At 45.4% G+C, this 141,944-nt stretch overlaps 5 protein-coding genes across 8 annotated transcripts; 2 read left to right on the forward strand and 3 right to left on the reverse strand.

Moving 5' to 3' along the window:
* Nucleotides 1-10,472: 10,472 nt before the first annotated feature.
* On the reverse strand, nt 10,473-23,280 carry TDRD5 (tudor domain containing 5). Of its 2 annotated transcripts, XM_088170329.1 has the most exons (10): nt 23,258-23,280; nt 22,603-22,841; nt 21,169-21,678; nt 20,242-20,372; nt 18,044-18,249; nt 17,196-17,402; nt 16,123-16,189; nt 14,972-15,172; nt 13,959-14,118; nt 10,473-10,932 (listed from the first exon to the last, which is right to left on the reverse strand). In XM_088170329.1, the coding sequence occupies exons 1-9, from the start codon at nt 23,263-23,265 to the stop codon at nt 13,963-13,965; spliced, it is 1,725 nt and encodes a 574-aa protein (XP_088026455.1). In that variant the 5' UTR covers nt 23,266-23,280; the 3' UTR covers nt 10,473-10,932; nt 13,959-13,962. The 2 variants fall into 2 exon arrangements, with proteins under 2 accessions (XP_088026455.1, XP_014730326.2); XM_014874840.2 differs by lacking the exon at nt 23,258-23,280 and having other exon boundaries at nt 10,475-10,932; nt 22,603-23,000.
* A 2,574-nt stretch (nt 23,281-25,854) lies between these two features.
* On the forward strand, nt 25,855-31,593 carry NPHS2 (NPHS2 stomatin family member, podocin). Its single transcript, XM_014874725.2, has 8 exons — nt 25,855-26,131; nt 27,735-27,838; nt 28,695-28,767; nt 29,069-29,151; nt 29,419-29,622; nt 29,969-30,024; nt 30,851-30,929; nt 31,315-31,593. The coding sequence occupies exons 1-8, from the start codon at nt 25,855-25,857 to the stop codon at nt 31,591-31,593; spliced, it is 1,155 nt and encodes a 384-aa protein (XP_014730211.1).
* Nucleotides 31,594-48,187: 16,594 nt separating this feature from the next.
* Nucleotides 48,188-73,712, reverse strand: SOAT1 (sterol O-acyltransferase 1). Of its 2 annotated transcripts, none has more exons than XM_014874789.2 (16): nt 73,612-73,712; nt 71,018-71,147; nt 63,604-63,662; nt 59,665-59,813; nt 59,511-59,570; nt 59,086-59,193; nt 57,132-57,414; nt 55,989-56,067; nt 55,286-55,367; nt 54,616-54,661; nt 53,426-53,555; nt 52,923-53,020; nt 52,342-52,440; nt 51,713-51,848; nt 50,805-50,950; nt 48,188-50,071 (listed from the first exon to the last, which is right to left on the reverse strand). In XM_014874789.2, the coding sequence occupies exons 2-16, from the start codon at nt 71,139-71,141 to the stop codon at nt 50,015-50,017; spliced, it is 1,656 nt and encodes a 551-aa protein (XP_014730275.1). In that variant the 5' UTR covers nt 71,142-71,147; nt 73,612-73,712; the 3' UTR covers nt 48,188-50,014. The 2 variants fall into 2 exon arrangements, with proteins under 2 accessions (XP_014730275.1, XP_088026456.1); XM_088170330.1 differs by lacking the exon at nt 73,612-73,712 and adding an exon at nt 72,915-72,997.
* Nucleotides 73,713-89,401: 15,689 nt separating this feature from the next.
* On the forward strand, nt 89,402-134,289 carry ABL2 (ABL proto-oncogene 2, non-receptor tyrosine kinase). 2 transcript variants are annotated; one of them, XM_014874745.2, is made up of 11 exons: nt 89,402-89,579; nt 118,765-118,935; nt 119,660-119,955; nt 120,531-120,803; nt 121,526-121,610; nt 123,219-123,396; nt 123,971-124,155; nt 124,439-124,591; nt 125,823-125,912; nt 127,097-127,270; nt 127,824-134,289. In XM_014874745.2, exons 1-11 carry the CDS (start codon nt 89,402-89,404, stop codon nt 129,521-129,523), a joined length of 3,483 nt encoding a protein of 1,160 aa, XP_014730231.1. In that variant the 3' UTR covers nt 129,524-134,289. The 2 variants fall into 2 exon arrangements, with proteins under 2 accessions (XP_014730231.1, XP_088026457.1); XM_088170331.1 differs by lacking the exon at nt 89,402-89,579 and adding an exon at nt 109,266-109,391.
* Nucleotides 134,290-134,417: 128 nt separating this feature from the next.
* TOR3A (torsin family 3 member A) lies at nt 134,418-141,532 on the reverse strand. Its single transcript, XM_014874664.2, has 6 exons — nt 141,106-141,532; nt 140,624-140,737; nt 139,734-139,999; nt 139,023-139,189; nt 136,943-137,067; nt 134,418-136,513 (listed from the first exon to the last, which is right to left on the reverse strand). Exons 1-6 carry the CDS (start codon nt 141,419-141,421, stop codon nt 136,263-136,265), a joined length of 1,239 nt encoding a protein of 412 aa, XP_014730150.2. The 5' UTR covers nt 141,422-141,532; the 3' UTR covers nt 134,418-136,262.
* Between the last annotated feature and the right edge of the window lie 412 nt (nt 141,533-141,944).

Genomic DNA, 141,944 nt, shown 5'->3' on the forward strand with positions numbered 1-141,944 from the left:
ATCCAGAGGCTCTGGCTTGATCCATTCACCATGTCCCAGCTACTCACACCCCTCCACCTCTGCAAACAGCCAGGAGAAAAAACATCACACACCACTGCCACGGGGATGAGCCAGGCCCAGGGGTGGGGATGCCAAGCCTGTCCACCATTTTTCAGACAGAACGACATCCCCTCTCCACAACTCTCTGTAAAACATGTCTCTCTGAGCAGACACTGGCTCCCCAGTGTGAGGCCAGAGCTACTGCTGGCTTTCCTGCAAGCTCAGCCCATTGCTGTGTGCCCCAAGCCCATGCTAGCACTGGGAAGCATAAAGGGTATTGTCCCCAGTAAGAGTTTCCAGCTGCTAGGAGGCTTTGAAGCTCCAAAGCAAGAGTTTAAACTGGAGAAGGTACAGTTTGCAGTTGGCATCGCCTTTGGAAGCAGAGAGCTGCTCACTGCTGTGAGCTATGATAAAGATAATTGAATCTCATGCCTTGCACCACAAGCTGACCGCTGCGAGTGTGAGGATTACCGTGCCAGGAGAACATATGTTTGCCTGTTTCTCTCTGATTTTGGTCTCAACAGGGTACAAAAGCCATGGCAAGGCAGTGCAGCTTGGTGGGATCAATGCAGAACCTCTGCTACAGCGAGGCAGTCAAACTCTCCCGTGCTTCAGTTTCTAAGGACAAGACACCACTGATACTTTTCCTCCCTGCAGAGCAAGCTATAAAGCTGGGCAGAAAACACCACTCACCTTCTCCTCTGTCACCTTGCCGTCCGTCAGGGCATTCCGTTGGCCATGGATTGCTCTCCCTGTTCTTCCAGTGCAGCCCTTGCAGCTGCTCGCTGCCGGTGCCAGGAGCCCGACCCACTGATTTCTCCCCAGGATCCAGCGGCAGAGCTGAGCCAGGAGGAAATCAGCGCTCGTTTGGATGCAAATGGCTCTGCGCCTTTAGCAAAAGGGCAGGATGAATTATGAAATGCAAAGGCGAGATAAGTGGATCCTGCCACAGCACTTACCCTCGGTGCTGCAGGATCCAAGCACCTGCCGGCTGTGGGATGAAGGGTTGCTGTGGGATGAAGGGCTGCGTGGCACACACGAACACCTGCACTCAGCCCGGCCAGGGACAGCCTCCCTATTCCCCTGCTGATTGGGGAATCCACATCATCCACTCCAGCACATCAGAGGGCTGGAAAATACAGAGGAGCACCGGGCGAGGAAAGCGAGCACGCCGAGTATTTCTGCACATTTTCCTATTAGCTGGGCTTCAGAGCTGCTGGAGGGATGAGAATTAGAGACATCCAGGCGAGCACAGAGGAGGAGGAGCAGGCCAGGAAAAGTGACAAAGTAATTTCCTGGGCTGCTCTGGGCAGGATGCGAGGAGGTGATGACAGCCCAGGATGCAGGGAGAGCCACTTCTCCCCTCGGCAAGCACTGCCAGGGCTATGGGAGGCATTATTACATCTAATTCAGGAACTGAGATTTCACTGTTTCTATGGATGGACATGGAAAACAATTGTTTTGGGATTAAGGAGTCACTTGGCTTACACAGAGCTGAGATTGCCCAGATCCAGATGATGTTCCTCCATCACCCCTGTGGCTCGGGCCCAAAGCAGGCGGGTGCTGCAGGAGATCACAACAAAGCGAATGTGAAACAGCATCGCTCCAGCGAGCAGGTTATCAGCTCGCCTGATTCCAATGCTGGTCTCATTTTTTTTTCCCCTCAAGCTGTCTTTCCTTTTGTTGTTTCATTATTTTTTAAAGCAATGCATGGGTGACCAAACAGAACAGAGAAGGTGGGATTCCCACTTTGTGGTGGCCGGGAAACAGGAGCGCCAGATGCTCTGCAATGGGGAAGAAAATTAAAGCCGAAGTTCTGGTTTTCAGTTGATGTGGTTTTAAATAAAACACAGCGTTTGGGAGGCTCAGCTGGCGTGTTCAGAGTGTTTGAGGTTAGCACTACTGGCAAATCAAGCAGCAGTTTGATACAAAATACTTGTCAAGTTCATATTTCAGTTTGTTTTGGGGCAAGAGCAACACAAAGCAGCTACAAAACATCCGGCTTTGTTGGCATCTTGGGATCAGCTGCTGCCAGGGCACCACAAACAGCTCAGCATGCCCAGGCCTCAGTACACAGGTACCCTGGCAATAGAGGGATCATGAGCCTGCCAGACTCTCACCCTCTGCAACTCTCAGATGCTGCAGTACCGACACCTACAATTGACTTTAAAGCTTGCAAGTGTCGCAGCTAATCCCATATCAGCATGGGAAGTTCTTGTGGGTTTTATTAAATTCCACCTTTCCCGTGCTGGAAAGGATTTCACTGACTAGTTTTTAAAAAATCCCATAAAATACTTTTGGATCATTCTGGGTTTTTCTCTTTTGTAAAAACATCTAAGCCCCCAGACTTTCCACAATGATACTTCACAACCTTATTAATGAGGATGAACATTGGTAAATAGCACAATGAACATAAGGTCAATAACTCAGTGAGTCCTTAGGTTAGGTGCTTCTTCCACAATATCTGCACATGCAAACCCTAGGAGATGCCCAGGTGTGTGCCAGAGCCCCAGCCCTGCCACAGAGCCCTGCTCCTGGGTGTCCTTGCCTTGGTACACCTCACCCCCTGCACTCCAGCACATCAATCATTTCCTTCCTGTTCAGGCCAGAATTTCCACCAGCCCAAAACGCTGATGCTGGAGGATGCTCAGGAGCTGAACCCGCAGCTGCTGGCAGGAGAATTTATTTTGTTCTATGCTAGATCTTGCTTTTATTTTCATTTTAGCAGAGGCCACGGCTGCTGTATCAATCAGAAAAAGCCTGACAGTGCCAAATTTTGTCCTCACCTGCAAATAGCCTGCTCCTCACAGGTTTCAAGCTCTCTAGTTACCTTGTGCACTCAACATCAGGGCTTCCGGGCTGAAAATGGGGAATTAACACATGGAAAGCTCCTTGGGAGTCAGACAGAGCGTGTTTCTGTGTCTCTGGTTGGGGAGTGAGGGTATCGTGCCGAGACACTGTAACCTATGCATACACTGGACCTTCATTCTTCTCATCCTCATCCAGGTGCATATGGCCACAGCCTCCCAAGCCTGTCTGCACCCTGGAGAGAGCTCAGGCGAGCTAATGCACAGCTTCCCCTTGCACAGCACATTTCCCATGCCAGATGTGCATTCATTAGTCATTATGCACCTCAGTGGGTTCGCTTTTGCCTGCACAAACACTGAAAAATGAGCCCAGCCACACAAGGAATGTTCAGCAGGAGCTGCCCAGCAGCCCTGACATCTCCATTATCTTAGGGATGTGCCCATCCTGCAATCCTGGGATCACACATATCCAGGCACTGTGTCACAGGAAGGTCTCTGTGCAGCTGCACCCCCCCCCGCCCCACCAAATCTGTGTTTAGGGGACTGTTTAGGGGGAGAGATGTGCTGTGGCACCTGCGCACCCACTGAATGGGGCAGATGGTTGTTTTCCCCCAGGAGCATCACTAGAGCTATCTAGGAACTGCAGCCGGGTGTCGAGGACCAGGGCTGTCCACACTGCACAGGGACACACAGGGCTGCCCATCCGTGTGCTGGAGGAGAGACAGAATGAACCTTGGCTAATATCATTAGCTAAGAGTTATGCTTTCTCCTTCCCAAAGATAAATATCATTAAAGCTCAGGCTTGAGTATTTCACATCCAGAGCTGCAATGATATTCCCCCGGGGTAGGGGTTTACAGCTTTGGGCTGTCATTAGGCAGCAGGGTAGTATTAACCCCTCACACTCCCAGAGCATCAGCAAGATGGAGGAGGAGCAAGAGCTGCTTCCCTCCTTCAGCTGGCTCAGTCTCCCCATCCCAGGGCATGGGAAGAAGCTCAAAAGTCCAGGAGGATCAAGGGACAGGATTTAAAGTTATGGAATGCAAATCTGGGTAGCCCATGGGGTATTTTACCGTGTGCTTCTAGACCTTGACAGGAGCGAAGGATGCACTTTACTTCACCTTGAGATAGTTCAGATGTGGGGAAAATATCCCATGTTACATTTTGGACTGTTCAGTCTAAAACTGGGATGTTTGCCCTGAACTGAGTTAACACATCCTTCCAGGTTCATCCTCCCCAGGAGACACAGAGTGAGCCACACAAAAGGAACAGGCTCCCTTGCATGGCGTCTGGGCAAGTTTGGGATAAAAAAGCGGGAAGGGACAGCATCACCAGCTGTATCGATTGGCACAGCTATGAGAAGGTTGGTGCCCATGGAAAACTTGGATAAATTTAAAAACCTGTTGATTTTCACCCTCCTTGCCCAGCACATGTGAGGAGGCAGGGTTTTCCCCAGCCAACACAGGGATCCCATGGGGAAAGTGCTGACGCCCTTTCCTTCACTAGTGGATACAGCTCTGGCATGAGACAGCTTTCCTTTTGCCCACCCACAAACATGAAGCCTAAATATTTGATGGATCTGAGCTGCTTTTCCTGGCTCCAGGAAGGAAATGAGCACCTTGTGAGCAACTCCCCAGCGAGGAGATTTTACCCTGCTCCAGTGCTCCCCTGGTTAGGGGAGATGGGCTGCAAGGGGGGTGATGCTGGTTGGCTCTCATGAGAGCCAGGGATTTCCTTGGTGCATCGATTGCCGAGGGATCTCTGTGCCTGCCCAGCCACAGCCCTGCTTGTCTTGGCAGAGGCCCATCGATCACCGTGGGCACAGCCACAGCACTGGGTTGGTAGGGAAAACATGCCCAGCGGGATTTGTGGTTCACATGGCACCAAGCAGGGCCAGCAGCAGGCACAGGGAAAAGCCCATCCCAGCCTCAGAGGGGGAGTTTGCGTGATGCCTAGCGGAGTAGGAAGGACAGTCAGAGCAGAAGATTAACTCCTTGCAGCCAAGCATGACCTTACCACACACACACCAACCACCTCTCCAGGCTCAGGGTAACACAAGGTCCGTGATTTGGTTGGAGCATCCTCCCAGGGATCACCCACGGGCTATCCACGTGACAGGGCAGCACGGGGCAAACCCACAGGGAAGAAGTTCAGGCTCATATACAGGCAAGCTTCAGGAGCCGTCAGTGAGGAGCAAGGGGTGCAGTGGTGCTACCCCAACCCAAATCAGAGCCCCTAAGTCTCAGCACAGGGCAGGGCTAAGACCTCTACTGGAATGTTTTCTCCCCTCTTTCATTAGGGAGCAGAGCCCTCTCCAACCTTCCTAGGTGGACAGGAGCCTTTCAAAGTCACACTCTGGCCATAATCATGACAGCAGTGCCTGCCCAAACCCTGACACTGGCTGCTCCTGGCCATGGGCAGACAAGCCTTGCTCTACTCTCCTTCAGCATAGATGAGAGGGAAGATCAGGAAAGATTGAGACATTACTCCAGTGACCACCCAGACAGCTCCCAGGAGCCTGTGGGACTCTGGCTCTCTGGATTCCCACCTTCCCTGCCCTTCCTCATGTTCTTGTCATATGTCAGCTCCTTTCCAGGTAACTGCAAGCACATGGGCAGACAGAGCTTCAAAACTGCTGTGAACAAGCCCAGGAGAGCAATGATGAGCCAGGCTGGTCCTAGGGCAGCCCCCCTACAGCATAAGGACCTGGAAATCCAGGGAGCTACTCATAGGGCATCGGTGGCCAGGACAGGGATGAGCGACAGCACCTTCCCCTCGCAGTGCCTAGCGGTGCAGCCCAAATTGTGAGGCTGGGGTGGACGCTCAGCCGCAGTTTCTGGCCCATTAGCTTCCCTTCTCGCAGCCCCCTGTTCCGGCTGCGCTAGCTCCCGCTGAGGAGCCGCATGCGGCAGCAGGGGAGGGATGCCCGGCTCCGCACGCAGCCCGGCCACGGCCACACGTGTGCGGCGGCAGCGGGGGGAGGTCGGCCCCGGGTCACCCAAATGCAGCTGGAGCAGCGCGTGGGCTGAGGCTGCAGCGCCGAGAGCTTTCCCAGCACCTTCAGTGCCTGGGCAGTGACTCTCACCGCCATCCCAGCTCCCCTCCATCCCGCTCCCAAAGTGGCCAGGCCACCAAAAGGAGCTGATCTCACACTACCCCTATGTCTCCCTCTGCCTGAAAGTGCTGGGGAGAGCAGTGGGGGCAGCCACGGCCCGAAAGCATCCCTGCCTCCCCGGCCCCTGCTCGCTCCAGCGTAGCCCAGACTTGTCCTCATTTCAGGCTGGGCAAACGGCGGCCCGGCCCCAGAGGTGGTGAGATGATGCCAAACCTCTTAATGGAGCTTGACAGCAGTGGGATTAAAAGCACAAGTAAGATTGCAACCCCTCCGCAATCAGCTTCTGCCCTGGAAGAGCTGAATCAGAAAAGAAACCTCCTGGCAGCAGGGATGAGGAGCCCGCTCACGCAGGGTGAGGGCAGCAGGGGCCAGGGGGAGCCTCGTCCATCCCAAACCCTCTTCACTTGCCCTGCCAACTCATTGTCAGTAGGAAGGAGCCAATCTTCCCCTCCTGCAGCAGCACCAGGAAAGGGTTTCACCCTCAGCAGTCTCAATTCCAACTGGTCCTAAACTTTGGATGCAGAACAGCTCACGCCAACTGCCCCCCTTCTTCTTGCTGCCTATGAGGTCAAAGAATTCCACAGCATCCACAAGGAGCTCCCTCCTTTCTCCCTCTCCTTTGAATGCTGTGCTTGGAGTGGTGCCACTGCCACTGGAAATGACACCTGAGCAGCTAGGTCCAAGATGGAGAGAAGATGGGAGAACTCACCTGGATGCAAGGGATGCTTAGGAGGACACCCACAGCCCCGTTTCTGTGGGACAGGTGCACACAGATCCTTGCAGCCAGCACCAAGCCCCAGAGCACAGCCCTAGTTCAGCCAAAAGGCAGCACTGTCCCATTTCCCACCGGAGGGATGCTCCAGCAGAATTGCTGCCCCACGTTTCCTTCACATTCCTTCTTGCCAGCAGGAATACCTTGGCATTTCCCCTGAAGCCACCCAAACGGGGCTCTGCAGGGATGCAGTGGTGGCCAGCCTGCACGAGCCATCCCAGGGATGTCCTCCAAAAGGCCAGCAAGGCACAAACAGTGTCCCCATCTCTGCTCATCCCAAACCCAGCAGCCAGAGGCTGCTCTCGTGCCTGGCAGTCATTTTCTCCCAGCAAAATGCAAGGCAAACCCAGGTCTTTTTACTGCAAGAAAAAGGGAGCCACTCCAGGGACCAGTGGGAAGAACTGATGGGTCTTGGCACAGCACTCAGGCTGAAAAGCTCCAGCTTCCGACCTTATTTTGCAGTGACCTGTACCAAGATTTGGCTTTTCCCTTTTTCTTGCCAAATGGAAAGAAAAAAAAGCTTTCCAGGTTAGAGGAAAGAAAAGCATTTACTTATGGGTCAAGTGAAACAATCTGATGCAGGGTTGATTGCACTTTTATCCTCCCCAAACAAGGAAAATATTCAATTTCCATCTCAAAAAAAACCCCGTCTAAAAATACAAATACAAATGTTTTTAGGGTCAGAAGCACTCAATTTTGGTTTTCAAGCCCAAATGATTTTCTTAACTGAACCCCACGTTGCAAAGCACGGCTTGACTCAAAAGTGCAGAGGGGCGGGGAAGGATGGGCTGAGTCATCGATCTGGAAAATATCACTCTTGCTGAGTTGGCACAGCCACAGCGACCACCACAGGGCCAGCCCAGGACCACCCGTGTCCCCGGCGTGCAGCCTGGGAACCCCGAGCTCCGCTCCTGTCTGGCCGCAGTGCCGGCAGGGAGGCAGGGAGGGAGGTGTTTGGCCGCCTCTGCAGCACTTTGCTCACCCAAAGTGAGCTGTCACTTCCCATCCTCCTTGCCAGCCAAACCCTTCCTGACATCCCGTTTAAAACTCAAAGTACCCAATTACCGCCGCAGCCAGGAGAAACTCTTCCATAAACACACCCCCCAAAACAGAATCCTTGCCCGGAGCACTGCTCCTCACCCTTCCAGTCTCACCCACATGCCAGGAGTAGCCGGGTCGTTCTTGAGGTGGTCCAGGTGTGGCTCTGCTCTCAGGTGCATGGCCCCAGCCACAGGGACACCACGTTTCCTGCAGCTGCTTCCCACCAGCCCAGCAGGGGAAGAGCCACCTGCCCCAGCTCCATGCACCTGCCAGGGCTGACCCCAAACCCCTCCCGTCCCCAAGTCCATTAGCAAATCCCTGGAGCACACACCTTGCTGGTGTTTTGCTTAACCCTGGCTTTTAGGAAGAGCTGCAGAGCTACGTTGCTTTTCAATTTTTAATTTCCTCTAAACATTTTGGTCCTCTCCCCAGGGACTCCAAGTCAATCACCTCTGCTGGCAGCACAGTTGCCCCACAGCTGAGGGAAAGGGGGAAGCCGGGGGCAAAGGAGGGGAAAGCAGCTCCCCCCCAAGCTCCTTTGGAGGAGCAGGACCCCTTTACATGCACGCCCTGGGATGAGGGTCATCCACACCAGGCTCCCCAGTGCCCCATGGAGATGCTCCACAAGGAGCAGGAGGGGGCATGACTCCAGATCCCTCCAGGAGGGACATGACACCTGCAGGGACAGGGTTGGCGCAGAGCAGAGTGCCCTCCTCCTTCCATCAGACACCTCTGTGGGTCTGGGTTCCCCCAAAATTGACAAGAAGGTTTATTCCAGTGCCTGGCACAGCCACCTCTCCTTCCCCACCACCTGGCACTGGCCCAAGAGCAAGGACACGAATAAAGCATCACTTCCCAGTCCCTAAGGCATCTTTCTGTTTTTTCCACTGCCTTAGGCAGCAAATGTAAAAACAAGCACCTGCTGGGCATGAGGAATGTGAGCTGAACTGCTCTGGGAAGGGAGATGCCATCACAGAGCTGGGAAGAGCAGCTCAGATCACCCTGGAGCAGGGGAACAGCTCCAGATGGGTTTTCTCAGGCGCTGGGGGGGGGGGGGGGGGGGGCAGGCTCAGGGTTAAGGTTCTGTTCTTCACCTCTTATCTTGATTGAAAGTGGAAAACTAACCAAGCACTTGCAGACAACATGTGAATGGCAAAACCTCAAAGAAAAAAGAAATCCTGATCAGTTCAGCATGAGGAAAGGTACATGGAATAGCAGCAAGGCCCCGGAGCCCACCTTCAACACGTACCCAGGGTGCAGAAAGAGTGATGTGCCCAGAATATGCTCCCTCCATACCCAAACTGGCAGGTTTGGGAGTTCCCAAATCACGGGGATACTGTTTAGCACTTGCTGGATCCCGCCCACAAATTTGCTGCTACCTTTCTACACACATGTAACTCCCAGTATCTACACAGCACCTTCCAGACCCCATCGCATCTCTTTGGGGACCCATTCCCAAAGCTCCCAGTTACATGCCCAGGCAGCCTGGGGGCCTGCTGCACCCTAGGCAGGGAGCAGGACAGAGGCAGCTCCTGCTGGGCACGGGGAGCTGCGCTCTGAGCAGGATGTTCTTCAGCTCCTCACCTCCCTCGCCCTCCCAAGCCCCCAGCCAAGAGGAGGCTGAGGCTGCAGAGAGCTGAGCACTGGCCTCGGCTGCCACCTAGCAGTGACCCAGCAGCAGCAGGGACACTCCGGCAACTCTTCCAAGTTCAGGCGCCTGCCGCAGCCCAGGGAACAGTAAAAGAGGATCTGGGCATCTTCTCAGGACACCAAAGGTGGGGTTCACCTCCCTGAAACCAAAAGGGGGTTCTGCAGCGAAGGGTGAGCTCTGAGCAAGATCAATTTCATTACAATGATGGGGGACAAAAATGTGCAGTGAGTGCCCCAACCCAAACATGGAATCAGAGAAGTCAGGAAACCTCTGAACCTCCTCACAGGGTTGGACAGCCCCCACTCCTTAGCATTCTCCTTCATTAGCTTTCCCAGCAGCTGCTTTCTAACCAGCTACAGATTTTTGCTTTTTAGCTGTTTCACATCCCAAATCACCTTTAAATGCTGAAATTAAAAAAAAAAAAAAGTGAAAGAATAGTACAATGGTTTGTTTGGGTTGGAAGAGAGCTTTAAAGATTAACTAGTCCAGTCCACAAACGTCTTATGCTGGACTTTTACCCATTCCAGTATTACAGCTTTTCTTGGTGGTTTGCAGAGGAAGATACCTCTGGCATGGTTGCATGTGGGCAAAGAATGGCCCTTGAAGCCCCTGAAGATGTGAGGAACGCTCCAGGTACCACAAAAGCAGCTGGATGCCAGCATTCCTAACCAGGGAACTTCTGTTTTCACAGCTTTTCTCTGCCTTAACACCCATTAGGATCATTTGCCATGGGCAAGGAGCTACACAAACACGGTCAAGCTTCAGGCTCTCTCTCACTGGATTCCTCATAGTTTTTATTCCATATCTTTAAGATGAGATTCCCGACAGTTTATACACATGACAGTCAACAAATCACAGCATCATCTTCTTGGGAAGGAGGTTTCTTCAGTCCTCCTCACAGCAAGGAGTGTGTAGAGCAGCCACTGTGTTAAAAACCAAAACCGCATCCCCACAAAGTCAAAACAGCTCATGCACTGAAAGGAGGGAGGGATGGGCAGCCAATTTCTCTCTCCTAAACTTAAGGGATACATAAGACAATGTGACACTTGGATATTCTCCTAAACCATTATATTAAAGAGCAGTAACTCAGTACACCACCGGTACAACAAAACCAAACAATTTTCCTGAAAGTAAAACTAACATTTATCACACATGCTGGGCACACCTGAGAGGTCACACTCCAGATTTTTTCAAGGGATTAAACATTTCTGAACAAAAAAAAACAAAAACAAAACGACAGCATGGTCATACAGAGAGCCTGTGCTGCTCCAGACAGCCTTCCTTAGCAGCAGCTCCAGCTTCTCCACTCTTTCACACCTTCCTTCTCAGGCTGGGCAGCCACTGGAAGTAGGCATGGGAAGTGGCCAATCACGCAGCTGCCAACACTACAGAGAGCAGGGCAGGAGGGACACACAGGTCCTGAGGTGGCCCTTGGCCACAGAGCCCAGAGCACCACAGAGGCCCACCGTGAGATTCCCAGGAACGTCTTCGTCTTCATGTTTTCTTCATCTGCATAAAGAGGAACACAGAAAAGAAAGATCAAATCTAGATCAGACAAATCCAAGAGCTCCAGTTTTGACTGAAATCCCTTTTGCCTGGACCTCACCAGGTCATGGAAAGAAGACTTGCTACTGCACACCTATTTGATGAGACTGACATGGTATAATGCAAGGACCTCTCTCCTCCTCTGTTCCACCTCCACTTCCCCAGAGGTGGGAAATCAGATGTGAATTCAGTAGTTTTTGTCTAGGGAACTCTAGAGAGAAAGTTCCAAGGCATAAACAGGCACTGCCTCTGGCAAGTCACTAAATCCACCTTGTAAATCGAGCAACTCTTGTATGGATATTGTAAATTCTTCCATCATTTGGAGGATGGAAAACAAACACCCACACAGGGAACTCACAGGCTTTACAAAATGCTTTAGTTCCTTACGGCTGAGAGACTGGGAGACTCAGTATGAAATGAACACTGGAGTGGAGAAACATACTTCTGCACACAAACAGTAGAAAGTCTAGAAAAGAGAACAAAACCCAACACTGAGAGAACTAACCCTCAATTCATTTGTTCCCATTAAACAATTAGAAATCCATTTTGCTGCACAACGGTCAACCCGATACACTGCATCCAGCTATTTATTATTGTGGCATCTCCAGCCCACAGAAACACCAACATTTCCATCTGTTCCAGCAGCGCCAGCCTTAGGACACCCAAGAGTGGCTGCAAAACTCACAGCACAGTATCAGACTTTCTGTCAGTCAATTTTGACTGATGAATCTGTTCATACTGTCAAGAAGGCACAGCATGAATGGTGCTGCCATGAATCCAACAGTGGAATATACAGCTTCAAGTTGGACCCTGCTGGAAAAACTTTATCTGATCTGGGTCATCTTGCCTCATTTCCGCTGGTTGCCTGGAGTAAAAAAGAGGAGGTGTAAAGGTCTTCTACGGACTTGACTAAGACAGCAGGCATTGAGGACTCTCCAAGAGAATGAGGTGTCTGCAAATGTATGTAAAAAAATCAAGAGGGTGCAGTTAGTGCACACTCAGCTCATTAGCTGCCTTGATCTTAATTATCTCTCAAAATTTACAAAGAAGTGGGAGGTCAGCAAACAGATAATTAAAAAGCCAGGACAACAACACTCCACAACAATAATCCCCCAGTTCCCTTGGCCAAAGGGCAGCTTTTCCTCCACAGCAAGCTGGAAAGAGCCATGGATTATTACAAGACACAATACACCCTCTCTTAGCAAAGAATGAACAGCTGTCTCATCTCTGAGCAGCCCCACGCAGAACCAGTGATGGCAATGACAGAGGGAGTTTCTGCAAGGAGGCAGAAGCTGAGTCAGAGGAAGCCTCTCTGCATTTTTGCTTAACAACTCAAATTAAATCTACATTTCAGGGATGTTCACTCATGTCTCAGACACAGACGAAAGCTGATGTTTGTATTTTTTAACTCTGTGTGGAGGAGAAAACTAGTGAAATGACAGACAAGCAGCAATTCAACCACAGCTGCTCAAAAACTGGGTACCTGCTCTCCAGGCTGCTTCTGTTGTCAGGGCACAAGGGGACTGTGAGGCACTTCTGCAGCAGCAAGGATGGCTGGGCAGCAGGAATCCAGTGCTGACAAGATGCCAAGACAGGCATCACTAGAGCCCAATTAGCCAACTACTCTGCTGGATACCAGCAGCCCACTGAAAACCTCTGCTTAATATGCAGGAGTGTTAGGACAAGGTTATAAGATGATTTTTTTCTCTTCTTGCCACCCACACCATTCTTACTGATGGACAGGATGCATTCACATTCCTCTAGTCTTCAAATCACCGCCTATGTCTGACATTTACAAATCTTGCTTTAGTCAGCTAGGTAAAGAACTCTCCAGATTACTGCATTTGAAACACGAACTCAGATTGGCGGTCTTCCCCACACTACCTACTTCCAAATACATACAATAGGATGATGGTTTGTGTTTTTCAGTTCATTTGATAAATTGACAGGGCAAGAACACTAATATCCAAGACACAGTTCACACAGTTTCTCTAGCACAGAAACCTAAGTTGGCTAGAAAAAAAGCTAGAGAAAATGACTACTTTACAAGTTACTAGCATTACACTTGCTTTTACTCTTCTTTCAGAGCAGTGTCAGAAGCAGCTCCAGAGCAGGCCCACTGCTGGACACTTCAACACCTGACATTGGCCTGAAAGGTGTTTTGGTCCCTGTAGGAAAATGTCTCATGAAAATAGTACAACTTGAGTAACACAGAAAAAGGGAGAGAATCACCTGTACACAAGTGCTCCAGGTGTTTCTAATGGTATTACCCTAGACTGCACTCAAGACCTGGGGTTTACTCCCTGCATAACCTCTCTATTCAGCAGTTAATCAAACTGTTAAACAGCCAAGGGCATCTCTTTGAACATGCTCTGAAACCCAAGGTGTAAAGCATACACATGTGCTTCATATTCACCCTTCGAGTTATCTTTTTAACAAACCTGTAGTTGTAGAGACCCTCATCCCCAGCAACAACCAGGACTGCAAATCACTTCCTTTCAGGTCAGTTTAGGATGACCAAGACCCTTTACTGCAAATATTCACCACTACCACTTGTGGTCTTTTCCTGCATTTACAGACTACTACCCTGAATTATTAAACATCCTTTGCCAAACCCCAGAGATGTAAGAGGAAAACACACTTCCTTGGCTCCCATGGGCACAAAACCATGGCAATGCCAAGTCAAACTGATCACAAGAATCTGGCACTGCTCTGAGCTCTGAGAGTCCACTCTCAAACTGAAAAATTATGGTGCACATATGGGACGTCAGAGCACACAGACTCCCTGAGGTCTGCAAAGGGATCAGAGGACAGGCAGCTAGAAAGGTATTTATGGTCCACATAAATAATAGTTTTCATATTATGTTTCTTCTTGCTTTTTATAAAAGCAGAAAACCAACTCCACAGAAAAACTCCACGGGACTAAAACAAGACATATCTGCTGAGGCCTGGAGTTGATTTTATGGCATGACAGTTGTGCCAGTTCTCACCTGGTCACAGCTCAGCCCCATCCAGCTTCAAGGTTGCTGTTTCACTGTCTTCATCTTGAGATTCCTGCTGCAAGCAAAGGTCTGGCTCCACTACTCTAGGATTCCCCTGCTTTCCACTGGGCTGAACATACAAGGCTGAAGGATTCAGTTTCTCAAATTCCTAGAGCAAATAAAAACCATGCCAGAACAGTAAAAAAACTCTTTGTTGTAACAACCACAAAGAATAAAAAGGATTCAGAAAATCTCTAACAGGTCAGCAAATGGATGAAGGTGCACAACACCCAAGAGTTAGCTCCAAATTCTTGCACAAAAGGCCTTATTAAGAAAATCAACTCCTCTTTTGCCAGCAGCAAAATTTCTCAGCAATGCCCCTGTTCCCCAAAATTGGGCCTACACATGCAAAAATACCATCACAGGATCCAATCCTGCCAGAACATGCATTCTGCATCTGCTGAATAAAACAGGCACTCCAGGCTGTAAAACTCAGCTTTCTGCTGAAATACAGAATTGTGGCAGTACCTTTTCATGGGTTTGCATAATCCACACAGTTCTTACTGGAACTGAGCAGAGACATGTAAACAATGCCACAGGTAAGCCTAAAGCACAAATGATCTGGCTTACAACTGGTGTGACAATAGGCAATTACTATGGTTATGCCATCCAGCACTGTACATTTCACTGGCAAACTATGGCAGTTTGTAAACCATTTGACATGTATACATATCAACTTTTAATTCATTTCTAGAAAACGGGCTGAAAACAGCAGTTTGTTCTACTAAACAGAACATCTCTGTTGTACCATCAGATTCCACCTTAACCAAAAAGCAAGCTCTCCACATAAGAGTTAGACACTATGAGATGCAGTCACAAAATGGTAAGTTACAGGAAAGCAGGGAATACCAATTTTTGCACTTCACAAAACCACTTGCTTCAAGGTAAGAATCCTCCCATTACAGGCACCCAAACAGGGATCCTTCCCCTTCTCTTTCAGCAGCACTAGCCTCTCTCCTGACCTGAGAAGGGACGTTCTCTCCACAGACATCAGCATATCCCATATCCCTCAAGACAGAGTGGAAGTAGACATCCTCCTTGGAGGATGTGTCACACAGGAAGAGGTACAGAACGCCATCCACGTATTCATCCACAATGCCCACAAGTTCCTTGAAGCGACAGAGATGCTTGAACAGGAGAATTGCTGCACTGGACCACGTACCCTGAAGAGGAAACAATGTAAGTTGCCATAAACAGACCAATATCCACCACCTGAGACTTTTCCTTGTGGTGGGCACTTGTCAAGAGCTAACTGAGCTAGGCCAGGCTAGTGACAAAAACAGGAAAGTCAGGCAGACAAGCTTCCCAGCTTGAAACTAAACCAAACTACCCCAAAGCCTGCAATTCTCATTACACTGGGAATGCCCTAAGTACCTGCTTCCAAACATAGTTCCATGGCATTCACCAGTGATTTTATCCCAATTGCCTAAAATACAGTTGTTTGTTGGGTTTTCTTTTTGAATTCCTGGAATCACAAGACTTTACAAACATTAAAAGTATCAAAAGTCATTAAGATGCTGCTAAAGCCTCACCACAAGGAAAACTGTGATTAACCCTCAAAATACAGGGTAAATAACTTTTTAAAAGCAACATCTTTAAAAATACACAGGCAACAACTCTGCTCACATGCTTTCCTTCAGAGATTGTACTTCTCAGGCTTCTCGACCAAGAGGTTTCCCATCACAGAGAAACTTTCTTATGACCTCTATAACTCTGGCTGTGCTAACTTCATCAAACCAACTCACTTAAAGCTCTGTTACAGAATAAATTTTTAAAACAGGGAGCTTGAGCTACCAAGGCTTCAGAAGGACGTTGGGGAACCATTGGCAGGGAGAGGAACAACTTTGCTGTGTTGCTTAACAGTAGCCATCTGTTTCTGCAAGAATATAAGCAATAATGCTCTGATGACAAGGAATGCAGTGAAAGGGTGGTTGCTTGCAGAGCAGATACTCACCCAGCACACTCTGCTGAACATAACAGAACTAATTCTGCTGTAAATATCAACAGGACCCGACTTCATCCAAATGTCTGCCCTTGGCAGGACAAAAAGACAACCTCTATTTGATAACTCCTCTACGTATGTCAATAAACAAAACTGCAAGTGGACACGTACCTCCACAGGTTTTACCCATGCCAAGGAACATGGGATGGCCTGAGCAGGGAGCTTCAAGTAGTGCCACCTAAAATATAAAGCAAAAGCATTACAGCAAAAACAGGGATAAATCAGCAGAAGAGCAGAACTTCCTCCTCTTTAGGTTTTACTACCAGTTAAGGAATGCAGAAGCATACATTGGATTGTTCACTCATGACTAAAACCCAACAGCAGCTTAAGAAAACACTCCATATCCAGAGAATAGGCACAGCAAAAACAGCAATAACAACTGGTCCCTTATGCATTCCCTGGCCCATCAAAATCCCTTGTGGTGACAAAGTTACAGACATAGAACCATGACTTTTGAACCAAAGAATGCCGACAGCCAGGCGCAAGGAGAGGCAAGCAAGAGGGAAGACACAAATATGGAAAATATGCTGAACTGCAGAGAAAAAGTACCTCTGACATTGCAAAGAAGTGCCACTTGGGGGATGTGCCTTCAGGAGAATGTGTATATCCATTCATGCAACCCAGGAAAGAGCATTAGGGAGCTTTCCCCAAGGTGACAGACAGGCTGAAGAGTGAAGGCAGACACAGGAAAGGATTTAGCAGTGTACCCCAAGGGCCACTGCTGGGTCCACTATTGCTCAATGTCTTCATGATCAGCCTGGGTTTTGGTGGAGAGTCTACCCTCAGTCTGCTGATGACACAAAACTGGCAGGAGTGGCTGATGCCCTAGAGGGTCAGGTTGCTATCCAGATAGATCTTGACAGGATAGAGAAATGGGCAGACAGGAGCCTCACAAAGTTCAAAGTCCTGCACTTGGGGAAGAACACCACCATGCATCAGCACAGTGTGGACCAGCTGGAAAGTATCATTTTTACCAGGAGAGTGACCAAGTACTGGAATGGGCTGCCCAGAAAGGTCCTGGAATCTTCATTCTTGGAAACATTTAAAAACCATTTCAGCATGGTCCTAGGCAGCCTGCTCTAGACAGCCCCACTTCAGCAGGGAACTTGGACAGGATGACCTCCAGAAGCCTAATCCAACCTCAGCTGTTCTGTGATTCTGCCACTCATGTGGAATTCACTTACTTGAGGAATCTCAGCCAAGACTTCTGGACAATTTGGAGGTGTCCATAGTCTGCATAGAACACCTCTACCTCCTGGTCATTGATGACACGGTGGATGATCACACGGTACCACCACTTGCAGACCATGACACAGCAGAGCTGCCCGGGCCGCACTGCAGACTCAGGCATGATGTATTTATCAGAAGCAACTTTATGTGAGTAAACGTGTCTGTAAAAGATCACAGTGAGAAACCAGGCTTAGGAGGATGCAGGAGATGAACAAGGAGAAATATACAGGGCATCAAAAGAATCCTGACTTTTCAAAGTTCCTATGACATGAATTTGCAGGAGTTGTTTTAATAGACCCATGGTATCTCTGTTCTGCCACACTTAAAACTGAAATGGGAATCAAATGGCAACCCCAAACTTTTAACATTGGAACGATACTCTTGGTGTCCAACAAAAAGTTAATTAATGGGGATTAATCAGAGGCTAAACACAGTTATCCTAATCATTACTTTTTTACCATTACCTTGACATATCAGCATTTCTGAAGTAAAAGCTTTAACTGAGCACATTAGCAACAGCTGCACAGACAAGACAAAGGAACCCTTCAAACTCCTTTTCATAACCCTTCCAGGCTTACAAAGTTCAGAACTGCTAGGACATAGACAAACCACAGGAACTGCTGGTGACCACACTTATTGCTTGTTAGTTAAAAGGAATAGATAAGCATTTTGAGTAGTGTTTCAGGACAACACCAGCATCTCTGTACCAAGTAACAAAGCCAGCAGTGCCCATCGCCAAGAGCTGGTGATCACCAGTTCCCTCAGCACAAACACCCACTGCAGTGTCACAGCATGCTCCCACCTCATCTCAAACATCAGATCCTGCAGTTTATAGGATGCTTCTGTGCTGCAGATGTGGATGTAGAACTGGCTAGGAGAGACAACGAATTCCACAATGACTCCCACCAAGCACCTTCTCTTCAGAGGTGGCAAACTGCAAAGGCTTCTGTCCTGAACAGCATCTGGAGGGATTTCTGCACTCGGTGGAAACTGCTCAGAACCTTGATGCTACAAGGGGATAAGTGGGAGGTGGCACTCAGATGTCTCATCATGCACTGAACACACATAATTGGCTTTCCATTAATTTAAAAAATAGTTCTGCTTTCCTGGGGATTTGTGAATTACTGAATATCAGAGAATCCCAACAAATTGCATAAACTTGGATGAAAACTTTCCCTGTGATAGAAACAATCATTTTCACACTCCCTTTCTTTCTTCCCTCCAGTGTTAAGAGGGGTGCAACAAAAATACCTTGCTCATATTCCTGCAAGGAATAAAGGAGAGGAATTCAAGTTAGGTCACATATTTAGGCACAAATAGTGAATGCCAAAAAAGCAAAACAAAATCAAACCCCAAACCCAACCCACTCCTTTGCTAGATTTTACTGAAAAGATATTATTTCTATGTTCCATGACCATGAAAAAGTACACGATTGAACCAGTAAAACTATCTGAAAATTATTCTGAAGTGACAAAAGACACGAATGCATCCCACTTTCACACTAGAGATACTTCCCAAAGACAAAACCAGGCAAAATTTACAAATTCTGTTCTTTTCTCACTTTAGACAAATTTGTACAATCGAGTTATTCGCACAGCTTTCAATTTCTCATTATTCTAACTGCTGAAAACATTATTTCATTTGAAGTAGTATGGACGGGAGCCTTAATCAGACATCAGCTACTCTGACTGCCTCAAGAGCTTTCTTACGTGCCAGCAGACGGCACTTCTCCAATGATTAGAAGTCAAAAATACTTCAATTTTTCTCATTGTGAACACAGTACAGATTATCACTGCACTGTACATCAGGCAATTCATATTCCAGCACACTCCCTGTTGCTTGTATCTAAGTTCTACTGCAAACAATGGGGTTTTGCAATAGTGGCTCTCTTAATCACTTTGTAAAGGTGCAGATCATAGAATCACAGAATATTCTGAGTTAGAAGACACCCACAAGGATCATCAAAGTCCAGCTCCTAGACCTGCAAAGGACCACCCCAAGAATCCCACCATGTGCCTGAGAGCGTTGCCCAAGTGTTTCTTGAATTCTGGCAGGCATGGTGCTGTGACTGCTTTCCTGGTCTCTCCTCTTGCAGACTGAGTAAAGCCTAATGCCCTTCAATTTTTTGGAGCTAGAAATTTTGACTAAAACATTTAAAACATTAAAACAGTGAGTTAACATTTTTGAGTCTAAGAGCAACTGAGGGAATTCTGGCTTGAGCTGCAGTATCACCCCTAAAAACTCCTTACAGTTTCACAAATTTCCTCTGTGTAGTCTCTGTGAATGTGAAAAACTCCCTGCCTCTAAGCTCCAATTTTACAGCTAGGTATAGCCACACGACAAGCTTGGCAGAGGAAATACCTCTAAGCAGGAGGATTTTCCTGAGAAACAGAAGGCCTAAAGATGCTCAAAAGAAAAAACTAAAGGAGGGACAAACATTCTGCCAAAAAGATTTGGCAGTTCAGAGCCTCTGTACTGCTACTCTCCACCCCTTTTTAAAAACACACTGTTAAAAAAAACAAAATAATGGTAATTTCCTACCAAATAGCAGACCTGAGATTGCAGGAAACAAGGTCACTAAGGAACATTCCTCAGCTCTGTCAAACTGGTTGACACTGAAGCCCTGTCAAACAGCAGCAGGGAAATTTCACACAACTCACCTCACAACCAAGTTATTCAAGTCCAGTTACAAGTAACTATACCAAAAGGTATCACCAGTCTTGTAAGCAAGCAAGACAACTCGCTTAACTGGCCTTGGATGATCTGATAGACCTCAAGACAAGGAGACCAGAAAAAAAGTGACTCTGGATGCCACATAAAGCTATCACCAGGTCACTATGAGTCTGGTCGTCTCCAGAGACATCTAAAACAGGTACAAAAAATGTTTGGAAGCAGCGGTGCCTCAACAATGCAAACTCAACAGAAACAAAGATAGTAAAAAGAGTATCACCCCTTGAAATCGACATGAAAAATATACAGATCATTTGTCCAGCCACTTACTTGTTTGAGGTGATCACCCAAATCTACTGCTTGTGTTTGCACTGGCTCTGAATCCACCAGAAGTGCTGCCTGGTGGAAGCTCTCTGTCTCAGGGATGGGTCCCAGAGGAGGCATCTCAGCTGCAGATGCAGCTGCAAAGACAATAATTTGGCTGTTATTCTTCATTCGACTGACACAGTGTTGCATATTAAACAAAAAGGGAAAACATTAAAAAATGGAAGTCTGAAAACACTGGTGTTGTTTTCCTCAGTACTTGTAGCATTAACAGCCACCACATTCATGAGGATGCAGTGTGTCAGTAAGCTAAAACAAAACAAGAATCACTTGCTTTTGTAAGCAAGCTAAGGGTTAAAATCTATTGCTAGAATAATGTTAAAATAAACTTTCCCTTGAAAAGCTGTGAATTTGGCTAGAACTGTATGAGATTATTCACCCTCTCCCATAGGTTTTATGGGAATGATGAAGGCATCTGCAGTCCTGTCTCTTCTGTGGAACCTGTAGCCATGTCTTTCAGGTCAGTGTAAAACCTTCCGTCTCAAAAAGTGTATGACAAAAGCTTTACCAGCCTGCAGAGCAGACATTCAGAAGATCCTTCTAGTTTTTTCACCTGTTCCCTGGAATAACTAGAAATTCCAGTCCTACACACACATTCAGCAAGTCCATACTCAGAATGGGCTAATCCTCTCTCACCTCACACCACAAAACAGTGGCAACGTCCTGAAAACCTTCCCCTTAAATTCTCTGCTACCAAGACAACTGCCTTGTGACAGCTGCTTCTGCAGCACTCAACAGCCCTCCTGTGCTAAACCCCAGGGGAATCAGGACTTCTACAGCAACTGGAAATGCAGCAACGGACACTTGAAAGGCAGTTGCTTGGCTACAGAGCTTGTATGAGCTACACCCGCTTCATTAAACACATCATCTCACCTCGAGGCATCTCTTCTTCCTGAGCCTCACCTCGAGGCATCTCTTCCCCCTCAGCCTCACTTTGCGACACCTCTTCCTCCTCAGCCTCACCTTGAGGCTCCTCTTCCTGTTCTATCTGGCTTGCCATGTACTTCCTCAGCACCACCAAGGAACCAGCCTTTGTCTGCTCAATGACGATGGAATCAGACATGCTCCTGAGGACTTCAAACATGGACAAAAATCCGTACTGCCTGTACTGGAACGCCCGGCCAAAGTGTCTGAGGAAGGCCTTGTCCAAGTCCATGAGCAGAAGCGGTGAGGAGCTCAGCAGGTCCTGCAGCTCAGCCTTCACTGCTGCTGGCAGGACGGGAGTCCTGGCACTCAGAGTTTGGAAACTCTGCGGATTCTTAGAATTCTTAGTGGGAAAAGTAGCATTTGCCTTCATAGCAGTTTTCTTTGATGCCTTACGTGTCTTTACTTTCTGGTTGGCAACCAGCTTGGCAATCCCTTTGGTGGAGTCATCTGCAATGGCTGCAACAGAAAGAAATAAACAGACAACCAGTACAATGAACCATTAAAAGCTCTACACTGGCAAAGCTCCTCTTCATTCCTTTCTTTCCTCTTCTCCACACCTTTTCCAGAAGCAGTTGTCTCCTTCCTAAAACGATCACACTAAACCATGGCTGAGTTCCAGCAACCCTGCCCTTTGCAAACTGGAATGAATTATTTTTAAAAGCCAGCTACCAGTTTTCACCCTCATCCCTAGAAATTCAGACCAGGCAGGAAGGCAGGTCAAATTCTTGAATGCAGGATCACAAACAAAAACCAAGCTGCTGACAGTTTTGCTGGGCAAACAGAACCACAGTGAACTCTCACTACAGAGCACACCCTGCCCAGGAAAGGTCTCCCTGGAGAAAAGCCCAGGTCTTTTCTAAGCTTCTAAACAATTTTTTCTTGTACTACTGTAGCACTCAAAAATCCCCCAACCATTTCACGCTTCCCAATCAACTATTTGCAATTGCCACTTGTCACAACTCTTCCCCAAAGAAAAAGTTTCTTTGATAGAGGCTAAGCTTCCTACGGAGTCAGGTACAGAAACCTTCATACCTTCTCTCAAGAGAGTTTTTGGCTCCTGCTGTAGTCTGCATTTACAGGAAAAGTTACACTCACCAGTTCTAGTGTACCCATAAGGAAATGTCAGTTTCTAAAGCAAGTGCAGAGTGAAAAAGTGTACAAAAATAACTAGAAACATGGGTGACTTTTTCAGGAGGGAAGAGCACAAAAGTGTTAAGAGGCAGATCAAAATACAAGAAGAAATATCAAAGACAATAACCAGAGTCATATGAGAAACAGATTAACAGATGTGTGACAAACAGTTCTGCACATCTGAACATTGCTTCACTCCAGCATGAGGTTCCAAGCAACTCCTCCACCCCTGTGGAAACAAAACCTCACCTTTGAGGATTAAAGTGCCACTCTTAGAAGAACAGATTCGGACAACTTCAGGCATTTGTGTCACCAGCTCCAAGGTGGACTGGAAGCCCAGGTCGTGCAGAGGGAGAGGTTTGCAGACCATGGCCATGTACTGCTCCTCCAGCTGCTCTGGCGTCAGGCCTGCTTTGGCAGCTATCAGCATGGCCCTCACCTCCTTCTTGAGCACCTCCATAAGCGGCGCCTGCTTCGACGCCTCTGTACTAAAGGAGAACACAAGCAAGCAGGTGACAACTTGTAGCACAGCTGCTCGTAATTCCATGGAATTTTAACCTTTTTTCCCACTTAGCAGCTGAAAGCTGGTAGGGGGAGTGGGAAACAGGTTCACCAACAACAACTGTATTCACTTGCCAGCACCCCATAGGTTCAGTACACCCTTAAACCTCTGCCAGTCCAGACACCCTGCGCGTCCATACTGCTGCCCAAGGACACCCCACCCACCGCCGGGGTCAGCGCTCCTCGCAGAAACTCCCGTGACCCCCAAGGCGGGGGTTCGCCCCTCAGCCTCACAGGGTCTCTGCCCCCTACACACACACACACACACACACACACACACACACACACACACTCCTGCTCCCCTCAGCCCCATGCCGGGACCCCCCCCCATTCCCACACGCACAGCGCCATGGCTCCGGCCTCCCCGCGCGCCTGCGCGGCCCCTTTCCCGCCTTTCCGGGGCGCGAGGGCGGGTCCCCCCATCCCCCCGCCCTCCCGAGCCGCCATTGCTGCGCCGCTGAGGGGGAGAGGTCACCACCGCCCTCAGCGCCGAGGCGGGGTGGTCTTTCCGCTCCCTCGGGGCTGGGGACGGCCGGCAGGGAGAAGCTGCCTCTGCCCTCTTAAAAAAAACCCAAAAACTATTGGAGAAGATCTCTGAGATGATCGAGTCCAACGCATAACCAAGCGCCGTGGTGTCAGCCAGACCAGAGCACCGAGTGCTATGTCCAGTCTTTCCTTAAACGCCTTCAGGGATGATGATGTCCCCATCTCCCAGGGCAGGTTGTTCCAGTGTCTAACCGCTCCTTACCGTGAAGAAATTTCTCCTTGGTCCAACTCAAACCTCTTCCGGTGCAGCTGGATACTGTGTCCCCTTGTCCTATCTCCCGTTGTCTGGGTGACAAGCTTGACTCCCACCTGGCTACCACTTCCCGTGGATGTGGTTGCAGAGAGTGATAAGGTCTCCCCTGAGCCTCCTTTTCTCCAGACTGAGCTCCCCACAGCTCCCTCAGCTGCTCCTCATCAGACTTGTGCTCCAGACCCTTCCCCACCTCCATTGCCCTTCTCTGGGCTTCCTCCAGAATCTCCATGTTATAAAGAGTTTATAAAGTGTTATAAAGAGGAGCCTTGTATTGTAATAAGCCTTTATAATTTTTTTGTTCCATCTAAGTGGAAAATCCACAGTGGAAACACAAAAAGTACATTAGGAAAGAGCCACACACAGAACAAGACCACTTCCTTCAATGTAACAATAATACTAGATGTAGATATTAAGAGAAACCTTGTATTTTTGTCAGTCCCATTTGAGAGGAAAATCCACAGAGAAGACATTGACTTTCTTGAGGTCACAGAGTGTAGTTAAAGAGGGGTGCAATGGCTGTTTCCTAAGGGCTCACAGATATCTGATCAACCGCACAGCTGATTTCCACACAGGAATAGTTTTCAGACTAAAACAGGAGCTGAACCTGTGAATTTTCGGACATCCATCAGCACATGCTCTCAAAAAATCTCCTCGTTTCAAAAGTTAGCAATCAAACACATCTCCTAGGCATGGTGGAGTCAGGACCCACTGGTTGAATAAAACATCAGACAAAAACAGTATGTTGCAGGTTTGGAGATGTTAAACATGCCAGGGTGCTTTTGACAAGACACCAACTGGAATCCAAAACCAGACCTGAGCTGCCTTTTGCTGTTGCTGCTTAAAACACCACCTTTTCAGCAGCTGTGGGCCATCTCTGCCAGTCTCATGTTGGCCAAGTGATAAACACCAAATGGAAAAGGTTTCTGGAGCACTTCCAAAAAACATACACTGTACGAATTTATTAATTTCACCCCATTTACACCCAAATTTTCTCTGCCTTTAGCCCTTTCCATCTATCACTTCCCCAGTGACCTGCTGACATAGCACCAGCACAGTAGAGAAGGCAGGCAGCTGGTGCTCCTGCCCTCCCTGCCTGCAATATCCTGACTCCAGGTGGAGCACAAGTCTCCAATAAAATAGGAATCTGTGAAAAAACAAAATCAGCATCTCCCCAGCTGTCTTCCCAGCTCCCTCCAGCCACTCCTCCACACCAGGGACTGGAATCCCTGAGTTCAGCCCTGCCCTACTTTATGTGCCAGGCGTGTCTTTCTGTAGTGTAATTTCTAGCCAGGTGCTGATTTCTTTAATACAGTTAGTGACTTTAAAAGTGTTTCTTTCACAGGTTTCTGCAGATGTCAACACAGGCTGAGCATTATGAAAAGAGAAAGCTCCTATGTTTGCCATGCTCCTGCTGTGGAAAACTAGGAAGGCATTTAGGCACAAACTCTTTTGGCAATTTAGATTCAATAGCTCTAACTGTGTGATAGCTCTCAAATTAACACCCATTCAGGAAAGCTGGGACCAGTTACTTTCCCTCCTTGCTAAAATGTGATCCTAGAGAAAGGGGGGTTGCTGCCAGTGTCCCTTCACAGTGCCAGCCAAAGGGTTTCTGGAATGCAGAGCAGTGTGAGATGGTACTCATCCAGACGTTCACTACAACACCCCCTCTAACCACCCCAAGTAAGCCACTGGTCTCACCAGCAAAGGTTTTTTCACCCTGCTGTCTATTCTGAATTATTCTCCCCTTTTGATATCTTTGGGGCCACATGCCTGGCAGTTACTTTCAGGTAGCTTTTCAACAACCTTGCAGAAACTATCTACTAAAAATCAACAGAGTGCTTCTGATTGTATTTTATTTCCAAAAGCAGGAAGATGCAAAGAGAATGCCCTCCTGGGGTCCACCCTGTCCAGGTCTAACTTTCCTTCCCATCTCCACGTGCATGTGCATGTTGAGAGCAGAGCAGCTGGAAACAGCTTGCTCACTTCACTGTCCATTATGCCTGACAAGCCTGTGATGAACTTGAAACAAGCTTCCTTAATGTGACACCTTCCCTTCTCTCCTCCCCTGCCTGCTTTTCCTGCCTGCAGCAATAAATTTGAGCACATACTCATCCTACTCCCTAGGCAGCTCCTTGGCACAGATGAGGATGGAGAAAAGGGCTCGGAGCTCTTCCAGGGAGTCTCATAGAAGACGCAGGGAGTCCCCGGCTGCACAGAAGAAACAACAGAAGAGAGAGAGCAGCAGAGAAGCTGACAAAGGAAAGGGAGATGTAAAGCAGGAGAAAGCCAAGGAGACCAAGAGCACCGTGGGGAGTGATGGTAGGGTGCACACCTCCACGGTGGTGGACGTGGATGATGTGGTGTCTGATGAAGAAATGGATGCAATGGCTTTGCTGGACAGTGAGCAGCAAGAGGAAGGTATGGCTTAAAGAAGGGAAGGGGTTGGAAAACTGTGGGCTCTTTGTTGCTGCGTGGGTCACAGTATGACTGCTCTCTGCACGGTGTCATCACACCCACCTTGCACAGGTGTGGTTATCCCCAGGATAGGATATGGGAGACTCTGCAGCCAGCCTCCCAGCCGGCTTCTGCAGGCTTGTTAGCACCATCCAGCAAAGCAGTGAACCCGGGTACAAGCAGTGAACCTGGGTACAAGTAGTTACGTTCCCAGCATCCTTCATGCATCAGCTTGCTACTCCACAGTTCTGTTCATGCTCTGGTCTCTTCCTTTTCTTGCTTGGCCTCCTTTAGGCGGATGGCATTGGCTTTACTGCCAGTTCATAGTCCAAAGGACCTCACTGAAGGGAAGAACTGCCCTTGAGGTGCACACTAGCTGCTCACCTGCTAGATAATCTTTAAGAGCAGCTCCTCTCTGTGTGTTTGTTAGGCAACAAAAACATTATTCCCAGCCTGCTACAATAGAAGGGAGCATCGTGATCCTTTTGGCAATACGACTGGGCCTGTTTGGGCCCAACATCACCACAGGCCTGGCAGATGTATATTACAAGAGCCAGCACCACTTGTGCTCTTCCATGCTAGCACCTCTGCTGCCCCAGAGTGACACAAAGGTTCAGACTTGCTCTTGACTCCATGGGAACTAACTTTTCACAGCTTCTTCTTTCTGCCTCCCTTACAGGAATTACAGCTATTGGGCAATTGCTTAGGAGCTCTGGTGACTACACAGGTTCCTGGGATCTGAAGCTTCCTCAGGACCTGGTGGTTCTGCAAAGTATTTCAAAGGCAGAGGGGCAGGGACGAAAGGGATTAAAAATGGGAGGGATGGCAATTTTCCAACTTCACAGCTGGAAATCCTGATCCACTCTCTGGCTCCATCTGTCCTCATGCCATACCTGTTGATTTTTCCCTCAGACAGGAGCACAACAAAGGGCAGCCAGAGCAAGCCACACTCATTCTGGGGATATGTAGAAAGTAATAATAATCTGTCTGACCACCCCAGTGAGCCTCCAGTACCTTGGGATGACTTCTTAGAACACAGGAATATTTTACTGACAACCGGAGGCTTCATCCCACTGCATTAGGGAGCTGGGATGCAACTAAAATCCTATTCCAAAACAACTTGAAATACTCTGATAGAGAAGGGCATTTCAGGTTGTGCATGTATAAAGCTGTCTCTTATTTACAATATTTGTCTTTAGCTCATTTTTCCAGATAAACTTCAGGGACCCCAGCTCAGCAAAGTTGCCCATTCCAGGCCTTTCAATCCTGCTTGGTAGCCCCAGTTCTTCAAGATAACGTCTGCTCTCTAGTCAAGCAACCATGGAGAAGCATGGTTCAATTTTTGTCAATAAAGCAGAGACAAAATCTATCCCTCCATCCTTGCAGCTCCTGGCAATCTGGAGCAGGGAGTGTTCTTTAACTCACCTCCAGAGAGACCCAAGTGGTTCATTTACAATGAGTCCAGGCAAAGGACAGCAGTGAAGCTGATGTGTGCAGGCACTTGTCAGGCTATCGGTATTTCAGGATCAGTCTTCTTCTAACACAGTCCTGTTGGGTTTCTCCCTAGGTGTAAAGTCTCCTGGTCTGGGTGTCTGTGAGTGGCTTTTGACCATCTTGTCTTTCCTGTTCATCATAATGACCTTCCCCATTTCTGTCTGGTTCTGCATGAAGGTGAGAATAGCCATGGGGCCTCTCAGGATTTGGTGTCTTTTCTGGATGTCACACACTGATTCAGCATGTGTTGGACATGAACGTAGAGGGTTTTTTTTGTATAAGGCCCCTATTTATACCTCTTCAACTCATCATTAATTTTTATTTGTCCTTGATTGCACGTTGCTACAGTACAGTGGTCCAACCATTGCCTGTCAAATACTCCTGCTGAAATACCAGCAGGAAGGAACTAAGGTTTATCTTTTTTAAAACAAATTGCAAGTATGCTTATTTTCACTCACATCCCTCAGCCTACCTGGCCCAGACATGGCTGCATGACAGCAGCAGGGTAAATAGGCTTTAAATTCAAAATTTTAAAAGATATTGATCTCTCAGTTAATAGCAGATTTTCCTTCTTCCTCTCATTTTATTCAGATTTATAGCATGGCTACAAGTAGGCACTTGTATGCATTTTGATTCCCACTTCTCAGGAAATTTCACATTCATCAACAAGAATATCAGTATTACAGCTCAGCTCTTAGGATGAGCACGTATTTGCCTTGGAGGGAAACAAGCAACATGAAACATTTTAACTTGGGTAATTTAAGTTTGGCCAGGCTATAAGGAAGTAAAATTCCGGGTCATCTTGGGAAGCTGCTCTAAGCAAATCTCTGTCTGTCACAGGGCTCCTCATATACAAGGCTGGTCAGCAGTTCTGGGCAAAGGGTAAAGTGACTCAGTGACAGGTGATGCCACAACCTGCTGAAATCCTCCCTTTGCAGGGCTTTTCCAGAATAAACTTCCTCCCGTGCTGGTGAGGTTGCTTTTCCCAGTCCTACTTCTTCCTCTCTAGCCTAGCTTTTGTTTCCCTCTGCAGGTAGTGCGGGAGTATGAGAGAGCCATTGTTTTCCGACTTGGGCATCTCCTTCCTGGCAGAGCCAAAGGACCCGGTAAAGTATTTACTGAGCTCCTCCCAGCCACACTGCTCCTCTTCTGCATGCCTTACCAAAGTTCACATGCTGGTGTCCTCCAAGCAGACATGGCCACACAGGAGATGGGATGGTGTTTGTTCCCTTCCTTTAAGGGCCAGTAGTTTCTGATGGATTTCTGTCACAGAAGCAGCCTGAGATTTTGAGCCTATGTATTGCTGTTCTTTTGTAGTTCTGCTAAACCCTCCCCTGTTCTCCAAAACAAAAGAGGTAATTTCTGTAGTTCTGGTGATTACCTGCTGTCTTTCTCTTCCTCCCACAGGCCTTTTATTTTTCCTTCCCTGTTTGGACACCTATCACAAGATAGACCTCCGCCTCAAAACCCTAGAGATCCCTTTCCATCAGGTATGGCTGACACCCCCACTATATATTAATTTTGGGATCTTTTTAATGTTAAATCTTATGCTTGCAACCTTCATCCTTGCAAAGAAAAGTTTGAAAAAACATCTCAAAGTAACCTCTAGTTTGCCCAGGATCAGTCAGTAGCAGAAGTGGAAGCTACAAAGACTTAACGATTTAGCCAGTCTTCATCATTCTCTCAGTTGTGTGCTTTTCTTGGCTACCTTAGAGTTGCCAGAACCAGTTCCATTTCCCCTAATGTCTTCTACTTAGGTGGTGACTAAAGACATGGTTACTTTGGAGATAGATGCTGTCTGCTACTACCGCTTGGAAAATGCCTCTCTTCTCCTCACCAACCTAACCAGCATCTCCAGTGCCATCCAGCTGCTGGTGCAGACCACCACGAAGCGCCTCCTGGCACATCAAGCTTTCTCTGAGCTTCTGCTGGAGAGGAAGAACATCAGCCAGGAGATAAAGGTGCTACTGTGGGGAGAGAGACAGCAAAGCAAGGGGTGAATTAAGGCTCTGCAAAGAAGTTCAGGTGGCCAGTCCCTCAGAGTCACAGACACTGGTTTGAAGAAGGCTTCCACACTTGGAATCAGTGTGGATTCTAGTTAAATCACCCTAAACCCCTGGGGTAAAAACAAATGGGAAGTGAGGGCAGTCATTTTATTTCTGAGGGGCCTTGCCCAGTAGCACAATGAACCTTATAAATCTGCCTTACCGTCCTGCAATTAAAGTCCCTGCCCTGTCTTGCTCCCTGTAAGGGGCCTAGAGCAGGGCTGCTGTTCTCCCCATGCTCTAAAAATATTTGTCTTCATAGGTGGCTTTGGATGCGGTCACAGGCTGCTGGGGGATCAAAGTGGAGAGAATAGAAATGTAGGTAGGAAATGCCTGTAGAAGGGAATTCTCTCTCCCTTTGCAAGTACCTGTCCTGTGCTGCACACTGTTGCCTGCTCCTCTTCCTGCTTTGCCTCTGGCTCTCTCCCTGCAGGTGTTCTGCACAAGGTAGAGCCTCACCTCTCACTTTACTGTTTTCCCTGCCATTTTCAGCCTCTGCCTCATGTAAAATTTCCACATGTAAGACTGTTCTTTCTCCTACCCTGACAGCCAGAGCAGGGTCCTTAGCTGGGATCTCATCACCATTTTGCTGCTGCTGCAGGCAGAGTTTGCACCCAGTTCTGGTAGCCCAAAAGGCACAGCAAGGCACTGAGCTCTGTGTTGCACTCTAGATCAAAGGCTCTGGGGCCTCAGCACTGGTAGGGATGGGCTCATCACTCAAGTCTGTGCAGAAAGGTGGGACTCACTGATCACACAGAGGGACATGGAAGAGAAAGCCAAGCAGTGAATGAATAAATCTGTGAACAGAACATTCCTGTACCTGTCTTGAGAGCTGTCTCCTAGTGGAATCTCTGCTGTCTCACAAAGAGTGAGCCTGCATTATAAGCCTCAGAGACACAAAGAGGTCTCCCTGCTGCCTGGTGATCATGCAAGTGTAGTCTCTAAAAGACCAGGCTGAAAGAGAAGGATGGGAACGGAGGTAGAAGGTTAAAGTGAGACACCGAAAGAGTGACACCCAGGGGACAAAGAATATGAATGAGCTGCTCTGTAGAGACCAACTGAACCCACCCCAAGCCTTAGACTGACCATCCAGTGTTGCCAGGAGAGCCAAGAGCCCAACTAATGCCTGTCTTTACTACCACAGCAACAACGTGCAGCTGCCTGCTGAGCTCCGGCAGTCCCTGGCTGTGGAAGCGGAGGCCCAGAGACAGGCCAAAGTGCGGGTATGCCAACATCTGAACCCTTCTCTTCTCCTTCCAAAGCATTCCTCCTCCCTTTCCCACCTCTGGTTTAAGGTCCCTGGGACTTGCCACACAGGCACACAGCTCTGGGTTGATCTGTTTCCGTTAATTCCTGAAAAAGAGCTGAGTATAACAAGGGGAGCTCAGTTGTGAGCTCTGATGGGCCTGGTAAAAAAATGCCAGACATGAACTTCCAGACTTCTGGCAATGCCAAGAGGTTAGTACATGCTGTGATCTTCAAGGAGCAGGAATGTTATAGTCACACTGACCCTGAAAATTTCACCATGGCAACCTCCCTCTGTAACAAACAGTCCATGCCCCCTCACTCCCAGCCTCACAGAACCTTCCTTCTTCCCCTGCTTGGTAGGTGATCGCTGCAGAGGGGGAAAAGGCTGCTTCTGAGTCCCTGAGGATGGCAGCTGAGATCCTGTCCAGTGCTCCAGCTGCTGCTCAGCTCCGTTATCTCCATGCACTGCACTCCCTCACCACAGAGAAGCCTGCTGCTTTCATCTTGCCCTTGCCTCTGGATGCCATGAACCTAGTTTCTCCAGCTACCCACAGCCCTCCAGCTGTGAGCAGCCTCCTCACAGGCACCACAAAGCTCCCAGAAAACCCAAAAGACAAGAAGGACTCACCCATGCTCTGAGAGAAAGGGTTCCCACATTGCTTCTGCTCAGAAAGGAGCAAGAAGGCTGGCCCACCCTCAGGTTCTGACCTGAAGGCAGGAGGGAAAGCAGCCCAGGCCTGCAATATAAAGTGGATTGTACACAGAAAAAGCCTCTACTTGTTTTGAAAAGGAAAAAATGTGGAGTGCAAGGAGCAGGCCTGGCAAGTGTGTCAGCAGGGGGTTGAGGGAAGTGGGATGGCATCCACAGAGCCAGATGCACCTTGACACGTTACAGCCTGGCTCCCGGGGTCTGATCCATCTTGCCCCATCACCTTAGAAGGAAGGACAGACTCTCCCCGATGTCCTTACATGCCCCCCATCCACAAACCAAACAGCCGGGCAGGTGGGAATGGGAGCATGACAATCCGTGGGGGAACAGCACACAGGCAGAATGGTGGGTGCTGCCATCCTGGTGGTGCTTCAAGGAGGGAAAGGGCTGGGTCCTTGTGGTATCTTGGATATGGGATTTCAGTAACCACCCACATACATCCCCACAGCTAAGGCGTTTAACCCTAGTTCTGAAGTAGAAGGAAAAGGAAGAGGAGGAGAGAGCAGCCTTTAAAGCTTGGTGCTTCCTTTCCGGCCACATGTGCTGTGCAGAGGAAAGGCTGTGCTGCTGCTCACTTCCACAGGGTGGTGAGGCAGGACAACGTCTGAGCTCCTGGGCGCTTAAAAACGTTAAGGTGACCCGTTTAACCAACGCCCACTGGGCTGATAAGGGAGTCCGGCACCACTGGCTGAGAGCCTCGGGAACAATAACACTTTTGCCTGCCTGCAGCTGCCTTGGTAATTTTCATACACGGAGAGCGAAAAGAGAGAGTTCTCAGAATTCCCAGAAGCCATAAAACTACTATGTGACTTTCCTGCCTACAGCTGTTTGAAATGGCCAGGAACCTACAGGTATTGCAGTCCTTTCCCTTGGCAAAAATCTGGAGTACTGTCAAAGGAAATATCCCTGTACTCAGATTTTCTAATCCGGGTGCCCTTTGTGTGGACATCAGCTCTGCTCCTGCCCTTTTACTTGACCTACAGCATCTCCCCTTGCTTCAAAGCAGATCTCCCTGCACAGCCATTCCCAGCACCACTGTTCTGCTGTAGGTGTCCTGTACAGGTCAAGATAGAGGGCATTTTTTTGCCCTTCTCTTAATTGCCCCCACATTGTTAGTCATGATGCCCGTGCCTAGCAGGGGATACCCAGCCAGTTGCTCATTCTTGAATTTTCATTTATTCACAGCTTTTTGCCTGCTGGTAACTCTAACTGCTCCCATGATACTCAATCTACAAGTATATGCTAGCGTTTTTACAGCAAGGACACCTGGCCAGCCAGCCCTCTTACAAGCGGCTGGGAAGTAGGAAAAATCCACCTCTGAACTTGGCAGTGACCATACAAGCACCTGACCTCCAGGTGTAACCTCCCACTTACATAATTTGCCACTGTAACCCTCTGAGGGGCAGCAGGATCACTGTGGCTCCTGCTGGTGTGTCTGTGATAGATCTTAGAAGTGATCTGCTCATGGAAGATTAGCTCTGGGAAATTGAACAGCTCTGTCATCTTCCACTGGGGACCGTGAACTGTGCAGTTACCCCTCTAAAGCTGTTTCTGTTTCAGCTGAAATAGGCCCTTCTTTCCCAACCTCTAGGGCATATGGACAAAAGAGCATAATACTACAGAGTGAGCTGCAGCTGATCCTTTCTCTGAACACTTCTTTGGCTGCATTTCTAACTCAGTGTAAAATGATCCATCCCCACCAAGATTCTTGGCACACGAAGGACCAACAGCTTTACAGATAAAAGTCTCAAAGGAACAACACTTAGCCCAAGAGCTGACTGTCAGGAGTCATGCAGCACTATGTCAGGGCACACCCATTACCCTGTTTGCATTTGTATCTGCAGAAGCCAGGCATGGGTTTTTCAAACGTGTCACTTTCTTACAGAAAGGCAAATTATAGCTAAGAGCATCCTCAGTTCCAAAAAGCATGCCTTGTTCCAGCAGGATCTTCTCTCTTTTGCTTATACAGAGCCAGCAGAAACTTGTCATTCTACCATCAGGAGATACTATGCTCAAAAGCCTTGCTGAAGGAGAACATAGTTTAAAAATGTACTTAAGGATTAATGACAAGAATTTTCTAGGTGAGAATTTACTCTGAGGGAGTGGGCAGGTGTTGTCTGAACTGATTTGATTCCTGACAGTTTCACTGCCTGCTCTTCCAAGCTGAGAATGGGTCAAATTGCAGTCATCCTCATTCTTGCACATTTTCCTCCTAATCAGTCAGACAGCTGGTAGCTGGATTGTGTGAAGTTCAGAGGATGGAGTCAGAACCCATTATCAGATACATAACAATGCCATGCTGGCATTGAGGTAAAAAAACCCTCTTGATATGAGAGGGAAGAGGTGCAAACAACTTGTTTACATGATCCAACAGGGATGAGGCAGAAGGAAATAAAGCAGCAAGAAGAGATTGATGAGTGCAAACAGGAAAGGCAAAGGCAAGAGAGATGTGTTGCATAGAAAGTTGAGGTAGCAATAGTTTTACAAGGATGACAAACTGTAAAGGTGTTAGAACTGTGGGAGGAGGCAGAGGACAAGCAAGACACGTGGAAGTGGCAGAGGCAGGAGGAAGAACAGCATAAATGCTGAAATGGCAGAGACATGTCAGGGTGGTAGGTAAGGAGTAACAGCAGTGGATCAGGGTGAGATGCTACTGGAAATGGGCACCAAGACACTACTCAGCCATTGCTGTTCTTCAGTGTTTGCTTTTTCTGGATCCCTTGGGCTAGCCAGAGGTAGAAGCTTTGGGACTTGAGCAGGCCACGACTTCTGAGATATTTTCTTGGAAATTTTTCCAAAAGAAAAAACAGCAAGCCAAAGCCATTAAAAATACCACAGAGTTAAAATGTGCCCAAGGTATCACATCCTTAACAAACAAATTGGCCCCTCCTTCCATTTTGAAGTCAAAAGGACAAGATACACTGAAGGACTAAAGGAAGACATTTTAACTCTTATTCTTTCTCCTTCTCCATATTTAAATCTTGTTGATCTGATTGAGAAAGGACACAAGGAAATGCTTTAGTGTCTAATAATCTTGTGACCTAAAGAACTGACTGCCACACCAAGTGGGCAAGAGCAGTAGGTAAGCAGTGTTCAAATACCTCCTGGAGAAAGCAAGAGTGCCCCATGCTAGAGACACAAAAGATCTGCGACCTCTGGAATGTAATTTCTTTCTAATCCAAAATCAGTGATCCTAAACAGATCTTGACTGTCACAGAGAGTACTCACTCCCAAGGAACATGATACTTATTACAGTGATCTTCTAGATACAGACCCTATGTTACATGCCAACATCAAAATTAGTTGCTCTCAAAGCCAGGCCAGGTTCAGCAGGTTTTTTTGCCCTGATCTAGAATCATGTTAAAAGCCTCTTTGCTTGACCACTAACAGAGTTGAGAAAAAACCCCACGATGTGTCCAGCAGGGGAGCGTTCTGCATTAGACAGATGAGTGAGATGTTCTCAAAGATTGCTTCAGTCTCCAAATCTGGAAAAAGGTTCAGAATTTTGATTATCCTGACTTTGCCTTTCCTGGTTTCTTGCTTCTTGGATGCCTTCCTCATCTTTCTCCAGCTCGCACTCTAGCTCTTGAATCCCTGCTGTCTTGGTTTGAAAGACAGGTGTCTGCCAAGAAAGGCAGGAGCCTCTTTTTAAAAATGGAGAATGTAAACCCCCTCCCTCCAAATTACTATAATTTTGAAATTAAGGGGCTCTCAGGCAAAGATATGGGAAAATTAAAATAGAAATACTAGGAAAATTAAAATAGAAATACAGTATGACAAAGAACAACCCCAAAAACACTGCCAGAGTCAGAATCCAAGCTGACCCCCGTCAGTCAGTCAGGGTGTTGGCAGCAGTCCCATTCAATGGTGGCTGCATCCTCCTGGATGACAGATGTGGTTCAGTTGGAGCAGTGCTCCTGTAGAAGGATGCAGTTTTCCTCCAAAGGTCCGGTGATGATATGGAAAGGTCAGGTTTTTCCTCTGGAATCCAGTGGAAAAAGGCTGCCTTGATGTTTCAGATGTCAGTTTTTGTTTGGGTAGGAAAGGCTTGGCTCTTCCCCCTGGGTGGAGCATCTCCCAATGGGATGATGTAATTTTATCAGTCATTCAGTGGGACCCAATGGGATGTTATAATTTTATCAGTCATTCAGTGGGACCCAATGGCCCATTGACAGATGATACTTTCCTGGAGAAAGGATGGGTTGTGGAAAAGATAAAGATGACTGCTCCACCTGGTTTTATCAGATGGCCCATTAGCAGAGAATATCTCTCACAGAGATAAGGATCACTGCCCCAGCTGATTTCAACAGATGGTAATAGAATACATATTTTTGGTCACATCCTGTATTGCAGCCTAAGACATCTACAGAGCTTCTTCCTGCTTCTCTTCAAGACCTTCAAATCTTTCCGCTGCATTCTGAGCACGGATCTCTGTTTCTTTGAAACACAGAAGCAAAGTCAGTGCAAAAACCTGCAATCTAAGGAGCTGCTGGCAGGAGACCCAAGAGAAAGACCTGGAGAGCTGAAGAGTCCAGTGGGATTGGCTGACTCTATAAAACATTTTACCATGGTTTCAGAGAAGGGCATTGTTAAAAGATTTACAAAGGATTTTATGGTAAACCTTGCAAATTAAATGAATTATAAAATTTAGTGTTTGCTAGCACAGGGTGAGATGCTGATCTTCATTGTGTGAGGATAAAAACAGAGCGGAGTCAGTTCTATTAGCAGGACTAATGAGATGGTTAATGCAAGCTCTCAGATAAAAGAAGCACCTGCCTGGAATGAAACCCTGCCCTGCTCAGGCCTCCAGCACAGGGGCAGTATTCAGAGCAGCTGCACTTGCAGACGTTCCAGTGCTGCCAGGACTTCGAAGTCTTCCTGTGAAAAGAGAGTAGAGGACTAGTTGGCATTCACCTCCCTCTGGTTGGAAAGGGAAAAACCTTTTTGTAAGTGAACATGGAACCAACAATGCCACATTTCATCAGCAGTGTGTGCCCGGTTTCATGCTGGTTCATGCATGTTCACAGTCCCAGGCCAGGCAAGAGCGCTGTGTCAGCAAAACATGTAAAGCCAGAGGCCAGTTAAGGCACTGAACGAACCTTGGCATTAAAATCAGACTAAAATCCTTTTCTGATGCAGATATAAAACTGTTACTGGCTCATAGTCTTGGATTTCTCCAACAGAAGTTGGAGATGGCTGTAGCTTGACCAGGAGCAAAAGAAACCCCAAAACACACACCAAAATGTTTGGAGAACAGGAAGAAGCAGCTCCTTACAGGATCCAACAGGCATAAGTCAGCTTTCAATCATGATTTTTCAGTATAAGTAACTGTTGATTGGCTCCTGCTCTAAGCCTTGGAGCATAATTATGTTTTCCAGGTATTTATTTCTGTAAAACAAATCAAAGTCTGTAAAGAAATGCTCCTCTATCTTCCACGGGCGTGCAGAACTGCTACACTTGGCCAGATAATTTATACCAGCACCTGGTTGCTGCTGAGAGAGAAAAGGAAATAGGAGGAAAGGAAATAAGAAAAGAAGTAGGAAATACCACTGGCCTAGTGGCATTCAGGGGAGTTGTAGGGCCACGTCACATCACACACTGTGAGTAATAGATAAAAATGTCCTATCGGAAAGTAGCACATTGAAACTACTACAATCACCTGCATAATAGCAACTTCCTCTTTTACTTCTAATTTTCTTTCTCTGTTACAGATTTACTATTGGTGTTGGCATGTTCACCTTCAAACTCTTCTTGAGCTGAAGAAATTATAGTCCTTAAAGTCCCTAAACTTAATCTTTAGTTGCAATGCCTGTAGGGCACTGTCAGGATCAGGTTAGTAATGTGCTCCATTTGTCCATCCAAATTACCTAGGCAAAGCCAGCTGGCCTCTGACTTTCTCTTGCACCTATCTAGACTTAAACTCTAGCCCCTAGGGAGTCCTGAGTATAGATATTTCTAAACACAAATGAATATGCTAATTACTTAACATTACATCCGCAGCAAGAAAAGGCAGCGTGAGAGCTGCAGCTCTGGCTGTACAATGGAGTCATGAACAACATCACTCTGCCTTGGGATTGAGTTCAGAACCAATGGGAAGAAATTGCACAAGACAATAAATCTAAATCCATTTCCATGTCATCTGAATGTAACTTGCTTTTTCATGAAAGCAGACTAATGCCAGGCCAGCCATCTATACAATGCAGTTCATTGTCACAGGCAGTCTCAAACAGCCTTCCACATAAAGAATTAAATCAGAAGCTCAACTTGATCTCCTGGGCAAGGCAACCACCAGGATAGCAGCAAAAGTCCACCTCAATGGGTGAAGCAAAAGCCATCATGCAGCATGGGGAACTGATCTACCAGGGGGGTAAAACTGAGACAGTCACAGGACAAGCAGTCTGCTGTCACATCACAGGAAATCCACCAGCCACAGAATCCATTTTCTGTGTCGTTCCGGCACCTGCACAAAGCATCAGAGCAAACCTAAACCACTAAAGAACGACTGGTCTTCCAAGGGATCTGAAGTCAGTGTATTTCATATAAGTCAATTCATTCAATTTGCAAACTGATCTAATGACAGAAGCATTTATTTTTACCTCTTTTTTTTCTTCCATATTCATTCCAAACACATCTTTTCCTACTATGTATATATCCTTCTCCCAGTTCTTGTCTAGGATCATATGCTGCTTAGCAGCCATGTGGTGCATTCTTATGTCCAGAATGCAGCAACAAACCCAAAATCACACACTACACTGCAAGCCTAGGAGAAAGACCCCCTAGCAATCTACAGCCCTAGGAGAAGGAAGTAAAACCACAGAGAGCCAGCAGGAACAGCTGCTCTCTGAACGGGAAACATCAGTGTTATTCCAGAGGAAATGCTTACTAAGGGTGAAACAATAAATTTGTGCTCATACACTGTACGGGAGACCTTGCAGCTATTATTAGAGGAGTTCTCCTGTGCTCCTTTGGCTGGCAGACAAAAACCACAACTCAAACAGGAAAGAAAGTGTCGAAAGAGAAACAAGTGTCAGTTCACAGTTCACAACTGTGCTCTGGCCAGAGGGAGACAAAAGACTGGATACCAGATAAAATGCTCTTATTCCTAGCAACTGGAGTCTTACACTTCCTTTTTCAATAAGAACATCATTAATTCAAGGATGGAACCCATTGCTGAATCATCTGAAAAGAAAATCCAGGTACCACTGAAGAAAGCTCCAAATCCAGAAGAAAAGTGACCTCTAGAGCACCAGACCCTAAGGATCTCCTGTCTCAATGATATCTTTTGCTTCCCAACTCAAAACCCCCCAGTATATTTAAGTACACCTTATGCTGGAAACCTGACACTGTTTTTTTTTGTCAATGCTCTAGTTGTGGGCAAACCTGGCATTCACAAGGAATCTTCTCATACACATTATGGATGTGTTCTGGAAATGATTGATTTATTGACGATATTTACTAAAGAGAATGCACCATGGGGAAGAATATGCCCCCACATATGTGACTCTATATGAATCACTCATTTGGTGGGTTTTTTTTCAAATGTCAAGATTTCCAAAGCAGGTGGCAGTTCTGAGGGAGATGGGGGTGTGCCAGGAAGGATATTGAAATCTCCAACTGTTTCCACAGGTGCTGCCAAACCAAATTAAATAAAAGGCAGTCACCAATCATTTTAACACTTTAGCTGATCACGTTTATCCCACTGCACCAGGAACCTCACAGAAGGGCATTTTGACGTGTAGTTTTCTGTACAAGTCCAGCCCAGATGCAACTAACACCTCTGTCTTACAGGAAGTGTGGTTTATCATCACTCTCAGCTTCATGCAATGGGCTGGAGCCTGTGTAGCTCCTCACTGCATTCCACCTGGGGCAGTCAGGCAGGAATCTTGTGATAAAATGCTGGGAGCTTGGCTTTGTCCATACCAGGACCTCACTTCAACTTTCACACCTTGAATACTTCTCCCCAGTGCTGTCAAAAACCTAACTGTGCCTGCAGGGAAAGAAAATACAACCTTTAATTATAATGCCTTCAGCCAACAAAAATAAATCTGGATTCTGCAGAGGATGCCAAGAGGGATGAACAGCCTATGTGGGAACTGGCTACACTCAGGATTAAGAATTTGCTGTTTAATAAACACTGAATACAAAGCAATCTGAAAGAAAATAGGCTTGATGTAAAACCCTGACTTCTTGTCTTGGCAGATTTGGCTCTCTCATTGCATAAAGGCTTAATATAATCCTTTTTAAAAGAGCTTTGCTGTTACAATCACATTCTTCAAAGCTGTAGGTGATGCAGATGTGCAAAATGCCTGGACAAGGCAGTTCATTCACTTATCTGGGCATGTTGATGGATATTCCCTGTTTCTTGGGGAATATGCTTGAGATGTAACAATGCCTGCTCTTGATAGCCAATGTTTAACCTTAGTTAAAATCCTGGGGAGGTCTTAGTCTCCGTGACATCTTGCAGCAAAGTTGGCATGTTAAGCACATGGTAGCAATGACAATTCTTTTATATTTCAATGATTTTGATGCATAGCTTGGTTTCCTCCCTGCACAGCTGTGGAGTAGGGCTGGTTAACTTCTCTGGTTTGGGAGAAATGCAATGAAGCACAGTTGGGATGTCCAGACTGGTAAGAAATTGAGTCATTTACCCTCTGTAGGGTAAATGACTCAATTAAATTCTTAAAATGCACAGTAGAAGCTCCACAATCAGGCATTAGTTTTGAAATATTAGGAAGCCAAAGAGAAGCAGTAGGAGTGATTATTGTTTAAGTTTTCCTGCTGTGCTGCATCAGCTTAAGGGGAAAGAAAAGATAGGTCCCATGAGGGCATGGTAAGAGGGAGAGCAGTCACTTGGGAACACTTCCATTGGGTTTGTCCATATTAGCCCTTTCAAGTATTTTGTTATCCTTACTAAAGACCATCTTGCATTGGGAAGGCTGTTTGTGTCATTGCATTGATCCTAGCACTTAACTAAAGCCCAATAAAAGACAGACCTAAATGAAGCTCACTGGAGAGGTCACTCTAGTCCCAAGTGCAAATTTCGGGGTAAAAATACACCTTGTTCTCACAATGAAGGTACTCTGTGAAGGCTTTAAGAAGTGATCAAGGAAGACTGAATAAAAGCTGAGACCTCAAGCCAAACCTTATAAATTTCCTGTAAGTACCTCTCTAAAACAATCTCATCTATCATTGTTCTCTCTCCCTCTCTCCTCCTCATCCTCGAAACATTTGTATTTCTGTTACAAGCTGCTTGAGACCAGGTAATTGGATCATATAAGATAATAAATACTTCAGGTAACTGAGTGCCTTTGCCTTACAGGACAAAATTACCATGTTCTCAGTATTGTCTCTTACCTACTCTTTATAATCTCTCTCATTATCACTTTTTCTTTTACCTAAGAGCCAGTGGAAAGAGAAAGGATACCTTGTGTTTTCTGCTGAAAGGCCATTCATTACATTACAATGCAAAAATGAATCCAAGCCCTTCAAAACTTGTTGCCTTGTATGGATCAAGAGAATACCTTTCCTGTGGCCCATTTCCCAAAGTCTTTGTGAAAATGAGCTAAGATTTCTTTTTCTGGGCTCTACTGGCTGAAGCAATTTTGGATCAGATATCCATGCTGTGCCTGTGCTCAGACCATAGCTAACTATGACAATCTGCTGTTAACCTTTTGCTATGCTGGTGTCTGGCCAGTTCTGGCCCCATTCCTTCATCTTGCTCTCTCTTTCTTAGGACAACTACTTATTTCTTTCCTTTAGCTTCTCAGCTCCTTTTGTAGGCATGAAGATAAGCTAACACAGGGAAAAGGACAGGATAACTTTGAGTGAAAGAATAAGATGACAATATGAGAAGCAGCTCAGCAAACCTGAGTAACACATGTGCAGTTTAGTTTTAGTCTGAATAAAGGAAATAGGATGATTTCAAAAACAGCAGAGATTAAACATTTTGGAAATCAGCAAAGAGTCAAGGTCTTGCAGAGGCAAAGGTTGAGAAGGTTAGTTGCAAATTACTTAACAATTGTTTGTTATCTTACACAGGAGATAATACATTTATATCAACAAAGAAAACATTTATTTACATACTTTATTATCAGGATAATTCAGTATCTAGATGAAGATAACTTGCTTTACTGATAAGGCATAAAAAACTATTGCCCTCAGAGAGTGCTATCTGGTTAATGATCTTCAAAGTGATGTTTTACTCTACGTTTTAAAAATTCATAATTTCCTTTTATTTTATTTTCCATAAATCATCCAGACAATCACAAACCACCCACTCTCCCACTGAACATATGACTTCCCTGTGTCATATCTGCACTGCATGTTCTTTGCACTGTATCACATTTAAAATTACAGAAATTCTTTTCACCTGTGACTGCAAATCAAGTTTCTTGGAGTTTATCCCTTGAATGCTCTTGATACTCAGCACATATCTTTATATGTGGGGGTCATACTTTAACTTTGGAAAAGGCCAGTACACATTATGTCAACTGGTCCTTTATTACCTGCTACTTTCCTGACAACCTCAAGTAAAGACTGAACTGCAAGATTGGTGATGCTTTACCATTCTCCCAATTTTTCCTTCTATTGGAATCCCAGTACTTTACATGCCCTGCAGTTTATTTCTTCCAGGGCAGGCTGCCATGGAGGCAATGCTTCCCTATTGCTCTATGTCTGCTTTTAGCATCTGAAAGAAAAGCACACACCTGCCTTACCCCCAAAAGCTGGGCCAGCCTTTGGCTATGACAGAAAGGTGATGGAAATCAGGTAAGAGACCCATGAGGAATCCATGAGCATCAAGATGCCTCAGTGAGTAAGTAGTACAATAAATTGAAAATCTGCTGGTGACAGTTCTGAGCATTTCTACAAATTAATGCAATTTGTCAGTCACCAGAGCTGTTGATGAGATAGTGCTCAAATGAGACTGAGTTAAATGCACTGCCTGAACTATGGCATTGGTCAATCATAACTTCTCATGTGGTGACTCTTGAGCTTCAGCACAAAAGGTTTGAGCTGAAGTGGTTTTGTTCACACTTGTGAAGGACTTAGATGCTCACTAGGGCTCAGCTAACACAGGGTCGTTTGCCCAAAATTTTGGATTTATCAACTCCTTGATGTCTTGTAGGATTTCATCCAGTGCCTTTTCATCATCAGAGAGTAGCTAAAGCAGAGGGAAAGAATGGATGAGAACTGAGGAAAAACTCCATTAGTAGTCAAGGACTCTTGCCCCAAGGATGGGGCAACCTGTGCCAGTGCCTCACCATCCTCACAGGGAAGAATTTCTTTTTAATATCCAACCTGAACATAATCTCTTTTGGTTTGAAGTCATTCCCCCTTGTCCTGTCAGTACGTGCCCTCATATAAACATGAAAGATGTACACATACTCCTGGTTCCCTCCCAAAGAGGACACAGGTTTGGCAGCTGGGAGAGGGAAGCTCATATAGTGGCTTTTCACACTGCTTTTACCTTTCCCACTACATGATTCAGAACCCGACAGAAACAAGCTGCATCTGAAAGCAGATGGAAACAGCCAACTCTGAACTGTGCCAGGGAAGCTGAGGAGTTTTAGGATCAGGGTAACACTGGGACACATGTATGAGGATGTCCCTTCTCCCAGTGAGTGACACACCCAGAGAAACAGCTGAATGACAGTACTGATGGGAGTAACTGTGACTCTACCACGGTCCTACTGATACTCAGACAAAGAGCTTCTGCCAAGTCACTGCTTCCTTAGATTCTTGACAAGCTGCAATGTCACACGGATAAGAGACACCCTGAAATCCAAGGGCAAGATCTTGTCCTCCAACACACCCCACAGCAGCCCACCACTCCCTTACCACAACCTAAACCACGCACCGGTCTGTTCTGCTCAGCCTGGGCTTTACTGAGCCAAGGCTCCCTCCCTTGGGTCAAGAAAGATGGATGAGATCATGCTTTTTAGGCAGATTAAGCTTGCATTGCCTGTGGTTTGCCAAACATCATTTTTCAGTCTGCTGCCAATGCCCTATTGCTTACAAAGCAAAACATTCCTCCCTTCCAAGCGCCCTTAAGCATCCCCTATGTACAAAGAAGTGTAAAGCTATTCCCTGCTAAGTCAATTAAAGCCAGGAGAGCTTCTTTTCTTAATCATGGATCACAGAGCATCCCTGCCAGCCTGGCATCCTTTGGAAGGATGGTTCTAAGAAGTTCTCATTTAGCAACTCTCCTATTTATTAATCCCAAAACATCTTTCCCTCAGATCTCTTGGCCCACACTCAGACAGGACAGCCAGTCTGTTCATCCAGCCACATCAGGCAGCACAGCCACCGACCAGAAGAGACCAAGGGAGAGACCTTGCTGTGTTGTCCCAGCTCTGTCTTTCCACTGCCCTGGGCTCCTTATCCCTTCTTTGCCTACCTTCCAGCACCCATCAAACTGACAGGGTGGTCTGTCAGGTATCTGAATTTGCTCAAGCGATTAGGATAATGCCAAAGCTGATCTCACGTTTGCAGGCAGCTCTGCAGACAAGGCACACGTGGCTGTCACTATTGAGAAAGAAACGTGTCAGGGAGTGGGAGAGGTCAGGGTGACTATCTAAACAAGCTCTGTGTGTTATTTCTTGAGGTTAAAGAGACCAGTGTGGACAAAATAGCCTCAGCAAGAGATTGACACCAGCACAGGGCATTTCTGAGCATGTTTGCAGGGACTGGAAGGTAGCCCTTCAAATCTGAATCAAATGGTGTGGCCAGCAAAGTGATGCAATATAGGATAAATTTATCTTAGGAGGTCAGCAAACGTTTTGTCCAGGGAACAAACACATGACCTAGAGAAGACTATTCTACACAGAAAAAGACAGGAGATGGAAATACTCGCCCCAAAAACCTCCTGGGGCTCTGGTGGTTTGTGGGGACTGTAAGTACCCTGGGCTGTGGAGAGAAGCACTGGCACAGATCAGGCTTTGGAAACCTCTTCTGGAACAAAACTGCTCTAGAGGGAGAAAGAAAAGGCCTGATGTGGTGAAGCACGCTGGAGGTATCCCACAGCTTGGGGAGTTCTGGAGAATAACACATCAGAACCACTTCAACAGCATTGACTCTGCTGGTGAAAGGGAAAGCAAAAGTGATGATAAAATACAGGGCTGAGAAAATCCATGGAAAAATTCCTGGTCCCTTACCCCAAAGAAGGATCTAAACCATGGGCAGCTAATCCCATGTTTGGTGGTTGTTAGGTCCTTGGTGAAGCCTAGGACAAGTAACTCGAAGCCAAATTTAGTCTATGTGTCTGTAAAGCCATTTTCCTTCTGGTGTACTGCTAGCAGTCAGCATCCTGCAGAGTTGAGAGTGCCCTAAACTGCCAGTAATTGCATAAATAAAGGCAATATGTAATGCAGGGAAAGATCCTGTTATTAAAGGGAAGCTGGAAGGATGGAGAGGCAGATGTAGAACCCCACAGCCTCCAGCCCAGACCGACCTGACAAGTCCTCACCAAATGGCTCTTCTCAGCTTCCTGCCATTGGCTTTTGGTAATGAACAGGCACTCCACTTGTAGGCATCATGAGTGGGGTTCTTTTAATGTTTAGTCAAGAAAATTTGCAGTAATGAATGGTCCACTAGCATAATTAAACCCACATTTATACTTCATAGGGTTAGGGTGTTTTTTTGCTATTATTTGTTGTGGAAACCCTCCTTACACCTGATATTCTATGCATCTGTTCAGGAGCCCCCAGTGCTTTGCTGCACCCTCCTAAGGGGCACTTCCTTGGTTTCCACCTACAAACTACCTGAAGCACAACTACTTCTTTCAGAGATCTTACTGGGCCAGGGATTTAATGGTATTTGTCACCAATTCTTACCACTTTTTCTTCTTGGAGGTGTATCTTACTAATGAAAAAAAAATTAGTCTCATAATCCCCATGAATTCTCTCCTGAAGCCTTTCTTGCCCACCAACCTTGCCAAATGTGTAAATTTTTATAAATGCTTCTGCTACAAAGACTTTTTGACTTCCTTATCAGCTCTATCCCCATACTGTGGGTTTTAATGATGTTAATTACATTTCTTTGCCTTCAGATGCATGTTGGTGGGTGTAGGTATAATCTAGGAGTAATCCTGACAGATAGTTTCTTGTCTTGCTGTTCAAATGGCTTTTTGGAAAGAAATATAAAAAATTGCAAAAAAAATCTTGACACAAGTTTTGTTTTCCATCTCACGCCTCTTTGGCAGTACTTAATATTCCCACCAGAAAGAATGGGAAGATTAATGGCCTTGTTCTGTAGCTGTTACAGCTTAAGGACACAGACAGGACTTTGGAGCATGTGGTACACAGCTGGAAAAATATCACATTAAGTCCTTGGCTCACAAACCCTTTTCAGGTCCAAAGTTAATGCAGAAGTCACCAACACAATATGCATTTGGCAGCTGCTCCAATTTGATGTGTATTAAAGCAGGAGAGGTGAGAAGCCCTGGTCTGCGCCCAGAGCTATTGTCTCCCTGTGCTTCTGTCCCACTCCTCAAGGATATCCTTTCCCTTCTCAGCAATGCAATGGCTGATACAAATTGTAGAAAACCCCATCTTCTCTGGTATTTTACCTTGGACATTTCATGCTGGTTTCCAGGACCTCCAAATGGGCTTGTGTAAAAGTTTCTCCCCACAAACCCAGCCAAGATCTCTCCTCTGACATCCCATGATCCTGCCTGGTGCCTCTAAGCCTGGGTCTGATAATGGCATGAATGTCTCCATCCCTCTCCCCCCTCCCTGTCCTTGGAAAGTAAGAAGACACTTGCAGCCCCACCCAGGACACAGCTGTGGGCCCAGGCAGTTCCAGGCCTCCCTTCCTCCACAAGGCTCTTCCCAACATCTCCCCACAGCAGCCACCTTTCCCAGGAGAGAAACCCCACACATCTTATTCTGCTCCCAATCCCATCCTCTGTGCCCTCTTGTAACTCCCCCCAAACCAGGAGCCCTCAGAGGAAAAACAGGCAAGGCAATTTATTTTCCACCCCTAATAGCAAAATATATTTTAATTGCTGTCGCACAGTAGATTATAAACAGCTCTTGGACGTGACAGAACATGTACAGGTTGCATCGTGGAACAGCTGGTGCCAGCGCCAGGACCAATGCTGGGGTGTCCCCTGCCACAGCCAGGGAAGGGCCACCATGTCCGGGGGCACCAAGAGAAGGGACGAGCCGAGGCTGACTTGGAGGTCCGTGGGGAGCAGGGCCTGATGCTGCAGAGCACAGGAACTCTTGGAATCTGCTGTCCCCTCTGGCACATCTGCATTCGGAAGCAGGAGCTCAACCAGCTCAGTTTGCCTCCAGCAGGTAGGCTGGGTGCAATCCATGTAATATCACATTGAACAAATCCAGCAGGAATGTCCCCAGCTCCCACCACAGCACACCCTGTACTTGGATGTCACAGGAGAGCACAGAGCTCACAGATCAGACCCGGGACTGCTTCACCCCCCAAAGCTGGCAGCCACACATCCCAACAGAAAGGACACACTAGGCACGAGGACTCCATAGAGCTTTGGTCTTCCCAGGAACAAATTGTTTTCTGCATGAAAACCAGGACGCATTTTGCTGTAGTAACACTGATTTTCGTGAGGTTATTGTGCAAGGAGCTGTACTGGCTGCCATTCCAAAGCTGGAGGCTTCCCACCTCACAATGGAGGGAGTTACCATAGAAGTGAGCTGCACAGCTCATGTTGGAAAGAACCACAGAAAACAGATTATATTACATTATATTAAGAGCTCGTAATGGGCAGGTTGGGAACCTTCACATCCTCACCACTGACCAAAACATTGCACTGCTCTGCTCAAGTGCTCTGGCACTTGCAGTTTAAGAAACTCAAATGTGGTATAACTGACTTTTAATTAAATAAGCAACGTGCAAAAGACTTAGTATTTCCTCTCCAGCACTCTTGAGAAAAATGAAAATAAGCCCACATTAAAAAGCAATTTAAAAAACCCACAAAATTGAAAGTAATCCAAGTTGTTAATGCCCTGACAGCACAGTTGCCAGATGCCTTGATCTACAAGGCTGAAAACCTCAACTTGTCAAAAATAAGGCTGGTTTCAACAGCTAAGCATCCCTTTCTGGTTGCCTTTTGCTTGCCAGATGCTCAAACCCTCAGGCTTCAAACAGTGATGATGCTGACACAGTAAATGCTGATATTCCTTCTGGGCACAGACAGCGCCAGGTGTGAGGGAAACACCGAAACAGGGCACAAAGTGCCATCCTTTGGCCTCTCTTTGAAAACACCGAAACTGTATCAAGACCTGCCAACTGTATCAAGATGGCAAACCAAATCCTTAACCCATCCCACTCTCTCTGAGTGCAGTTACCTTGGTAAGTGTTTCAAGAACCAAACAAAAAAGAATTGGATTGAATCTCGCCCTATACCAGGGAGGTGACAAAGCTGTTTGGCCAAAGGGTGCTTTTTTGTACATTTGACTGTTTTTTCAATCAATAAGGAAGCTTAGTTGTTCCAGAACTTCTGTTCTTTCCTCCCACAAAAGGTATGGTGAAATATTTCAGATTGAGTAATCTGATTGATTATAAAGTAATCCATTTAATTCTCAGGAATTTATACACGAATACTGCCAAATTTGAGCATATAGTTCCTCTGAAATTACTTCAATGGTTTCATCAAACAATTTTTAGCAGGAAGTGTTTTCAGAGGAGAACCCGACACAGAAACACTATTTGGCAAATTTGACCTGTTACAATGTCCTTTCTTAAGAGTATGATTCCTTCTTACTGAAGATTTGGAAGAGTTGAAGTATTCCCTAGCCTTCATGAAATTACTTCTGACTGAGATTAGTAAAAGCAGAAGCCCAAAGGTGAGTCTGAAGTGGTTTGGGAGACAAGTCCATCAATGGTCCCAATACTGCTATGAAGTCACAGTGCTGTAGGTAGTAAGGAAATGCTTGTTCTCCACTGGCAGTTTCTGATAACTTTTGAGTAATTCTAAAATATTTGTCACCAAAGTTCTGGTATCTGTATCAGATGGTCCTTTTCACATAAGTTGTGTCCATCAGGTGACCCTGGCTCAAATAATGGGAGCTACTGTTCCAGTAAAACTGCAATGATCTGTACCCAGACACTCTGGAAGTTCCCTGTTCTGTTTAGCACCAGACAGAACAAAGGAGCTGAAAGAACTATGATTAATTGCTATGGAAACACCAAAAATCACCAAACGCCTTTATTGGTGTGTGTGGGAGGGTGTCCTACCTCTTCACCAAGAGGGCAGTCCCAGGGAGCTGATCTCCACCTGAAGCCCCTCTGATATCAGGGCAGACACAGGCAGGTGACAAAGCAGCTCTGGGCCAATCCTCATTCCTCAGCAGCACTAGAAACTTCTCCAGTACACACAGGCAAGGTGTGCTGGCACACTGAACTGCACGTGGCCATTTCAAATAAGATCATGCTCTGTACCTGTAAAGTTGATCCCATTTTCTTACAGTTGGGTCATAGTATTTCAAGTTTTTCTTAGTAAAGAAACCCTTAACAACCTGTATACCTTAAAGCACCCGCCAAATTTAAGCAAAAGCTCTTTTACAAGTTAATCATGTCAAAGGAACTGATTACCTAGAGCAGGAGAAAGGAAGAGCAAGAAGAAAAGGTACTCCTCAAGTCACAAGGGCCTTCAGAGAATAAAAATGCTGTAAGGCAGCTGGGAACTAAATGAATACAGAGAAAACAAATTTTTGGTGTAAAAAGTCATAAAGACTGCACACACCATGCCCTGCTTCTGAACCTGACTCAGCACAGTGACAATCCCTCTTCTCTGCCCATTTTATATGTGTTGGCAGCCAACATACACAGGATGCAGTTTGAAGCCAGCCAGGAAAACTTTGGCCATCTTCAGAGCAAGGAGGCAAACACCCTGATGCTCTGCCACTTGTCTGTGTCACAGTGGCAGGCAGAATCATGAAGAACAAAAGTTTTGCAGACATCCCATTACCAAAAAGGAGAAAAAAACTGCAAGGGAATGGCTAAGAAAGATGGACGGATACCAACAATGAGCTACCAGCAAATCTGACTAGCTTGCCTCTTGTCCAGAAAAGCAGCATTTGGGGGGGACCCCTGGATGAGTAGGATTCCAGTAGACTCCACCTTCAGCTCAACGTTTTACTGGCATGGAAATGGCTCAAAGTGGGACAGCATGTAATAGATGCTGCCTTTGAAGTCTGTTGCAATCCAGGTCAACTGGTTTGCTCCAGCAATGTTTAAAAAAAATTACTGTTTCTCCCCAATAATCAGGAGGCACAACTTCCCTTAGAAAAAGTCTGTAGTGAGTTAGATCATTGGTCCAAATACTTGGAGGACATCTCTGTTTTTCTGTTATGACATGGTCAGAGCACCCCATTTTCACATCTTCGTATGACACGACCATGAGCGTGGCTTTAAATAGTCCAGGAATGTGGGCTGCAAAACATGGAGAGGCAGTAAATTAGTCACAGGCCAACAGCATCAGCTGTGGTACCAGCTGCTGAAGTCAAACTTCTCTAAGAGGAAAGATCAAACCACTTTTCTGCACCCTACAACCCTGTTCTTGCCCTCACTAAGCAGCGCCTGGAACAGCCACAAGTTCTGTTACATCAGGTAAACACTGTGCCTAGCAGCCTGTTGTATCAAGAAGCCAAATAATTTACCATGGCAAACTCTTAATTGAGAAGAATCAAAACAGAGGCCCAAAGGATACCTTTGGTTAAAACTGAAATCAACTGGGACAGCAGGAGGTTTTATCTAGAACAGAATCCAGTACCAAGAAAATGAGTTAGAGAAAATGACTTTTCACCACCACCCACTCTAGCCTGGGAGAGGCACAACAGGCACAGTTTTCATGGGCCTTTACAAAAGTTTCTTCTGACTTCACTAAGTGCTGCAGCTCCCCTGCCACAGCCTAAATGAGGTCTAGTATATCCTCAGCAATGGGGTAACACCACCCTCAGTTTCAAGCAGTGAAATACTACCAGCACAGGAGGAGCACTACTGAAAGCACTTCTGTTAGGCAGCCTCTAGGCTAAGTAACTCCTAAGGAATGGATGTAGCACACTGCCAGAAAGGCTCGTGCCATTTAACTTCTACTCTTCCTGCACAGCAGAACAGGACAGCCACTGCCACAGTTGGTTACCCCACAGGAAGGCCAGGCACTCACATTTTCTGTGGGGCAGTACTGGCGGGCATACCACTCCTGGCTGTAGAGGCAGATGATGACACCTTGGCCCAGGAAGAGGGAAGTCCACATGATCACATTCCAGAAGGGCCCTTTCCGACGGTCATTCAGGGTGAAGTTGAAGACCACTGAAAACGAGAGAAATGAGAAGCATTATTCAGAAACAAACCCAAGATTCAAGAATCAAAGATGAACTGATTTTACTGGATCTTCCGCTCCTTTCACTTCATCTCAAGAGCAACAAGGCTACAGCATGAAAATCTGATTGTGCTTGGCAATAGAGCAAATACTCTGAGCTGATTCTGACATTTACTTCCAATAAGTTTGCCAGCAAGCTGTGTGCCTCTGGGGATCAACATCATTTGTGCTACACTGGTCACCAAGGCATGGCAGGGGTAGCCTAGAGTTTATTGAAGCCCTCTAACTCAAAGCACAAAAAGAAATGCAAGAGCTCTGACTATAAATGGGCTATTCCTCACTGCAGTAGTGAAGTAATAATTGCCTTATACTGGGACTTTATAGAGGAAGACTGACAAGCTGCTGACACACAGTGATTCAACTACAACTTAGCAAAGAGGAAGCAGTGCTGTTAAACTCTCTGCAGTGTCACAGGAACAGCAGTATATCACATAGAACTCTCTTCCTCGCCACCAAGACCTTGATCATCTAAGTCCCAAGATTCCAAATTCTCTGTGTGCACATAGGTGTGTATTTACTGAGCTGCAAAAATCCATGCGCAAAGCTTGGATTCACAATTGCAACCCTTGGGCAGCAGTACTGTGTGTTAGTGCTGAAGGAACAGCTGGCATTATCAAAAGCACAAAGCATGCTTCTCTAAAAAAAGCCACCAACCCCACAGCCACTCCCACACTCTCTTCCTTGGAACTTACCTCCAAAGCATGAAAACAGGCAGAAGAGAACTGGATAGAAGAAGCCGAAGCAGATGCTGAGGACATACTCATGCACGGCAGCTGACACAGTGAAGACAGACAGCATGGCTGCTGCTCTGAACTTCTTACCAAAAAACTGGGAGAGAGAAGAATGCCAATATTAGGAGCTACTCTGCTGTGGTTTTTGTTTGGTTGTTGCAACACACTGGATTTTCTTCCCTGAGCTAAGAAGGCTCTCCTCCAGCCAAGAGGCACATGTGAAATGCCAAGTGCCTTACAGAGCACCTTGGGGTTTAGGTGTTTCTCTTCAGGTGTATTTCTGGTTCTCTGCATTAGTACTTGTGCTGAGGCCACTCATTTTAAATACCTACCACAGCTCATGGAAACAGTACAACATGAGTTCTGACTGCTGAGGCAGTCCCTGCATTTCTACATCTCAGCCCCACATTTTGCACACACAGAAATGAGCAATAGATCTCTAAAACACACACAGTGGCTCCCCACAACAGCTGAAGTGAAACATTTTTGTGCTTCTACACAGACAGGGATGCTGCATCTTGACGAATACACCGTTCTGCCCAGTAGTTGAATGTTTAATTAACAAAAGAATACATCTGCTTGTTACTCACCCAAAGGAAGTCCCTGTAGGCATAGTAATAGAGCCAGTCATGTACTACCACGTTCCAGGTTCTGTAGTAGTTTGCATAGGATGTGGAATTCCACCAGTCCTGAAAGCACAATTGAAAGACTTAAATCTAATTAACTATAAAACATTCTAGAGGGCTTTTCTAAGATATCAAATTGAAAAATATTGAACAAAATAATACCAAGCTAACATAACAATTTGACCAAGCTTTCCACTACACTTTCAACATTCTTCTTGGAGTATCAAGGTCTGGTTTTAATCCAATCTGCAGTGGCCCAAGTGATAAAAGAACAAAATTGAGGGCTAATGGAGCTATTGGGTAGGTCTGGTGGCTGGTTCTGCTTGTGCACAGGGTGTTTCACCTTAAAACAACTCAGACTGCCAAGCAGAAATCAAATCTGTTCTACAGCACAGCAACAAACTTAAGTTTTAACACCATAACCCAAAAGCAAAATCCCATGGTTGATTTGTTTGGTAAAACAACCTTCAGTTTCCTCCTCTTTTTTTTTTTCTTTATGACAATGATTTTCAGAAGATTTATAAACTACAGATCCTGCTTCTCACCTTGTAGAACATCCTGTCTGCAAAGCGCAGCATCTCAGCAAACGCATTGAGCCAACAGTGAAGGAAGGCAAAGAACACCAAGAAGAGAATCAGCACACCTGGAAACAAGGGACAGCCACACCAGTTTTGTGGTGTTCTCTCTCAGTCACAAGCAAGAGCACCTAACACAGTCAAAAACTGTTCTTATAGGCACTGACACAGATGAGCTCTACTGCTTTGTACAGGTAGCACAACACTATTTCAGTTTCTCACTACACCAGGCCCTGCTTGCCCCAGAGGGCAACACCAAGGCTGCCCCAGAGCCTGCAACTTGAAGACAGTTAAATTCAAACCCAGCTTTTATTTTGTATTGCTGATTTTGGAGCTTTATCCCTTAATGGCACAGTCTGCCCACAAGATCTCCTTTGTTGATCTCTGCCTGTCATGAATGCATCTCAAATTCAGCACTTCTCCTTTCCACCTCTTCCACAAAGATAAAAGTCACTCATGGATCTGGGCCTTACCTGGCAGGATGGAGTTGAAGATGCAGAGGACCAGCCCTCGAAGGTTGAAGGTTTCCTGGCTACTGTTGCGAAACTGAGGAATGCAGAGTCTCACAAAGATGTAGTAGGCATAGAAAAGTGAACCAAGCACCTGGAACAAAAATACCCCAAAACCTGACTTCATAACAGGAACACACAATTAACACATCACCACTTGCCAGCTCTAGGAGAGAAAAGCAGCTGCCAACAAAAGCCAAAATAATTTATTTTACATTGCTGCCAATAAACCCCCCTAAGGATCCAGGCAGAAAGAAAGCCACAGCAATCCCTGGAGCATGCTGACAGCCAGCAGCAAAATCAACTTCTCTTTTCTACTTCTCTTTTCCCAGTCCTATCAACTCACACGTTTTGACACAAAAAATCCATGCCACTGCCAAACTGGGGAAAGTACCCTTGATCTACATCCAAGATAAGGGCAGAAATAATTGCAAAATACTTACTGTAGTAAAATCTAATATTAAACCTTATATTTATTTTATTCCAAAGGAGATGTTTACAGGTCAAAGCATCTCAGGCTTTCTCTGGCTCATGAACTGATGCTTTGGATCTTGAGGTCAAAATGCCAATCATTGTTGAAACACTGATATAAGGTAGGTGTGTGCTCTGTCATCCTCTTTGTCAACAGCAAGCAGCCAAAGGCCTGCTCATGCTGCCTTTTTAAAAATTGTTTTGCTCTTTAAATCATAAGTGCATTGTGTGACAGCAAAGGTTTCAGTCACACAAATCCATTACTTGAAAACACATCCACAAGAAACTACTGAAGCTCATTGCTACAAATGTGAATAAGGAATCAATCTTGAATTCAAATAAGCACTGAGGACTCCAGGCCTCATTATTTCAAAATCTGAACATCTGCAGCTGTGCCAATGCACTACAATCAGGGTGAAGAAAGAGGGCATGGGTGTTGCTCTCACAACACAGTTTTGTTTTTTTTTTTATCTGGAGGCTTATTTAAGTAAAGATTTTATTTTTTTTTTCTTTCTTGGGCACAACCATTAGTGCAGCAAGATCAGTTTATTTATTAGTCATTGAAAAGTATTCCTTATTGATAAGTCCATGCCAAGTAGTGTTTTAATGTCAAAGAGAGCTGTTGAGCTACACATCTTAGATGATCTATAAGAGTGTATTCTGCAGAAAGCTGCATCACTCACCTGTGCAAACTTGGTAGCTACATAGCCCCATCTTATTGTGGGATTCCTAGGAAAAAGAACAGGATATAGCTAAACTGGACCTCAAAACATCAAACCCCTCCCTCCAATTACTTTAAGGATTTTACAACTTCACTGGCATATTCTCTAAAAAGAAAAAAAAAGAAAAAGGCTTTTAAATTCCAGAATTCTTAATCTCCTGGCATCCAAATGATGTCTGCCCAAATTGCTGGTTCCTCACTTTCAACTACAGCAGAACTCTAGAAACTCCATAAATGGAAAGATATCTGGAGGGCAGTATGGCTCCATAGGAGGTGGGGACAGCTGACTTCACACTGCCAAAGTGCAACCCAGCAATGAACAGAAGAGTTTGGGAGTTGCCACTTTTAATGGCATTAGCCTCAAACTCAGAGACAGGGCTGCTTATTAGTAGCTCCTAAAACACACAGGTTCCTATTGCAGGAACTATCACTACACACTCTGTAACAAGTTCTTAAACTTCAAGTTAGTTTCCCAAAGAACTAAAAGCAGAACTCCATGAGCAAGTCTTGCCCTTGCCAGCTTAACCACATCTTTATAAAAGCCCTAACTCATAAACTGACCACACCCAGGGGTGCTTAATGTTGCCTTCAGTTTTCAGACTACTTTAGTGTTCTGTTGCTGCTCACATTACCTGGGGTAGTTGTCTCTGTAGATGAGGGTGGGAGCAAACAGGAAGTACAGGTACTGAGAAATTCTGGGAATATGTACTGTGCCTGGGAAGAGGGGAAAACAAAAAACAAAAGAACACTTTGCAATCTTTTTACTGGCAGCTCAGTTTCCCCAGTACCCTTAAACAGCACAGAACCCTTCTCACCTCAGAACCCTCAGTCTGGAGGTGAAGGTGTGGGATTTGCAGAGAATAAAACAAACTTGACCTTTCAGATGGTGTGCATGAAAGACAGTTAACAAGTGAGGGTAACCAACTACCTGCTAACACCTTGGTATCACATTTCCTATCAACACTGGGCTAAGTCATGAGCATGCCTTGCTTAAAAGACCTTTTGTTCTAGGATTGCTGTCACTTCAACTAGAGCACTGAGCTGGAGGTCTGCAGGCAACATCTAGACACCTTTTACTCCTAAAAGCAGAAATAAGGAATCCTGGAGAACAAAGACACAGAGAGGACTTAGACCTGATCAACAGTCTAGCTTGTTGTCTAACACAACTGAACACAAATGAAAAGGTTCAGGCCGAAATAATGATGCAAAACCTTTGACCTACCCATCCAAAGTTACCTATTCAAATCCCACCTTTCTAGGTCATGAGGGCAGCTCAAAAGAACGGAAGGAAAGCTAGAGTTGGCTATGTAAAATGAAGTAGGGCAAGTTACTCACCAGCCTTGTCCTTCACCGAGGACAGGACTCTGGGTACATTCTCCCGGATGAAGGAATGAGCCTTCATAACAAGACGAACCTGTAAGGCCAAGAGAAGAGCAGCTTAGTGCTCTCCTTTTCACAACTTTCCTGTGAAGACTGGATCAAGCATTTTACAGCAACACCTTCAGCATCTTGGTTTCTTTCCCATTTTGCCCTTTTACAAGGAAAGGGATGCTTCCTCTGCCCACAAGCCTGTTTAACTGATGTGAATTCCAAACTCTGCAAGGGGAAACATGCAGCAGCAACCACGGCTCAGAAGAGTCAAAACACATCTCATCTACACCTGCACCACGTACATAGGTACACAAGGACTCTGAATAACACCAGTCAGTCGCTAATCAGCTAATTAACCTAAAACTGAAAGGAAACTGCTCTCCATTTCAGCAGGCCAGGATGTTTCGAAGTCTAGATGACTCCTTGAAGTTACATGTGTTCTACAGCAATTATCACTACCTGGGTAAAGGTCGTGTCCCACATAAACAGTCCACAGTTGTCAAGCAGCTTTTTCTTTGAATTGTGTTTTAATACTGAAGAACCAAAAGTAGGGGCAGTCCAAAGCTAATTCTTAAAACTCATCCCTGACCATCCTTGTTTAAACCTGATGGTCTGACCAGACCTCCACTCTTGCACTCTTCCCCTGCTCCCCACCACAAAAAAAATTCTACTTCTAAACAAGTTCTGATTACAGAGCCAAGACACTTGCTCCTTGAGAACAGAAATGCCAACAGGAACCACTTTACCATGTACTTGCTTTTTTTGGGTTTTGTTTCTTAAAGAGGAACAGCTTCCTGGTGCACTATGGCATAACATGTTCTTAAAATTGGTTTTAAGCACTTAGCATCCACAAGACAGCCAGAAATAAATGGAATTTCAGTAAAACCCACAGTAAAATCTTAAATGTTGAAGTTTATTCTCTACTCTTTCTTATTAGATTTGCTGCATGCAACCATCCTGAAGTCTCAGAGATACTACATCCACGGCCTTGGCTTAATTTAATGAATAAAAGCAACATTTGACTCCTTTAGGAAAAAGGACCCTTTCCACTTTGAAAACAAAATTGAATGTATCCTAGGATACAGAGGACACAGGGTAGGGACTTACCTGTTCCAGGATCACAATGAAGCGGGAAGCTGGAGGCAGGGCATAGGATACAGCAACATAAGTTGGTCCAAACCCAAGCCCAGCTATTTGGAAGAGTGTGAACAGCATGCCATAGAAGAAAGAATGGATTGCACGATGGGAGGAACTGGAATAGCCTTGGGCCCACCAGACAAAAAGGTTGTATGGAACAACTACTGTGGCACTGAACATGCACAGCCAAGTACAGAAGACAACTGGGAACTTTCCAAAAACAAAGACCAGGAGATCAAATCCAAGGACCAGCCTAGAAGGCACAAGGAAAGAGAATTTTTGAGATTCCATTCTTTGATTAGAAATACTTCTACTCCACTCAGTGGCTACAAAACACAAAGTTTCCAGATCATAACTGTTTGACAGTCTGGATAAAAGTGACTGTGGCAATTTCACCTTAGGACTGTCTATGGCACCCTCAAGTATCCCAGAACATAAGAGCAGGACTGATGCCATCAGTGCTGTCAGGCACAGCTTACCTTCAAATCCCACAAAGCTTAAGCACATCTCTAAGATCAGCATGTGCTTTAAGAGCAGGCTCAAGCTCATCCCTCCTAAGAAGAAGCATGTGACTGAGCAATCCACTGCTGAAACAGGTTCTGTGAGAGCTTTTGGGGAACACTCCCAAGACATCATCACTACTCCATTGAAACTCAGCTCTTCCCAGGGGCTTAAGCCTAAAGAGGCTTTTTCCCTGACTCTACAGGCATGGGGAATTTTAACATCCAGCACTCAAACCTAGTTTAATCCTTTTTTGTGGGCATTCCACATGGATTCAGTTTAGAAGTTACCCATAAGGCTCAGGGTCATTAGAAGGTCAGCCCAAATATGACCAACTGCTGTGCACCAGGTGCTTTAGTCCACTAATCAAGCTTAAAACATAAGGACATAAACAAAAGGCTGATCAACTTGACTGCCCCTCACACCCATCAGAGCTTGCTCCTACAGTAAGCAGCTCTTCTAAACTAAGACCAGAGAAGATGACAGTACAGAATACACCAGCAAAAGTTATTCCTTCTCAGGTGGAGGCTCAATTGCAAACTGGATCCAAATTATCAGACCTAGCTAAAACAACAGCTTATTTTTAAAGTAATCAGGGTATCCAGCCCTAGTTGATTTTAAGGTAAATACCCATTCTCCCCCAAGGTCCATACACCAGTATATTAGGATCAGATAAACAACATGCAATAACACACGAGCCTGTTCTTGTATCCAGATTAAAGGGACAGTGGTTATAATGAAGATACAGCTCTGGTTTTGTACACTGAAGAGCAGATAATCAGCAAGATAAACATGTAATCCTACTTGTGTACATGAGATACAGCTTGCCAAAATACTATTTAAGCAACAAGTAAGAGTGAGGAAAACAGTCTTTCACAATCTTGTTCAAACTGGCTACCTGCAAAGCACTATCTTAGCAGAGGCTCTGCCAACATCCTTGAGATTTTTCCCCAGGAAAAACAAAGTACTATTTTAAGTTAAGTACAAGTACAGTGTTCCAGAACTGTCATTTTTAAACAGAGGAAGGACAGCTGAAGTATTTAAAGTTTTTCTAAGCAGAGTCCTTCTTCAAGCAACACAAGCAGCTGAAAGCTGCTGTCTCATAAAATACACTCAACCAAAGTATTCCACATTCCCTTTTGCCAGCCTCGTGATGAGCTAAGCACGTTAGGCTGAACAGTGTGGCCACAACTCTCACATAACACATCGGTTAGCAATGTTTTCCTAATATCCAGCTTTCCAATTTAAAATGGTCATACCCTCTCAACAGGAATTCCAGTATGTATTCTAAGTATGCCAAGTTGGAAGTATGGGTTTCAATAACACCCCCTTCTTTCTGAACCAATCTGCAGTTCCATGTGAATCTGGCACTCTGGAAGAGCTGTTCCCAGCCCTTATCCCTGTCCTTCCATGGCACTCTTACCTTCCTTCATCAATGAAGTCTACTAGAAGTGTACTGAGGATGAAGACAATGAGAAGAGCGATGAACATGTGGTAGATTGTCCTGATGTGACTCACTTCAAACAGCTCACTAAGGGAGAGATCAGAGTTAAGGCACAATTGGGAGGCCACAGACACAGACACTTCCTCAGCTTATCCTCAGACAAAGGGTAATTAGCCATGATCCCAGTGGTACTGAGAGGGCTATAATTAATGTTTGTATTTCCAAGATGTAGTACAGATATTTTAGAAAGAGAGAAGCTTGTACAGATTAATCCCCATGGATTTGAACATAAGACTGTGGATGGTGGCAGGGAAAGTACTTCAAAGAAAAGGCTCATTAGTTTGCTATCAAGGGTATTTTCAGTGAATTTGATGAAATTACTTTGATGAAGTTAAGTTACTCACTCCAAGAGGGACCTTCTGGCAGTAAAGATTTTCCCATGTTCTGGAGGGGCTCTCGAAGTCCTGCAAACAAAGAAGAGAACATTTGAGACAAAAAAGGAAATAAAGCTTCCAGGAAACACAACCTTGTTATAGCAACAGCTTAAAAGGGACTTACTTGGCTTTGTGCAGTTCCTTTTCTGCACAGGAAGCTGGGAAAAGGGAGGCTGGAGATGAGGAATCCAGGAGTGCTGATTTTGCCACCAAACTGTTCACAAACTCTGTGAAGTGACTGTCCACCTCCTTCATGAAAGCTGGCTTCAGTTGCTGACAGAGCAAAAACACAGCAGCAAATTGTTTAACTTGCTGGATATATTTTCATAAAGTATTTATATTCATTTTTATCCTGGAGCAGGACAGAGTAAAGCATCACAAAAACATTTCTGTACCATGTGCCAACAGTTGCAGCCTACTTGGATAAAGACCAGGGCTTATCCTGGCTTGTTCACACACCTCAGGCCAGAGGACTCTGAATAACATTTATCTTCTCCATCAGATTCAACACAGAATTACTCTGGCCTTTTAGAAGACTTATCAGAGCTCTGAGAATTTAGTTCCTGAAGGTTTAGTCCTCAAACACTAAATGTGATGAGCCTAGTGATGAAGCACAGCTGAGAGCCAACCCCTAAGCTCCTGAACACAGCCAGACAGTCACCACCTTCAGCACAGGCAAAAGGCAAGTTTCAAAACATTATTTAAAATCTAATTGCACATTAGATTTTGTTTTCTTAATGCAAGTGTTTACTAGCCATGTCTGACCATCCTTTGCATGGGATTTTTCCAGTTTGCCTCCAGATTCAAGGTGCAATCTTCCTACATGATAATTACATGTCATCATTTCATCTGCTCTTCCTACTGACCAGCTGTTCAAGAAACACATATGTTTCCCAGATGAGAATTCCCAACTCCCATCTACTTTCTCATCTTGAAGGTTGAAAAGGAAAAAAAACTTTTCAAGGAGGTTTCTGGAGAAGAGATGGTTGTGTGGAGACCTCACAGCACCTGCCAGGGTGGTCAGGGAAGTCACAGAGGGACTCTTCATGAGGAACTGTAGTGACAGGACACGGGGCAATGGCCTCAAACTGGCAAAAGGTAGATTTAAATCAGATTTAAAGAAATTTAATTTTTTGAGGAAAAAGAATTGTTCCCTGTGAGGGTGGTGACACCTTGGCACAGGGTGCCCAGAACAGCTGTGGCTGCCCCTGGATCCCTGGAAGTGTCCAAGGCCAGGCTGGAGAGGGCTTGGAGCAACCTGGGATAGTGGAAGGTGTCCCTGTCCATGGCAGGGGGTGGAACAAGATGATCTTTAAGGTCCTTTCCAACCCAAACTATTCCATGATCCTATAAAATACACGAACAGATGATATAGTCTTACAAAATACTCCTCTTTAATGACAACAGCCAAGTAAATTTAACTCTCTGGCAGAAAATACAAACTGATCTGAAGTGAGACCACATAAAAGCAGAAAACCCTGAAGTCACAACAGATCAGAACTCCACATTCCTCCCATTTTTTATAGTGGTCAGATCTAGAGAGATCTCTTGAAACAAAAACTGCAGTAGGAGAAAGAGCATATTAGTATGTAACTTAAAAAAAAAAAAATCTCTCTTATTTGGCAGCTTCCAGAACACACTAAACAAGCTTCACCAGTACTTCACAAAATTCTTAGGATCTGGCTACTTTTGGATATTGCTTTCCATGGAGGCAGAGGATTGTTTCTGCAAGAAATAGAAACTTGCTCCCTTAAAAACAGGAGAAAAAAAATAAACAACCAATACTGAGTACTTGTGAATATAACCTGTAACAGAAGACACTGGTGCTCTCTGGTACAGCCTAATTTTACAGCATACATGCACATATCCCTAAAAAAGTCAAACAGAAAGTCCTACTTCTGTTGGAGTACTCGAATTTTCATGCTAAACAAAGCATTACTCATTCCCATAAAAATAGTTTTGGGTTTTTTTTTATAGTGTCTCCCCCTTTTTAGCCTAATCTTTCCTCAAGTGAGGGTTTAGCAGGTGATATTTCCTTAAAGTAGCTCTTCCCTTTGGCTGGCACTCTGCTGAGATTGCAGACTCCTAGCACAGCCCTCCAGGGCTGGTACCAACACGGGCATGTGTTTGGACTGGGAGAGCAGTGCATGAGTTTTTAATAGATTTAATAAAATACAAACCAGAGTACAGACCCTACAGTAGTTGTAACTAACTAGTTGCAATTACAAACCAAAAACCCTTAGAAGAATGCTATGCCATCAAAAGCAAAAGCTGGCCAAAACTAAAAAATTGAAAAGTCAGAGAAAGTTGAGGGAAGTAACCCTTACTTATAAAGTTGCAATAGTTCCCCAGAACTTTACTCATTCTAACAGATTTGGTAATTTTTGTCACTGACACATGACAACACCCAGCCCTGACCTAGTGACAGAGCACACCATTCTCAAATGCGTTTACAATGAATAAAGGACTGGACTTGCAGATGCTTGAAGACCTCCTATGCATGAGTAACACCTAGCCCCTACAAATCCTATTTACACCTTGACCAGGCTTTTCACAAGTCAAATATCTGCCTAGATTTTAAATATCTATCACAGAAAAAGAAAATTGCAATCCAAGCCTCTGTTCAGTGGTTCCCAGAACAAAAGGGCCCAGCACTCCAGGAATTCTCAGGTATTTTGCAGTAGGGTGGGTTTTTTTTCCCCCCCTCAGTCTTGAGGCACCTGAAACAAATCTGCAAGCTGCATAATTCAAAGCTTAAAATCAGAACTCCCTGTGTTTCGGGAGAAACTTCAGGAATTAAAACACTACTGGTTTTCTAGGATTCTCTTTGTGGGTGAGAAATCACTTTTTCTACAAACTGTGTCTCAAAGCTGGTGATCATAAAAAAAAATAAAGAACAAGAGGCACTCCTGAAGAAAGAAGTCCAAGGTCAAGGTGTCCCCTTGCAACCGGCTGGTGTTCCCTGGAACTTTCAAAGCTACTTGTGCTTGACAGTAAAAGCCTGCTCCTGCAAACACCCACTGCAAACAGTGATTAACAACGACTGTTTTGTCTGCAAAGAAGTTACCAGGCTTGATCTCCTGTTCTCAGTAAAGATAAACAGGATAAGACAACATCCTGACAAGTAAAATTCTGAGCTGACTACCCCTCTAAAGGGCTGCATTTTAGGAATTTCATCCAAAAAAGCAGCACACCCTTTGCAGAAGACTATTTAAATACACTTTAGTTACACCTGTTATAAATGACACATTACCTAGAGAGGAAGGGAGAAAAAGTAAGGAAAAAAAGTGAAACAGGAAAATATCTTAAAGGTACAAGGTATTTTTCTCTGTCTTCTAAGTATCCACTCCCTGCTATTCATGTCAAACTGGTACATTCAGATTACTTCAGATTTACCACGGAATTTTCTGCAATAAAATTATGCAAGAGTGCAAGGCAATTCGCCCTGAAGGACACGGGTGCCACAAAACAATGGTTAACAAGGAGGGTGCAGTTCATCGTTAGCCAATTTCATTTAATTTGGGCATAAATCACCTTAATATAATCTAAGACAAAGGCAGCCCACACAGATGCAGACAGTGCCAGAAACAGCCCGTGCTGCTTTCTTTGAGGATATTGTTCACTGACAAAAAGAATGAGACCAAAGCTCAGGAAGGTCACCTCCACAGCCAGAGCAGCAGAAAGCTGTGGGATGCAGGCTCCATGCTGCCCTTTATTCAATGGATAGTAGGACACAGAGCATTTTAAAGGCTGAATATGCAAGAAAGCTGGCTAATCATCACACTGCCAAAAGTTAGTGGTAAGGCAATTTTCATTTTATTTACAGGTCTCAAAGTTCATCCTTATCTTTGGACTTCAACCTATTGGGGTCGAGTAAGACAGAACCTCATTACATAACACCACCCCTCTTGTGCAAAATGGTAAGAGAAAGAGGGCTGTGGAAAAGTCACTGCACTCAAGCTAGGACTGAATAGGGCTGTTTGTGTTCCAGGGCTAGTGACTCCCCAAAAGACTTCCAGGGTCAATTGTCCTGCTCCCCACCACAAGCAAGTATTGTGTTTACCTCAGCTTCTGCTATGAGCTGCATTTTCCTCGTTATCACGTGGTCGACATCAACCCAGCCTAAGGAAGGAAAGCAAATATTGAATATTTTTAGTTGCACGTCTGAAAACACAAGAAGCACAGCATACAGTAGCTCAGACACCATTTTCTCAATAGTATTTCTGACTGCCAATAGGGTCCCACTAAACAAATCAAAGCTGCAGGAAGTTCATAAACTATCACCACGTATTTTAGGATCACAGCACTGTAAGGCAGTCAACAGCTGAAAACATGCTGGATTTTATTTTTCATCAGCAACTCTGCAAATCTTTCCAAGGTCCCTAAACATATTCAGCCTTGAAGCAGCAATCAGAACGACCCTTAGAAGGTCATTTCCAAGTGCACTGATGTTTTATCAGGGTTTTATCTTAACCAGACATAAGGTTAGTTTGTCTGGGGGCCTCTACATTGCCAACAGACAAGGCAGTCAGTCACAGCTAATAGTAAAATACCATGATCAGCTCTAAGATAGGCTGAATGGCAAGTTGGACAGTTATCCTGTGTTCAAACCTGGCTATTCCCACTCCTTTTATCCCCCAGGAGAAGTGCTAGATATTAGTGTGACTGTACTCCTTAATGTGTGTCACTGTTTAAGTAAACTGTCAGGTCTAACATGCCATCAATATAATCTGACTTTTGTCATTACTAACACCATTGGCCGATATGTAAAGCCTCAAATGCCACCTTTCTTTTACATTAAAAACTACACATGTGAGATACCTCTGTGACATCAAGAGGAACAACACCCACAGGTCAGACATTTCGGACTAGCTGTGCTTTAGGACAAGCACCAGCTGATGTTTCACTTCTTCAATAACAACAGTGTTGTTACATAACAAAAGAAGATAAAGTTACTTAAAACAGAGAGTCTTGCACATGAAGGAAAATCAAGATTGAAGCAGCAGCATCCATCCCCCTAAAATACCAGAGTTGAAAAGATAGCAGCAAACCTTGCCTTGTTCATATCCTTTGGCATTTACAGCTACAGCACCACCTTACACACTGACACACAGCCAGCATTACAACTTGCATGTTTGGTTTCTAAGACAACATCACCACTTTTAGAAATAGAAGGTACTGAAATAAGATTCCAGGGAAGCATGAGCTAACAGATTTGCTGTAGAGGTGCCAAAGCTGTGCTGCTGTGAGACAAGAAAACAGACTGAGAGCACTATCAGGGTGCATAATGTGGCCTCCTTGCATGAGCAGAGCCTCTACACAAAATGCAGATTTGTCTTCAGAGCAGGAAGTGCTTCTGTGATGCTCAGGAGTCTGTCAGCCTGTTTGAGCAACCGGTTTTAAGTATTTTAGGTAGACCTGTTTCAGAAGTGACTCCAATTCCAGTGCTGGAAAAGCATACAACACAAGGAACTTTACCTTCAGTGCAGCTATGCTCAATTGTTAACGTTCATTCCCGTTCCTATCGATCAAGCAGGAATTTTGATTTTTGTCAGTCTGCAGGAATTCTGTTTTTTTTTCCTATTTGCTACACAAGCTATAGACTTAAGGACAGACCAGCAACAACTGCCTATTACTTAGCAGACTTCGAATGTAACAGCAAACACGGAAACTGCTTAACACCATTGATTTTGGCTTCATCCAAGATCCATTTTGACAAAAATAGAACTCCTGGTTGCTAAGCATCTCACCTCCGAGACAAAAAAAAAGCCCAAACATCTCAGCATTTGAGCTCATTGTGCTGTTACATTTGCAGAACAACAGCAGTTGAGAAGAATATAAGCTACCCTTGACCCACTCAGCTCATACACTTTCCTGGTCTCAAAGATTCTTCCCCAACACATTAAAAAGAATAATAAATCAAGTTGTTCCACAAGCAGCAGAACTGTATCCCCTTCAAATGTTCTCAGTGGCTCTACTCCCTCACTGTGCCATTCCACAGTTGTATTCCTGGCTCACTCCTTCTATTACTACTATGGCAAGAACAACCTTGTCCTTTCCTGCTAGAAAGCAGAACAGAGCTGCTGAGCTCAAAGAACAACTAACTTTTCCCTTCAAAAAGCCAAGAATTTGTGTCCCTTACCCAACGGCCAATCTTCAAGATAGTATCAAGTTTGCTTGAAGCCACCCAACAACAGCCAAAGAGGACAGGACACATGCCACTTAAGGAATATTGCATTATCTCCTTTTTTAAGATAAGTGAAAAATAAAATAACTAGTTCTTTGACCATATATTTCCTGTCCAATCTTGCCTTTGAAGCCTCAGTCATTAAAAATTCACATTAAAAACTACCCAGGCATGGCTCACTTTGGAAATAAAATATCCTTGTAGACTACAAGGCCACAAAGTTGGGTATAGCTTTATATATACCAAATGTCCAGCTTTAATGGTTGTACAAGAAATGAGGAGTCTCCAACCTGCTGATGCTGTAATTGCTAAATTGGAATTTAAAGTGTCCTCCTGACACTTTATATACTAGTGTGCATGCACAGAAAATATTGGAAACAGCATCTTTTCATAGGTTTTCAAATCAAGATCTCAATGGCTTCAGTCTAAGCAACTTGTATGACAAAGTAAACTCACCTGTGAGCTTGCCTTTCTCAACACAAAATCTTCTGTAGAAGAAAGCTCACCCCAAACCAACCCATTCTGCTGTATTGCATCAGCCCATAAATCCAGCTGTGTCACAAGGCAGATACCAGAGAAAAAGCACATCATCTTTAATCACTCATCTTCTCTTGCACAAGACACCACTTATGCTCTGTCAGGTCACTGGAGAAGAGATTCATCACATGATTTTGAGTCGAAAAGGAAATGTGCACTGCAGAGAAGTCCCAAATCTTCACTTTCCTTTGACTCTGCAAATGAAGCCTGGATTCCTCTGTATCAATTTGGGATTGTAACAGCACTATAGAAAAATGGACTCAAGCCTGCACTATACAAGGAGGCACGTCTTTGCATTTAAAAGAAATTGAGATATGCCTTAAGAAGACAGAAAAGAAATATTTCAAGTAATGAGAAAGCTGTCTTGAAGACTAATATGAAATAGTGGCCAATTTCAGAGGAGGCTTAAGGAGGGCCTGCTTTGAAAGAGCTTTTTTCACAGGGAGAAGTTTTTATTTAATGGGATTGAGTTCCCTTCCCATCAACAAGGGCATTAACAAGATCTTTAGAGGACCATTCGTCTTGGGCTTGATCCTTTTAGAATGTGACTCCTCTCTACGGACTGAATTCCAAACTGGTTCAAAAGTCAGAAAAAAAAATTAATGAACAATTTAATTGTATGCTTTGTTTCCCTCTGAAAATCAAGCCAATAAAAAAAATCACCTGAAGATTGAGAAAGCTTCTTAATTGTTGAGAAGTTGAGCAACTAAAATTTCACAAGATTGACAAAGTACTTCTTCTAAAGGATCTTCTTGTCCCTTTTTCAACCCACTCTTGCACATGTTACAGATAAGTGACATTTGAAATGGGTAGAGCAGAGAATCACTCACATGATGTTTGGGCTGCAGTTTGGGATCCAAAACCACCCAGCTTTGTTATTTCTTGATAAGACAGCTTCCCATTCAAGAGGTTAAAGCAACACAAGCAGAAGGATTTCATTACTGTCAGTCACCTGGATTTAAAGGCTCCCTCTCCAAAAACACTGAAGATGTTATCAGAAGCAATGCAATATTAAAGCCAATCTAGTGCAGGGCTACTGTAAAGAGGGGAGGAGTTCCATATTGCTACAATACAACACACATTAATAATTTGATGCTAATGAGCTCTTATTCTTACTTATGGCAATTTATTTGGCCACTCAGCAAGTACAGGCCAATTATGACTAGACTCAGCTGATCTGTTTAAAGAATCCACAGGCCATAGGTCACTGCACTGCAGCTGGGCAAGTATTTAGCTTAAAAAGTCAGTTCTGCAGGGACATGGAACCCAAACAGCCTCTTCACTTGCAGGAAGGAGCACCACCATTCTCTACATTATGCTACCACGTCCACAGGTTCTTCACAAGAAACTGCTGAACCTTCACTCAACCCACAGGTTCCAAAACATGACAGCCCCTGGAATTACCAGAATCCACCTAGAGAAAACATATTTTTGATTTATCTCTCAGAAACACATCCCAGATACTCAATTCAAGCAGCTTAATCCACAAGAATTTTGAAATAGTGAATGCTCATTGCTGTGAGTCATACAGCAAAGGCTAAATCTTTCCAAATTGCTCCCCACTGGAGAGCTCTCTCCTCCTCCATCTCTCTGTAGGCACACACAGTTTGTGCATCACCATGAACTTTTGCACCAGGGATGATCGATAGTAACCTCTCCACTGGAGATAACAGCCCCTTTCTAGGATTACCAATCAGGCTTACTCACACCAAACAGATATGCCACACAGCTTGTTTGCAGATCAGCCTCCAGAGACACTTCCAGTCCTTCCCTGACTTCTCAGCAAACAAGAACAGACTCCAAACCCACCCTTTTACTGCTCTGAATGGACTACCCCAGCATTTTAAAGGCATTGATGTGCACACTTATGATCCACGTCCTCTCTAGCCTTTTGAGATCTGCCCGTGTAGTTTCTGACTGGTACAGTCCAACACCAATATCCCGTTAGGCAGAACAGTTTTATATTTCTCTATGCATCTTCTGCTGAAAACTAATGCAAGACTAAATGTAAGACTAATCTTATTAAGGAAGCCTGGCTTTTGACAGGGGATTATTGCCACCTAGATCATCTGCTGACTCTAAGCCAGGACCAAATTAGTTGTTTAATTACAACACTGGAGCTAATTCAAGGAAGAGAAATTAAGTATAACACTGAAGTTCAGCTACTCTATCAAAGTGAAATTGCAGGCTGAATAATTACAAGACAGAAACAAATCAAGGCACAGAAGAAATCTTCTGGCAATCTCCAAGTTATGAGTATTTCCACACTTCCATAAAATTGGGCATACCTGAGTAAAAACTATTTGATCTTAGAACCCAAACATTGAGACAGTCTTCAGAAGCACTGACGAGCCAAGAAAAAAAAAAAAAACCAACCTCAACTGTACAAATGGAAGAGTCAGACCTACTGTAGCTCAAAATCCAATACATGTATTAAAATTATTCCTCTAAGCAATTTCAGATCAGCTAATGGATTTGAGTTTTAATGAAGAAACGATTAAGAGCCCAAAAGTTTCTGTAGAAAGTTCATACACTTCTGGAAATAAGTCAGTTGGCCCTCAACACTTCAACTCAGTGTAGAAAGCAGCCTGTGTTTGCTGTAATCAGAGAGGATCAAGGTGGGTAATCACGTAAATGGTTTAGTTTTCTATGGCAATAACTGCCACAGACATACTACAATATTTACTGCCCTATGTTCTTGGCCTGGCTAGAATCCCTTAACTGCAACAAATATGCATTTTGTCTAAAATTCTTCACAACACACAGCAGTAAGTTGTTACAATACAAAAAAAGCTGTTGCCAGTCAGCAGATCATTAGCCTCACACTGCCTTTGTGCACATCAGCACTAATGCCTTAGAAACAGCTATTCAGGAGAGAATGGCCAGGACAAAAGAAAGAGAACAAACATCTATGCCTGCTTCTTCTGAGAAATTCTCCCACCTCAGCCATGAAAGTCCAACCTAGTTACACAGGCACCCTGGACTACACGAAGAGGCCACTGTCTGCAGCTCATGAACACTTCAGCTTCATAAATCTTCAACTTTTGGGTCACAGAGCTGCTGATTCAACTCCTCTGTACAGAGGAATTCCCGATCAGAGGGATGCATCTTTCTCCCATGCCTCAAGGCATCAGATTCATGCCTCCTACCTCCCTGTGTTATTCCTGTTGTCTCCAACACTGAGCTAAGTAACACTTTGTGACACCTCTGCTTCACTGCCAGCAACCTTGGCAGGTAAGATGCACTCAGGTCTTGACTAACCAGGATTCCTCCCTGCTGTCCTTCACTGCAGTTTGTATGGGATTAAAAACACACTGCATTGTTCCAAGCCAAGACACCAGACACATGTACACTTTCAAGAGATCTGCCCCAAGATGCTCGTTTGCCACACACTCACAGTATCTCACCTGCAGTGGGGTTTTGCCACATCTCAGTTAAAATGAATGGCCTGTAAAGGCAGACACACCCACCCATCAAGTCCTAATTATCACTGCTCTATTTATTACTTACCCTTCATTCGTTACAGTTAAGGAGTTTCCACACACAAAAAGGTTACAGTGGCAGAACACTACTCCCAAGCCTAGCATCACTGGATTCCAGTAGAACCAACTCCCTGCAATTTTCTAATACAGTCCCATTTGATGCAGTTAAAATGACTGTGCCACCAACATCTTAAAATCCCAGCTCTCCAAGCAGTTTGTGGGATGGCTTTCTCTCCAATACATTTTATTTTCAATAAGAAATCTGACTTGTCCTAAACTTAAACTTGCTCCAACTTCCATTTCAGTTAAAGGAAGAACTACTGAAATAGTGATGATATCCAGAAGCGTATCAGTGAGAATTATCTCCTTGAGTCACGGGTACCAGGGTTGTGGATCTCACACTCACATGGTACATTGTGATAAACTACTTTAGCTTTTTGCTTAATCTATCTCATAAAGAGAAAGGAAACAAGCTGTAGTTTCATCTCTAGACTCCCTATCACCAGGCTGGAATGTGGCACAGCATAAACCAGGCATTACAGAGGGTCACAGAGTCCACAGGCAAAACCACTCATAGTGCCACACAACTGTCCCTGCAACCCAAGGGACAGGGCACGGCAGCAGTGATCCTTCCACAAAGCCAACTTTAAGCCACATAACTTTTAAGGTGACCACAAAACAAATGAACACAGACAACTGTTTATTGTTCAGTTTTCTGGCAGCCAAAATTGAGCCTGAATAAAAGGGAGCTGTCCTGACATGACCAAAATCCCAGAGCAGCAGAGAATCATTCTCTGTGGCATCCTACCTCCACCTGCCTGTCAGGTGGATACACTACCTTAGGCTGGTGTGTTAAAGACCATTTTCTTCCACCTTGAGAAGTCACATACTTAAAGGTTGTAAAGGAAGTGAGATGAAGTCCCAGAAAAAGCATTTACCAGGACTACTCAAAAATGTTGCCAGGAGGCATTTGCATTGTTTACAGCATTAATGAATCTCTTCCTCACGTGGCAATTAATCACTGTTTTAGATCCCTACAAGCACTGCAGTTCACAGCTCCTGAGGGAAAGCTCTGCAGGACAGTACTCCAAACAACCAATACCTGCTGAAGGGGTGCAGCTGGAACACAGGGAGCTCTACCTTCGGCTCTCACAGACCCAGAAAAACAGAAATGAAGGAGCAAAGAGACAGAGCCATGAGTTGAAAGGGCACCTTAAAGGAGATCACATGCAGCCAGAGATGGAGCCAGTAACTGAGCCACTGAGTCTCACCATTGCTTGAGTTTTGGAAGGGTCTCTCACTCTCAGGTCTCCTATGTGTTTCTTCATTCTCAGGGGTCTTGCAGTTTGCAGTGGAGCCAGACTGGCGTTTCCTTACACAGTCATCACCTGCCATGGTAAGCTAGATCAGAAAAGGAGAGAAATAATTAATGATAAAAATCTCATATATTGTTCAATAATATATTTACATAGCATTTTTTTATATTGAAGCTAAACTTTCTCCATTATGAATTCAGAGCGAGGCTAGAAGAAATTCAGTACGAACTTGAATTAGTCATTTACTGTTGATCACACTTCCTTTCCCTTACTATAAGCAGTACAGGAACAAAGTAACCAAGTAAATTCCCCTACCACAACCAAAACATCTCCCCACACCACCCTATTTTCCCTACAGACTTTATAACTACTTGAAATAACTTAGGCTTCTGCAAAATCTTTAAAATTACAAAAAACCCTCGCAATTCTTTCTGACAGCCAGGTGGACATCAAGTCTTGTTTTCTGTGAGATGTGGCAGGTTAACTTTCCGGAATCACCAGAAGTATTTGACCTGACCCAAATCCCTTCCTTGTCAAGTTCTCAGCTGTTGCTGCAGGAGCAGCTTCCTCAATAGATCCTTGTGTTGTGCTCAGTCAGACAGTTTGCGTTGCAAACCAAGGAAAAACAGGAAGAGAATCAAGTTGGAATGACACCATTTTCAATGACAAAGGTCACTGCTGGGGACTGACCTGCCAGCAGGGAACACCTGAAGCACCACATGCAAGATGAAAACAAAATTCTCAGCTAACGAGAAGTGGACAAGGAGACTCTAATTCGGTCACAAAGTGCTATCCCAGAACACTCCATAAAACTCAACTCAAGAATCTCTTGGAGATGTAGCTATAACCAGGGATAATTTGCAGATTTTTTCCAGAAAACCTCAAAGGCATGTATGTAACCACATTTTCAAGCTTGATATATTTTTTCATCTTGGCACAAACTCTGCAGCAGATGTGTTTAGCTGCTAGTGAACAGCATACGTGCACCAGCACAGATGAGCTGTTACAGACAGGCCAGGAAAACTCAGGAACTGATGAAAAAACTACTTAAGGATGGATTTCCTCAGAATAAGGAGGCTGGCAGATCTGCAAAAGGGAAATAAAACTATGACCTGAGGTTTTCAGAACTCAACTTCCTGTGTTTGTCCCTCGAGTAGAAGTCTCCTATTCTCCTTTCAGGCTACACAGCATACAGGGGAGAAACACCAGCCACCACTAAACAACAAATCAATAATTGGGTGAGTTTTCCAGCTCAAACAGACGACCAGAAGTTTAATTCTTGTCTCAAGACAGTTTTCATCTTGTTCCTCACCGGTGCAGAGTGGTTACAGTATTTTACTGAAAGGTTAACAGAAAGGAGTTAAAAATAACCAAGCTTGCGATGGGGGGGAGGAAAAGTCATGTGTAGCGTGAAATAAAACTTAAAACAATTAACTTAAAGAGTTAATAATTCAGATAGGCTAAGTTATCACAGCACAGCCTTTTCCACACCGAAACACGGAGTCTGCTAGGGGAAATCTATGAAAACAAACATTTTCCTAGTCTAGTTCCCATATGAACAGGGGCGCAGCATTACAGTACCTAAGCAATTATCAGCTTATTATCAGAGCCTAAGGAGGGCATCAGCCCTTCCCTCCCATCTCTGCTCGAACCGAAACATTAATGATCCAATGTCACGATAACTCCAAGATGCTCACCACCCTCCTCACAAGAGGAAATCGCTCCTCTCAATTACTAAACAGTAACTCCTTTCACCCCACTCGGAAGACGTCCACGATTGCAGATAAAGTTTGTAGAACAACAAACCCACTAAAAAGATTACCTAGCAGAAACTCCCTGATTTCACTGGTACCTGATTCACGGTACTCGTAAAGGGCTCAGAGACCTCGAGCTTCTTCGTCTTCCCTTTCGACAAACTGGTAATTAATTAGAAGATGCCTTGGGAGAAAAGCAATACTTTACAGGGAGTTCATCTTTGCATTTCAAAAGGCTCGGTGAGGAACAACTAAGAATCATGGAATGGTTTAGGCTGGAAGGGACCTTAAAGATCACCTAACTACAATGCCCTGCCTCCAATACTAATCACACTAGACAACAACTTTATCCCCAAAACTTTGAGTTCTCGAAAGTTTTCCTTCGACTCTTGGCCCTCGGGCATAGCACCAACTTGCAGACTCGGACCCTCGGTACCTGCAGAGCGAACCAGACAGGGACCAAAACAAAGCTAAGGTCACTCCACAAACCAAAGTTAAGGTCATCCCACAGCTCATCCGCAACGCGCACAACGCTCGGCAGGAAAATGTTTTTTATCCGAAGCCTGAGGACATCACTGGGAGCTGCCCTGCCTGAGGACATCACTGGGAGCTGCCCTGAGCGCTGCCGAGGCTCCGAGCCAGCCCCTGTCCCGCTACCTCCCTCACACCCCCGCCGAGCCCCAGCCCCGAGCGGCGGCGGGAGCCACTTCCCCCGCGGGCGGGGCGGGACGGCGCGGACACGTTCCCGCGGCCGGTGCCGCGGTCGGGACGGCCGTGCAGCCCGCGGAGCGTCACCTCAGGGGCGGCCGAGCCGCTGCCGCCGCCTCCTCCACGCGTCGCCGCTCCGCTCTTGCCCGCTCCCGCCCTCTCCTCTCGCCGCGCGCGCCGCCGCCGCCGCTTCTTCCCGGGGCTCGCGCACGTCACGGCGCAGGGGGCGGGGCCGCGGCGGCGCCGCCCATTGGCAGAGGAGGCGGCCCCGCGGGGGCGGGACGGGAGGCGCGCGCCGGGGGCGGGGGGGCCTTGGGGGGGGCGCCCCCCACGTGCTCCTCACGTGCCGCCCCCCCCCCTTCCCCTCAGTTTCCCGCCTTCCCCCTCCACACCCCCTCAGGCATCAAGGTCAAGTGAGGGAAGAGAGGCGCCAAAAATGTGGTGACCCTCCGGTAAGTGTGAGGGAACATCCAAGGTTGGTAAATGCTCGGAAGTCGGAGGGGCCGTGAATAATCAAGGTTTTATCAGTAAGCTACACACTTGGTATGGAAATCGGTATGCTGGTCCCTGACCTACTATAAGAACAGTGGGTTCTGGATAAAGGGGTAGGGGGAAAAGGAAGGAGAGAGAAAGAGATTCATTAAAGAGAGAGAAAGAGAAAAACAGAGAAAGAAGGAGAGGAAAAAAGAAAGATAAAGAGATCACTGTTTCTGGCTCCGACCAAAATCCAGCTGAGGGAATGTCAGTCCTGGTTCCAGGGTGTTGATTCCAACTGTGGCCACCCAGTCCAGGTGGGCTCCGTCACCCCCACGGGCAAGGACTGTCCTCGCCCTGAGGGCTCCACACACCAGGCACAAGGAAAACTTATTTAAAGGCACCGGGGAGGACACGGAAGTCAAGGCTGTGAGGGCCCAGTGGTGTTATCTGTCCCCGTCCTTCAGTGGGAACACACGGGTTGCTCAACGAGTGCTTCCCCCGGCACCCCCTGGCTCAGCACAAATGTGTGTTCCACCCCCTGAGGTTCTTCCAAACGCTAGCCAGGGTAGGTATTTTCACAGGAAATTAAAAATGAAGTATCGCCCAATTTGAGTCGTCCCCCAAGAGCTGGTGTTTTGTGTCAAGGGGGTGTTCTCCCTCACAAATGTTACCCTGGGCAGCGGGAGCTCAGCTCACCAGTTTGGGGAAGCTGAGAAGGGGTCTGGCTGGAGAGAACTCCTTTAAGTCCCAGCTGTGCTCCACAGAGACAAAAACCAGGACAAAGACTGCTCCAGAGGGCCAAAAATGGGACAAAGGCTGGGGTTTGTACCTTGCTTTCTCTCTCTCCCCAGACAGAGGCAGGCTCGTGATGGAGGCTGAGTCACAGAACACGTCACCAGCAAACAAACTCTAGTAACCTCCTGTGAGCTGCATTTCACACTGCAAAGGGGAAAGTTTTCCCAAAGCCAGAACTTACCCAGTAATCTCTTACTGGCAAGTACACGTCTTTCCTCTTCCTTCTCATGACATCAGGGCTGTGCTATCCACGATATGTCCCCAGGTGCCCCTTGAAAGGTCACCCCAAAACAAGGTACAAAGTTACATTGGGGTAATAAAACATTTCTATCATTTTTCACCTTTCAGATCTGTTACTAAAATTTATTTTGACCAACACAAACGCACACCCCAGACACACATTTAAATTGTAGCTACTGAAACTTTTAGAAGTTGTTTTAAATATCAGTGGGGACTCTTAAGCAGAGCCACAGATTGAAAAAGTCCAAAAATTATTTATTTTGCGATGTGTGCTCATTATATTATCCCATCACTCATATTTCATGCTGCTTAATAAGAAAACTTGTAAAAATGTAAAGAAAAAAACTATAAGCTTTATCACTGCTGAAATGCAATGGGTGAGAGCAGCAGGAATTTTCACATAAATTCGTCCCTCTTCTTAAGAAGTTGACTTTAACACAGTGCTGCTTAGAGATGCTTTCAGGTCAGGCTGTATGCGATCTGTGGGGCTCTCATGCCAAAAATGCTGTGCCAGCTATTTACAATGAAGTTGTGGGGCCAGTATTGGCTGGGCAGGCAAGTGTAAACAAAATAAAAATCAAAACCCAACAAAATACTCAATGCACAATGTACCAAGATATAAGGTTCAACAACTTCTTGTTGAAACCATTCCATCCAATTAGTAAAAGCCTGGCTCTGGGTGGTAGGAAAATGAGATTCCTTTAATAGAAAGAAAAGTGCAGCTAACCTTCAGAACAAGTTTGCTTTGCTTATTTTACCCTAAAGAGGCTGTACAGAGGTGCCACCAGATTTTATCGGCAGCTCTCGACAAATCTCTCAGGCCAAAGCAGCGAGCGCAGTGTGACAAGCACTGAGCTCCCTCCTTGGGCTCTGCTTTTTTCCCTGGCAGAGCTTTTTCATTTCCTTCCTTCCCTTCTCTTTAAAGGCTGTTTAGCTGCAGCTCACCGAGAAGCGGCTGCTCTCGTTACCTTCCTCCCATTATTTACAAGCTGCTGGGAGAAGGCACTGCCGCCTCTGCTTCCTGCCACTCACGCCCATCATCTGCTATTGTCTTTCCCACTCTAAATTGCTGCATTGTTTCATCAGCGGCATCATTTACCCCGCTTGTCACCACGGTGCTTGTAATCCTGATTTTCTGGAGTGTTGTACATTAATCCTCCCGTTGCATTGCTCAATGATTGCCCAACCACAGTTGTTCCTGAGCACTCCTGGCTGAATCACCGCGTGGTTGTTCCAAGTGTTGAGGTGGGAACCTTGGCCCTGATACCCCAATTTCTTGCCTCAGCTTTCACCTGCCCAGGTGAGGATCCTTGATGGTCCCTTCCAATTCAGGACATTCTGTGTTTCCTTCTTTCCTTCTCTTTATTTCTGTGCTGGATCCTGCTACTTCCTGCCATTTTTGGCACCGCTGTAAAATAGATGTGATTAATGCTGTCTACTTTTAATTCTGTGTAACTCTAATTTATTTTCTATTTTAAGAATTTTGGTATCAGGCAGCCTAGGGAGTGAGCAGCTGTGGCTCTTTCTGATGCCTACATTTATTGACTAGGATGATTAATTCCTTTAAAACTTCTATCTTAGCTTTAGTCACTTGAGAGCCTCAATGGCTTTCACATGTGTCAGCAGATCCTAAAATTAACTGTTTAAAAGTGTGGTTTAGAATTTCCCAAAGTGCAGGCGCAATGGGAAGATCCTAATGGATAAATGAAGGAGCTCCCTCAAGTGGTGAAATATATTATTGTTACCTGTTCCACTTAAATGTTTTCCTTTTAAAAACATTAAGAAAAGGACAGCAATGTCAGATTCAGAATGTAAAGCCAGTTATAAATGTAGCATTGAATGAGCTTCCATTTTTACATAACCAGAAATAATGGTGTGCATGTAAGACTGAGGCCAGAACTCAGTCAGGCAAGTGCTACAGTTAAAAAGGAAATAATTTAAGAAACTGTGGAGGACTTAAGCCTGATCTGATAATGCATGACTGAATTTTGGCAGGCAAGCCAAAAACTAGCTCCAGCAAATATCACATTGTTGAGGATGCCTGAAGTGCTTGTAAATCATAAAGTTTGCTTTTTAAAAACTCCAGCTCAAGCTTTCACAGTTTCTGCTATCATCATGTCAAGATTTTGTGCATAAATACCCTTGCTCCTTTTTACTCCGTGTGAGGCATAGAGTTTTCAAAATATTTGGTGCGAGAGATTCAGATCAGCAAACTTTGGAGAAAAAGCAGAAGCAGCAGCAGTTACACTCACTTTCTAAGACATGAAGCTGCTGATTTTGCTGGCAGATGAGTTAGAAAGAAATGCCCCCATCCCTCTCGGCAGAGGGCAGTGGTAACCTTACTCAGAATCACATTGCTTTTTGCTACTGAACTGAAATCATCCATGGGGAAAAAAAAAAAAAAAGTGAAGCCCTACTGCAAACCAGTGAGTTCCTGGCTTCCTCTCCCAGCTCAGAAATTCAAGTGATGAACTTGCCATGACCAAGCAGGAGGTGCAACAGCCAATTTAATTGCTGTGATTCCGTTGTTGAAAGGGAAACTGCTTTTTTTTTTTTTTAAATTTTGCCTTTCCCTGCCGTTTTAGGTAATAGAATGAATCTTGCCAGCTGGGATGCTGTAATAGTTGGAGTTTTATTTGTTTAAGTTGAGGAGGTTATTTCTTCAGTATGTTTTAAAAGGAGGAGATCCTTCTAGTCTGGCTAAACATCAAATCATGAGAGGTATTGACCCTGTGTAAATACTGTCTCACCCCACAAGCTGAACAGTTTTTTCTGAAGCTGTCCTTTACCCTCTCTGCCACACCAGCTTTCTCTTTCTGTTGGGCTTGGAAAAAACTTCACCTGGGTCCCAACCACATTATATAATATAACTTTTCTCCTTGTGACATCACCTCAAACCAACCTCAGATTTATTCTACAGCATATTCTTCTGCTGATTAAAAATGTATGGAAATATTGAGCTGCCTCAATGAGAGGGTCTCTGAAGTTGTTTCAGCAGGAATATTTGGAATTAAATGTGCAGTCAGCCCTGGAAGGGTGACTTCAGAGAGATGCATTCCAAAACAAACAGATCTAGTTACCAGTGTTGACTCTTCTGCATATAATGGCTTTCTAAATATTTTTGTGGAAACAGAGCACTGAACTTGGCCAGCATCTCCTTCCCACTCCTACAGTAGCAACAGTATGTGCTCCTTGTGACTCCACAGACTGCCAGCTGTGTTACACACCTAGGACCCTTCCCTGTGAAGGTCAGACAGAGCAGGTGGGAGGACAGGCATTTTATACCTAATTTAATGATGGCTTACTAGTCTTGTGGTAATCCCTGCCTCTCCATTTTTCATAAGCATGTGCATACTTTCTATTTTTTCCTAAATAAATACAAACCAGTTTGCCATTGCTCTCCCCACAGCTGCTGAGGTGGAGAAAACAGTGCATGCCAGTATTTTGTATCAATTCCTCGTCTCAGATTTATTTGCTACAGTACAAATGTGCTGGCTGCTGATGGACATGGAAAAGAATCAGTGCTTATGGAATGACAGATCCAGGATGATTCCCAAGCTGTTTGCAGGTAATCATGCAGTTCTACCTGTTTTGTACTTTGTGAAGTGCAGGTTCTGCAGACTAATAGCTTTCTGTTTGCAGTAATCAAGTGGGAAAGACATGAGACAAAAAACACTGAGGTGCAATGATGAGACCAGATCCCCTCTTTGGAGGGAGAATGACATCCTTGGAGTCATCAAGGAGAGACCTTGTAGAGAAATGTCACAAAGGGCACATGGGGAACACCATGGAAAAGTCCAAGAACATTGAAATGGCAGCTAGAATCGTAATGCCAAAAGTGATTGATGAAAGACCCCAAAAATATGAGGACGGGGGAAAAATAATCCCCATCAAAACCAGGACATATTTCTCAGAGGAGAACAAATATCCCCATAAAGGCACAAAAGATTGACTCTCTGCTGTAAACTAAGAAAGAAAACAGGTTTTTACTCTGAGTGTCAGACATTTCCTCTTTTCCACCTTGTTTTAATCTCTGCAGAAATAGATGACATGTACCAAAAGTTGTCCCAAGAAGGAGACATTTCTAAATCTGCCCAGCCAGCTCCTTGGCTGTCTCCATGGCAATGAGTCAGCACATCCTGCTGCTCTCCCTTCCATGAGTGCCTTTCCCAAGTTTGACACAGATTGACAACGCCGTGCTTTTGTGGCTCCCCTGCCAAAAACCTTCCTTTTCTCTGCTCAAGGCCAGTCCCATCTGTTCCTTCCTGCTTCTCCCTGATTTTAGAATCACCTGGCTAGAGGGGCAATCCATCCATTGCTTCTCTGCTGAAATGATTCAGGCCAATGAGGGACTGCTGCTGGGTGTACAAGTGGAGGGACTGGAGAAGGCAGTGCTTTCCTCTTCGTGAAGAAGTTTTGGATGATGGTAAGGGAGAACACTGCAGAGGCCAGGAGCATAAACAAAGAGGAAGGAAGGAAAGAAAATCCAGAATGCTGTCTAGTCTCCCAAAAGAATCGCACTGAAACTTGGCACCACTGGCCATGGCAACAAATAGAGCAGTAAAGAATGTACAGACTTGGTACAATGCAGTGCTTATTGAAGGAGATGACAAGCGTGAAGGAACACTTCCAAACCTCTGAATTCAGATAGATCTGTGTCACAGCTGAGTCTCTGGCAGCTCTCAACAGCATTTTGCTGAAAGTGGGGAAAATAGGAGTTACAAAGCTGCAAGAGGCATTTTTGCTATCAGCTGAGGAAAATCAGCTGGCAGAAATGGGAGGTTCTAATGGAACTACACCGGGAGATGAAGCTATCTGCAGGCTTTGCTGCAGTTGATCTGCCCTGGGCTGAGTTGATGTGGTTACAAAAACATCTTTGTGCTCAGCACTATTCCGTTGTTGGCCTAGTGCCTTGAGGCTTACATGCTTTGGAAATATGGATGAGGAGATGAAAACTTGAGCTTGTTTAAAGGATTTAAATCTGAAGATGGCAGGCCCAGGAGAGGGATTCTGAGTTCAGGCATGTAGGTCATGCTAGAGAGGTCTTGTCTTCACCAGCAAGTTAATGTGAAATATAGTAAAAGTGTTCCTGTTAGTTCAACCTTGCCCACACAAAAAAATCCCTCATTGCAAAAAGTGGCTGGAGAAACATAAATTGACAAAGCATCCAGAGAACAAGGTAAACCTTGAGTGAATTCACTTCATCCTTTACCATCTGCTGTTTCTCTACAGTAGGGACCCACACTAAGGACCACCATCAAAACATCCAGCAGTGCTCACTCCCCACAGCTTTTCCACTTGTGCTTTCCTTAATAGCTGCTGACTCTGCTTTCTATTTGTGAGCTTACTCCCCCAGTTGCAAAAGGCTTCCAATGCCCCCAGTACCAATCATCCATCTTCAGCACAGAAGTCTTTGGTTTATTAGTCTGCAACAGTGTCTAGAAAGACCTCAGTTTCCTGTTGCCTGCTGATCAGACACCAAGCTATGGCAGAATCTGTGGCATGATGCTACTGTAAGTCTATGATTTTCGGAGGAAGGATCCAGGCTGAAAGCTTTCTGGTGACATTCCAAGTAAGCTGTCATGAGAAGAGAATCCAACACCCAAGACTTACCTCAGTGCTTAGGGAAAATCAGAAGGTTTCATCTACTCAGAAGAAAAGAGTAGAACTATAAATGCTAACTCAGTAACTCCCCAGGAATGAGCATGTGCCATGCTGAGACTGAATGCATCATTAGCAATTCCCTGGGGCCGGATGTCTATTTCAGACTGCACAGTATAACAGCTCCAGGGAACGTACAACCAGAGGATGCTGATAATTTCACAGTTTCTGCTTCTCTGTGAGGCAGAAAATAGAAGTGCTCTGAAGCTCTTTCCCAGGAACACAGAAGTAACGTTTTCCAAAGCCATCAAAAGCAGAGGAAGATAGGTGTGTTCTCGGCGGTCTGGGAGAAAGGGAAACAGAATAATCTGCTGTGGTGGCTAAAGGAGGCTCTTGGCTGATCAGCAAACTGTGTGGATTGAAGCTATGGAACTGGTCCCTTGCAGAAAAGATTTTGGGGAGGCATGTGATGTTGGCTCAGGTAGATGGATATCTCAGAAGCATGTAGCATCCACGGTGGATTCACACCACACCAGTGCTTCCCCTCGCAGCACAGATTAAAATGCTCCTCGTACATTCACACTTTATCACAGGCAACCCATGGGAAAAACTTCCAGGACAGATGACTCAAGGTAATTTGGTAGTGTGACTGCATCCTCAGAAAGAGCAGACAAAAAGGGAAAGGCAGACAGCCAGGCGGTCTCTAGCACGCTGAGGTCAAATTCCCCTTTCTGCCACTCTCGGCTATTGGGAAAGTTGAGGACGACAGAGAGGTACCAGACACGCTCCCGTGTCTGCTGGCAGAGATGGGCGAGGCCCCAGGCAGACTGAAACACACGCTCCTGTGAGCACAACCATGCAATCTCTGCCATCAGAAAGACGATGCCCGGGTTTTAGGGATGCTTCTGAATGTCTCAACTTCTCTGCATAGTTCAGATTGCACAGTAAATACCTCGGCTGCATGAGATGTGCTGTTGGCTCTGGGGAGGCATTATTTCAGGTCGGCTGCAGCTGGGAGTATGTAGCATGACTTTAGGCCTCATTAGATGCACACTTGACAAGTTTTCTGCACTAACATAAAGGGAAGAAAGGTTTTCTTAACAAAACAAGGCTTATACAATTGTCCTATGTGTATGAGGAAGGGTGTGTCTGTCTCTCTGCCCCAGCTGTCTTTTTTCTCCCAGTAACTCTTGAACTTCTTGGTCAGTTTTTTGCAAATGGAGAGACGAAGGTTCAAGAAATATTCAGTTCCAATGGCTTTTGTAAAAATTCAGCCTAGTTAGAGGACAGAGTCTTAATTAATGCTCAGAATGGAGGAAACTTTTTTTTGGAATAAGAATTTAAGTTGGCAGCGACTGCTAGTCCAGTCTCCTGCTGAAAGCACAGCCAGCTTCAAAGTCAGATGAGGCTGCTCAGGACTTCATTTTGAAAACCTCCAAGGTGTCAGGAATTTACTCTGGACCTCAGCTTCACAAAACAAATACACTGAGTGCAACACCTTTGGCTCCGCCGATCAGAGACTTAATTTCCCCCTGTTTTAAAGGAGGTATAGAAGCAGCAGGCTATGGTAAAGTCTGTGACAATCCCCACACCAGGCAGTCCATAAGGCTCTGCTTATGTTAAATATATTTAACCAGCAGCTAGTAACTTTATTTTGGCATTCTGTGGTAGTTAATGATTCCAAGTACAAAGGTCAGACTCAGAGACACAAGGCTTTGTGTATCCCATTGTTTGATTTACCAGAAGCTACAAGGGAAGGAGTGCTGCTCTGTATGAGTGGGAACTACAAGCTACACATACAGCCTGACAAGCTAATGAGAACAAGTCATTCATTAACAGGAGACTTGCTGCTAGGCAAACACACACAGCTGGTATGGGAGAAGAATTTGGATGTGAAATGAGACAGTGTAGCTGTTTTTTTTTATAAGACATTTCCTATTTCAGCAAGTTTACAGTCTAAATAAAGACCACACAGAACACATTAAGGGCCTGATCAGAGGAAGATTTAGGCCTATGTCTTTTCTGAAAGGTTTGGTAATGAGCAGAGGGGAAGAATTTGCAAAGAGAGTGGAAATAATATTTGCATGTTTAACAGAAGGAACAAGTTTTAGAATTAAGTGAGATTTGATTATAAATGTAAATGCTGCTTTCTTGAGTACCAGTCTATTCTGTACACACATATACAAATGCATTCACAGAAACATCTTACAAAATTCTGGTGCTTTCTCCTGCTTCAGTTGTTACTGTTACTTTTTTTTTTTTAGTTTCACACTAGTAAGCATTTTTTACAGGATTCACATTAAAATTGGAAACTGCAAAGCATGGCTATTTAATAAATGTTTGAGGAAGGAACACAGTATCATTTGAAAGATAAAGTAAGCACTTACAATTCTTGCACAATCAAATAAAAAAGCCTGTCAAGAATCTCTCCAGACTTTGTGAAATCAAACAATAACAATATTTTAGAATAAACTCTGACTTTCAAAGTGATTTAACTGTTTAGGAACATTGCATAGAGCATGACACCATCCATGGCCAGGGCACAAGTGATCTAGAGCAAGGCTGGATCTCTACCATCCTAAACATGTAACACAGAGCAGCAATTCTGCAAGAAGCTGTATCCTCAGGCTTCCTTGTGAGATCAAAGGTTATATTCAGAAGTGTGTGCAACTGAAAACAATACTAGGAGTGTAGTCACTGTGGGATTCATTATTGTAACAAGGACATCTTCTGAAGTGGTTTTCAGCATGACTTAGAAAAGAGAAGTGAAGGTGCTGGGGAAGATGGAAGGAGATCTTAGGGGAGAAACAAGAAGCAAAGAACATGGAGAGGAAGCACTGCTGATTCCGTAGTCTAATGATCTTTTCCAGCCTAAACGGCTCTATGATTCTAATTCCGTCTTATTTTAGCTTCACATCTTGTTTTTAATGTATCTTTATTTTGCTTTGGACTATTACAGAGGTTATGCTAATCCAAACATAGCACAGCAGTCGTCAGAGGAATCTACACGGGGACGAGGCTGTTCTCCGAGGCACTGGTGGAGGAAATGCAGTACAGCATTGTGTCTGAAGCATTTGCTATCACTTAACTAAATGTCAGCTCTCTGGATACAAACCTCTCAGCAAGAGGAAACAGAAAACACATGAAGAAAAGCTTCCATCTGCAAATCAAGAGAACCCCCACACTGTCCAATGAGCTATTAAGATTTTAAATTAGGAATCATAAAAATTAGGCTCCTAAACATAAATTAAGGCAACTCTGGAACTCTGGTAGCAAAACATTCCTGCTGACCCACCTGCAGCTGAATGCCTAAAAGCCTGAATCATCAACAGCGCTGTCGAGGGACCTCATATTACCTCAGCAAATGTACTTTATCAGTGATCATTGTGCAAGCTTAGTACTAATTTGCAACTCCCAGAAGATGCAGAGACTTGTCATCATTTTTGTTTGGTAGAGGCAACATTTTCCACAGAAAAAGGCAAACAAACAACATTCTTAATGTTCTTATTAGCATACTCTTCTACAGCTTTTGGTGCCTGGAACAGATGCTTGGGAAGGGTGGTGCAGCTGCACAGGAAAGTGGACAGGAAAGAAATTACCAAAGAAGTCCTATAATCTCCTTAATTCCATCTCTCCCCACCTCTGACTCCACTCTGCTGGAGGCTGTGTGAGGTTATGTGTTATACTCTGATGGATACAGTTCCTGCAAAACCTCAGCATGGGTTAATGTGCTGCTGCTGACAGTTGACAGATACATGCACAAGCTACACAGTTCTGATCCGTGAGGGTGCTTAGTTACCCAGCATACCTAGCCCCAAAACACAGGGCCAAATAAAAGAAGAATGGGGATGCCTGAGATGCTGTGGTGAGCTGGCTGTCTCTACACACTCATCTTTTCCACTACAACACCGTGTGCCCAGTCCCTTTCCCCCCTCTGCATGGAGCCCTTTCTTTGCTGGCTCTCCTGGCCAGTGTCAATGTTTAGACTTATGGCAGTGTCAGAAGAGTGGTTTGAATGAGGGCAATGCTAAAACAACAGAAAAGACAGAACAAAAGGCTGCTTGCACTGAGAAGGAGGATGATTTCGGTGATGGGGTGCAACATTTGTGGGAGTGTGTATGTGTAGTTTTCTTTTTATCTATGGTGGAAGAAAAAAGAGTTATTGATAGAGGAAACTTCATCTGGCAAGGGCTGCATGTGAACTCTTCTCTGTTGTTGGGCAAAAACTGTTACTTCCCCAGAAAGCTTTTATCTTCATAGACTCTCACTGAACAGGCATGAGAGTACCCCAATCTATCCTGCATGCATTGTACATAAATTCTAATTTAAATCATAGTAATAATTCAAAATAACTTTTAAGACAACACTGAAACCCTACCTATTGTGCCACGACAGATCTGTGCAGACATTTTAAGAGCTGTCAGTCAGAGATGAAAGGGTGAGAGTTTGAACATGTTACACCAAGAAACAACATCCTCCTTTGATATGGCTTAGCACTTACAAGTTTTCAACAGTTACTGCAGAGTGACTTACCTTGTGTCACAGAGCCTTTATCAGATTCTTAAATCTTTCTTTTTTGTTTTAAAGCCTTTCCCCAGAACCCCATGGTGGCTGAATCCCAGAAACCAGGTGGCTGCCTGGTATCAGGCAGGTGCAGCCTGGAGTGGTAGAAGGACACAGAGCAGCACTGCCCTGGGCCACGTGGTGGGCAGTACCCATTGCCTTGCAGACGTCCCAGGGGAGCTGCAGCTGTCCTGAGCTCCACAACTTGTTCTGGCACTGCAATAAAGGCACAAAAATCCTGTATATGGGTATCCCTCAATCAGGCCTCTGCTGTTCTACACACTTAGCAAATACCTTAACTGCTATATGTGCATCCTAAATACCAGTCAAATATTTCACACACATCAGTTTCTCTGTACAGCTTTGGTATACAGAAGGTATATGATCTGAAAGAAGAGCAAAGATTACTGTTAGAATTAATTTTTAAGCTGCCACGAGCATCCTGCCAGTTAATTTCTCCTAAGTTACAAACAGAAACTGCCCAGTTAACACTCAGGCTCAGGAGTCTCCAGTTTGTCCACAGGCTCCTTCTGGCACAGAACCCATATTTCAGGCAGATGACAGTGAAAATGTCATGCACAGTATGATGTAAGTCTGCTCAGCTAGCAATTTTTTGAGTATGTGATTTTTGGAGCACACTGTGGATGGGGAGCAAATGCATCGCCAGTGCTTATAAGAATTTCAAGAAATTGATATACCATTAATATTTAAAGTCGGTTCTGAAGTGTTTCTAGAAATACCACATTTCTTGTCAGGCACATGACTGTAACCTCCGTGCTGCCTTGGTCCTTTTTATCCCTTACTTAACCAGCTCATGAATGGCAGATTGACTGGAAACCCAAAATCGCCAGGACAGTAACTATTACTGATGCCTCATTAACGCATGGTGCCAGACCTCTTCACAAGAAATTACCCTTGAAAAACAACCTGTTCCTGATGCTTCATGAGGCTGATAACATCACAGCTGACAAAAACAGATAGCATTGGTGCAGGTTTTACTTCTTGGCTTTGCATGGTTAATAACAGTGACACTCAGTGAAGTAAATACTTATTAGCCTCCATTTTAACAACAAGGAACGGTGTGGCTCAGTGTCACCGGTAACTCAGCAGCACAGAGTCCTTTTCAGTTTGGAAGGTTTCTTGTTTATATCCCCATTGCTGTTTGAACAGGGACTAGAAGAGCTGTCACCAACCAGGGCATCCCTTGTTTTTATGATATAAAGATGATGTTGGTGAGGGGACCAAGTAGGGCACAGTCTGAGGGTCTGGCTTGTTTAGAACACATCAAGCAATGGCTGGGGCTCTGGGTTTGCTTTTTTAACAGGGTACAGCATGATCCTTAGAAACTATTCTACAACAGCAAAAACCCCATGCTGCTGTCCTCTACTTGCAACAGGCCTTCTTAGAAAGGCCCTGCCTGACCCCATCCTCAGGAAAGATGGTTTTGTGTGTCAGACAAGTTTCCTGCAGTTGGACATTAATGTAACCTGCAGTGAGCTGTTCTATGTGCAGAAGGTGCTGGGAGAGAAAATGGGAGATTTCATGAGATCTGAGGAATAAGAACAGTGTTTAAATCCAACTCTCCTTCGTGCACTTGCATATAACAGTCTCTTGATACTTGTATCTTCCTTTAAAATACTAATAACCTTCCTCTGGATAGGTCTTCATGATCAGCAAGTAAAAAGCATTAGGAAAGAAAAACAGTATTTCTGTTGATTTTTAAAGAGTGACTCTATGCTACGTGGCAACTGCAAATGGCACGAGGGAGTTCTGTGTTTGTTGTCTCTACAGTCTCCAGAGAACGTATATTTTGTTTACAAGGCAAACCATTTATAAATGCCAAATCCTGCAAATTCTAGCTGGAACGAGACCAGGAAATAGCTTCACTGCAAAGTTTAACATGGGCTGGTTCTGCCTGAGACTGTCCATCCTGCAGGAACACCCTCTGCTCATATCCACATAACCATGACCGTACAAGGTCCTGGACTTGGCACCATGTACCCCATGCTGCACCCTGGATGTTCCCAGCACTATTTTAAGAACTGTTTTGTTGTGTGTTATTGGCAAGTCTGTTTGTAATTCCTGATCTCCCAAATGTTATTAGTCCATTAATTTAGTGAGCATTTCTGGCTCCACGTGCTCCTCATTCCCATTCACTCCATCCAGCCTGTGTCAGAGTACACATCAGTCCAGTGGGATGAGCCACCCCTATTTTAGGCAGAATTATTATTGCAGCAGGGCCCAGTTTGAGTACATGCACCAGTATGGACAGCACCTTGTCACCCTGGGAAGGTAGAACATGAGCTTAGAATTCCAGTCACTGAAAGCTGGCTTTCACAAAGCCCTGAGAGGAATGTCTCCTCATCTTCCCACCATAGGACAGTGACACAGAGGTTGGAAGCTGGTTGGCTCTGAGTGTTACCAAGCCAATTTGTCAGTGCCACATCAGTTCTCAGTGGTAAAGGCATCTGAGGGGAATGGCACTGTGGCTCATCCAGGATGAAGCAACAGTACCAAGACATTGCTGAAATAGTTGCTAGCATGGAGAGATAAATACTTCCAACTACCCAAGTCCTCTAAACTGTGACAAGCACCATTATCTTTTGGGATGAAACTTCCTGCCTTCTGCTTTGAATTGGAGCGCCGTATATGCTAATATTACAGAGGGTGAAAGAAGTTGGTTTACTAATTAGTTACAGAATTGAGTGTATGTTCAACCACCCCACAACAAGATGCTGCTGCCAACCACTCCTGGTGTTATTCACACAGCAATGCTTTCTTCCTCCTCCATGCCCTTGGCCACGACAACAGATCCTGGCTGGAGTCCAAGGAATCAACCCGGAGCCTGGTAACCCACAGAGATCACAGAATCAATTAGGTGGGAAAAGACCCCTGAGATCCTCAATTTCAACCTATGACCTGACACCACCATGTCAACCAGTGAGCGGTGAGTGCCACATTCCAGTCTTTCCATAAACGCTTCCAGACACTGACTCCACCTCCCCGGGCAGTCCGTTCCGATGTCTAATTATCCTTTCTGTGAAGAAATTCGTCCTAATGTCCAGCCTGGACATCCATCCTAATGACCTTTCCCTGGCACAGCTTTAAGCCTGTGTATTCTTGCCCTGACCCTGGTTGCTGGGGAGAAGAGGCCGACCCTCACCTGGCTACAACTTCCTTGTGCACAGCTTAGGACAAGCCCACTGCTGCTCCCTTCTGCAGCTGGGCACGTGGCCCTGGCTTTACCCTCATGCCTGCTCAGGTTTGCAGGCAAACCAGCCCCGCTGTAGCCTACAGGGAATGTTGCTTGGGCTGGGGCAGCATGGCCACAGCCATGGCTTGACAGAGTTCAAGAAGTATTTGGATGACAGTCTCAGGCATACAGTGGGGTTCTTGGGGCTGTCCTGTGCAGGGCTGAGAGATGGACTTGATGGGTGCCTTCCAACTCAGGAGATTCTGTGATTCTTCTGGGCTGCCGCTCATGGCCAAGATGGGAGACCTCTCCTGGGGTGTGATCTGGTGAGTCACCCGGGTGGGTTCTTGCTCCTCAGCCCCTGTTCATGTGCATTCTCTCATGTGCCCGTCCCCACTGATGTACCTGCCTATGGCATTGCCAAGAGGATGGTGCCAGACTTTTCAGTGGTGCCCAGAGACAGGAGAAGGACCAATGGCCATAACCTAAAGCACAAGAAATTCCACCTCAGCATGAGTAAGAACTCCCTTACGTTGAGGGTGGCAGGGCACTGGAACAGGCTACTCAGGGAGGGCGCGGAGTCTCCCTCTCTGGAGAAATTCAAAACCCGCCTGGACGCGTTCCTGTCACCTGCTCCAGGTGACCCTGCCTTGGGCCTGGGTGATCCACAGAGGTCCCTTCCAACCCAAACAATCCTGGGATTCTGCGTGCCGCGGCGGGGCGGTCTGGCCCGGGGGGGCGGCCGCCCTCCCTTCCTCCCTCGATCCCAGCTTCCCTTCCTCCCTCCCTCCCTCGCTCCCTCCCCTCCCTGGGCGGACCGGAGGCGGCTGCGGGAGCCGCTCCGTCCCCGCTCTGCCGGCGCTCTGTGGTTTAAGATGGCGGCGGGGGCTGCGGGGGCGAGCCCGTGAGCCCCAGCCCGGAGCTCCGCGGGAGCCGCCGGGACCGGCCGCGGGAAGTCCGGGACGCGCCTGCCGGGCCGGGAGCGGCGGGATGTGAGCGCGGCCCGCCATGGGGCAGCAGGTGGGCCGCGTCGGGGAGCCGGGCGCGGGGCTCCAGCACCAGCCGCCGCAGCAGCAGCAGCAGCCGCGGGGACTGCGGGGGAGCAGCGCGGCCAGGCCGGCGGGCCGCCGGCGGGAGGCGGCCGGGCGCTCCGCAGAGGGAGGATTCAACGTCTTCACCCAGCACGGTGAGCAGCCGGGGCGAGGGGGAAAGGGGCGCGATCGGCCTTCCTCCCCTCCCTCTTTTGTTGTGGTGGGTTTACTGGGGGAGGGGAGAGGCAGGCGGGGGGAGCGGGGCCGCCACGTCCCGGGGGATGCTCGCCCCGGCCGCCACGTCCCGGGGGATGCTCGCCTTCGGTGGAGCTTTCCCCCCCCCGCACCCGCTGGAGTTGGGGATCGCGACTGCCCGCCAGCCGCAGCGGGAGCGAGGTGGCACCGCTAGGGATCGGGACTTGCGGGGTTCGGTCGCTGTCACCGCGGCGATTCTGAGCTCTGGTTTCCTTTACAAAGGTAAAGGTAACATGTGCCTTATCCGATTTTTTGCCGAGACGTTTGTGACTTGCCGTTGTAGATCTGTGAGACTGTATAGCTCCTGATAGAGAGAACAATTTCGTTTTGACTGGAGTATTATAGGTGCCATCTGATTCTCGGTTGAAGTTTTTGCCTGTCCACTTCTTACTGCTGTAAACTGAGACCGGAAATGTTTCATGTACACGTTTCTGTAACCTCTCTTACAAGGACCCACACAACCTCAAATCTCGCCTAGTAACCATGTTTCTTCTTCTTTTTTTTTTTTTTTTTAATACTTACTTGTGCATTATGTTAAGATGTTGCCAAGTTTTGGAAGGTAAGGTCAACTGGAACCTGTCTGCTTTGACAAGCATGTTGAGAGTAGATGTGCGGATGCATCTCAAATCCTAAAGACCTGAATCAGCTCTGAAGAGCTTGCCTGGCTTGACTTTAAGTGGAGAGAGAGTTGTCAGTGTTTATAAAGCAGGGCTGCTTCTGACAATATACATTTTCTTTTGCTCAATAGAATGAGCTCAGGCAAAAAGATTAAGGAGCATGCAGCCAGCAGTCTGAAAGTAAATATCTTCTGTGACTGCTGACATGTAAGTATCTATCAAAGCGAGAGCACACCACTAAATCTGGTTCTTAAAAATCTCAGTCTTATCATAGCTTTTGAGTTCAGGGAGCAGTATCAACTTTGAAAACAAAACACAACATGCTTGCTGAGTGCCTGACCCACAGTTAAACTAAGAGTTGTTATTTTATTGCAACTTCACATTTTACTCTTTGTATTTTTGTACTTTAAAAGGCACTTTGTCAAAAAGCCTATGATTCCTGTCACAGACAGCACACTCGCAGTATTAAGGACATCTCAGAAGTTATGGACATAACCCACTTCTTTCAGTGGGGTGTGTCTAAGTCTAGTAGCAGAGCAAGAATGCTGTAGAGATTGCTGTATACACTCCTGCTAATGTCAAACTGCCTTCTCATGCTTTGGTACCAAGATGACTCCTTGGTTCGTGCTCTTACAAGGCAAGGACAGAAAGGATGTTTGTAGGAAGGGCAGTGCAGCAGTGGGGATGTGTAGTGACTTCCTAATAACACCATTGACATGACTGAAGCACTTTTCATTATTGCTGCATGTTTTCATAGTAATTTATTTCAGCATCCTCAACAAATCCTTCTAGCTCCTCCCCACACCCTACTAAATTTTAAAGGTAGATGGTAGGGAGAATTATTTACATGTAGTGGCAGGGAAATGGGGAGGAAAAGCTTTCTGAAGCATGCATGCACACCACGAAGACAAATAATGTACTCTGCCAGCCCTTCTGCTCTGTCTTCCATAGAATGAGAGACAAGAATGAGTCTGGAAGGCCAATGCACTGAAGAAGACTGTTCAGTGCCACATAAAAAGAACATTGCTCTTTCATAAGAGCAGTGAGAGCATAAGAGCAGTGGTATCTTTCAAAATAATTTCTCTACTATTTATGTTGCTTAGGTTATCTGCTTCAGTGGTAGGGTAATGGATGTAGCTTTACTTAGGGTCTTTACTTAGGATTCTTTCTGTTATTTTCTTCGTAGACTGTAAAGGAAGGTGTGTCTTAAAAACAAGATACAGCTTTTTATTCTGTTACATTATGTAGAAGGGGTGGGACTTTTTGGCAACCCAGGTTTAGAGAGTTACAGAGCAGTCTTCAAACTCCTCTTCCATCTTGGTGAATGCCTCAGCTGTGTTAAACTGTTCCCTGATTCCATTCACTTTTTACTAGAAATGAGTTAACAGGTCAGTATTAATAATCTGTAGCAAATGCTAGTAAAAGTTGGGTAGCTTTTTAAATACTTGTCTTGGGCAAAAACTAAAATGTATGTAGTGTTCCTGAATCTGAAGTTCACTTCCTTTGTCAGAGAAACTGTTTCCTGTGATCCTGACTCTCCTTGTCCAAGGGAATTTTTTACCATCAACTTGTACTCTTATTTTTCATTTAATGACCTTGCTCTCTTGTTTTACTTAGCCAGCAGCAAGCCAGGTTTTCTTTAAGTGAGTCATATGCTTCTGCTTCTGAGATGCTCTGGTTGCTGTTGGTATTACTTGATCCAGATTCCTCTTTTCTAGTAGTTTCTTTCTGAACTTGACTTTCCATCCTGGTTCTGGGACATGTATTCACAGTGTATGAAAAGTGATGGCAAAAGCACAGGATTGTGGGTTAGCACCCTTGGACCAGTGGCTAAACCAGCCAGTCACAGGATGGGGCTGGATTGTCTCCCTTCCTTGAGGCAGTCATGGATGTGAAGAAGACAACCTGTTTATAAATGCCTGCCTCATGTTGGCAGCTTTTCTACCACATTGTGCCAGCAGCAAACCTTGCTGAGTACTCCTGCCAAGGTTCATTTTGATGGGTTGCTTCTTCTGGATTATGAAAAGTGAATAAACAATGTTTTCAGCCTTAGACCCATTTTGCTACAGGATTTTGAAGAGCAGTTTGAGTCAAATCGATGAAATGTAAAACCCTCTTCACTAAGCTACTGGAAATCTGAGACAAACATTTTCACCCAGCTAACTTGAACCATAGATGTCCTTGAAAATCAAGAGATTGAGTAGAGCCAGTTTGTCCCATGATTATTTGCTGGGTTACAGTTTGTGTAGCCGAAGCTCTACAGGGGAGGCACTACAGGCACTACCTACTTCAGGATGTACTTTTGGAACAAACAAAGAACTTGAAGAGGTTATCTGTTTATGGAAACAGCAAGGGGATCTGTATTGTGGCACCTCACTATTCCATCATGAGAGCAGATACCTAGACTGCTGGGACTTTCAGCTCACTGTGGTTTTGAGTTCTGTGTGTGACATTGAGCAGAAAAGTCCTAAGCCAGCTGACACACTCGTGTGATTCCATTAGTTCTGGAGCGGAGTTCTCCAGGATGCAAGAAGATAATAATGGAAGTCGCATTCCTGGCATGTTGGCAGTGACTTGTAAAAGCAGCCTATGGATCATAAACGTGTTGGTTGCTGTTAGTGTAGTAGAAAGGACAAGTGTAAACACAAGGATTGTTCAAACACTGGCGTTCCCATGTGTGCTCCATCGGAATTCACGAGTACCACAGGGACAACAACTCGGGAGGGAGGAGCTGCAGTGAACAGTAGTTAAAATGAAATTGTTACAGATCAGTGCAAGCCAGAAAAGACAAGAATGGTGCCACTACAGGATGAGCTTTCCCTTCCAGGGGAGGAACAGGGGTGAGAGGAGGGAAATGGGTTATCTCCTTATCCTTTCAGAAATTTGTTTGAGGAAAGGGGCACAAGCAACAGCAAGCAACAACTTCCAAGCTGCAGGACTCTGCTTGGCTCCTCATGTGACCTTTGAACAGTGACACTCAATTTTCTTTCAGAAGAGCCCTGATAACAGCCTACCAAGTACCACGATACTCTTTGGAATGGTGTTAGCATGCTTTTCATCTCCAAAAAGACTTGCTGAGTGTTGTAGAGCACATACTGCAGGAAAATCAGATTATTTAAATCCTGACTGGAAGCCTTTGGAATACCTGCTTGCAATACTGCTGCAGTTGCCTTGGTGATATATTTTGGGGTAGTGGAAGGCTCTGCCACACTTGAGGTTTTGATCCAGCAGGCACAGGACATTTGTTCCCTGTTTTGTTTTCTAGAGGAGGAGTTTAGCAACCTTTTACTATGTGCATCAAGGTCAGGCTAGATAAGCCTATACTTTTAAAAATAAAATTATCATTAAAGTTCCCCTAAGGCAGTCAGAGTGCTATGACACATGATAAAAACATTCTAAAATAGGAAGAAGCATAAATAACACTGTCCCTTTGAAATTCAGTGAAACTGAAGGGCTGGATGCAGGAAAATGGAAAGAAGGAGAGAAAATAGGGTCAGTTTAACAACTGCACTTTGTGGGCTGCCTAAAATGTTCTTTATTTTTCATCCCAGTGAAATGCAGCAAACTCGGGCCAGAGCTACTTGCCCACAGACTTTCCTGTCAGTAAATGCCCCGTGCAGATGGAATATAATCACTGTATTCAGTGCCTGGCTTTTTGTACTGTAAATCAGAAATCTTGTGGGACCACAATGTATAAATAACTCTTAACTAATTATTTGGGGAATAAAGGATAGTTCAGCTGAGTGTCTAGAGGCACATCTCTTGAGTAGAACATGAATTTATAGGCGTGTTCTCTATTGCATCCTTCTCCATGATATCTAAATTATTCCTACAGATCCATTGCATTAAATATTGATTTTTATACCTGGTGTTAAGGTGGGATTTTTGCATAATGAATTTTGCAAATGAGAGGAGACTACCAACTCAATGGAAGGGACGATATAATACGGACTGCTGATCTAATTCCTTTCACATAGGCAGGGAGCACAGTCTGAAGAAGGTAAGATTGAAATGAAGTTACTTCAAAAGATTTTACCCAGAACCAACTTAAAAATCAAATTTCAAAGCCCAGACATATCTCCAACTTCTCAGTTCTCCCCATGTAGCAGATGGTGTGGTACAAGTTGTTCTAGCAATATTTCACAAACTTGCTATTGATTGCAAGCACAGTATTTTGCAAAAAAAAAATTGTGGGATTTTTTTGAATTAAGGGCATGGCCAAGTGAACAAATCGGTGGGAAATGAGCATGGACAGACAAGCAAATTGTTACAAGTGGCTTAAACCATCCTTTTTTTAATCTAGAGCCATCGCCAGCTCACATAATAAGAGTGGGGAGAGTTGGACTATCTCCTGGAGATGCTCTAGCAGGGTTGGCTTCAGGAACATTCTATGGCTGGTACTGATTACAGATTCTGGGACAGTAAGCCTGAAATCATGTTTTCTCTGGTGTTCAGGAGGAGTGACCTGCTCTGTGACCCACTTCAACATATATCATGTTTGTTTGTTCCTAAAGCAGGCCAGTCCTTGCTGAAGTCAAACTGTACTTTGGAGATCTTTGTTTTATAGCTAAAGGCAGATGATCGTTTGCATGATTTATTCTAGCTCATTTCTTTTAGTTGTCACAACTTAATGTTTCCAGGATACTTACTATCCATAAACTGCCTTCTAAGTATTGCTGACAGTTGACTAATTTACAGTCATAAGAAACTATCAAAATACAACTAATACAAACCAAGAAACAGCAGTTTCTACTTACTCCAGTCGGGATGCATGCGGGAGTTGTTAAAAGTAATACAGCTGGGTTTTGTGGTGACTTGCAGAGCTCGTTTTCACCTGGTTGCATTTCAGAAAGCCAGGGATGGGTGGATGACCGCTGACCAAAGCCTCACCTGCATCCTGTTTCCAGGCTGATCTCCCAAATCCTCAAACCCGTGTAAGTGCGGTGACACAAGGCTTGCAGTGCAAATGGCCCCAGGACTGGCTCTGCAGGTGAATCTGCAAGTAGAGTTTCCTTCTTAACAGCCTTCAGAACAGTATTTACAGGCAAAGAAATACTTCCTGTAGTTGTTTGGGCCACTAGCACCCTCTTCCCCTCCACACAGTAGGAAAGAAAAGCTTGTGCTGAGGGCTAACAGCATTGACTTGCTGGCTCTGAGGTCATGGTTTGCTCACCGTTACTGCATCATCCTTCACATTTCTCTGGCTTTGTGGTTATGAAATACTTTATTTTAAAGGCTGATCTTGTAATACCCATAGAGATTATACTCTCTGGAATAAGTGACACTTACAAAACCATTGAGGCTTCCTGTTGGTAACACTGTAAACCACAATAACAAAGCTTAGTTATATTACCCATATCTGCTTAGGAAGTTGCCTGTGCTTTGTGGGCTCTCTATAGAACCATGCATCTCCCAGTACAATTGCCTGTCTGAAGCTGGGTGTAAATTAACTTTTTAATAGGTGGCTTTCAGTACCAGCTAATTCAGCAGAGGAATTAAAATAAACCCCTAAAATAACTTTGCCTTTTTTAAGGGGGAGACAAAGATGTACAGCAATACTTCACTAAAAATTAAATTAATTTTATTTCAATCTTCTGGTGCTCTTTAATGGTCAGTTACACATACTTCTTTATTTCTTTTCCAAGAAATTCCCCTCCTCTTCTCTATATTTCCTAGCCAAACATTGTCCTTAGAATCTTAGTATTGCTAAGATACTTCAGTTAAAAATCTACATGTATTAATAAGCCTGGAGCTTTTCTTACATTAATTTCAAAGTTTTCTGTGACAATAGTGATGCAAGAATTGGGACTACAATTATGTAAGAAAAGTTGCTCTTAAATGAAGGAACACTCATTTTCCTATAGGACAGCATGCCTCATCTTTTAATTTATAATGCTCCTGGGTTGGATTTTGGTCTCTTTCCTGGTTTGGTCAGTGTTTTCTTGGTTTTATTATTTACTCTTGAAGTGAAATGGAAGTAGCTTCTTCTTGTTATAAGCTATATATGGCAAAGGCATAGGAACCATCTCCTGCTGCTTTTAAATCAAATTAGCAATTGAATTATAGGATAAGAGGATGAGAACATTCTGGATTTTCGACCCTGTGCACTTCCATGTCCATTTCTCCTTGCTTATCTAATGATAATTCCAACAACAAAGCTTCAAGTATGTCTTGGATATTCCTATTTGTTGTCATCTCAGCTAAGATCAGCACTGTGGCTGATTTTGAAACAGGTTTCAGGCTTGCTTCTAGTTGAAAGAAGTTGTGTGAATATTGGTAAAATTGGTTAAATTTATGAATATTATACATTTTGGACCATGTTGATCACGAAGTGTTGCTGTTTTTCAGATTATGTTTTCAGTTAGACTAATACTAACTACTCTCTGCTGAGAGTAGTGTGCCTCAGTAAACACACCAAAACCTACAGGAATTGCAAAGTGAAGAGACATTTCCCCATCACAAATCTGTGTACACTCCAACATGGCCCAGGGTAGGAACTTGTTTAAATGTTGTCATATCCAAGTAGATTGGTATTATCTCCTACATTAACTCTAAATATCAGAGATCTAAAAGGTGTTTACAGAGCACAGATCTGTTTCCTAGACAAAACCCCAAAATATTTGTACAGTCTAATTTCATCCCCCCTGGATTGTGAAGATAACCCTTCAAACCCAAGCTGGAGTGTAAATTAATATAATGAGGCCTTCCTTAGCTTGCAAGGTCAGCTCAGTTTCTCAAGATTATTTCCAAGCCTTTTCTGCTCAGGATTGGTTTTGCTAACCAGCAGTGTCACAGAGTTAACAAGACTGTTCAGTTTTACTGCTGCTATTCAAAAACCCGTGGGAGGCTGCACAACTGATGAGAATATCAATTTTGTGTTGCTGCTTAGGAAAGCCAAGAGCAGAAGTAGAGGGAAGGTACAGCTATAATGGTATTTAGGAAAATTGCTTAATAATAGAAGGAAACTGGAAAGATTATTTAGATTAGCTTTGAAAGCGTTTTTTAAAAAATAGATTTTAAAGTGTTATTTCCCACCCAGCAATCTGTCAAAACTGGCCAATTAATGAAAGTGTAGTAACTGTTTAGCAGTGAAAAAGCCCGTTTATGCAAATATTTTTAAAATTGATACAAATTGGATCATCTAGGAAGAAGGAAATGCACTCTAAGAAATCTGAAAAATCTTGAAGATGTTTTGAATAGTGACATAACTTCCTTCCTCCATTAGGTCACTGGGTGCAGCAGAACTCAAGGTTATACAGGCCTGAGCTGGTTTGCATAAAAATGGACTTAATACTTGTGTTTAATGCAGTTTTTTCTTAAAAGACAAGCTTGAATTTATAAGGCTTTTTCTATGTTCACCATTCCCTTCAATACAAGTGAAAAAGAAACATCCATTGTCTGAGAGCTGATTTGTGGTTCATTTTCTCTTGTAAATTAAGTTTTTTCCTGTATAAACTGACAAAAAATTTCAGTCTAATAGGTGGCAGGTCTCAGGCTCAGTTCCTAGATACTAAAGTTAAAATAGCAAGTTTTTAAAACTTGAACTGTAAATTGCTGAGTGTCCTTTGTGTGCTCTTTGGAATTATTGTTGATTTTAATAAGTGGAGTCTTGGTAAAGTTGCTCTCACAGTGGCAGCTTGATCACTGACTTGAATGGGCACCGAGTAAGCCTGATGAGTTTTATCATTTGTGGCCGTAAAATATAAATAAAAAATAAAATAGCCAGAGCCACCTCTCTGCAGAGAGAATTGCTGTGCTCTCCTCTCTTGCCTCAGAAGATGAGTAGGATTTGGGGAGGTTTTGGCATCTTTCTGAGGCAGGGAGATATCTAAGCTTGGGGGTGGATGAACAAAGCTTGTGTGATCAATAGCACTGTGAAACCTGTGCTCTGGCCTAATTACTCAGTGAAGCACAGTAAAATACTTTTCACTGGTCATCAATTGTATGCTCGTTGTTTGGGGTTGTGTTTGGTAGGTTTACATAATTTTGATTTATATTGGAATAAACAGAGACAGCAAAGGTACTTTATGAGATTAAAAAGGCTTTTATCTACAGAAGATCCTTAGAGTAAATAGCAAAATGGTAGTGTTTTGTAGTGCTAGTGTTTCGAGTTATATTTAGTCTGTTTTTTAAATTCAGGATCTTAACCCTGTGGATATAAGGTTTGCAACATAGATGTGAGGAAGGAACTGATTTTTCATGTTAGAAGAAACTAGAATTTTTTTTTTTACTAACCTAACAAATTTGAGTCTGAGATGAACTGCAGAAGGACAAGCAGCCCATTTTTCTTTTTTTTTTCTTCCAGAGGTTTATTAGATGCCTTAGGATTGATTTCCAAATGCAGTAGGTGCTCAAATAATGATTGGAGTGGCCTGGCCTGCCATAGCTCCTGTGAGACAGTAGTCCACCCAGTTGAACCCTTGTTACATCCACTTCGTTAGAAAATGTTTTCACTTTCAGGTCATCATAAATAAATATATTTGAGTTCTTTAGGGGTAAAATATACATAAAGAAGGCACTGTCCTCTAAATCAGACTCATTGTGTGGTAATTCTTGCACTTAGAAATCAAGGTGATCTTTCTTGAATAGTTGAAATACACCATAGTGCTTATGTCTGTGAAAGCTCAGGTTGGCTGTAGTCTTCTGCAGAAATTCGAATTCTGATTTTGAATATGCCTGTATAGCTTCCATGTACTTTGTTGTCAAAGGGTTGAGCTAAATTTGAACGAGACACTTGGCACGTGTCTTTCCATCCACACACAAGCTTGCACCGTGACAGCAGAAGCACAGGGACTTTTCTGTGTGCCATGGAAGCATTTCTGCTCAATAAAACACCTTTTTTTCTCCTTTCGTGGTCGGTGGCAAAGCCTGGAACTCCTCCTAGGTGCAGCCTAGCTCTGGAATAATGTTTAGCTGGGCTCCCAGTACCTGCTCTGTCCCAGGCAGGGACTCAGTTTAAACTTTTAAATTTTCAGCAAGTTAAAAGGATCGATCTCAGCTGCTCGTGCCGGGCGCTATTTCCAGCCTGCCACGAGAGGGTGCTCCAATGCCTTCATTTATCCATTGCTGAAAGGTGTTTTCCACTAAGAAAAGTGGGGTGTGTTATTTAACATGACTGTGTTATTACAGTGCAGTGTTTTAAGTAAGCATTGGGTTATGAAAGCAGGCATGATCCACATAGCAAAAGGCAGATATGGCTGTATTAAGATGTAACAATGCATGTTTATTTTGCTTTTGTCATTAAGAGCTGGGCTGCTTCCCTTTTAGTTGTTTTGTTTCTGTTGGGCCTTATCCTAAGTTAACTTCGTCTGGCAACAAGGGAAATTTCTCAACTTGTTTATGTGCAAGTATGCAGACAGCTTTCGTGCATGGAAGGGCATTAAATCTGATACTTTTGCTAGGTAATCTGAGCACTCAAGTTAAGAGTCACTTCTCATTGCTTCTGTGCACTTCTCATCTGTAAAATTGCAGTAACTCTTGCTTGGTTTATGGAGCTGTTTAGACTTAATTTTGGTGTAAACAAACACAGGAAAGCTGTCTGCAGGCTAAATTAAATGTTCAGTCATACACTCTTGTCTCATCCTGTAGGCTTTGGAGAAATGTATTTGTTGTGGCTCTAGCCTGTATTTCAAAACATTTGTGGCGTGGTAATAGGTCCAAGGGAAGAGTAATGTTTGTGTTAATTGTTGGACTTGAAAATGAAGCTCAAAGCACTGCACTTTGCTCAGTGTTATCTCTCGAAAATCCATAGAGACCAAAGCTGCAGTGAATTAACAACAGAGAGAAAACTGTAGAGAAATGTCTTTGGCTGTTTAGCAATAGAGCAGTACAAAGGGAATTGGAGTAAGCATTCATGCACTTGGGCTGGTGGCTGGGAAACAGGATCTCTGCAAAGAGATCCCAAACCTGGTGTTAAGGGCATGTAATTACCAAAAAATAGAATCACCTGACACCACAGTGGTGTTAGCCACTGACTGCTGAGCTGTGGGATAGTTGTTGCACTAAATTGGGATGCATTTGTGTTTTTCTAAGTCACTTATCATTCCCTTTAATACAAGCCAGTGAAAGGCCATGTTGAAAGAAAGACATTAATCAGTCCTAAACCAGACTCCTAGAAAGGAGATCCGAAAACCTGTTTAAAATACAACCAAGGCAGGCTTCCTGTCTTGCCCACTGTCATGCAAAAGCAAATACCTGACTTCTGTTATGCTGTAGATGCCCTTTTATTCTCCTACAAACTCTCCTAACTTTGAGATCTTAGGTGCATTTCAGGCCTTGGCATCTGGTTTGTTACATCCCCCCATCTGTTCTTCCTCGCAGAGAAAAATACTCTTCATCACATGGTTACCCCCTGAGCTGCAGGGAGATGGGCTTGTAATTTTTGAAACTTAATAAAAGCTATTACAAAAACAACATCTCTGTTTGTTAGTGGAGAAGTAGGCTTTAGTACGTAGAATTAACTTTTTTTATACACTGAAGGCTGCAACTCCAAGGATTGCTCTTGTGCTTTTAGAAATTAGATAGTGGCCCTGTGTTGGGAACAAGTGTCATTCCATGGGCAATAATGTGTGAAATGAAGGTGTCTGAGGTTTAAGGGGGAAAGTAGAATTGAATGTTCAGGAATTGATCCTGGTGACTAAGGAGGAAGAGCAATTTCCTCAGAGTGTTTAGCATTCTTCCTCAGCTGGTGTCTTATTTGGAGCCATATCTCTTCTGAAAATGAGACAGGTGATGCACAAGGTCTTTCTCTCTGACTGTGTGCTCCTAGTTTGTTCACAAATTCTTTGCTGACAATGGATGTCAGCTCTAGGACCAGGAATACAGATGTGCAGGAACTGGAGAAAATAGTTTCACCCTGTGAAGGTGCCATCTTTATATATATATATATAGAGAGAGAGAGATACTGGCATGAGTAAAAATCCCTGCAGTTAGGAAAACTGCATTCCATAGTAGTTAGCTATTTAATTTTTTTTCTGCACTGGCAGAGTAGTAAGTTTATAAAAGGAAGATTGTTTTGTCACACAGATAAGGGAGGCATGAGCACACAAGATGGTTTATGCAGCACATCTCTAGCAGGAATATGGATACAACACCCTTCTACAGGCCCATGCTCTTTTTTCCAAGTTTGACTATAGAGACTTTCTATTATGCTTTGCCCCATGACAGGTTTTTTTACCTTTTTCATGCTTGAACTCAAAGCTATTTATTTTAATCCTACTTCATTAGTGTGAGTAAGAGTAGGAGTTTTTGTTTAGACAACATCAGTAGTTGAGACAGTAGTTGTTTTCAGAATCTTTTATGACTTTGATTGAAAATGTTATTTATTAGTTAGATAGTATGAGGATTTTGTAATGAAAGCTCTGAGCTGCACTTTATGAAGGATCACTAATAACACCAGCTTGAGTTCTGCTCTGCCATGGCTTCCAGATATTTAGGAAATGACGTTTACTTTGCTTTAGACCTTCTTCATTGCACAAATTTATCCTACTACTCTGTAGAGCTGTCAAAAGAATAGAATATCAAAACTGCAAGACACTCGATATATCAAGTGCTACAAAAATATCATGTGTAGTATCAAGTCATAATATTAGCATGCACTGACTGAGAATGTTGTGTAGGCTGTGAATTTAATGTGTCTGAGAATAGGCATTTACTGCTGGGTAGAGCATGGCTAGCAGCAGTGAGGGGAGTCACCCACAAAGCAGGTACAACCTCAGCAAAAGTCTGGGATTTAATAAATCCTCTTGCTCTTCTGTCCTTTAATTGCTAATAAAACATTTCAGCAAAAATTGTTGATCTTATTACCTGAGCTGGGGAGATGGTTACCTACCAGAGGGTTTAGAAATAAGTCTTACTAGAATTCATATCCTCAATGGAAAAACATTATTGCCTCTTGTCACAAATCTAGAAAGCAATGGTCCAGATTTAGAAAAACATCACAGTTTGGGCTGAAGCATTCATGCTGCTGTTTCCTGACTGCCTCTTGACTAAAAGATTAGGCACATCAGCAGGTGGCAGGTGAGCCTTCTCAGCTTTGTATGGTAGCCCTAATGCGACTTTAAATCTGAAAAAGAAAGTGCCTGTGCACCTCATTGTGAGGAGGAATGCCTGGTCCTTGGAGCGTGCTTCCAGAGACAGCTGCACAGCTAGCACATGTGTCTGCACAGTGCTCCCCACCCCAAAGCTCCAGACAAAAACAGGAGATGAATCTCAACAGCTGCACAAGGTTCAGTTTATGAATCTTAATTAGCATTAGGAGTTGTTTGAGATGTTTATTTTCATAATTGTCTAGTGATGATTGTAAGGGCTATATATCCCAGTTCAGGTAGTCAGGGTAATGCTAATGTCTTTATAGGGGAGGAGTTCTGGTGATCGGAGCCTGAGTGAGTGCCACATCCCTCTAAAAATAAATAATTCTCATATGGATCATAGTGTTTTTCTGTGCCCTACCAGGGCGCTCTTAGTTCTCCTTCCTCTTTTTCCCTACCCAAGTTACACATGTTTTTGCACAGGCTGATTTCTGCAGTTAAATTTTTGCTTTGAGAGGAGCTCTTACAACATTGGCAAAGCTCCCACTAAAACTGGTTTGAGACCTCCACACCCAGACATGGTTATTTTTCCTTACCAATTTAAAGGAACAACTTGTATTTTATGTATTTGTCTTAGATTACAGCAGCCACCTTCATGCACTAAAAAGAAAGCCAAGACTGTCAGTTTCCCTGTTATTCTATCTTACCTGTTGTTATATAGGACGCCCTACCTTGCTTTAGAAACAGAATCATTAGACTCCATATATTTTGAGTCATTTAGTTTCAACCCTGCTTCTGCAGCACATATCTCTTGTGTCTAAAGTGATTTCCCCTTAACGAGGCCAACAGTAGCAATAACAGTAGTATAGTCTGTTATCAATAATCTGCCTGCAGTATTCACAATATATAATTTCCAAAAGATTCACCAGGAGTTTTTGAAATAGGAGTAGGTTTTGTTTTTGTTTTTTTCCTATGATGGGGGATGGGGGTTGGAAGAGTTTTAAGTTGATCTAGGAGGTACCTGATCTTGAAGTAAAGTTTTACAGGATGTAGCCTTCTTGTATCCTGCTCATCTGAATGGCAGCGTGATAAGGCTGAATGGATGGAAACTTGTCAAAAGAGACCAAGATATAGTTCTGCCAATGAATCTGTTAGTCTAGTTTTGTAGTAATTAGGAATTAAGTTCTTACTCTGGCAGTCTTTCACTGCATTTTCATTAGACCCAATTCAGACGTGGAAGTTTTACTGAACAGTCATGTTTGACGTTGCTGGCAAGAGGACACACCATCTCAGATTAGTCAGTCCTTCTGAAGGCTGATTCCACTTGCTGTATTTGATCACAACTATTTGATGTTTGCCATTACTCAGTTTCTGGCGTCAGAACACAAGGTGTGACCCTGTATGTTTAATTTACTGATCTTTTTAGAGGAAAAAAAAAATCTTGCTCTATACAGGTCCCTGCTGGATGTTCTCCAGGCTCTCATTTTTTGTGTATCAGTCATTGATTTGGGTGCTATTCAGAGGCTTTCCCTTTTTGGGACACTATTCATGATGAAAGCACGACCTTAAGGGGTGTTGTTCCCACAGCCTCTCCTGATGCATCGTGCTGGAACTTCATCATCCTTGCTGGAAGAACTTAGTGTGCTGGGTACTTCCGGGCTTCAGCTCTATAACCTATCCAGGTTACTTCTATGCAGCAGCTCTCTTATATTGACTTTTAAGTGCTTCATGTAGCTTGAAAGTAGCGAGAAGACGGTTTCTGGCAGTGATGTAGATGAATAGGAAACATGTCATTAATTCTAAAGACCCTTCAAATATTAATTAGCTCCTGATTCTGTAAAGTCCTAAGCTGAAAACCCCTTTTAAACCTCAAGCACAGTAGCTTTCAGTCAGGAGTTAACGGGATGCTACCTCTGGATGTTCCATGGCTTGCCAGGGAGCAGCTCCTGGGCTGAGGAATGTCTTGTAGTTTGCCTCAAGGGTACTTTTTGCAAAGAGATTTGCAGGTTAAGTAACACATCACAGCAGGTTGGAATTCCAAAAGAGAAATGCCCTGAAAGGCAGGTTTAGTGCATCCCTAGAAGCTGGCAGTGACTGACTGTGTTGTAGTAAATAAAGGGTGTCCATAAGGATGAGACAGAGAATCCCTTGGCTGGAAACAGGATCTGCATGGGATGGTAAATGTTCTGCTTTCTAACTACTGTACTGAGGAGAGCTATGGTCATTTAAATGTCTTCAAAATACAGGATTGCCATAGGCAACTGCTGTTAATAGTAGAAATTAAACTGAAACATCTCCCAAGCTGCCAAAAGATTTGGAGTGGCTTTAATTTCCAGTACCTGGACGAAAGACAGAGAACAGGATCCCTTTGCTGTAAGAGACTGAGTCAGAGTGAGTACAAGTTCACCATGAGTTTTGGTTGCTTGAGTAGCTGATTTGCAGTAGGTTTGTACTTTGAGAGGCTCGAGAGACAATGTTTTGAGAGGAGCATATGAAGGACTGCCTGTTGTCTTGGGATTTCCAACTTCAAGACAGCACCTGGTGTGCTGGTATAGCCCAGTAGTGAGCCCTGATCCCAAAGGAAGCACTTTGTGTGGCTGGTTCTTGCAGGGATACAATACAGCCCTGTGTAATCCAAGCAGTCAGCTGTCTGACAGCCAATATAGGCCAGCAACAACTGGGAATGTTTTTCTGTGGAGTGGGAGGAAGAAGGAATGAGGTGGAACTCTGTCAAATTAGAAAAAAAAACTATCTTAATTGAACAAGAGAAAGGGACCTTTCTTGGCCTTTCAAACCAGAAGATGTGGGGATACAGCAAGCTGACACAGCCAGAGCTTGGTCTCAATTTCAGTTCAAAATTAACATTTCATAAAACAACACTTCTAAATGAAGCAGTCTTACATAGCTCCCTGGAGCCAGCTGTATGGCACAACTGGCAAAAGTCTTGCCATGAAACTGAATGTAGCAATGTCCTTTTGTCAGAGCCTTTTATTGGCTCTGTGGAAAAGCATCTTACTGTGCCCAGTAAAATCCACACAAACTGATGTTGTGGATGGATGCAATTTAGGAACTAACCAGTGCTTTCCAGAATGAGAGGAAACAAGCTGCTGAGTGAGCTGCAATGTTACACCTCCCACTGGGAATTTCCAGCCCTTTCCCTCTTCCTTCCTCCGTCAGAATATAGATAGTAAATACACTAAATTAAGCACTGGGGGAGGTGGCACCCAAAGGAGCTGTAGCAGAGGCTGAGTGGCCCCAGTTAAAAGTAGCTGACAATACCCTGGCCAATCCTCTGTGCATCCCAGTCATACCACCCGTACTGGCAGCAGGGGAGATGTCTCAGACAGCTATGCTGGTATGGAGTGGGAGGAAAGCTCCTTAAATAACCACTAGTGGGTCCTATTCCCTGAGTGTGTCAACACTTGAGTTGTTGTTTTATTCTCTAAGCAGGAAATATTAGTCAAGTAATTGTGTGGCAAGCAAGTGACAGAAATGAAATAATGTTTTTTGCTTTTTCTAATTGCTGGATCTGTTTTTTAGCACACAGCTGATACTTTCCTTGTCATTTTGCATTTCTATTCAAAAACCTCCAAGCAGCACATGAAAACCAGAACAAAAGAGGAAAAGATCTGCCTAAAATCAGGGCAGTAGTATTGTATTGAACCTCATCCCTGACAACTCCAAAAGAACACTTGTCTCGGTTTTGGGTTTGGAGTACCTGCATTTTGAGGGGGCAGGGCAGCATCCTTCCCCATCATTGTTAATCTTTGCATGTAGTTAAATTACAGTTCATAATCCAGTCTTGAAAAGCCTTATTCTTAATATACATTACACTGCCCTCCTCTTCTTATTCCAGGTGAAGAGCAAATGTTGTTGTGGTGCCAAATTAATAAAATTGGATTTCATTTAATTAGTACTGTCTCACAGCCCATTAGATAAATCCAAACGACTGTTTTCTTCTTTCATATTTCCCCAGCACGAGGGGATGTTGGCAGTGGTATAAGAAAGCAAACCATTAGTGTTCAGGTTAGCATTGTAAATTGGCAACATCTCAGCTCTTTTGGGGATTTGTCTTTTGACAAATTGTTGGATAAATCTGAAATTGTAGCTACCTCCCTTATGATGTTTGTTTGTAGAGCAGATTCTGTCCTTGCTAGTCGGATCTTGCTAACCAAACTGAAGGTTAGTCTAAGCATTTTCCATGCAATTTCTGCTTTTTGAAATGGCAATCATGAACCTAGGCAAAAGATGTGGCCTAGTGTGTCTGGGGAATTAAGCCACTCATTTCCACACTGTTGTACTTTGTTTGCTTTTCTTTACTGCTCTGAAAACAAGTTAGTAGAAAAAAAACATCATCTGCAGGATGTTTTTGCTCTGTTGTCATCCAGGCACTGTCAAGTTTTCCTCCTCCTGGGTTATTTCTCCCTAGAGCAAATGGTACTTTCTTTAACCAGTCTTCTAGTTTCCTTTGTAAAGTAATTTTTATCTTTTTTTTTAAGGTGCTCCTCACCTCAGTATCTGCTGACTTAACCAGACCATACACTACTAACCACTGCCTGTAGTATATAACTTGTTAGAAGACCTCAATTTTTTTTAGTGATTAGGGTCTATAAATGAAGCAGCTCTCAAACAGGAACAAAGTCTTTTACTCAGCTTTCTAACTTTCCTTAAATTCAACTATTTTTTGTTCGGTTTTTTTTTTTTTGAAATTAAAAGCAGCTGTGACAAATGATGTGAAAAAGAAAGGAAATGGCAAGTGGTAAACTTGATTTCAGGAGGTTGCAGATTGAAGAAGTAGAACGGGATTCAGTGTGAAGATGTAGAAGGTGGGATACAGAGAAAAATGGTTCTGCCTTTGCATGTGAGGTATTAAGTTCTGAGCTGCCCCTGTAACAACAGGAATCAATCTCTGAGCTGTAATAAGACATATCATGACAACATTAATAATTATAATCCAAAAAAGAGAGCATTAGGAGTAGAAAGACATGTAGTTCTGCTACTGTACTAAGCTAAGGTTTGAATTCTGCACATAATTCTAATCTGGTTGTTTGGAGAGGTGTGTGGTAGAGCTAGAAAAACCCAAAGGAGGAATGTTTAAAGGTGCCCAAAGGCAACAGCATCAGACCTGAGAGAAACTCTTCAGCCTGGAGGAGAGGTGGCTGAGGTAGAATGAGATAAGGACTTATGAAAATCACAAGTAGCAGAGAAAGCACCTACAGGTACTGATCATTTGGGATTTGCCTTGTAGGGACTGAGGATCATCAAATGAAATGAAGAGATGTCCTGTCCAGAACCAGTCAGAGCCTGTTCTTTGTTCTACAAGGTGCTGTGAGCTCTTGATACTGTGGCAGCAGGATTTTGTTTATGTGAGGTTAGTTTGCAATACTTCTGACAGCAACTGGACAAAATAAGGCCTGTCAGGAAGTTTAACTGCAGCAACACAAGCTCTGGCTCAGAAACACGTCGAGCTACAACATCTTGGAAGCTTGGAAAGTGTTTTGGAATAATATGATTACCCTTTTCCCAGGCAGGATGCTGGTCTGTAAGTGACCCAGGATGGTGGTTGTTGTGTGCCTGAAGAATCCCAGTTGTCAGCTGGCTGACTTGCTTTTGACATTCCTAAGTGTTCTGCTAAATCTGAGGGGCAGGACTTGTTTTTCCTATCATGCTTCCTTTAAATGTTCTATAGTTTTGATGTTAACCATCAAAAAGCGCTGTACTTCCTAAAAGATAATCCACAACTTTGCTGTAGATGTAAAGCATCTTTAGTAGCAGACAGATAAAATGTGTGTTTGTATCTTAGCTTCATAAAATTCCATCAAGTTTAATACATTGGCTAGTCTAACCTCTCTTGAAGTAATTTAACAAAAATACTGTTTCTTCTATTATTCTGTCTTAAAATATCTGAACTACTGAATAATATCCATTACAAACGTACTAAATTACATAAACATTTTCAACCCAGCTCCGCTTAATTTATTCACATTTTTTTCTATTCACTTGCTGTTATCTTTCTTTGTAATAAAACTGATTTTATTTCTACATCAGCAAGTCAAACAGTGACTTTTTTGTAGCTATACTTTTAGGAGTACTGAACCTTTTCAAAGCTGAATTAATTCTGCCATAACCCAGAAAGTATTTCCCAAAGACATTATTTCAGTGATTACATTCTTGACTTAATCCTGAATTCAGGTATGTGAGGGTCCAGCACTGCAGTTAGATTCAGAAAAGCAAATGTGGTGACACAGTCTGAAACTGCAAAGCAGTCGGCAGCACTGAGCTCGGAATTCTCCCTCTGGAGAGGCTGGGGCTCGTGTTACCCTGGTCACTGAGCAGCTGCTGGGCCAGCACTGGTGAATGGAGCCCCTTGTCTGCTTGGTGGAGCCAATGACAAGGGTCTGGCTTTTGCCAACAGGAAGCAGTTCTGCAGCCGGAGCTAAGTTTAGCGCCATGGATTTGTTCCTCTGACTTCACATTCCCACTGCCCCCCCAAAGGAAATCAGCCCAGAGGGCTGAGAAGGAGGCCAGACAGCTAAACCTCTCTGAGCCCGGGCTCAGCTGAATGTCAGGCACTTTCCACGTTGTTTTCCCTGGTACTGAAGTTCACAACACAGCATGCAATTTTTGGGCAAGTATTCACGCTAAAGCTCGGCTTTTCTTGGAGGAAAGGAAACGTTTGTTTGTTTTCTAAGGCAAATGTATTTCAAAGGAGGCAAGATCACAAGGGTATTTTAGTCAAATGAAGTAAATATTCTAAAAAGGAACCCTCTTCTTTGTTCAAGAGAAGAAAATGGCTGTGGACGATGGTTTGAACAGCACATTGGATGCTGACAAATGAGGTTGACAGTTTTGTGATTTATTTTTAGCTGGAGAATTTTTTTAAAATCAGAAGTACTGTGTAGCCTTGGCAGTTGCTGCATACTCGGTGTGGGTGGATGGAACTGAGAAATCGCATCTGTGCTAACAAGCATTTTGGGATTCCATTAAAAAATTAAACTCATGTACTGGAAACTGAAGCTGTACCAGCTCACCTGGGGAGCTCTGCCCTCCACATATCCTCCACAAGGTAAGCGGTGCTGCCTGTCCAAGGCACTTGTAAAAATACTTGGGCCTCAAGATGTGGCATCAACTCAAATTTGGGCTATTAGATTGACATTTTCTTTCTCTCCTGAGATGACAAGTCAATGAGTTAATCTCTACTCTCTTCTTCCAAGTTTTCCCTCTAACTAAGAAGAAAATTCCAAAGGCAGCTGAGAAACAGTTTAATGTGGTTGTTGATCCAAGTGCTGAGTCTAAGGAAAGTACCTAATACTGTAAGGCTTCTAGTAAGATGTAATTATGTCACTGGGAAAGCAGCTTGGACATTTATATCACGTTAGCTCCAAGGTCTGACCAGTTAGTGCTTTACATCTGCAAAATAAACCTCTCTCCAGCTAGACTTTGTGAGTGTGGGTATTTCTGGCTTCTTCAGGGATCAGCCGAGCCGTGATTTCTCAAGTTGTGTTTTCACAGAAGAGCTCTTAGTCAAATGTTGGTGTTATACTGAAATTAAGTAAGTACTCATTTGATTTGCTTACAAGTAGATAATATCTGGCTTTGATGTGGCCAGTAGTAGCAACTCCCCAGGAATTCTGTTGCAGTGAAGTGTAATCCCCATTAAGCAACTTCTCTCCCAAGGTACTGATTTAAAAAAGCACTAAATGACTTGCTGTAAGCTGTCATATATTTGGCCATCCCACCTTTCCTGGAGCAGGACGGAGTGACCTAATCCTCCTCACCCTTCACACTGAAGAGGTTTACTGGAACTTGGCAGGACAGAGGAAGAATGTCAAACAGACTTTTGATCTACAGTTTCCCAGTTACCTTTGAAATCTGTGTCCCTTCATAGCACTCTTCCCTAAAGCTGACATTGTGGGAGTAGTTGTTGTCCACTGTGGGCAGCATTCAGAGGAAGAGAGATTGGAGCTTCAGCACTCAATGGAAGGAGGTATGTGATACAGAGCATTTACAGTTGATGGTCTCTGCTTGTTTCTAGACTCTTGCACTTGCAAAGCTGACTGGCTCTAGAGAGGCTGAGCAAATCCTTGGGAATTAAAGGAACAAACACTTTGATACAGTATTCAGGATTTTTCAATAGGGTTACATTTGTAGTTTTTTGTTCTAAGAACCTCTTTGTATTTAATTTTCATTGCATTAAAATCTCTCTTCAGGAAGGGAAAGGAGGTTTTTCCTTATCTGTTGTGCTGTTGGGTTTTGGCTCCTCACCCAGAGGCCCATTTAAAGAAGTCAGGCTTGAACTGTGTCTGGCCTGGTGCTTCTGACCATTCCCAGTACCTATGGCAAGATACATCTGTTGTACCTTTTAACAACTGTTAGGTCCAGCTCTCTTGTGCTCACATGGGTTCCTCACCCTGAAGTGTTTTTAAAATGCATCTAAACCCCTGCATCATTTTGCTGGCTGCACTTATCAGAATTGCTTTCCTGACAGGGTTCTGTGAAAATCTTAGAGGAGATGAGAACCAGACTCTTTGGTTAACAGTATTGTACTGAACATGATCAATACTTCATCTACTTCAAAATTCTCTCTTAAAACAGCAGAGCTACCAAACCAGCTTCTGTAGATGGTTCAGTCACAGCCTATACTTTGATCTATGAAGAAATTTATGCATCTTGGTTTCAAGGAACAAAGATTTTTTTCAAATGAAGGCTTGGGAGTTTAAGCTTGATTTATTTCATACTGGATTCTGCAACAAAAAACTACTTAACCAGAAATTAGTTGAGGAAGAAATAAGGAAACAATGCATTACGGGAGGATGTGTCACTGACACCTGAGCAAAGAAATGGGCTGAGGGACACCTCTGTTTGATTGCATTAATAACAAAGGGATGGGATAGCTGGTACCAGGGAAACAGAAGACAGGCAGTTTGTCTAAAATCTTAACACAGCTAACCCATTGTAATGTTCAGGTAGACAGACAATGTATTGAATTCTCTATGCATTTGTGGAACTAAATCATTTGAGATCAATTTGTCTCTCTCCTTTTACCAATTAGATTGGTAACACCAAAGCCCAAAACTGTCTTCCCTTAGATTTTTGTATCAAGTTGGCCAAGAAGCCCCTCTTCTAGGCAAAGACCCACCACTTTAACTCCTGTTTCATATCAACACTTGATCATGTTGGAAAAGAGAGCTCTTTCTCCATGCATTTCTCACTCTGAAACCAAAGATGACTTACCTATGTCAGATATATTTTGGTAATTGAAGCATGACAGTGCTGCTAGCTTGAAATATTTCCTTTTATATGATGTGAGCCGTTCATGATGCAATTTTGTCACTGACTCTGAAGTCTCCTCCCATTCTGTCTCTCTCAGCCTGGTACCATAAATAGAAACTACTCCTTGCCCATCCCAAGTTCTTGGCTTGGAGCTGTATTTCTTAGCTTTCCTCAGTGGGTTGTTTACAATACTTAAACCTTGCCCTACTCTGTGGGAGGCCCAAGGACTAACTATGGGTCTATGCTTGGCACTAGCAAACCACATTATTAAGAGTCTGGCTGCTTGCAAGAGAGGAACACCTAGGAATGGCATTTAGTTAGTGCCTGCATTTTACCAAAGCCATATGTGAGCTGTCTGACCCCTTTAAACCACTGTTTTTCATGGCCACATGGATGGCAGCAGAAAGACTAGGTGGTCCATTTACCTAAAGGCTACAGTCTGTTACAGGGTAAAAGAAGTTCATAGGTCTGCTTCAGTTCTACTACATTATTAGATAGCAGAAACTTGGCCTGTTCAGCACTGGTTGCTTTTCAGTGTGTAGCTTGTCCTGAGTATTTTTGGTTAGCAGGAAGCAATGAGACTTGGCTTCAGAAACAAAGCTGCTGTAGAACTTGATACTGTTCCAATTGTGTCAGCAAAATAGGAAACCCACTTGCTGCTGTGTTATCAGTTTTGTTTCCTTGTATTCATTAAGGCAGAAATCCTCCCACTAAGAAGCCAGTTAAAGATCTGAAGGTCCAGTGGTGTAATGTGATGGATGTTTTGAAGGTGCAGTGGAAAAATACCAATTAAACCACCATTCATTAGGTACTTGATGGTCTACTTTCCATGAGTTGATGGCCACTGCCTGTTCTTTGGTAGTCTTAAAAGCAAGCAAATAAAATGAGTCCATCTTGAAACAGCATGATAGGTAATTTATTGGTGTTTAATTTAAGGACTCAAGTGCAAAAATAAAGTAAGATAGTGGCATATTCAGGGATCTCAGTGGCTTTGTATTTGAGTTGTCCCTATGTGAAAAAATACACACAAGTCTACACCCTGTGGTTTTTGCTGTAAAACACCAATATATCAGATTAAGACTGTATGCAATAACCAGTATTTACCCTATAAATCTCCTTGTCTCTCTCCTTCCATTGACAAACCAGTCACTTTGGCCTATGGCAAACAACACCAAACCAATTTCAGGGCTGTATTTTCATTAACACATTCTTTTCTTTGATTAAGAGACACTGACATTCAGAGTATAACAAGTTTTTAGAAACTCCCTGAAGTATACGTTACAAAGTAGCATAGTCAGCAAGATCTCCTTTTATTCAACTTTTCCCCACTGCTGGAAGAATTAGAAAAACGCTTCTAAATGGATGACTTGTTGTACAGGAAGTTGTACAGGGAGGGTAACCACTCTCAGGAAACAGCTTTGAAGGGCACCACAGGGAATAGGGTAAAGAGCTTAGAAGAACTGCTATGCCTGAAAGGTGGATTCTTCCACTGAGGAAGTTGAGTGTACCAGAATTAAGATTTTATGTCATGCACTTACTGTGAAGGGCATAGGAACAGGATGCAGATGTGGTGGACACAGATGTCAAAGTGATGGCCTGTAGTGTAAAATAACTATCTAGGAAAATCAGCTTTAAGAGAGATAGTGCTCATCTAGAAGCCAGAAAGATGCTTGATTTTATTCTGGCTGGGTGCATTTGACAGGACCTTATGAACTGCAATGTACTCCATATCCTTTCTACTGGAGAGCACCTTCAGGAGGGTGCTTCGGAAGAGTGTGGGCACAAAATTACTCTGTTGCAGGAGACTTACAGCCAAAGTGTTTCTCACTCATAATGCCAGTGCTGGCAACTACATGATTCCCATCAGGAGCTCTTAATACACCAGCCAGCCATTAGGCTTTGGCTACAGACTCCTCTGACAGAGGCTAAAATTAATGGGGTAAGTAAGGATATATATGCAAGATACATTATTAATCCACTTAACTTCCTGCTAATCCTTCTTTGTTCAAAATACCAATTACTCATCTGTTGTACTTTAACTAAGAAGTAAATGTGTTATTTTAGCTTAGTTACTGTCACAGCTGAGACTAATCTAGCCACAAATCCATAACTTGCCCTTTCCTGGTACCATTCTAGGTAAGGGTGTTTGTCACAAAGCTCATACATGTCTTTCTGAAGCTGTGCTTGCTTTCTCCACACGTTCTGATCATTCTTTGTGTATTAGCAGACATACTAAATTCAGTACAAATGGCAATATAATTCAGAGTAATTGGAGCAAATGCAAGCTGAGAAAACAGTAAACTGCAAGAAACAAAACAAAGAGGAAAAGAGAGAAACCTTCACTTGAGAGCTCCTGGGCCATCTCAACTTCTGACCACTGGGTAGCATCATGCCACAGGAGTCACTGAGTTTAGTTTTGGAAGAGGAAGAAAAGAAGTCACCCCCCTCGTCAGAACTTTAGGAACAACAGTATTCAGGTGTCCTAAGATAATTCTTTGCCTAGTTAGTTTGCCACGAATGTCAGGTGTTGGTTGCAGGGGAAATTACTTATGTCAGAAGCCATATGGGAAAGGCAACTCCTCATCATCACAGCATCTCCACAGCTCTATTTACTCTTTTTCTACTTTCATAGCCTTACAAAACACAAACATTTGGAATAAGCCTGGTTGCTTACCTTTAGTCTTGTTTGAATCATCATCACACAGTTCAGCTGCCCTCTCACAGAACAGATCATGGAAGTGCTGCTTTCTTGCCTCACTGGACTGCAGTAACTTCTTTCCCCCTACAAAGGCCTAAACCATGGACTTCCCTTTCTCTGCTCCCTTTTATACCCCTCTGCAGGCCCACCACCCTCCTGGTTGTGAGACTGCTGTGGTGAGTGCTGGCTTGTTAACCCTTCCATGGCCACCTGGCAGGAGGAGCCTGGCCTGTCACAAGGCAGCTCGACTAGAAAACCAGGGCTATTAAAGAATTCATCAACAAATCTGGGGGTTTTGAGGGGTAATTTGATGGGGCCGCTATGGAAAGCTGTCCCAAGTGTTACTAAGTCAGCAAATGTACAGCTCAGACTGGTGCATGGTCTTGGCCTTGTTTTCTGTGTCTTTCTGAATTCCTGACATGTCCAAGAGCATTGATATTCTCAGTGTTTGTACCTCTCTGAGATGTGGATTTTCACTAACATCCTTTCCTCTTGGTTCCCGTTAGTAGTGCTCCAGCAGTGGTATGTGGAATGGAGAAGTGAATCAATCTGGGCGGTCCCCTTAATGGGTGATCTGTTTTGTAATTTGTGCAAAGGAATTTCTCCAAGGAAACCGTTTGCTTTCTTCCCAAACACTTTGTTACCTAACTCGTAGTGGAACAAAACTCTGTCTCTATAGCTCATCTCAAAGTTGTTTCAACTTGCCGTCCAGTCCCCACATCCTCTGTGCGTTCAGCAGTGCCTGGGAAGCTCCACCCTCCCTTCCAGTGAATAACCACGTTAGCCCAGGGCCTGATTTTCCCAGTCTCTGCTTTGCCCGCCCGGCAGCGCTTCCTTTCCCCTTGGCTCCCGGCGATTGCTGTGTGTGGAGCCTTTGTGCTCAGCCCAGGGGTTGTGGTGCCAAGCGGCCTCTTTGCTCTCTGGGAAGCACAGCATGAGTGTGGGGACCGTCCTCTTCCAGTCCAGCAGCTATGGCAAGGAGGGCAGACTGCTCTGCTGCCTCGGCCAGGGCGCCTCCGAGCCTGGCGTGCGCTTCACAGGTAGGATGTGTAATCCTGTCCTGTCCCTTTCCTGTCTTCTTCCAAGTGCTTCAAGGAGGATGAGCTTCTTTCAAGTCTGTCTTTGTCTTGTAGTAGGAGACCAGCCATAGGCAGGTGTGAGATTGCCAGCTTTTATCAGGATTTTAGGATTAGTGAAATGCTTCTTTTCTACAAGCATTTATTTACACAGTATTTCAGAAATAGAGACCACTTCAGCACTTAATGGGACTCTGAAATTTAAAATTGAACATATTTTGCCTCCTGCTCCGAGACCAAAGAGGCTGGTAATTGGAGTGCTGGCAGCAAGGGTGGGGGACTAAACACCCCTTACGTGATGGCTGGATAGGAAAGCATTCATATCCGGAGAGAAGCAAATTGTATTGTGGGAATAAAGAAAAGGAAGGAGATGGATGAAGCGTAACCTCCTTGTGTGGCTGTGTATTACTTGTTCACTAAGTGATGATGTAAGTTTTCCATTGCATAGGAAACTAAATTGATAATGTGAGATTTATGGTTAGCCTTGAAAAGGAGCTGATATAAAACTGGATTTCCCAGCTCATTTCCTGACTTTTGGTGCAGACAGAGCTTGCAAACTCTTCAGCTGGAGGGGCACAACTGGTGACATGCTTTGGTTATCTCTGTGATGATCATGTTTCACTTCTGTGATGGATGGTGTAGATCTCACACTGTATGGGACAGCATAGGCTGTTATAGAATTATAACCTACAAGAAATACTTTTGTATCCTGGTAAAAACCTCTTTAGGTGTTGGGTAGCTCTTACAGTTATTTAAGCAGTCAAGTCACTCTAACATGAAAGTGAAGGAAGTTAGTGAGACGTGAACTCTTAAAAGCATTTGTTTTTTAGGTAATGTGATTTTTAGGTAAGCGCTGTAGCTATGTGATTGAAGCTTCTCATCAAACATTAACTGCTGCTGGCTTTTTTGTACATCAAGTGGGTGTTAATGCCTCCCAAGAAAGTGGTAGGAGTCCCACATCTGCTTTGACTCCCCGCTGCCAGTCCAGCACAGCCCCACACGTTTCCGTGTGGTGCAGAACAGGTGGCATTTCTGGTGGCTTTGCCTTGCCTGCAGTGGGCTCAGCTGGGCACAGGCCTTGCTGCAGCAGCTCTGGAGCTCGGCTGGCCCTGGGCTGCTTCAGGCTATCCATGAGTGCATGGATAAACACTTAACTTCATGCTGTCTGTGGAGCAGGACTTGGGTGCAAGTGCATGAGCTTTTCTGGCTGGAGAAAGAAACTTAAAGGATGCTTTGACTTAGAAAAAATGTTGTATTTTTGTTTAAAGCCTTTCATGGTTGGCAGATACATAATAGAAAGTAAGAAGGTAATTAACACCATTAAGGTATTTTGGAGCTGAAAGGTTGAGTATTTTGCCTACTTTTGTGTTTGCTCTCTAGCAGAGATATGTAAGTCAGGGTTCTCATACAGCACATTTGACTTTGCTTAAAGCATTGAATCGCTCATGATACAAGTCACTGTAGCAGCATAATGAATGTATTATTTAATTAAATACGTATTTTTACTCCATATAGAGAGCTGGATTTAGGAACTGGTATTCTTTCATGGAGCTTAGTATGCACACATCCAACCCCAAGAAAATACAGTGGGATGTTGGCAGCCATGCTGTAATGTAGGTGTCTGAACATTGGGATTTCTTATTTTCCATGACAGCATCCAGTCTGATGGGTTAATATGTTGTAAAAATAATTGTAGTTGAGAGTTAGGAATAAGAAGTGTATGTAAATATTGCATCTGCAGGCAGTGCAATCAAGGAACTGGCAATTTGGTGCTTTAGTCTGTAGTTTCTTCTTTTTGTTCTAGGAGAACCTTGACAGAAGGCTACTTTTAAGTTATTAAGTAATTGCAAGATGAACAGGTTATGCAAGTAGTAGAACTCTGAATAATTACCAGAAATGCAGTCAAAAGCTACTTAGCTACATTTAAAATGGAAACAGAACGAACCTCAACCACTTACTTTCTCATATACCTACAATACAGTTAAAAATTACCTTATAGGCTGGAAACTCCCCTTAGTCCTCGTTTTCCAGGCTTGAGCTCTGTCCTGCGACACAAATTATTATATTACTGTGCTTGTTACATGGCACAGGCTTCTTCCTGTTTTATGTCTCACTGACTTCCCAGTTTTCCTGTCCTATGCTGCATTTGAGCTCTTTGTTCGTTTTTTAAGTGCTTTATTGACCAGCTCTTTCTCGTGAGTGTAAATCTCAGGGGCCCATGAGGAAGGGGATAGGTGTAGCCACACACACATTCTCTGGAAGTGTCCACTTAAAAACATCCCAAGCCTGACTTCTCAGCCCCTCAGAAACGGGCCAAACCAATGACTGTAATGCAAAGAAAGCCTCAGATTTTTAAGAGAGAGCTTTTTATGTTTAGTGCATTTAATGAAATTTCTTTGCAGTATGCATTTCTCTAAGTTCAGCTAGAGAATTCAGAAATTCAGATATTGGAACAGGGACTTAGATCTGTGCCGTCAGAGAAAAAGTGTATAACTTTACACCTTCATATGTTTTTGTCCTTGAGCAGCCCCCATGTATGACACCAAACCATCACTCTCTTTCTTGTCTTAATATTGAGATTTACTGTACTATTTGTTCCTGGAAAACCTCTCCATGAATTAGGAAGCCAGTGATGGTCTTGACATAGCACTAGCATGAAGTGTTCACAGTTTTGCTTCTTACAACAGTTCTTCGTAAAGCACCATGGATTTAGATTGGTTATAATCATCACAAGAACTGTAGGGACTTTTGTTGCTAAAACGTGTCTGATTCCTCCCCCTACTCCCTTGTAGTGACAAGCTTGCATTAGTTGTCCCTTGAAATAGCAAAACAGAAATGCTGCTGCTAAATACCCAGCATCACCTGTAAAGCCTTCTGTCCCTGTCCCTGTCAGTTTGGCACCTCTGTTTACACAGTCCTGAAATGTATTACAAATCGCTGTTGTTCCTGTTAATATTGAACCAGTTACTATCCCAACATCTCATTTGTGTCATAATTCAGTCTTACCTGTATTTGTAATGTTGGTTTCAGATCCAGGTTATGTCCACCACAGAAACAATAAGGACAAAACATAACATTTTGTGATTGAAAGGTTTCCTTCACTACTTCATGTAATTTTTAAAAGTGCTTTTAATTGTGCACCTATTTTTAATCTGTGAATGCTTAAATAATTTCAAGTAGAGGTGTAGATAAATAAAAGTATATATAATATAATAAATATTAAATAGAAATTTTATATACACAGCTTGCTACTTGGCTTACGGTGGTTACAGTAGTTAAATCACCTTCTCCAGGAGTTGGACTCCTTGTGGGTCCCTTCCAACTCAGGATATTCCCTGCTTCCATAATTAGAATTGTACACAGAGTGATTGCCTCTCCTGTCCTTTCCTCAGAGGCCCTGCACCGCCCCTACGGTTGTGATGTCGAGCCCCAGGCACTGAACGAAGCCATCAGATGGAGCTCCAAGGAGAACCTGCTTGGAGCCACTGAGAGCGATCCCAATCTCTTTGTTGCACTTTACGATTTTGTAGCAAGTGGTGACAACACACTCAGCATCACCAAAGGTAAGACTGGGAGCACAGAGCAGCTGTGGGCTTGAAAACTTAGCAACAAAAATCAGGAAGTGGAATCCTTTCCTGGATAGGAATGGGAATAGCGAACTGAGAGAATGGGAATACTGCACTTTAGAGAAGGTGATGCCCTACACTGATGGTGGGAAGCAGGTAGTCTAACACTCCCTGGTGTTAGAGAGACACCTGCTGGGCAGTTCTGCTGGGACAGTCACAGTCCAGCCCATTCCTGTGCCAAGCTCCCGAAATAAATGGCCCTGTGAGATACCTACTGTAGGAAGGGCTGAGGGAAGTGAGTACATCATAGATGGTAACAGAACTTGACAATTTCCGCCAGGGGCAAAATCAAGAATTGAGCTTGCACAGACACTTTCTGATTCTGGTCATTACATGTGTCAGAACTGTTAAATTGTATATCATCTAAAGCTTCAAGGAAACAAACCTCATCCCTCCAAGAAAATAAAATCTTCCTAGTCTAATAAGCTGGAGTACAAGAAGCTTTTCGAGTTCCTCTTACTGCACTAAATCAATGAACAGTATCCTAGGTATTCTGTCTGAGCCTTTGCTTCATAAATACTTCATATGTAGCAGTTTAATTATAAGATGATTTCTATTGCTAAGCTACAAACCCAGGCTCAACTGATGCTGAGTTTCTCCCTCAAGGAGACACAACAGCTTGCACTGTGCTTATTTTGGGTTTTTTTCTTTCTGGTCGCAGGTGAGAAGTTGCGAGTCCTGGGTTACAACCAGAATGGTGAATGGAGTGAGGTACGTTCGAAGAATGGGCAGGGCTGGGTACCAAGCAACTACATCACTCCAGTGAACAGCCTGGAGAAGCACTCGTGGTACCACGGGCCTGTGTCCCGCAGTGCAGCAGAGTATCTGCTGAGCAGCCTCATCAATGGCAGCTTCCTGGTGCGGGAAAGCGAGAGCAGCCCAGGGCAGTTGTCCATCTCGCTCAGGTACGAAGGACGTGTTTACCACTACAGGATCAACACCACCTCGGATGGGAAGGTAAGGACCTCTGGACAATGCTGTGGGGAGAGGAGATGAAGATATTAATTAAGAGGTGGTGCAGAATCTCAAGTTGCAGATCTAGTGTTAATATAAAAGAAGAACACGTGTCCCAAGGGTTTGGTGGTAATTCCCCAAACAGCACTTTGAAAGAAGTGCAGACAGTTCTCGTCTGGGCTGAAAGTAGCTGGGTAGCATGGCAGCTGTGGTTAGAGGTGGTGATAACCTTCCACTGATCCCTTTAGAAGCAGCAGAGCTTTGGTAAGTTGGCATTTTTAATCGAGATCAAGCAGTGGCATGTGGTGCTGAGAGACCTAAGAATTCTAGTTTCTGGTCCTGTAAAGCACAAGGCAGGAGATAGCACAGCTCTTAAGTGATGGCTTATATGTAGTTGCCTTCTGCAGGTAAAAATCCCACAGATTAATAGTTAATTGCCCAACAAGAAGAGAACAAATACTCTAAAATCCTGGTTTTCTGATTAAAAAAAAATTTAGAATGTTTGTACCTGTCTTCCAACGTTACTGAAAACTTCCAGCTGCCTTCATTTAAGCAGATTCCTGTTTCTTGCTTAACAGGTCTATGTGACAGCAGAAAGCCGTTTCAGCACCCTGGCAGAGCTCGTGCACCATCACTCGACAGTGGCAGATGGCCTGGTGACAACTCTGCATTACCCAGCACCCAAGTGCAATAAGCCCACCGTGTATGGAGTGTCCCCCATCCATGACAAGTGGGAGATGGAGCGCACTGACATCACCATGAAGCACAAGCTCGGGGGAGGGCAGTATGGAGAGGTCTACGTGGGGGTCTGGAAGAAATACAATCTCACAGTGGCTGTGAAAACGTTAAAGGTGAGTTTTCAGATTTTGGGCACTGTTCATTTGGTCACAGTTTATGACATGAGTAAGGAAATTGTAATGTTCTCAACTACACTTCCTGATACGGACATCAGAAGATGGAGTGTGCTGATCTGCATAAAATCAGTGCTTGAGAGTAGCTTTGCAGATCAAAGTGACCTTATCAAACTTACACCAGTCCACGTGGCTTAGAAGCACATAGGAATTTTGGCCCAGCTGGAGCTGCATGTCCAAGTCAGACCAGTAGAAATGGTTATAAACCAAACTTCCTCCAGTGGAGCTGTGGAGGCTTTAAGAAATCAAAGGTATAGAAAAATACCTTCAATAACCTGTCCTCCACTCCTGAAAAAATTCTCCATTTCTCTTCCTTTTCAAAACCTTGTGTTTGTTTCAACATTAACAACTGCAATTCTAAGTGCTCCCTGAGTAATTTAATTTTTATAGCTGTACAGGGGAACTAAATCAGTGATCCTGAGAGTCTTCCTCTCACCAGCCACAACAGCTACCAAGTGAGCAAGCCTGGCCCTGCCAGGGTACTGCAGATCGGTCTGCAGGACAGCCAGGCAGCTGTTCAGGGTTGTTACAGTTTGCTTTGGTAAAAGCCAAAACAGCAGAATGGAGACAAAGATGCCATCATTTATATTCAACCTGGATGTGTGGTGTTAACCAGACCTTGGTCATGAAGATAAATGTTCTCTTCTCTTGTCTCTATCTAGGAAGACACCATGGAGGTGGAAGAGTTCTTGAAAGAAGCTGCTGTGATGAAGGAGATCAAACACCCAAATCTAGTGCAGTTGTTAGGTCAGTGAAATGCCTTGCTCTTTGTGTTCTTACTTAGTCTTTATTTTGGCAGAAACTTGCCTAGTTTAAATGCAGTGGCAGCTCTTCTGTATTTATATAACTTTATGAATCAGGTCAGGGGTGGTATTTTTGACAGCTTTATGTAATATTGGAGCTGAGAGACACTAATTTTAAATAAAACATCAAATACAGTCACTTACATTAGTAGACAACTTTGCTGTTGAGGCATGACTGTTACATAAAAGTTTGCAATATCATCCTCTTGCTGGTTTATGTCCTTGGCCTTAAACATGCTTCAGGGTTCAGTGATCAGGTTCAGATTCCTTCTCTGCTCTGTTAAATCAGATTTACAAAATCATTTTCTGTGACTTATTTTTCTGAGATAACAGGAAAAAATTGTAAGAAAATTCAAAGTGAAAGGAAAATTCTGTTGGAAGCACAACAAATACCGTTCTCCATACTTCTCAAATCAGAGACTTTTACAGAAAAGTCTACAATGAAGAGATCAAATTGGTCTATAATTAGGCAGACTATACCAGATTGCTGCTGCTTCAAGGAACTCTGTGTATCACCAAATAAGTACATGAGATCAAACAACTCAGGACTGGAAAAAATCCACAGGCTTCACATCTTGGCTCTGCCCTGTTGTCTCACTGGCAGATGCGTGATATGATGATCATTATTAAACAATTTGCATAGCTGCTAAATCTACATGCACAGAGATTCTTAAGGAGACACCCTAAACCTTTACTAGTGTGTAATTGCCTCTGGATTTTTGGCACTTTAAGGAGCAGAGCTGTCAAGCCAAGCCTAGGATGAAAGAAGAAATGTAAAGAATTTGAAGGCTTTTACTAATGGCAACTGTTCTGAACCCGTTTTTAAAAAAAGGGCACAGATGAAGTGTGTGCCAGCCCTGTCTGGTTCCAGGAGCAGCGATTCAGAGATTTGTCATCAGAGAGCTGCATTTTTGCTCTTTCTGAAGCACAGTGCAGTTGTGCTTTACTCCTGAATGTGTAAAGAGCTGCAGGGTGGATCCCAGAGCTGTGACAAGAGTATCCTGTTCCTTCCTCCTCCGCCTTTACATGCTTCGTACAGTGACTGTAGCAAGGAATCATCCCAGGAATGTGTGAGAATGCTGCTCTAGGAGCAGGTCCCACCGTGCTGATTCCTTACCCAGCACATGGGAGTGCTTCACATTACTCTGTAGTGACGTTTCAGTCTGGAAGTCTTGCCAGCTGACAGGTACCTGCTTCCATTTGGCTACTCTTCAGCTTTATGAAAGCAGAGAGGGAAAGGAAAGCAAACTGTGTGTTTATAATTCTCCTTTTTCATTCTGCAACCTTTCAAAGAACAGAACTACTGCTTCATGTATGTTGGATAGGAATAGTGGTGCTTTCATGGACGTGTTTCTCTCTATCCATAAAGTGGATGGGGAGAAAAACTGAGAAGCCCTGAGTTTGGGCTGCACTGACCTGGGTCTTGTACATGGAAGTCTTCACTTTCCCAGAGAAACACTCAGCAGTACAAAATGCAATAAATGGCTGTTAAATCAGGAACAGGAGTGAGAAAGGGAGCTTTATTCACATGCTGCCTACTCCTCCCTGGCAGGTGTGTGCACCCTGGAGCCCCCCTTTTACATTGTGACGGAGTACATGCCCTACGGGAACCTGCTGGACTACCTGCGGGAGTGCAACCGCGAGGAGGTCAGCGCTGTTGTGCTGCTCTACATGGCCACGCAGATCTCCTCTGCCATGGAGTACCTGGAGAAGAAGAACTTCATCCACAGGTGAGTGAAGTCATGTTGAGCTGGTACAGTTTCATATCGCAATGATAAACAGGCCACCAGAATGATGGGCCAGGAATTCCAGCTTTTGGGGAGGTTTCTTCCGTAGCGGGGATTCACACTGGCTTATCCATTGGCTGTGTTGGCTTCAGTACTGTCTTGCAATACCTTCTCTCCAGGACTTTCATAGCAATCTTGTGCCCAACTGCCTGGCAAAACCTGTGCCTCCTGTGTGCAGACAGTGCCCACTCAAAGTCCTGTTTAAATGCAGGTAAAGCTATGCCATAAACCTGTTACCAGTGTGTGATGAGCTGCTGATCCCATCCTATCCTCAGGAAACCTGAACTTGGCACCGTAACAGCCATCATTACTGGAAATTAATAGAATTTAAAGAATTAATCCTAATCCTGATTTACTTTATTGTTCCTAAGAATAAGTCCACTCAGTTTCTGACACTGTTCAGGGCAAAGCTCACCTTGCCTCTACCTGCTGTATACAGAGAGCACTTTCAGGGCCCCAAAAATACGTTCAAAAGCCCTTCTCCTGCTGCAGTAGTGTCCTTTGTTCCTTTGTACAGGGACCTGGCAGCACGGAACTGCTTAGTTGGAGAAAACCACGTGGTGAAGGTGGCTGACTTCGGCTTAAGTCGACTCATGACTGGTGATACCTACACAGCCCATGCTGGGGCCAAGTTCCCAATCAAATGGACAGCTCCCGAGAGCCTGGCCTACAACACCTTTTCAATCAAATCAGATGTGTGGGGTAAGAAACTCACCTTCAGTGTCCTTTTCTTGTTCATTTTGGTTTTTTCTGCTAGCCCAGACAATAGCTTGCTTTCTGGCCTGGGCAGAAACCTTTGTGAAGATGGTCACGTGCCAGAACTTCATGAATCAATAACATTTTTAGCATGTGATGTCTCCACCTAGACTGGCCTGAAATACCTGTAAGGAAACAATGCTGCCTCAAGCTGCAGCGAAGGCCACAGTGTAATGACCAACACAAGGGCAGACTTATGACCAGGAATTTTGTTTTCCTCCTTTTGCAGCCTTTGGGGTGCTGTTATGGGAAATTGCTACCTATGGGATGTCACCATACCCAGGCATTGACCTCTCTCAGGTGTATGATCTGCTGGAAAAAGGCTATCGGATGGAGCAGCCAGAGGGGTGCCCTCCCAAGGTGTATGAACTGATGAGGGCATGTGAGTATTTTCTTCCACTTTTGGGGACAAAGCCTGGGAAGGTGGGAGGAATCTGTAATTAACAGCCTGTTCTCCAGCAATACCTGATCCTCAGCATGTCAGTCACGGTGGGCTTCAGTTATGAAACAAAGAAGGTGAAAGATATTACTGCTTAAAAAACCTTAAGGAAGCTGACAAAAGCCCAAAGGCTGGGTACTCACACATTCCTAATGCAAAATAAGCAGAATGCCAGTCACTTTCCAGACCCTGTGGTGATACCAGCAGACAGTGCTTCCAGAATATGTTCCTCTAGTGCAGATTTCTAACTACAGAAATTACACTTTTTGTCATGATACTCTTCTGTAACTTTCCAAGCTCCATCTAGGACCAAGGCTCTCTCCTCCTCTTTCCCACAGAGGGTGCACACATATACGGACACATATTGAGAAAGTAAGAAAATTACAGCCTGAAAAACATTCCAGGCTGGATCTTTTCAGCTCTGTTCCCAGCCAATAAGCTGGTCCAGCTCAAGGCTAGGGAGAATTTCTCCCAGGGTGATAATTTGGTCAAAATAAAAAGGAATTAATAACAAGATAGAACACCTGTTGTGGTGTGTGACCAGGCCCTGGCAATGGGGTGTCTTCTCTCTGAACCAATCACCTTTTCTCTACTCTTGGAATTGCGAGTCATGCTATAAAACCAAGTGTGTTTCTGAATAAACTTGGCTCTTTCTTCCTGTCATGAAAGACGACCATGTAGCTGTGCATCTTATTTCCACTGCACTTAAAGGGTTAAAATCCCTTTCCACAGCTACACACACATCCTTCTTTTGGAAGGCTCTGCTTGAATTTCAGTGTTAAGAGCATGTGAGCAGGATGGTGCCTGGAAATTTACACACTCAGTTATCTGTGACTGGACTAGATGTGTTCAGTCCAAGCAGCCAGGGTAGCAAATAAGGAATTGTTCTTTGCCCAAAAAATTCAGAAAGGGCGATAGGGAGATCTGTAAATCCTGTGGAGTTGGCAGAGAGCTGGGATTTTTAGAATTGGTTCTCAAGATTTGTTTGTGAGGATACAGTAGGGTGACTGACTGCTGCCATGAATCACTACCTGTGAATGACTCTAAAGCCTCTCACTGAAGTCTAAAGTTTAAAGTAGGTCAGACTCTGACTACTTTCTGTCTCCTTGGACAGAAGAAAAATTCATCTCCCTGTTTCAGGCACTGAGACTTACTCTGCTTTCTGGCATTGCAGGCTGGAAGTGGAACCCACCAGACCGACCTTCCTTTGCTGAAACCCACCAGGCTTTTGAAACCATGTTCCACGACTCGAGCATCTCAGAGGGTGAGAGCTGCTGTTGTTTTGCTCCTGAAACAGCACTGGAGGTTATCTCCAGTCTCATGGATGGGCCCTTAAGGCTCATCTGCTGGCAGTGGGGTTGAAATGGAGCTCCATCCCTTACTCTTTTAGCTGTAACTGGGATAAATACATTTACTTACTTGTTTCACATGTACTGAATAGACTTCAGACACATTCCAGTGCAGGGAACAGTGTCATTTCATTTGAGCACTAAGATGCCAAAGAGCTGATTTGAAGAAGGTTGTCTCCTCTACCAGAGGAAATCTCTTGTTTTCCAGGCTGAAGAGTGAGGAATAGTAAGTGATGGAGAGAGAGAAAGATGTATGCATATCACAGTCCATTTCTGACTGCAACAATTAGGTCATGAAATATTATTCTACCAGCCTCCACTTTTAAAAAATGTGCTTTAATCTCTGGATTTTCTGCTTAGCTACTTCTAGGAGCAAATCTGTGCAGCTCAAGTCTGAAATAAAATCTACCAAGAGGTGAATACTGGCGAGGAATGTGATACTATTCAGCAGACAAGCAGAAATGTCAGAGCATCCTGCCCGGTTTTTAAATTAAATATTCAACTCATCCATCAACTTCCCTACTACAGAGAAAACACATCAGATGGAATTTTACCAGTGAGGATCCATAATAGGCACATCCAGTGGCAACACAAATGCCAAGATTGGTGTGGCCAGGAGGTTGTGGGGCTTTTCCTGTGTTTGTTTTCTTTTTGTTGACCTATTGTTGACATGCAGTCTTAATTTCTTCATCCAGGGAGATGCAGTGCTTTGCCTTAAGCAAAGCAGTTTAGATCCAGATCCAGGGAGGACACAACTTTGGGGGTGCATCAGTAGGAGGCAGCTTGATTAAAAACAGGCAAATGCATCCAGTGCTGCTTTTAGCTCTTGAGTAGCCCTAAAGAGACCCCCTGTATAGATTCTACCTACTGCTTTTATTTTGGCTGAATTTATAAAGATGTAAATGAGTTTGAAATCGTTATGAAAAAATCTGACCCTGAATACCTCTAGACCTGAACAAAGACTAAATCCCTAAATTGTGTATTTCTGTCATGGATCTCTTCCTGCCAGTCTGTGTTTGCAGTAAAGACACAGGGGGTTTTTTTCCCCTCTTCCTTTGCTGGTCTCTGTTTTGACTATTCCCTTTTTTTTTCCCTACAGAGGTAGCAGAGGAGCTTGGAAGAACAGCCTCATCCTCATCCATAGTTCCTTATCTGCCCCGCTTACCCATGCTTCCCTCCAAGACGAGAACGCTGAAGAAACAGGCAGAGAACAAGGAGAACATTGAAGGAGCACAGGACACTGTGGAGCACTCGGCGTCCAGCTCAGCACCAGGTGTGGGCACAGGGAAGCAGCGAGGCCATGTGCTCTGGGTGTAAATTCTCAGAGAAACAGACAGCAACATGACATGGGCATGCTTTGTGCTGCTATGTCAATTATTTACTAGCACATAGAAAACACTGTAGTTTTTTCAATGTTCTTTTAGTAAATCTAATTTTTTTTTTCTTTGAAATTCAGTTTTGCTGCTCTTTTTAAAATGACAGCTTCAAAACTAAAGTTAACAATGCAGCAAGATATTTTCTCCTATACTTAGGGTATTTGGAAAGGAGCAGAATATTATAGAAAGGGAGCAATAAACTGAAAGAAAAGAGCAACTCTTTTCTGATCTCTCTCCAAAGTGACCTTCTCAGTATAGATAACAGACAAGTCACATGCAGAAATGGAAAAAAGTAAAGAAAAAATAAAATACAAGTGTTCGCATCTTCCTTCACTCTATCTCTGCAGCACGTGGGCAGGTAAATACACCAGGCCTATAAAACCCAGTGCAGGACAGGGAGGTGGAAATGGAAGTAGATTGTCCAGATTAACACCTGTTTCTCCTGGCCAGGTTTCATCAGAAGCACACAGCCGACAGGCGGGTCCCCCGCGCTGCCCCGCAAGCAGAGGGACAAGTCCCCCAGCAGCCTCCTGGAGGATGCCAAAGAGACCACGTTCACCAGGGACAGGAAAGGGGGCTTCTTCAGCTCCTTCATGAAGAAGAGGAATGCTCCCACGCCTCCCAAGCGCAGCAGTTCCTTCCGGGAGATGGAGAACCAGCCCCATAAGAAATACGAGCTGACGGGTAACTTTTCCTCTGTTGCTTCCTTGCAGCACGTGGACGGGTTCTCCTTTGCTCCCGCGCAGCAGGACACGAGCCTGGCACCCCCCAAGTGCTATGGAGGGGGCTTTGTGCAGAGGACCTTCTACAGCGAGGAGGGCACTGGGCCCAGCAGTGCTGGGGGTGTGAGCACTGGTGGAGGGTGGTCGGGCATCACTGGCTTCTTTACGCCGCGCTTGATTAAAAAGACGCTGGGTTTACGAGCAGGAAAACCCACTGGCAATGAAGAAGCTTCAAAGCCTTTTCCAAGGTCAAACTCTACATCTTCCATGTCCTCAGGGCTTCCAGAGCAGGATAGGATGGCAATGACCCTCCCCAGAAATTCCCAGAGGTCAAAAATTCAGCTGGAACGGACTGTGTCCACCTCCTCCCAGCCCGATGAGAGCACAGGGAGGGCCAGTGACCTGATTCCCAAAAGGTTTGAAGAAGGCCCTGCTTTGACCAGAGAGAGACCAAAAGCAAAGCTCTTGCCAAGGGGTGCCACAGCACTCCCTTTCCGAACTCCATCTGCATCAGAAGAAAAGGAGGGTCCAGGGCTAGTGGCAGCTCCTAAGGGCAAAGAAAAAAACAGTGGCCCACGACAAGGGGCCCTTGAGGATGGCGAGAGGCCGGGGTGGTCATCTCCGGTAAAGGCTGCAGCAATACTTCCAACCACTCATAACCACAAAGTGCCAGTCCTAATCTCACCCACTCTAAAACACACTCCAGCAGACGTGCAGCTCATTGGCACAGACTCTCAGGGTAATAAATTTAAGCTCTTATCTGAGCATCAGGTCACTTCTTCCGGCGACAGGGACCGGCCCAGACGGGTAAAACCAAAGTGTGCTCCACCTCCACCCCCGGTGATGCGGCTCCTCCAGCAGCCAGCTACCTGCTCGGATGCAGCAGAAGAGCTGAGCAGTGTGGCGGGAGTGCAGCACGGACTGGAATCAAACGAAGGGAGTAAGAAGGCAGCAGCAGCAGCAGCAGCACCTGTTGGTGGAAAATCTGGGAGGCCCGTGATGCCTCCGCCTCAAGTGCCTCTGTCATCGTCTTCCACCTCCCCAGTGAAAATGGCCAATGGCACGGCTGGCACCAAGGTAGCGCTGAGAAAGACCAAACAGGCGGCTGAGAAAATCCCCGCAGACAAGATCAGCAAGGAGGCGCTGCTGGAGTGCGCTGATCTCCTCTCGAGTGCCATCGCCGAGCCCACGCCTAACAGCCAGCTGGTGGACACGGGGCACCAGCTGCTGGATTACTGCTCAGGCTACGTGGACTGCATCCCACACACGCGCAACAAATTTGCCTTCCGGGAAGCCGTGAGCAAACTGGAACTCAGCCTGCAGGAGCTGCAGGTGTCCTCGACAGCTGCTGGCGTCCATGGGGCAAACCCCGTCCTTAATAACTTATTGTCATGTGTCCAAGAAATCAGTGATGTGGTGCAAAGGTAGCTACTGTCAGTCTGGGTAAGAGAAACACACACGGGGAGGGCGGGACTGTTTTTCTGTACTGATGCTTTCAAAAGGAAAGACTGATACTTGAGTATGTGAAGTACCTCAGATCACTGAGTTCTCCTCACGTTTACAGGTTCATCTCAAAAAATTGGGGATGGAGAGGGTAGATTAAAGCTGTAAGGGGCAGAACATCAAGGATCTGTCCCTACCTAGTCAGGCTGATCTGCTTGGTATGGCAAGGGAAAGAAAGTTCCTTCTCCTCCCCTAGAGAGGAAGGAGAACCGATGGCAGGTTCTCCCTCTGGGCAGGACGGTGGTGACAGCCAGAGTCCTGGGGTGGCTGCAGCTTCCTGGCTGCACAGATCCTGCCCTGGCTGCACTCACTGTGCTTTGCTGTCCTGACAAGGCCAAGGAAAGGCACTGGGGCTCTGCTGGTACCAGTGGCAGAGCAGCCAGAGCGGCTCCAGAGGGGAGTCGTGTGCAGCTGGGGGAAAGGTCTAATGCACTGACAGTATTCAGAGCTGCTGGAGGTGGATGCACTGGTCTGGATGGCTTGCCTTCCACAGCACTGTTGCTGCTGTAATGAGAACTGCAAGATTAGTTAATATATGAAACTGTCCCTTTTCCCTCCTGTCCACCTCATCCACCACATTCTCATCATCATTGTATTGGAAGCGTCAGGGATGCTGGGCAGACTTACCACTGGAATTCCCCCTTCCCACCACACAGCCTTCACTCAGCTGATACCTATTTCTAGTGGTCTAGCACAGGTGCTGCTTGATGGTAATTTTTGAGTAGTTTGGGGCTCTTGCACAACTTGCCAATGTTGTTGTTGGGGTGGGTGGGTTATTTCTTTTTTTAAGCTCTAGATTGTTTTTAGCTTGTTACCAGGTTGACTCCCCAGTTCAGTTTGGTCACCATGAGGACCCATGGTAGATAAGGCAGAGCCTCTCACCCCCTGGCTGTTCTCCACATTCCTTTAGCAGTCATAGCACTGCAGGGCCAGCTGGAGAACCAGGAAGTACAGCCCAGCCTGCCCACCACAGGCTGCAGGATTCCCTGGACCTGTCCCTAACCCTTCACACTGCCAGATTCTTGGGATTTGTTCTGATGCTTACCTGTCCCACAGGCTTCCAGCTTCCCTGCATCCCAAGGTGATAAAGTATGGCAGCACACAGGGAAACACCACAGGCATCTCCATATATTTGTTCCCATATTTTAAATGCTAGACCAGAATCCTGCACTGTGGTGTAGGGAACGTGCACATAAACTGTGCACTCCTCTGCCTGAGGTGTGACAACAAAAGCTGTGGCTCTACCTTGAAAGGCTCCCACTGGGTTTCTAATGCCTTCTAACCACCCCAGAATGAGAGCAGCCTAGTGGTTGGCATTGTCATCCTTAGTCCTGGTGCTGTTTGCAGACTGTTGTGGCCTCAAAAAGCTGGTCTATGTCTATGCACAACTCCCCAAGGTGTGAATGTACTGGCAAGTAGGAAGAGCTCAGTTGCTGGTTTGTGAGAGGAAAGGAAACAGGCCTGAAACCTGGCTCCAAATACACCTTACCTGCATGCTGCTGCTCACTTCACACTGCTGCTGATAGAGGATCTCGCTTGCTTTGCACCTTAAGTCTCTTTCTTTTTGGCTAAAACGCTTTTTAAACTTGTTTTTCAAGTGTGGCCATGCTGCTTTTAGTCTGAGCATTTAGAGTGGAGCTGTGGCACAGGTGTGACTTCAGAAGATGGACACTTCCTTTTCTGTCTAGAAGCACATGTTAGTGCTTGGAAGCAGGCTGAGTGTCTCAGCAAGTGTCCCTGTTTTTTCCACAGAGCATAGCGAGACAGGCCTGGAAAAATCTTTAGAAACGGGCTGGTGTCTGAGAATCCTCATTTCATTACTGGTCCGAGCTAAGCAAAGTTGTTTCAAGGTTCGTGGAGGCACAGTAGAGGAGCAGCATGGGAGGTACAATGGACTTCTGTGAGCTTCTGTGGCCCAGGAAGTGAAGTGGTGGGGGAAAAAGAACCAAACAACCCCTTGTGCTGGCAAGTCCTGATTGCCTGCAGCCCTCGGGGCTGTCCCAAGGCTCTTCCACAGGCAGAGTACCAACCCCTTATCTCGTAGACTTTACTGAGGGCTTTTGTGGTTTACCTTATCTCTTTCAGTCATCTTCATGGAAGGTGTGCATCCAAACTAACTGCCTAAGGTGACCTGCAAAGGGAAGGTGGGTTGTGGCATTGCTTCACACAGCCTGTCAAACAGTCAGAAGAATTTAGAAGGTGAGGAGCTCTTTTTTCTTCAGGGCAGAAGGGCAGGTCTTGCCTACCATGGCAGACCACCACATGGTTCCATCATTGTACTGCTGCTCAGCCTGGGACAAATGGGCTGGAACTGAGGGGATTCCAGGGGAAAGGAATTTTAATGAGAACATTTTAAAGCTTAGCCCAATTCTGATGAGTATTGATAAGTATTTTGAAAGAAGGTTTTTTGTTTTTTTTTCCCTAAATGCCAGTCTTCCAGAAAAACTACAGCAAAAGTGATAGAATAACAATATGGGATTTCTAACTACTGGAACTCCCCTCTTGCAGCCCTTTCTGAAGAAAGCAGCTGTGTCCCAATGAACACTGGCCATCCCCACTTCCTTTCAGATGCCCCATTTTTTCCTTGCCTTCGCAGCAGAGATGGGCAGGGGGACAAGGTAGCATCCAACTGCTTTTCCAGAGTCACAGAATGGCTGAGGTTGGAGGGACCTTTGGAGGTCACCTGGTCCAAACACTCTACCCAAGCAGGGCCACCAAGAGTCACCTGTGAGGACCACGTCCAGGCAGCTTTTGGGTGTCTCCAAGCACAGAGACTCTACAGCCTCTGTGCCCAGCACAGGAGCCCATTTAGTTCTGACTCCTCCTGTGGTGCAAAAACAAAGGCCAGTGGAATTTGGGGATTTGCCTGTTGTCACTCTCATGGAAAGTGTTTGCTCTGCTCTTATCTAACATCATCTAACATCAGGTAGGCAGATTCTGCCAGAGGTGTTGACTTGACAGGGTTTTTTTCCTCCTAAATTGAAGTCTGCAGAATTGCTGGGACTTCTGCTGCCCTAAAGTGTTTTATTCCCAAACTGCAATGTTCCCCAGCCCTCTGGCAGAATAGCAAAAGGATGCTATCTGGGAAAGATGGTTCTGCTGTAATTTGCCATCCAGTTATTCTTCCTTCCACAGCTACTTCTAAAACTTTCACCATTTTCTCTCCCTTTAGCTAGGTCTGGCTTTCTCTTCAGCCTTAAGGGTCTCCACTGTGGCCAATTCTCTGTTTTCAGCCTGGCACCAGATGTGCAAAGAAATGTGTGGGTGCTGAGACCCCATTATTTGTCCCAGAGAAGAGCCGTTCATGTTCCATGGTTTGGAGCAGGGGACAAGGCATAAATTCTGTTTTAAGAAACAGCACTCCTGAGCACTGTCAGGCAGCCATGGGGGCATGGCTGCAGCTGGGCTCTCTCACCTGCACTGCTATGGGCCAGAATTTTAAGCAGTTGTCCTTGCCGTGCAGATGGCATCCACAGGCCTGGCCCCACCAAGCACAAAGCACAGAGTGAGCTCAGGGGGGCACTTTCTCTTCCTACCACTGTGGGAATTAGCTGACTCACCGGTGCAATTCTCTCTTCTTCCTGCACTGTACATCCTTCTTAATCTCAAACTGGTGCACTTGATTTAGTCATGTTCTTCATTAGTGTGGGTAGGGGCGAAGCTGAGCTAACAGTCTGGGTCTTGGCACTGCACCAAATTTAGCCAGTGGGAAAGGGGAATTGAAGGGAGCAGTGTTGCTGATGCAGAACACAGCAGGGAGGGAGAGAGGAGGGCTGTGCTTGTCCTCCTCAGGACATTTCTCCTGGATGCCACTGGCCTTGTGTCTGTGAGACACAGCCAAACACAAGTGTTGACATCTGTCAGGGTGCTTTTGCAGCAGTTGTGGGGCACAAACCCCACAGCGGAGACAGAGCAGGCCCTCTCCACCAGGCAGAGGTGTGGGTGGGTTACACTGTGCAGACACAGAGTAATCCCAGCCCTCATGTCCTACCACTTACCTGAGGCAGGCTTTTCCTCTGGGGCATCCACAGCACTGACTGGCACGAGTGACTCCAGAGGATGGTGGTTACAAAGCCATCATCAGCTGCTGCCTTCTCGTGTGACAGCTCAGCCCTGCTGCTCATCAGGAGCCGGCAGGGACACTGAAAGGTTGCACGTGTGGAAACCTCCCAGGGCACTGTCCAGCACGGTGGGTGCTGGGCTTGTGCTGCAGATCCCTGGAGTATAGAACAGAGCCCTCAGCCCATTCTCTGGTGGCAGGAACAGGAGGTTCTGGGACACTGACTTGTTTCTCACAGCTCCACGCTAAGCAATGTCTGTACCAAAGGAGGTCGTTCTTCCCCATGTGTCTGTTGTGCACAGGAGGTGGAGCCTGCTCGGCTCACATGGCACTGTTTGTAGTGGTAGTGAACTCGTTGAGGGCAGGAATGGATTGAAATGAAACACGTTAATCACCAATCACTCTTAGCAGTGTTGTCAACTGTTTTTGTTTTTTAATTGTTATTGTAATATATTTTGGTTGTTTTTCTAATTTAATTCTCTCACTATTGTCTGACTGTGAACTGCGAACAGTGTTAAACTTGATGTAAATAAGGCTCTTGGAAGGGCCTCTTTGCCTGTCGTTCCACAAAGTTTTGCCAATTTGCATTTTGTTTTAAATAAAGGTTGCAATATTTTATTGGCAAAAACCACTTGAGTAGATGCTGAGTGGACTTTTTTTTTCCCTTAATGAATATTTGAAGCTGCTCAGTCCTAACCAGAAGCTCATTCATTTGGGTAGAAAAAATGTTAAAAAGAGAAATAATTTAATTCCACCAGATTGCAAAAAAAGCAGTATCTTTATTTATGTGGTATCTGTTTAGATGCAGACTGTTGCCCTGGTGTGGTCAGAGAGCAGCTCTTGCTGTTGTAGGGCTGATCAGAGCTCACTCGAGTGTGACACACACACTTGTGACCCAGCAGAGTGCAGCTCCCGCCTCGCCCAATGTCACCACCACCTCCCACCTCCTTCAGCAGCCACAGCCAGAGCTGCTCCCGTGCCCACCTCAAACCAGTCCCCCCCAGGCCTCCCACCACCCCAGCCTGTGGCAGCCTAACCCAGCTGAACACTTCTTGACATTTAGAAAAAATTCCACGTTATCCTGGCTTACACACACAACCTTTTGGCAGCTAACCTTCAACAAACATCTTGCTAAACTTTCTGCCCAGGTGACCAAACAACCCGAGTTGTGTCCTGTGAAGCAGAAGCCTCCCTGTCTCAGCTGGAGGCATTGCCCCCAGTGTTTCCCAGGTTTCTGACACTGGAAATTAACCATAAACCAAGTCTCAGAAATGCCTGATCACACATGCTGGCACAGCCTGAAGGTCCATCCCACACAGCCGGGTTAAGGCACCTGCAGTGGCTGAGCAGTGGGAAAGCAGCTGGCTCGTCTCTGCCTTGGACTATGAAGCCTCATGAGATAACGGAGCCAGCGTGCCCGGAGGGAAGCAGGGACTCAAAGTCTGCAGGGCTCAGACGTGTCTGTCTGGTCAATCTTTCCCAGAGGTCTTGCTGCTCATCACTGGCACTGCAAAATGGGTCAAAGCTTAAAATAGATCAAAGGTCCCCCTGTGGGGTGGCTGGGAAGCCAAGCCCTGTCCTTGGCAGGTGCTGATTCATTCCTCGCCAGCACAGCCCTGTTGGAAGGGAGTTTTGACCCAGAGGTCACAGAGTGATTCCTGTAACACTGATGAAATTTTTTGGAGCTGCTGCAACACACTTATCACCTGGTGAGTACCCAGACAGCAAACAGCCCTTTGTAATAGTAATAATAATAATGCTGATACCAGCCAAAACACCACAGCATGAAACGTACTGAAGAGAAAAACGAAAAAACCCAAGCTTTTACTGCATCCATGAAAATTCTCATTCAGCTGGAGCCTGATGCTTCAGCCACCATTCTCCTCATCTGCCCTTTGCCCTTGGCAGAGGAGTTCTCTCCCCTTTTTGGTTTTGCAGTGAAGGAAACAGGCTCTCACTGCAGCAGAAGTTCCCCTCACCCCGGCAGCTGCTTCCATACAACGGAAGACTCCGGTGAGAGGTGGACACTCCAAGGTGAGAGTTATGGATTTGGCATCTCCAGAGGAGATTATTCAGTCCGTTTCTCCCTGCACTGACTACGATCCTGGCCCATGTGTCCCTAAGCAGGAGACACCTTAGAAAGGCATGAGAGCAACAGAGGGGAAAAACTCCAGCAAAACAGTTCTGGGTGATCTTGTAAAGTGACTGAGAAAACTGGGGACAGGGACATGGCTTCAGTCATGCTGTCTCAACAGGACCAGCCTGTCCAAGGCTTCCTTTCACCACACAGCGACAAACCAAGGACTTGGGCATTCCCAGTCCCCACTCACGTGGAACAGCATCTGCCAGCAGAACCACATCACCCCTTCAGGCTGCTGCCAGCTAAAATACCAGACAGACTCCAAACGCAGCCAAGCACAGGCTGTCCCCCACATCCCAGGACTAAGGGATGCACGTCCTTCCCTGCAAGAGCTCTGGGAGTAACAGGGGGCTTAAGTCTCTGTGCAAGTGCCTGGCTGGGTCATCTGCGTCCGACCCTGTGTGAGGAGAGCAGCTCCCAGAGTGCAGAACCACCTTCAGCACACGTGTGGTCCCACCTGGTGTTCAAGGAAGGAAATAATTGATGCGCTGGGGCACGGATTTGCAGCCCTGTGCAGAGAAAAGCTTCTCCTCTTTGGGGACGAACACCATCATCTGGGCCACTTCGTCGAGCGTTTCCTCGGTGTAGGGAAGCCCACGGGCCAGGAAGGCATCCCGGGCACAGAGCCTCACGTGCTGGTATTCCAGAGGCAGGAATGGCACCACGAAATCGATGAGGTTCTCTCTGAGGAGGTGGCTGTGGGCATAACTGTTCTCTGAAGCAGAACACAAGACCAGGCAAACTCAGAAGCTTCACCTGAGAGCATCATCCCTCTGCAAGGCCAGGCTCGGCTCCAAGGGGCTCATCCAGCCGTGGGTGGTGGGACCCACTCATCACTCTGAGTACAGAGGAATCACGCCAAGAGACGCCTCGGTACTGCCCTGTGACATTGAGCTGCCTCTTGCCCCCAGCCATTTTCAGGGTTGAAGGGGGCCAGAAGGCCTCTTGGCTCCCTCCCCACATTCCTTTTCTCACAGGGACCAAGGCAGGGGCTCTCATTGTCAACAACGCCGGGCTGGGGCGCAGCGAGGGCTTGTTCCCCCTTCCCCACCAGCCCTGTGTGACACACGGTGGATGGGACAGTGCAGAGGGGCAGCTTTGCAGGCAGCTGCCCAGCGCCCCCCTGAGCAAGCCCAGCTCTTACCTGCAGGCTCCTGCAGCTCCAGCTGCAGCCGCTGTTCCAGGAGCTCCAAGGAAATCTCCTCCCGTGCCCGGCCGGCTCGCCAGAAGTCCAGGGCGACCTCATTGATGGTGTTGCCACCAAGATTGCTGTGGGCACACAAAGAAGTCACTCAAGATTTTCCCCAGAGCTGAACTGCTGAGAGCTGCCAACACCTTCCCTGCAGACAGGCCCCAACAGTTCTGTTGGCAACAGAGGGTTTGCTGTCTACAATCAGCACATGGAGAGCCAGCCTTCTTCCCAAAGAGCTCCTTTTCACAGGCATCAATGCAGCCGTCTGCCATCCTGCCAGCTCAGACCAAGGGGCAGCAGAATCTTCCATCTCCCTCAGTTCCCTGTCCTGGCTTGGAAAGCTATCGACGTTGCAGGTGACACCTGGCTCCACACCAAACGCTGACCAAGCCACCACAAAGTCCAGGTTAAAGGGCAGAGCACATGGCAGGAGTCCCACTGGAAGTAAAGGTCCAGGGCAGCGATTCAAGTGGCAGCCCAGCAAAGCATCCTCTGCCCATGGGACAAAGCAGCAGCACAGTTCCCACCTAAGGACTAAGGTTTGCTAGGTCCAGGGAGTGGTTGAGGGTCCCAGGACAGCCCTTCACCCTGGAAAGCAGGTCTAGGAAAGGTGTCCCCCCTCAAGTGCTGGTGAGGGTTTTGCCCCCAGCCCTGAATGCCCGAGTGAACTGGGAACCAGCTGGATGCAGAGCCTGTATGTGTGGGAGGCAGAGAGGCAGTGGGAGGCACAGATCTTGCACCCATCCTCATGTCAGAGGCTCTGGACCACGAATGGAAGTCAGGGAAAATGGAAAAGCCACCACTGTTTCCCAACCATGCCCCCACCCCTTGTAAGGGAGAAAACAGCTTGTACTGATCCTGCTCCCAGCCCAAACTCAGCAGGAACAGCCCCTTTTTGACTGGACTGGCAGCCAGTTCTACCCCCTCCCCAGCTCCTACACCTGGGAAAAGCTGCTGGACTGTGCCAGTGTCCACAGGAGCCCTGGGGCAGAGCCATCCCTCCTAAAGCAGGTCAGTGTCACACTGCCACCAGGAAATGATGAAACCCCTGAGATTACACAGTGCTGCAGTTCAAGGCACTCTGCTCCCCTCTGCTTGCTGGCGTGAGGGGGGTGACACATTGTCCATTCCTGACCTTCATGGCTCACCAGGCAGGACACAAAGTCAGCCCAGTGCAGCTGGCAGCACGTCCACCCTGTGCTGAACCTGCCCTTTCCACCACAGCCCCTTCCACGCAGGTGGGACTGAAGTGTGGCGAGTCCCACAGGCACTGGGCACACAGACAGGCCCTCCACAGGCAGAGAAACCTCTCTGAGGGAACCACCAAGCTTGGAGGTTGGAACACTTGCCTGGATGGTGGGGGGTGGAGGAGGAATGCTTTGCTTACCTCCACCCAGTAGGAACAGCTCCTGCCAGAGCCAAGCTGAAGACTGCAATTCTTAAACTGAAGGGGCCCCAAGATGCTCATCTCTCACACTTCAGGGGCTCTTCAGTCAGGTGCCTGCCTCATATGCTGGTTTTGAGATGTCCCATTTCTCCCTCCAGCTGCATCCCACCCAGAGACAGTGCTGGGGTGCACATGTGCCCAGCTCCTGGGAAAGGAACCAACTAAACCATGTTGTGCTGATGCCAGGATCAGCCTCACAGCACCTCAATCTGCAGCCACAGCCAGGCAGTGGGAACTCCCTAGCTCCCAGTACACAGGAACTTCCCACCAAGACCTTCAGCCCCAGCTTTGCTCCCTGGAGTGTGACATCTCCTGCTCAGCTAGGCAGGGTGAGACCATGTTAAGTGGCTCTGCTTCCTTGCCTCCAAGTCTAGACACTGGTTCACGTGTCCCAGCTCAGCTGGACCTCAGCTCCTCCTGCAAATGCCTTGCAACCATAGGTAAAACTGAACATGGAGGCAACCACCACGAGAAAACAAGGTATCTGTGCCCTCCCCTGCAGCCTCAGCCCCTTGTATCACACACCTCTGGGGATAAATACCATCACTTGGTTCCTCCCCATCCCTTCAGGGCACCAGAAATCACCTGAGGAAGAGGAATATGGGTCTCTGCTGGCCGTCGCTGTCCTGCTGAACCATGAAGGGCCTGATGGCATCCAGGAGGCTGGAATGCAGCTTCTCGGCCTCGTCGAAGATGAGCAGGGCCTGCCTGCAGCGCTGCAGGGTCTCGCTGATCTGCCTCTGCAGCTGGGCCTGTGCAGCAGCAGGGAGGAATGTCAGGAGCCCCTGGGATAACCCAGCCAGGCACCACAACTGCTCTGTCTCCTCCCACCCAGCAGGAAAGGACAGAACAGGAAGAGCAAAGGCAGGAAAACGAGTGAGATGAGATAAATTAGTTTATTAAGTGAAAGAAAGAGGAAAGAAAGAAATCAAGTGGTGCAAAGGCAGCCACAAACTGGCTGATGCCCAGCCAGTCCCTGAGCAATGGCTTCCTGCCCCCAAACACCCTTCCTGCAGCTTTTATTCCTGAGCATGACAGTAAATGACGTGGAATATCCCTTTGGCACTAGGGCTCAGGTCTTTGATGTGTCACAAACTTCTTGTATACCTCAGCCTACTGACCTCAGGGGCTGAGTGGAAGAGGGGGGAAGCCTTGAGGCCGTGCAAGCACTGCTCAGCAGTAACCAGGACAGAGCTGTGGGATCCAGCTTCACTCACAAACCCAAGCCCCTGCCCCACATGGCTGCTGGGACATGAACCCCAGCACACTGGGCCATCCCGTGCTGTTGGCTCTCACCTTGTAGGAGTCCACGTAGTTGTGATGTGGGAAGTGGAGGAGGGAGACGAACACCCTGACACAGTCACTCTTCAGCCCGTCCCGGTACAGGTGACTGGCCACCATCCGAGCCACAAAGTTCTTCCCTGTGCCAGACCAGCCATGGAAGGACAGGACCAGGGCCTTCTGGGGCCGTGGGCTCTGCAGGAACTCCTGCACTGCCCGCACCACCACTTCCTTGGCCAAGTGCTGCCCGTGGAGCTGCCCATTGAGGTCTGCCTCCAGCCCTGCACAGAGAGAGCACAAGCTCAGCCTTCAACCGCCAGCACAGCGACTGCAGGTGGGAATAAGGGGAGAAAACGTGGCAGGGCTGCCTGGCTGAGAGGACTCAGAAGTGGCATTAAAGCCACAGATGCCTGTGCCCTGCCTACATCAGCCTCTGGCCCCAAAAAGACACAAATCTTCCACTGACTCCTTTTTTCCTTTAGGAAGAGGTGGAGGTGTTTGGCAGCTGCAGAGAGCACCGATGCCCAAAGGCCCTCCCAAGCTCCCGGCACAGGTTTGCATACCAAGAATCTCAGGAACAGCAGAACACAAAGATACCTACTCATGGCTTACACACAGGTCTCAGTGTGCCCTCCCAGCCTGGGGCAGGGTCCTGGCCAGTTAGGATCCCACTGCATGTGCCTGGAAGCTATGGGATGCAGACAGGGCTTGTGGCAAGCTAAAGGAGATACGCTGTGCAGTAATGAACAAACTCTCTTTGGTCTGAGAACTTCAAATGGGACACAGGACTGAGCTCAGCCTCTCACAGCTCAGCACCCCACCCAGGAAAGCCCTTTACTAACACCACTTTCTAGCATAACAGGAAAAAACCTCAAAACAAGCCACACAAATAGCACAGCCCCTACCTGTGATGTTGTTGATTATCCTGCAGTCTCCTGTCTCGCAGCACCTGCCGAAGCTGCAGTACCAGGCAGAGAGGATCTCCAGGTAATCCCGGCCTATCAGAGGAAAGCCCCAGCCTGGAAACGGGAGCAGTCTGAACTGAGAGGTTCCAGGAAAGCGGATTTTTTTTTACTTTTGGGGTAGACGCTGGGAGAGGGCAGCCCTCTCCCAGGTGCATGGACTCAGCCATGCCCCTGCGGGCAGCCCTGACTGTGAGGAGGGACAGTGAGCTCAGAGCTGGCAGCAGCTGGTTCGAGACAGCTCCCAGTGCCCAACAAGTGCAAGAGCACTCCCGTCACTCCGGGCTCTGCCAAGGAGGGAGATACCTGGGGCAGCAACCTCGGGAGGGAAGGGCAGAGCCCCAGGAACCGGGGGCACAGCAGCGTCCGGACCTGCTGCTCCTTCCTGGGCATGGGAGAGGGAGAGAACAGAGCAAGCTGCTTACTTGGGATGGGACTGGCCTCTCCTTCTCTCTTCCGCTGCTTCTCCTCCTCCTCCTCACAGCCCTCCTGCCACACCTTGCACGCCAAGTACTGCCAATACTGCTTGGAGAGAGCACCCACAGCTCCCAAATGCTTCTTCACGGCTTCGTACCTCACCCTGCCCCACGGTCCCCCCTCCGGGACGGCTTCCTGCTCCTCTGCCCAGGGCGCCCGGGGCGGGAGCCTTGTCCCGGGGCTGCCCGAGCCGCCCAGGAGCAGCAGCAGCACCAGGACGCAGCAGCCGAGCCCGCGGCGGGCCGGGAGCCGGCCCTGGCCCATGGCAGCGGTACCGGCAGCGGAGCGGCCCCGCCCGGCTGCGCTGGCCCCGCTGATCTCACTTCCTGGGCCGGTGCTGGGGAACAACTGCGGGCCCGGCCGGCCCGGCCAGGCAGAACCGAAGCCGTGTCCGAGCAGAGGCTCCGGCCCCGCCCCGGGCCCGGCCAGCCCTGGCTGGGAGGGGAGCGCAGGCTCCCGGACACCGCCTCCCGAGAGCGCCTGCGGAGGGCTAATAATGCGTTTGTTAAGTAGCCCAGCGGCTCGGCTGAGGTTTTTGCGGCCTCAGACGAGAGAGCAAATGGCAGCTGTTCCTCAGTGTCCTTTCGAAGGGGACACAAAAATAAGAGGCAGAAACAAGGGAGCAGCGTGTGAGTCGGCACGGCTGTCCAGGCCATTGCTGCCTGCTATCTTGGTATCCTAACTGAGACCAAGGCCAAAGGGTTAGAAATGGAAAGGATTTCAAGGCTATCCCACATGCTCAGAAAAATAAAAGTAAGAAGGATAGAATAAACAGAATGAATCCAGC

Source organism: Sturnus vulgaris, chromosome 9 (assembly GCF_052056855.1).
Source record: "Sturnus vulgaris isolate bStuVul1 chromosome 9, bStuVul1.hap1, whole genome shotgun sequence".
NCBI classification, from domain to species: Eukaryota; Metazoa; Chordata; class Aves; order Passeriformes; family Sturnidae; genus Sturnus; species Sturnus vulgaris.

Coding starts and splice junctions, on each gene's coding strand:
- TDRD5 (XM_014874840.2), bottom strand. CDS start 22,900: ATGGAATTACGAGCAGCTGTGCTACAAGTTGTCACCTGCTTGCTTGTG. Junction 21,679..22,602: donor TGGCACTTTAATCCTCAAAG/GTGAGGTTTTGT, acceptor TTTCTGTTGCAG/CCATTGCAGATGACTCCACC. Junction 20,373..21,168: donor GGAAGAAGAGATGCCTCGAG/GTGAGATGATGT, acceptor TTGTCTTTGCAG/CTGCATCTGCAGCTGAGATG.
- NPHS2 (XM_014874725.2), top strand. CDS start 25,855: ATGAGGATGGAGAAAAGGGCTCGGAGCTCTTCCAGGGAGTCTCATAGA. Junction 28,768..29,068: donor TGGCAGAGCCAAAGGACCCG/GTAAAGTATTTA, acceptor TTCCTCCCACAG/GCCTTTTATTTTTCCTTCCC. Junction 29,623..29,968: donor ACATCAGCCAGGAGATAAAG/GTGCTACTGTGG, acceptor TTGTCTTCATAG/GTGGCTTTGGATGCGGTCAC.
- SOAT1 (XM_014874789.2), bottom strand. CDS start 71,141: ATGGCAGGTGATGACTGTGTAAGGAAACGCCAGTCTGGCTCCACTGCA. Junction 57,415..59,085: donor GACTTCATTGATGAAGGAAG/GTAAGAGTGCCA, acceptor TGTGCCTTCTAG/GCTGGTCCTTGGATTTGATC. Junction 55,368..55,988: donor CTCGGTGAAGGACAAGGCTG/GTGAGTAACTTG, acceptor CCCTCTTCCCAG/GCACAGTACATATTCCCAGA.
- ABL2 (XM_014874745.2), top strand. CDS start 89,402: ATGGGGCAGCAGGTGGGCCGCGTCGGGGAGCCGGGCGCGGGGCTCCAG. Junction 125,913..127,096: donor CGACTCGAGCATCTCAGAGG/GTGAGAGCTGCT, acceptor TTTTCCCTACAG/AGGTAGCAGAGGAGCTTGGA. Junction 127,271..127,823: donor GGCGTCCAGCTCAGCACCAG/GTGTGGGCACAG, acceptor TCTCCTGGCCAG/GTTTCATCAGAAGCACACAG.
- TOR3A (XM_014874664.2), bottom strand. CDS start 141,421: ATGGGCCAGGGCCGGCTCCCGGCCCGCCGCGGGCTCGGCTGCTGCGTC. Junction 137,068..139,022: donor CCCATATTCCTCTTCCTCAG/GTGATTTCTGGT, acceptor GTGTGCCCACAG/CAATCTTGGTGGCAACACCA. Junction 136,514..136,942: donor GGAGCTGCAGGAGCCTGCAG/GTAAGAGCTGGG, acceptor GTTCTGCTTCAG/AGAACAGTTATGCCCACAGC.